The sequence below is a fragment of the Taudactylus pleione genome, unplaced genomic scaffold (genome assembly GCF_031769625.1).
Source record: "Taudactylus pleione unplaced genomic scaffold, aTauple2 ptg000573l, whole genome shotgun sequence".
NCBI lineage: Eukaryota > Metazoa > Chordata > Amphibia > Anura > Myobatrachidae > Taudactylus > Taudactylus pleione.
Window position 1 is genome coordinate 5,477,709 of NW_028284975.1, and position 144,179 is coordinate 5,621,887.

The 144,179-nt window shown below is 45.5% G+C and overlaps 2 protein-coding genes across 6 annotated transcripts; one reads left to right on the plus strand and one right to left on the minus strand.

Annotated features, from left to right (window-relative positions):
* The first annotated feature begins 14,216 nt into the window (after positions 1-14,216).
* Positions 14,217-39,897, plus strand: CISD2 (CDGSH iron sulfur domain 2). The gene is made up of 3 exons (XM_088453243.1): positions 14,217-14,463; positions 20,144-20,358; positions 38,303-39,897. The coding sequence occupies exons 1-3, from the start codon at positions 14,361-14,363 to the stop codon at positions 38,390-38,392; spliced, it is 408 nt and encodes a 135-aa protein (XP_088309369.1). The 5' UTR covers positions 14,217-14,360; the 3' UTR covers positions 38,393-39,897.
* An 8,870-nt stretch (positions 39,898-48,767) lies between these two features.
* LOC148481587 (sodium/hydrogen exchanger 9B2-like) lies at positions 48,768-99,243 on the minus strand. 5 transcript variants are annotated; one of them, XM_088453240.1, is made up of 12 exons: positions 98,967-99,243; positions 84,172-84,286; positions 82,209-82,383; positions 81,919-82,089; positions 79,412-79,554; positions 72,314-72,441; positions 70,904-71,079; positions 70,463-70,569; positions 59,470-59,619; positions 57,150-57,258; positions 53,411-53,547; positions 48,768-51,596 (listed from the first exon to the last, which is right to left on the minus strand). In XM_088453240.1, the coding sequence occupies exons 2-12, from the start codon at positions 84,274-84,276 to the stop codon at positions 51,360-51,362; spliced, it is 1,638 nt and encodes a 545-aa protein (XP_088309366.1). In that variant the 5' UTR covers positions 84,277-84,286; positions 98,967-99,243; the 3' UTR covers positions 48,768-51,359. The 5 variants fall into 5 exon arrangements, with proteins under 5 accessions (XP_088309366.1, XP_088309364.1, XP_088309367.1 ...); XM_088453238.1 differs by having other exon boundaries at positions 82,209-82,386; XM_088453241.1 differs by lacking the exon at positions 72,314-72,441 and adding an exon at positions 72,564-72,616 and having other exon boundaries at positions 82,209-82,386.
* Positions 99,244-144,179: the final 44,936 nt, after the last annotated feature.

Below are 144,179 nucleotides of genomic sequence, written 5' to 3' on the forward strand. Positions count from 1 at the left end.
GGGCTGGAGTTCGAGTAGAATTGATGGGAGTGAATGAGACTATTAACTCGCCTGGTACTGTCCCTGGCCTGTCTCCCCGGTATAAAGCCAACTTGATCGTTATGGACTAAGCTAGGCAATACTGCGTTCAGGTGGTTGGCAAGTATCTTTGCATAAATCTTAACAGTGAGATGGGTTTGTAATGAGCACAATTGGAGTGGTCCTTACCCTCTTTGGGAATAAAACTAATCCTAGCCTCAAGGGCTTCCTTGGAGAAAGAACCACCAGACATCACACCGTTGAACACCGCGGCAAGTTGGGGGGAGAGTAAGGAGATAAAGGATTTATGGTAGGTGGCTGTAAAGCCGTCAGGGCCAGGTGCCTTGTTGGCCTTAAGGTTCTTTATCACTTCCGAGATCTCCTGCGCCTCAATTGCAACACTTAAGGATTTAAGGGCCGATGAGGATAGTTTAGGTAAATGACAGCTGGCTAAAAAGTTTTGTACAGAGGGCCTGATTCAGACCCGCTCGCGAGCGCTGAGCGCTCGCAAGCGGGTCTATGTTGCCCAAGTGCGCATGCACACGAGGGAGCCGGCTCCATCGTGCGCATACGCGAGACCCGAATAACGACGGCCAAGCCGTCGTTATGGGTCTCGCAGCAAAGGGGGCGTGCTGTCGATGGTGATTGACAGCACGCCCCCTTTGGTGGGCGTGCCAGGGGCATGGCTGCCCAGACGGGCCCAGACGGAGGCGTTCCCATGGGAACGCCTACCGTCTGGGGCCGGCCCCACTGACATCACTAGTGATGTAAGTGGGAGTGCTTTTGGCTCTGATAGAGCCAAAAGCACTCCAGGGCTTGCGGCAGCGAGACCCTACCGCAGGGTCTCGTCGCAAGCCTGATGGTCGCGATGGTCTTGACCATCGCGACCATCATTTTGGCCGCTCGCTATAGCTGTGGGTGGTCACCCACAGCTATGCGAGCGGCCAGGAGGCCGCTCCAAAAAGGAGCAGGGACGGCCCTGATTCAGAGCGAGCGCTCTGTCAGAGCGTCCGGCTCTGAATCAGGGCCAGAGTCCACAGCAGGTAAAGAGCTACCTAAAGAAGCCGAAAGGTTATATAGGTTAGTATAACATTTACGAAACTCCTCGGTAATGTGTGAGGGATCCCTGTTAGATTCACCTGAGTAAGATTTAATCATCAGAACATTGTTCTGCGAAAGTTTAGATCGTAATCTAGACGCCAGCATTCTATCAGCTCTATCCTCTTTTTTGTAAAATGTTTGATTAAGCCATTTAAGAGAAGTCTCAGCTTTTGCTGTAAGAAGGAGGCCAAGTTCTCCTCTGGCAGCTGCAAGGTTACGGTAATCATCGGCCAAGCCTGAGGTTTTGTGGATTTTATCTAGTCGAGTAACGAGATCCATGAGTTCAAGAAGTCACTTCTAGCCCTCCTAGCAAGAGCCACTGACTTAATCAGAGACCCTCGGATCACTAATTTATGGGCATCCCAGAGAAGCTGGGGAGAGATAGTAGGATTGGAGAGAGAGAGAAATATTCTGTAATTTCAGAGGCCAACTGTGACCACAGGGCAGGATTCGCAAGAAGCCTATCATTAAGGCGCCACACATGAGAATGATTATGAGGAAAAGGAGATTCAATAGCTACTGTAAATGGGGAGTGGTCTGACCAGGTGCTGGGGTGAATGCTGGCATCTAGAATTAGTTTTGCAGGGTTAACTCCAAGAAAAATCATATCTAGCCTCGTGTTGACATCGTGAACAGGCGAATAGAAGGTAAAATCTTTAGCAGTAGGCTCTTTCACGTGCCAAGCGTCAAATAGGATGTGTTGGGAGAGAAACTGTTGTAAGGCATCAGAATTAGCACGGACAGAGCTAACCGATGAGCGTGTGAGAGGCTTAGATCTATCAAGCCGTGAAGCTAGGGTAGTGTTAAAGTCACATGCCACAACCACTCTACCTCTTCTATGTTCGGACAACAGAAAACTAGAGTGCGAAAAAAGTGTGGTTGTGCGTAAGAGGCCCTTTTTAAAAATAAAAGAGATTGAGACACAAATATTGGGAACATGAATACAAAGGCTTACCAAACCAAAAGAGAGGAAAAGAGAAGATATAATGGTTTAGTGGACTAATGGGTCATAATAATATGTTCTGTAATCATATATATCTGAGAAAAAAAGAGGTAGAAGATACATAAAAAATTACTTTTATTAATAAATTTAAAACGTAATGTTTAGACTTGGGGCGAAATACATTTAAAAAAAAAAATTTCTAAAGAAAAAATAGAAAGTAGAATGTGACAAAAAAAAAAAATATATAAATTATATGATTAAAATACTTCCTGTTACTGCCGGTGGTTAAGATCCTATTATCATATAGTATGTTTCCAGCGTTATTAATATGAATATCTTTATTACTATCTAAATAAATCTGTTAAGGATACTTTCTCTAGAGTAAATCCAAGTAGTTTGTTATATCAACATTTCTGTTGTATACTGATACTAACACATACACGTAACACACGGTGTGGTTATCATACCCACTATATAGATTACCCGTGTATGGTGTGCCTGTCGCCCCTTAGCATTGTAAGGGTGACTGTGCTGACTTCAAGGGCAGCTGTTTCTCTAAATCCCAATTACCTTGGAGAACGAGTGTCATAGACAACACACGCAATAGCTATTTACTAGTATCTATTCTGTTACTCTCTAAGATTATACAAATTCTAATACATATGTAACAAGTCTGAGGGTATTCATTTTTGTATCTGTGCTGGATCTAAACAGGGTTTTTCTTAATGAATACAAAGGCATTTCCAGGAGTAAAGATAAGACGTACAACATATGATAGTAATTGAGATAAGCGCAAAATAAACAATATCCACAGCCACAGTGTTAGCAGAAAATCAACAAAATGTCAAAACTTCGGCCATTTCTCTAAATTTTCAGTTACAAACAGACATGACCTTCTCTGGAGTGGAGTCCAGAGAAGGTCTGAAATATCTTGAACAAACAAAAAAAATTAAAACCATATGCAGGTTATGGGAAACAATAAAAAAATAAAAGGAAAAACAATATAGGAACAAAAGTACGTAGAAATGAATATGATTAGGTGAATATATGGAAAGGTCCCAACAGAAAAGATGGTTTAACAAGTATATTCCAATGTCCCATAGAGGCATGATAGGCCCTAAAGTAGTAGTAGAACAAATTCTGTCCAGTATGAGAAAAATTACACAGGGACAATTCAGATGAGAGGGCGCAGAAGAAAGAGAGTGGGAGTTTATATGAATAGTAGAATGATGTAAAAAATAGATGTTTAGGTGAATATAACAGAAAGGTCTCAGTAGAAAGGTAAGTTGTATATTCCAATGATAGGCCAAAGCTTAACAGTAGAAGAAATAAAGGACATCAAATACTAAACAGTAGGAAAAAGTTACAAAGACACAAATTGGCTGAGTGTGATTGAAATGGTTTAGAGGAAAAGTGTGATGAGCAGCCACTCCGTGTATAGGGAAAACACCCACGGGGAAGGAAAATATAAGACAAACACAAAGTGCAGACCAATGTCTTGAGTTATGGAGAGACCGAGTAGGCATTTGAGGATGTGTAACTAAAGTACTCAGGAGATAATAGGTTTGTGCTCTTCGATAAGCAAGTACAATTTCCATTTGTACAGGTGCAGAGCCGTGGCACTGGTGGGACTATCTGAAATGTGGGCTTGGACTAGAGAAATACTGCCAAAATGCTCCTCCCTCCCAGTGGGTAAAAATTGAGCACTGCTGGGGCTGGGACCTTGGACAAAGTTGGGATAAACGAGTTACAAAGAGTCTGCACCTTAACACTAATGGAAACCTCCACAAGTCCTAAATTAGCAAGTAAAGGAGGGAAGGGGGGACACAATATAGCAGTGGGTACAGTGCCATTGTCATTATAATCAGGGACATAGCTGATAAATACTAAGTCTGGGTCAGACCATATAAAAGAAACCTCAGAATCACCTACCCCCCTGAACCTGGGTATCATGGCTGGTGGCATGGTCAGAGAAAGGGTTCAAGGGAGGACAATAGGCGGTCAAATTGTTTATTCATTTCAGGTAGCTATATTTTTAGCAGCTCTGCCGCCACTATATCAGCGATCATTGCAGGCTCCAGCGATGATAGCATAACCGCCATTATTATTCAAGGGCAGAATTAAAGTGTTCACTGTTTTTTTTTATCTTCATTTCTATATTTCTCCCCTTCTGAAGGGAAAAGGAGCAAAATCTGGAGAACAGCCTCTCCTAGAAGGAAATCAGAAAAATATAAGCTCTGTTATAGTTACAGATAATTCTACAAAGCTACTGCAATAGTCAGAGAATAAAATGACACCACAAGGTGGCGCTAAAGCTACAGCAACAGTAGTGCTATTGCGAGTAAATGAAAAGCCAGACTTAGGGCAAAATTTACTACGTTTCGTGTTGGAGCCGTGTTGATCAGAGTATGAAAACGGATCAGATCAATTGAATATGGGAGTTTTGTATCCTGGTAAATCCAGAGATTTACTAAGCATACGTGATTCACAGAACCGTGTTTTCCGATGGTGTATGTATTCGTAGTTGTGAACCGTGTTTTACTAGCGACTTCACAAACACTTCTGTATTCTTCATTGTTTAGTTTGCGGTTTGGGTTTTTCAATTGCGGCCGCAATAGAAAGAATACAGGAGTGCGCGTAAGTCGTTTTTGATTGGTTGAAAGTGTCAGAGTGGGAGTGACATGCCTGAGCCATATAAAAACGCCCCAAACCTCATGGGTTTAGTGAGAGGAGTAGGGAGAGGTTAGTGTTTAGTGGAGGTGTGTTGGTATTGGTGTTATTAGCGATCTCTGGCACATGCGCCCCTGCGATGTGCCGGAGAGCTGCCGGGACCTGTGCGGTGTACAGTGGATATTTGTAAAAAGCGTCTGTCTGACATTAAGTGGAGGGTGAAGTCAAAGATGGGGAAGGAGGCCAAGTCAGCAGCTGGTACAGGTGGAGGCTCCCCCTATATTGCCACCTTCCTGTATTATGAGGAACCACTGAAGGTTTTGATCCCGCCTGAAGTCGTGCGTAGGACGTATGTGTGGGACACTGATGAGCCTAGACAGTCTGGTAATTATTTACAATCAATTTTTAACATTCAAATCTGTGATACTGAGTATTTGGTTTAGTAATGTAAATTTAAAATGTACCAGCAAAATTAAGTGTGTTAAATCTCTTACATATTTGCAAATATATGTACAATGTGGCCTAAACATGCAACTCTGCAGGTGGGGTTTGGCCAGTTAATATAATATGTAAATTATGAGGGGTTTGGTGATATGTTGGGGCAATTGCATTGTTTTATGAAAATTAGCCTTGCTTTGTGGCCTACATGCTTAAGCACCCTTTTTTATTATCTGTATTTTAAAAATATTACCTGATGTGGTTCAATTTTTTTTCCAACATGCATGTGGGAATGTGAAGCAATCTGCTACTGTACAGTTGCATAGCATGTCTGTCATTTATAATTCATTTCCATTTAGGAATATGCATTATGTAATATAGCCAATTGAAAATAACTGCTTATTCAGGTGTTGTTACCCAAAACAGTCCAGCATTGCCAGACACACTGAAATCATTTTGAAAATTCCATAATAAACAACAATAAGTATTTAAAGGCATGCTGGCACTTATTGTTCCACAACAGATGAAGAGGCACTGCTTAAGAAGTTGTGACTTTACATTCATTAAAATTTTCACTACAACATGTAAACTGACTGCACTTAAGAAACTATTTGTGTGTGTTTAAATATTTATTTTGCCTAGTCCTTTATTGGAATCCCTTTTTTATGCAGTACTGGAACCTAACAGTAATCATCAATTATCTGCATAAACTTCTTTTAAACATAGTCCAATATGTTACATAATTGTTTACATTCCAGAATATCTGTATCAGTACAGGTCATAAATTATGTAAACTTAATAACAATAAATGCATACACGTCATTGTGTGCCAAATGTAAAATATCATAAATAGCCCAACAAGGACATCTTTCACACAATACTCAATGTTCTGTGGTTTCATTTGTTTTAGGTCAGTTTAAAAATTGAAATTAAACAATGGTCTCCTGCACAGGCTCTCAAACTCGGTCCTCAGGACCCCAAACAGTTCACGTTTTTCCAAGTCTCCTCACAGAATCACAAGTGAAATAATTAGCGCCACCGGTGGATCTTTTAAAATGTGTCAGTGAGTAATGAATGCACCTGTGCACCTACTGGGTGACCTGCAAAACGTGAAGTGTGTGGGGTCCTGAGAACCGATCTTGAGCACCACTGGTCTTCTGCATCTGAAATATGTAAGTAAATAATAATTTATTTACAGATCACACATATGCGGTGACCATTGTCGGGGGGAGCCAACTAGTTATGCGATTTGTAGCCCATAGGCCAGTGGTTCCCAAACTGTGTTCCAGCACCAAATCAAATTCTCTATGGTCAATGTAATGTAAATATATGGACAAACAGAAGCACAAACCTGTCCACCACCACATAACTGAGCCTAATGATGACAGGTAAGCACAATTTACTTCACGTTACATCTGCACTAAAAAAAAAAAACCTGAATTTCCCAATAACAAACTTTTGGCTTAGGGGGTGCCGTGAAAAGAATGCATATACACTAGGGCGCCGTGATTCAAAAAAGTTTGTGAACCACTGCCATAGGCTACAGTGGGTAGCTGCGGGAGCCAATCTTCGGAATGCATCACATTCCGGAAGTTGGTAAATATGGTAATACTGGTGTGTCTGGCAATGCTGGACTGTTTTGGGTAACAACACCGGAATAAGCAGTTATTTTCAATTAGCTATACTACATAATGCATATGCATCCCCCTTAGAAACCTATGGAGGTGCAGCTGTCGGCGGGAATTGAGGGATCGCAGAAGGTATTGGAGATATCTGCTGCAGACCCTCTGTCATACATTCGGGGGATACAAAATATTTGCGGTTACCCCTGACAACGGGTGTTTCGGGGAATAAGCCGCAAATATTTATTTAAAAATGGACCTATTCATTATTTAGAGATGTACTGTATATTAAATTGCTGCAGTGTCCAGATGACTCCAAACTGTCTACGCAAAATTTGTCCCTCTCGATCAAAGCAGTCTTGGCGTGGTTGTAGGTTGTATTCTGGAGCTGTCATGTACATCTTCGCTTTTGGAAAGCCATAGCAGACCTTATACTTAAGATTTTACATCTCTTGGCCTATCAATGGACATTGCATTTCTACAGTGGTACCCAGCCGTACCCTAATATCATAGCTATGCCTCGCCTATATATTTATAGCGGCTACAGGGGACATTTCTCAGTTATGGAAACATACTTTGGCTCCCTCTCTTTTCATGGTTGTAACTGTGAGGAATATTCAGCGTAGCTTCCAAATGGAAACATTACACTGCCCCTATTCCAACTCTCCCATTATAAAGTGGTTCAGTTGGCACTAGTATATTACGGAAGAGGGGTTGGTCTCCTTAATTTCAGGTTAGCTTGCTTTGTCTAATGCTGGCCATACACTAGTGCCATTTCGGGCCGATTGCCCAATTTTCGACGCGTCGTACGATGAATCGTGTGTAAATCCTGTAGTTTTTAAGGTAGGATATGATCTGATGCACGCTCCCGCCGCTCTTAAAACATATTCTCAATGAACCATCCCTGCTTCTGTGTTTATTTTATTAAAGACAGATGCATGCATCACGGATCTCCCTCACCCGTGCGTGCATCAGTCTTTTTTTTTTTTTAACAAATGACGCCGCTCGGACGGACGCACGATGCATCGGGGCTAATGATCATATGAACATCGTGTGTCAAAAGCACCAAATCGTGCAGCCGGGACTGCCAGGGAGCTGCCGGGGAGTTCAAGGGAAATCGTAAGATCAATCTTATCTTATGCTGGTCGTACTAGTGCAAGGGTGGGGAACCTTTTTTCTGCCGAGGGCCTTTTTGACATATATAACATTTTTCGCGGGCCCGGTACAGGCTGCGCTCCTCCTTGAGACGTCACACGGGGAAGGTGCCACAATCGCCATGGATTACAGCAATGCCCGGAGTATCCTAAGGATGCTCCGGGGAGCTGTAAGGGCAGTGGTGTGAGTCTGAAGTATTCTAAGGATGCTCCGGGCGGCACTGCTGCATAGATTCTGGCTGCAGGGAGCCATTATAGGCACCCTGCTGGCCAGATGAGGCTAGCAGAATACAGCTTTGAGGGCCAGACCAAATGATTCTGGGGGCCTTATACAGCCCCCGGGCCTGAGGTTCCCCATCCCTGTACTAGTGTATGGCCAGCTTAACAGCCATGCTATTTAGATCACTTGTAACATGTTCCTCCTGCCCTTAGGTATTTATTATTTATGCTATGTATCCATCTCATTGACTGTGTGTGTACTGTTTCTGCACCCTTTTCATTCTCCCTTATTTTTTGTATTGCATTTTATCTTTGTATTTTGTTATGTACACCTATTTACTTTTTGTTATCAATAAGTACTAATAATATGAGATATGGTAAGAACTTACCCTTGTTATCTCTATTTCTACGAAGTCCATAGGGATCCACAGGATAACTTGGGATATAGGCGATGGCGGCAGACATCGGGCACCTCAGAGTTAATTTTTCAGCCTCGTAGGATGCACTGTGGTCCCTCTCCTATACCTTGCCCCCGAGCCAAGGCAATCCAGTTACGTAACAAGCCATAGGCCAGAGGAGGAGAACAAAGAGAGAGAAGAAAGTCAGGAACACACAAGAATCACATTCTCACCAGAAGGAGATGGAAAAACCGGTGACCAGAACAAAGCCCCTCTGCAGTACAGGTGCGACAGGGCGGGAGTCCTGTGGATCCCTATGGATTTCGTAGAAATAGAGATAACAAGGGTAAGTTCTTAACATATCTCATAGTTTCTACTTCAGGGTCCATAGGGTATCCACAGGATACCTTGGAGATGTCCCAAAGCAGTATCCTTTAAGAGTGGGGACGCTCCTGTGCTGAAAGGAGAATCCACCGCCCGAAGGCAGCATCCTGAGAGGCGAAGGTATCAAATGCATAATACCTCACAAAGGTATGGACAGAATACCACGTGGCTGCCTTGCAGAGCCAAAGGTATGGACAGAACACCACGTGGCTGCCTTGCAGAGCTGAACAGCAGAGGTACCACGACGAGCTGCCCACGAAGGATCCACAGACCGAGTAGCTTTAAGAGAGGATGTTACAGGAAGGCCCTGTAAGCCTCAGAAATCGCCATGCGAATCCACCCTGCCAAAGTCTGCTTAGTGGCAGGCCAACCCTTCTTACTGAAACCATAGAGGACAAACAAAGAGTCCAACTTCCGAAATGAATTGGTACGGTAAACATAAATCCTTAGAGCATGTACCACATCCAAGGAGGCCTCACCAGCTGAGAGGTCAGGGGTATTAAAAGCCTGCACTATAATTTCCACATTAATTATTGTGGAAACTAGATACCACCTTAGATAGGAAACCAGGGCGAGTGTGAAGCACCACCCTGTCCCTATGAAAAATCAGAAAGGGAGGGCGACATGAGAGAGCCAAATCCCAAGGAGCCACTGGTGGAACAAAGGGAGGCTGAATACGAAGTACACCTTGTATAAAGGTGCGGACATCAGGAAGAGTAGCAATCCTACGCTGAAACCACACTGACAGGGCAGAACCTTGCACCTTTAGGGAAGCAAGGCGAAGACCGTGATCTAAACCCTCCTGTAGGAAAGCCAAAACCCTGGATATTCCAAACACCTGGGGATCATAGCCTCTAGGGCGACATCATTCAAGAAAGTATGCCACACTCAGTGGTAAATTCTTGCAGAAGCAGGCTTCCTAGCTCTAAGCATGGTGTAAACTACAGAGCTAGAAAATCCCCATGACCTTAAAAGGGCTGTCTCAACAGCCACGCCGTCAAAGACAGACGACCCAGGTACGGGTAATGGCAAGGACCTTGCGACAATAGGTCTGAACGTTGAGGCAACAGCATCGGAGTGTCTATGGAAAGACTCTGAAGATCTGAGTACCAGTGACGTCTGAGCCACTCTGGAGCTATCAACAGGAGCGTGCCTCCTTCTTGCTTGAACTTCCAAAGTACTCGAGGAAGAAGGGAGAACAGAGGGAAGAGGTACGCAAACTGGAAGGTCCACCGGACCAGCAGAGCGTCTACCAGAAGAGCCTCCTCGTCTCTTGTTGTTGACCTGTACACAGTCAGGAGACCATGAGGTTTATCTCTGGAAGGTCCCACTTGTTTACTAGGAATTAAAACACCTCCTAGTGAAGAGACCATTCCCCTGGATGCACGTCCTGACGGCTGAGGAAGTCTACTTCCCAGTTGAGGACTCCTGATATGAACACTGCCGAGACGGCTGGGAGATTGCCTTCCGCCCAAGCCAGAATGCAGGACACCTGTGTCAGGGCCGCCTGACTTCTGGTTCCTCCTTGGCAGTTTATGTAAGCCACTGTGGTGGCCTAGTTTGACTGGACTTGCATGGGTTTTCCATGAAGAACTAGTTTAGCTTGCTGAAGGGCTCTGAATACCGCTCGAAGTACCAATATGTTGATTGGAATAGCAGATTCTGCTGTCGGCCACCTTCCCTAAAGAATTGTGGACCTGTCACAGCCCCCCAACCTTGGAAACTGGCGTCCTTCGTCAGGAGGACCCAGCCCGAGATCCAAAAGGGGTGTCCCTTGTTGAGGTGGGACGTCTGTAGCCACCAAGCCAGAGGCAGCCGTACCTCTGGAAAAAGCACCATTGTCAGTGTCTTTATCCGATGGGGCAACCCATTCCATCTGAAGAAGATCAACTTCTGCAGAGGTCTGGAGTGAAAACTGAGCATACTCTACCATGGTGAACTTCGACACCATGAATCCCAGTAACCTCATTGCCGAGTGAAGGGACACTCGGCGACTCTGAAGACAAATATGAACCTTTGCTGTAACACAGAGATCTTTTCCTCTGTCACAAAGATCCTTCGTTGTCTGTGAGGAACCACTTCCAGTTTATCAGCAAGTCGTGATTCTGCAACAAAGATATTGTCAGTTGCAGATGGCCCTGAAGTACCCCCATAGACCCTGCTAATAGCAGAAGGTTGTCCAGATAGGGTAACAGGCGGACTCCCTGCATCCGCAGTTCGGCTGCCATAACTGCCATGACCTTGGTAAACACCCGAGGTGCCATGGAAAGGCCAAAGGGCAGTACCTGAAACTGAAAATGTTGATTGACCACTGCGAACCTGAGGAACCGCTGGTGAGCTAAAGCAACTGGGATATGCAGGTAGGTATTCTGAATGTCCAAGGACACCATAAAATTCCCAGGCTCCATCGCCAATATGATGGAACGCAGGGTCTCCATTTTGAACCAAGGGACACTCAAAGACTTGTTGAGGGACTTGAAATTGAGAATAGGCCGTTAGGACCCATTGGGTGTCAGAACCAGAAAGGGGTTGGATGTAAAACCCTGTCCATCTCAGAGGCAACGAAACAGGCACTATAACCCCTGCTTGGAGCATAGAGTGCTGGAAAACCTTCTGCGGAAGGAGAGGGCGTACCCGTGAGAGACCACTTCTCCTACCCAAGTGTCTGTAGTAGTCTGATACCAGCACTGGTCGAACTGTAGAAGTTGGCCTCCCACCCTGTCGTCCCCCAGGGGGAGGCCCGTCCCGTCAGGCTTAGGGTTTACCAGCAGATGTGAAAGCCGGGCATCTGGTACGCCAAGCCTCTTGCTTTGGCTTGGTAGTCTACCTGGCCCCTGACGGTCTAGGAAAGGACTGTTCTCTGGACTTACCCTGGGCCCAACAGGGCCAAAAGGAAAAAGTCCCAGACCCTGAAGGAACTTGGGCCGATGGTAGACATGCGGAATTAGCTGCTGCCAAAGTGCTCACAATTTTTTCCAGATCAGGGCCAAAGAGGACCTCACCTTTAAAGGGTAAGCATTCCAACCCTTTCTTGGAGTCCTCCGCCACTGCTGCTGAGGAAATTCTAGAAGTGAGGAGACCTATAACCAAGGCTGCCTCATTAACATATATGGATCCAAGGCATCTGCCCCCTGTTCCATTCTCTGGCTACCCAGCTTAGTCATAGCTGGTCTGGAAGCATATGCACTTCCAACAAAGTACCACTTTGCGATATGTAGCAGTCGAGACAACATAGGCAAGGTTGCAGTACTCACTAGGCATGTAATGAACTACAGGAAATGGATAACCTGCAGCTAACATTCCTTTTGATATCACTGACAAAGGGAATTCCGCAGAATACCCTTTGCACATAAAAGTTTCGCACCCAAGAAACCTCGCATTTGCGTAAAAGTCTCGCTTTGGCGAAAAAATATTGCGCTGGCGAAAGTTTCGCTTCGGTGAAAAAGTATCGCGCAGGCGAATCCCAGACCGCCTACCTAGCATGGCATACACGCAAAAGTTCATCGCCGAAGCAAAGAGTAGACGAAAGGGCGCCATATGCGGATTCCGCCTAAAGCGTGCCCCATGTTGGCTTAAGGGAAATCCCTGTAACATGGACTGGAGGTAGTAGTCAGTCTCTGTACAAAGGTAGAGAGAGAGACACTGCTGTGAACACTGCGTGAACTACGAGGGAGGGAGAATTACTGTTTCTCCTCACGTACCTGCCTCATAACAGGTAGAGTGGAACAGCAGGGTGTACGTCATACCTGCAGGCACAACCGCATGGTAATAGCACACAGCATGCACTGGGTATAATGCGACCACATAGTGCATATATATATATATCTATATATATATACACACACACACATTATAGTAGTAAAGCAAAATAATAGTCCTGTCTGATGCTTTTCAAGCCGCAGGAACTTACTGCATAAATATGGCAGAGTGCAATACCAATTCTCACAAATACATATTTTATATAAATGTGAGAAACCCTCAGTGTTCACATCATGTTTACACTCTCAGACATGATGAGTGTAAACGATGTGTATGTGACGCACCACACAGAAAAACACTTTTCATTTTAACTGTGAGGCAATAAGCACCCATCAGCACCGCACCGCAACGGAGAGAAAGACAAGGATACTAAAATGGCTGACAGTCAGAAGTGAAGTACAGTCAGACAGCGCTAGCATATAGTCACATACAATGCAGAAATAAATCACCTGCACTACAAGCACTATGATCAACTACGCAGACACAGAGCCTGGTAGGAAACAGTGCTGCATACACTGACCTCATCGGAGGAAAGGTATGCGGGGGACCCGGACCGCAATGCCCCTGTATCAGATTCCAGCAGCGTTCGCCAATTTTATAAAATGGCCGCCGAGGAGCTGATAGAAGACAGGCCCGGGGGAGGAACACTGCCACAGCCCGCCAGACCGCTGTGGAAAGGCACTGTGCAGCGGGGGAGGCGCCGCCTGTGAGACAGGGAAAGCACACACCCCTGGCATGCTATTAACCCCTGGAACACTGGAGAAATTTCCATACTGCTGCAGCCTGCTGTCCCTGGTGGTCTAGTGGAAGCTGAGGATCAGTACCTTGCTCCACACGCAGACTGTCCCCAGGGAGACCCCTGCCTAGGGACAAATAAGACTGTGAATCGGCGGTAACCCACAGCGGGTTCCCGCCGCTTACTGGCCACAGTCTGGAATACCGGGGTCCCCGCTAGCTGAGCCCTGGTACCCGCCTGCATCAGTACCGGCGTTCTGGCCCGATGGGGTGAAGGAGCGGCAGCATGGACCTCTAATTAGCCTGTCCATGCTGCCCGCTCATATCATCGCAGCAAAAGCTGCTGGAAGAAACTTCAGGGGCTGAACAGCCCCCCTCTGAAGAGGTTATCCGACTCCGAGCCGGGCAGCTACGAAACTGGATTGCCATGGCTCGGGGGCGGGGTAGGGACCCCAGTGCATCCTGGGAGGCTGAAAAATTAACTGAGGTGCCCGATGTCTGCCGCCATTGCATATACCCCAAGGTATCCTGCAGATACCCTATGGACCCTGAAGTAGAAATAAAAAAAAATCATAATAAAGGTGCATTGTTGCATAGTATATTAAGAAAATAAACTTTTAGCCTGCAAGTTCTATGAGGATGTATGGCACTGGAAGTTATGCTGCTAGCAATAATGTAAAAGTGAATGGTAACAGTCACTGACACACCACTGATGATGAGTGTGCTGCCAGACCCGGTGCCCCGGTGGTGTTGCAGTGATGACCCTGTATGATGTGACGGAGAAGGAGGAGGAGTAATAATAAGAGTAGGTGGAACATTGAGGGGTCAGGGTAGCACTGCAGCCGCCGTGACTGTGTACCAGGAAGGGAGCTGCCTCCTCCTCCTCGCTGCCCGGGAATAGAGAGAGTGACCTGGCGACATGGTGCTGGAGATCATCGCTCGTGTCATCAAGGTGCAGCTTCCCGCCTACCTGAAGAGGCTGCCCGTGCCTGACAGTATCGCCGGCTTCATCAGGCTGACAGGTAACAGGGGCGGGTGCCGGCTCCGGGTCAGGCCTGTTGCATAGTCAGGTTGACTAGTGTCCGGGCACCGGGATGAGTCCTCCAGACTCAGCAGCAGGACGGCGGCATCATGTGCCAGAGCACTCATGTCACATGTATCCACCACATGTATCCACATGTGACATTGCATGTTTCTTTTGCTGGCAGTTCAGATGGGGGAAGTATGCCAGGCGCACGCAGTGCTGACTACATTGATATTCGTTTATAAAATTGTTTTGCTATCAAGAATAATACTACAACATTGAACTTTGTAGGTTCCGAAAAGTGACCTCCCATATTCATAACACTTTGCATCAAATCGCGCCCTCCCAAAAGCTAGTGACACCCCATAGTGTTCTCTACACAGTGACCTGCGACCCTTGCTTGCTTTATTCTCCTGGTGCAAACATAGTGTAATGTAAAGGTGGTTCTGTGGGCAGTAAGCGCCATCTATATAAAGCTCCTTGCCCTCTAGTCTTAAAATCACTACTTAACTAGTGAAAGTTTGTAACAAGATATGAAATTGGAACAGATTAGTAACAATAGCCACATGTCCACCTGCATTTACGGCTCAAAGTGGTGCACCAGCGTCTTTAGACTGCAAGTGTACAAAAGAGTGTCCACCATTGCCACACCCACAAGTTTAAACATTTCTTACCACCACCACAATTCCCATCTTCTAGCCTCTTCCGCAGCTGCCGGAGCTATAAATCTGACGTCTTTTCTGCCTTGACCGCTGCCGAACTGAATACTCCGCTTGTAGGCATCTTACATCAGACTATGGAAGCGTGTGATTGGCTCACGTCCTGCGCCAAATTTAAACTGCCGCTGCCCTCTGCAGTTGCTTGATTGGTGCTGGGAGCAGACACACTGTCCCAGCGCTGGCTACTGTGTCCCACTGGTGACACATCTCTACATTACGCCACTGCACTTCTGGTGCTGGGATCTGACACTTGATTCCAGCGCCAGCTCCCTCCACAATGCCTGCCAGGCCTGCCCATGATAATGCTTCAATGACTCCTAATTATAGTGCAGCTAAACTACAATCTCCAAATACAGTACGTGACCTGTATGTGGAAAACTTCAGTAATGCTGGCCATACACGCTATAATTATCGGGGCGATCCGCCGATATATTATTATTATTATAATTGTAGCGTGTGTGCGGGCGACCGAGGGTTAAATATTGCTCGGTCGGGCATGCAGGATTGTCCAGCATGCCCGTCCGATGCGATATTTACCCGGTAACTGTCGGCCGCATCGGGCAGTGTATGCCAGCGCGGCCGACAGACAGACATTTCCTGTGCTCCTTCCTACGGAAAGGAACAGGGAAATGTCTCCTCCCCCGGGGGCGGAGCGCGGATGTCGGGCTATACACTGTGAGATTTCTCTCACAGTGTATGCCGCGGACATCTGCGGCTGGCAGCCGGCCAGATAAAATGTCTGTCGGTCTGACAGACATTTTATCTGGCTGTGTATGCCCAGCATTATTCATAGTGAAAAAGCTAGAACATTGATGGGCAACAGGCGGCCCTCCAAGCCTTCACTTTCAACCCACAGCTCCTTCCTGCTTTGTTGTGATATTTGTTTTATAATCTGTAAAACTTGTTTGAATTATCTGTTGATATGTTGCTACAGTAGGTGCATATTTCCTTGATTAAATATAAAAACGAGCTATAGAGATTAAGAGGTATGTTCCCTTTGTGCCAATGCGGCCCGAAGTGTATCAGGTTGCCTATCGCTGAGCTAGAGCAGTGTTTCCCAAACTCTGGGCCTGATTCAGACCCGCTCGTGAGCGCTGAGCGCTCGCAAGCGGGTCGATGTTGCCCAACTGTGCATGCGCACGACGGAGGCGGCTCCATCGTCCGCATGCGCGAGACCCGGATAGCGACGGCCAAGCCGTCGCTCTGGGTCTCGCACCAAAGGGGGCGTGCTGTCGATGGTGATTGACAGCACACCCCCTTTGGTGGGCGTGCCGGGGGCATGGCTGCCCAGACGGAGGCGTTCCCATGGGAACGCCTACCGTCTGGGGCCGGCCCTACTGACATCACAAGTGATGTCAGTGGGAGTGCTTTTGGCTCTGATAGAGCCAAAAGCACTCCAGGGCTTGCGGCAGCGAGACCCTACCGCAAGGGTCTCGTCGCAAGCCCGATGGTCGCGATGGTCTGGTTACCCACAGCTATGTGAGCGGCCAGGAGGCCGCTCCAAAAAGGAGGAGGGTCGGCCCTGATTCAGAGCGAGCGCTATGTCCAGCTCTGAATCAGGGCCTCAGTCCTCAGGGAGCACCAACAGCAGTAACATGCGGTGAGGTCAATGGCTGAGGAGGCACACATGTATAAAAACAGTTTTAATATCAAAACTCTGGAGTATGATACGAGAGGCTCTGACTGCTCGTCCATGACCAATAGTGCATGTTTTCCAGGTCTCCTCACAGAATCACAAGTGAAATAATTAGCTCCTCCTGTGTCAGCCAATAATGAATACACCTGTGCACCAACTAGGAAAAATAGAAACCATGTGCTCCCTGAGGAATGAGTCTGGGAAAAACTGAGCTAGAGCAGGAGTGGGGAACCTTTCTTTCTGCCGAGGGCCATTTTGATATATAACATTATTTGCGGGCCCGGTGCAGGCCACGCCCCTCCGCGTGACATCACACAGTGGTGAGTCCACAATTGCCGGTGATTACAGCAAAGCTGTAAGGGCAGCAGTGTAACCCCTAAGAATGCTCCAGGCTGCACTGCTGCATAGATTCTGGCTGTAGGGTGCCATTCTAGGCACCCTGCTAGCCAGCTGAGGCTATCAGAAAAAAGCTCTGAGGGCCAGACCAAATGATTCCCCGTGCCTTATACGGCCCCCGGGCAGGAGGTTCCCCATCCCTGAGCTAGAGGAATCATAGATGCACAGCAATATAACATGCTGCATGTGTGCTCTTCACATGGTTACATGAACCCTATTAGAATTGTGAATGCATCTGTGAGGACATATCGGATGTGCTTTTTATATGTGCGATTCCTTAATCTGATGATCAAAATGATTTGAAAATTATATAACCTCAAAACCTGATGTTAGGAGAACAACATTCCCCTGCAGTTTTAAGGTATATGCAGAGGACAAGCCCCACTCCTCCATAGTGAAGGGATTAAATATATTATCTGGAATTTCCTTTGCATTGCAAACTTATAGTTAGGGTTAGCCTGCGGAAGGGGTGGGTTGGGGTTAAGGTTAGCCTTTAGATACTTAACGAAAATTGCCATCATTTTCACCATTGGGATTCCGCTATAGGCATCCGACCATCGGGGTGCCGTACCCAACCCGAAAATCTCACCTGCTCCATCCTCCATTCTGGTGTCCCTGCAAGCCATGAAGGCTCTAACCCAGAGGTTCCCAAACTTTTTTGAATCATGGCGCCCTACAGTGTCAACATTGTTTTCACAGCACCTCTAAGCCAAAAGTTTGTTATTGAGAAATTCAGAAAAAAATTTAGTAAAGTGAAGGAAAATGTGCTTACCTGTCATCCTTAGGTTCAGCTATGTGGTGGTGACAGGTTTGTGCTTCTGTTTTTCCACATACTGTATTTACATTATATTGACCATAGATAATTTCATTTGGTGCTGGACCACTAACATGAGGCACCCCTGCAAGTGTCCTGAGGCACCCCTGGGTGCCACGGCTCTAACCGCTGGAGCAGGAGACTCACTCTCCTTGGGTGCAGTTATCCTATGTCACCCATGCATTGGTCATATACAGCAGCGTTTAAGTGGACTTGTTAACAAAAATGTCATTTATTAGTATTAAGTAAAATACTAAAACCCACACATTTTTATTTTGCATGGTCCACAGATTATTCAGGAGACAATCAGAATTGTATTATACCACAACAGGTTACCAAGATTACATGCTAAGAAAGAATTCCATACTATACTAACACAATATTTATAGGAAAATGAATGAGCTAACTTCAGAAAACATGATTATCACAAATAGATCCTTGTATGTACGCATGGGGACCCCACTTCAAACATGATTTCATTTAGGTTCAATCATGTATCCTAGAATGCAACTGGTAGGGCTTTTCATCACCCACCCACTTTGTGTGTGGCACAGTTGTTCGTATTCTGCCTAAAGGTGCGTGTACACAGTACGATTAAAATGGACGATATGAACGATAACGATATCAATCATATCGTTCATATGGTGCATTTTTCGCCCACCAACTACCTGCGATGTGCGGGCATGTATGATCGATATCGACCATCGCCCGTGCATGCAGGCCAACCTGGTCGATATCTACCAGGTTACTATAGGGACCTGCGCGGGTCGTTATAGTCGGTGGTGTGCTGGATTATCGATCGTCCAGCACACCTGGGAGATCGAACAACGCTATCATTAACGTTGTCGATCGTCCCGTCTGTATGCACCATTACAGCACTTGAGGTTTTCAGTTCAACTGTATGTTCTCCCTGCATTTGAATTGGTTTACTCTGGGTCCTTCAGTTTCCTTCCATACTCCAAAAACATACTGGCATGTAGGTTGACTAAGGACTATGAATAAAAGTACACACTTTACAGCACTGCACAATTAATTACACTATATAAATTATAATAATAATTTAGCTTCTTCAGTCTGAACTGAAATAAATTATTCCCATAATAACTTTGGTCAGTAGATGGCACTGCTTCTTTAAGCATAAATGTGAACTGTATTTCTTAACTGACAGGGCCTCATTTAGCAACGATTTTGAACATACGCAAGCAGTGGTAAAACTTGTTGCGCATGATAATGGTGCTTTAGCCAATCAGCTCCTAACTGTCATCTGTTTGAAAAATTACAGTTGGGAGCTCATTGGCTGGAGCACCATTTATCATACACGAGTTTTATCACTGGTTGCGTATGATAAAACAAGTTGATAAATTGGGCCCATTATTTTAAAGATTTCAAAGTGGTTTTAGATAATATTTAATATGATCTGTGTTAGTATCAATGATCCACATACAAAGTTATGGAGACCATCTAAAAAATCCAAAATATACAGCAGGTTATTTTGCAGCATTTGCATTATTTTAACAGTTTCACTAAGTCTTGACTTAAATCTACTTAGAGGAACTTGGCACTAAATGGACACAGGAATAAGATTTTTAAACTGGCATAGTCGCATAGATTTTTATCTTAATTCAATGAAAAAATTATAATAATAACAATAAAAAAAATTGAGGGACATTAAGTGGTTAAAGGCTAACACCAGCATTCATACATTTTACCTATTGACTTTTATAGCTCAAATTTTGTAATTTTTTTTTTTTTTTTCAATATAAGTCACACGTGTTTAAAGGGCCTATATATCACGTCAAAAAATAAAAAAAATTGTGGAAAACTGCAATTTCTGCATAATTATTTGAATTGTTGCCATGTACTAATAGCATAATGCAGAAATCTCTTTCAGAGTGCTAATTAGCACTGCAGATCGCATGTCTCCATTATTATCAATGGGGACTACGATCTTGGCTATATGTACCAAACTCTAAAATACAAAGCTTTTCAGAGTTTGGTTCCATTCAGATGTTAGACAGTTCTGCAATTATTAGTACATGGGTTTCTAAATTTTTTAAAATAAATAATCCAGTCCCTATAATGAAATCAGTTTGTTTTGACCTTTTTTCTCCAGTTTCAGAATGGCTGCAGATATTGCCCTTCCTGGGTGTCCTCGCGCTGCTGGGCTACCTTGCAATTCGACCATTCCTGCTGAAGAAGAAGCAACAGAAGGACAGTTTGATTAATCTTAAAATCCAAAAGGAGAATCCTAAAGTAGTGAATGAAATAAATATAGAGGACCTGAATATGACCAAAGCTGCATACTGCCGATGTTGGCGCTCAAAAACGGTGAGAGAAAGGTGCAATGAAATTACAGCTAGGTGGAGAGGAGGCAAAGTCAAAATGGCAATATCCCATGTATATGCATCATACAAACTAGTCTTTTAAAATAATTCTTAATCCCATCACCTGTAACTAACCAAACTTTCCTAGAGTGCAACCCTGCTTCTGACAATACCATCTTTGCATGGGGAAGCCGATGGACTGAATCTTGACTGTTGGCTTCCTGACTGTCTAATCCCGGCAACGGTTAAATGACAAGCATCGAAACCCCGACGCCTGTCATTTGCCCTACGCCGGGAGCCCGACACCCGGCTTACCGATAAAGGTAAGCCAGGCGCGGACAGCCGCTGGGGGGGGAGGGTTACGTTTAGGGTTCCCGGGGGGGACATAGGGTTAAGCAAACACCCCCCCCCCCCCCCCCCCCCCCGGGGGACTTAGGTTTAGGCGGCGGGGAGGGGGAGGTTAGGGTTAGGCACACCTAAGGGAAAGTTAGGGGGTAGAATAGGTTAGTCAATACTTACCTTTCGACGATCGGGATTTTCCTGCTGCCGGGATGCTGCTGTCGGGATTTGTAAATCATACTGAATCCCTTTGCATGATACAATTTATAAAATGTGTCTTAATTTTGTTTGATAATGCTAAGCAAAGTGTTGACATTCCTGCAAGGCCTACTAGACACTTAATAAACTCCATGATTTTACACATCTGATCTTGCTTAAAGGGGAACTTAACCAAATATAATGCTCCTTTTACCCAACTAGTATAACTGTGAGGGTGCCATGACCTGTAGTCCTTACAGCTGGAGCTGCAATGTATACTTGTAACAAGTGTGTTACTAAAATCTGTTTCTTCTGTAGTCTTCCATGGCATCTATACTATGGGTTAGTAACCCAATCCCTTGGGGTAGAGACAGGGAAAAGATCAGTCCGCCCACTTACCTTACAAAGGCTAACTCCATGGGGACCGCTAGTTGCAAGCTCAGTGCAAACGTTGTATGTAGATAAGGCATGATGGCTCTGTGCATGCTCACCCATGTGATGCAGGTCAGAGGTCTTCAAAATGGCACCACACTCCGGGAATGGAGCTGCAGTTACCCTCTGACTTCCTTGTTTATTGCTACAATGGACCCTGAGCCTTTTCCCTAATAGCTAGTCAGCGCCCCTGCAAGGTAAGCCCTTATTAGGGGCACTCATATGCTAAATATCTAGATTAGTCAGTATAGTTTTTTTATTATTATTATTATTATTATTAATGAAAGTGTTGTCTTTAAAGTTACTGTGAAGATAAAGCTCTTTTTAAAAAGAAAAAAAATAAATAAAGCATGTAAGAGTTTGCAGCCTGTGATAAGCCTAGAGCTGGGTACACACTATGCTGGCGGATCCACCAACACAGCATCCGGTCAGGTAAGTTATACAGATTTACCGATTGGCTGCTCTTTGTGTGTTTCCTGGCATCACAACTAAGCTGGCATTTGAATTTTCCCACCCAGTTGAGCTGTCAGTCACCGGCGTTCCCTGCAGCGCGGTACGGGCGGTTGGCTGATCACCCGTACACACAGCCAGATGCACCAATATATCGGCCATCTGCTGTGTTGCAGGGCTGATGCAATATGTCTGTGAACAACGCTGTGGTACACACCTGCCGACGTGCATGCGATATATCGCCTGTTCGTTTGAATGGCTGATATATCCCCCAATGTGTACCGAGCTTATGCCTGCTGATAAAGATAATGTAATTTGTGTTCCACCTCAGTCTTCTAATCAAAGGAGTTGTTGGAGTGGATGAAAAAGTATTTTGTTTCAAACAAAATCTGGCATTGCAGAGTTCGTAAGCTGGGTACACACTAAACGATGTGTACCCAGTGTGATGTCGCTAGCAAAGGGACCCGGCGGAGGTGCAGGCATCGGCAAGTGCATATACACTTACCAATGACGGCAGGAGCCATACTGCATTTGGTAGCATGGCCCCCACTAAAGATATCGCCCGTCTGACCTGTGTGCTTTAAATTTTCACCTGCAACCCGCCGGAAATCGCCGCTGCTTCGTAAATAAAGCCCAAGGTGTTAAAAAAAAAATGGCAGAATCTGGACAAACAACAGTGTAATATGTCTATGATAGAACGTATGTACCCTGTTAAAGATGAGGAACGTCTCCCCTGGTGTGCTGTACCTAAATTGGATGCAGCTGTTGCAGGGCTGACTTCAAGAACTACCATACCATTGGAGGATCGAGGCTCCTTTTTAAAGATCCAATGGATAAGAAAATGGAGGGTTATCTTAAAAGGTTACTTACCTCAGCAGGGGTTCCAAAAACAAGGTCCTCAAGGCACACGTAAGGAGCATACACACTAGACTATATGCTCCCTGAGCGATATTGTCTAGTGTGTCCCTGGCAGGGTGTGCTCAATGTCGTTCGTGACATTGAGCACACCCTCTGAACGATATCGTTCAGCGCCGGGATCTCTCCCCCAACATGCAGCAACCTTACAATATCGTCAGGTTGGCCTGCATGTCTGCCTGATGAACGATAAAGATGAACGACCTGCGGGAATGCGCATCGCTCATCAATCATCGTTATCGTTCATCATTTAGGTAAAAAAAGGACGATAAAGTGAACTATATCGTTCAGTCGTCCACTTTAATTGCCCAGTGTGTACGTACCTTAACAGTCCAGGTTTTAGGGATAGCCATACTTGAGCACAAGTGACTTAATTAGTACCTCAGTTATTTTGATTTAACTATCTGTGCACAACCATGGATATCACTAAAACCAGGGCTGTTAGTGTGCCTTGAGGACCGAGGTTGAGAAACACTGCTCTACAGTAACTATGCTCAGGCATGGCAGTAACATCAGTCTCTAGAGCACTTCTTGCTGATACTGCCTTGAAATTTTTTCATCAATATTGTTAAAAAATGTAGAGATAATGCAGAGACATTATTAGATGTATCATTCTCTGTGAGATATGTGACTTCAGGTCTGGTGACTAGAAGAAACCTTTAGTTACGCACATTGTAAAATAGATTGGTTATGCTTCCTTTTAAGGATCTCTCTTGTTTGGTATAAAATTAGAATCCATGATCCAAAGATGAGTGGTCGGAGATCAGATATATCCACCTACTTTCTCAGCAAGACAACAATACAAGTAGCCAGAAGCTATAGAACCGGTTGCCAGTATGTCGGACACTATTTTACAAGTACATCAGGGCATTCCTGTTGTCAGTATAACAGAAGGCCTGACTACGAGCCAGTATTAAGACAATGTGCAGCCTCAAATCCCTATTTCTGCAGAGAGCAGACTGCTAAAGTTTGAGAAAATTTAAAACAATCCATTAGGGCAAATGTGTGTTGGATGTTGTCAACCACGGCTACAAAATACAGTGGTGCTTGAACGTTTGTGAACCCTTCAGAATTCTCTATATTTCTGATGAAATTTGGCCTAAAACTACCTCAGATTTTCACACAAGTCCTAAAAGTAGGACTTGTGTGCTTTGGGTTGTTGTCTTGCTGCATGACCCACCTTCTCTTGCGATGCAGCTCATGGACAGATGTCCTGACACTTTCCTTTTAGAATATTCTGGTATAATTCAGAATTCATCGGCCCATCAATGGATGGCAAGTCGTCCTGGGCCAGATGTAGCAAACCAGGCCTAAACCATGATACCACCACTGTGTTTCACAGATGGTATGAGGTTTATATGCTGGAATGCATTGTTCTCCTTTCTCCAAACATAACTCTTCTCATTTAAACCAAAAAGTTCTATTTTGGACTCATCTGTCCACAAAACATTGGCCCTCATTCAGAGCCGTACGCTCTGAGCAGAGCGCACGCTCTGAATGAGGGCCGGCCTCCATAACTATGGAGCGTCCTCCTGGACGCTCGTATAGCTGTGGGTCACCACCCACAGCCTATACGAGCGTGCAGTTTGATGGCCGCGATGGTCTTCACCATCGCGACCATCGAAACTGCGAGCCGGAGCCTGCGGTTGAGGTTTTCAACCGCAAGGCCCGGAGTGATTTTGGCTCTATCAGAGCCAAAATCACTCCCACTGACATCACTAGTGATGTCAGTGGGCCGGCTTCTGACGGGAGGCGTTCCCTTAGGAACGCCCCCGTCAGGGAGGCACGCCCACCAAAGGGGGCGTGCTGTCAATCAACATCGACAGCACGCCCCCTTTGAACAGACACAACGAGCGAAGGAAAGTCCTTCGCTCGTCGCGTCTGGCGCATGCGCACGACGGAGCTCCCTCCGTCGTGCGCATGCTCAGTGCAGAACATCTACCCACTTGCGAGCGGACAGCCGCTCGCGAGTGGGTCTGAATCAGGGCCATTGTTTCAATAGTCTTCTGGCTTGTCCAGGTGATTTTTAGCAAAAGACAGGTTGTCCACACACACCTGATTGTCATCCTATAGATTGAAAATACCTCACTCTAATTTTCACCTTCAAAATATCTACTAAGCCTAAAGGTTCACATACTGTAGCCACTCACAGATATGTGAAATTGGATCATTTACCTAAAAAAACAAACAAACAAAAAAAAAACCTTGTCTTAATTTTCTTGTCTCATTTGTTTAATTTGTTTCTCTTTACCTACTTTTAGGACTTGTGTGAAAATCTGAGGTAGTTTTAGGCCAAATTTCAGAAGAAATATAGAAAATTCTGAAGAGTTCACAAACTTTCAAGCACCACTGTAGAATTCAATCAAGTGCCCAAAAAGAATGTAATGGTCATATCAAGAGCACCACTACTTTCATTAGAGCACAAGGCTGGGTGACTGATGGTGTAAAGGTTGAGTGGACGCTACTACAGAAGAAAGGTCTGTTTGAAGTCATTAAAATACTTTTACTTGCAAGAAAGAAGTCTCATTAGATGCCTGTTATAGAATGAGGAAAACATTAATTTCCTGGGCTAGAAAAAAGTTAAATCCAAAAAAAGCTGAATTCTCTCAAGTTTTAGAATTTCTACTGAGCATTCTTCTGGACAGAAGACTTGCCTCAGAAGAATTACTAACGAATCTTTGAACCAATAAAGAAATCCAGTCTCCAGCTACAGAGGCCCATTTATCAACAAGTTTTATCATACTTGCTACGTATGATAAATGGTGATCTAGCCAATCAGATCCCAACTGTCATTTTTCAAACAGATGACAGTTGAAAGCTGGTTGGCTGGAGCACCATTCTCCTACACCAGGGATGGGGAACCTCAGGCCCGGGGGCCGTATAAGGCCCGCGGAATCATTTGGTCTGGCCCTCTGAACTTTTTTCTGCTAGCCTCATCTGGCTAGCAGGGTGCCTAGAAAGGCACCCTACAGCAATAATATGCAGCAGTGCCGTTTGGATTGTCTTTAGGACACTGCAGACTAGCACACCGCTGCCCTTACTACCTGGAGCGTGCCCTGCACCGGCCTGCAAATAATCTTATAGAGATAGATAGATAGAGAGATAGATGGATAAATATATATATATCTATCTCTATCAAATTGGCTCTCAGCAGAAAAAAGGTTCACTACCCCTGTCCTACACAATGAGTTTTAAACTTGTTGCATATGATAAACCTTGTTGATAAATGGGCTCCTACGTCTTTTGTGGCACCATGGGACCTAATATGAATTTCTTGGTTGTCTACCCCGTTATGGCCTCTGCAAGATGTTTCCTTACGGTTTTTATCACCTAAAGTGGTTTTCTTGGTGGCAATCACTTCAACCAGAAGAGTAAATCCAGGTACACATTAGACCTGTATGCAGGTCCGACGGGCGATATCGTCACTGAGGGCGGGGTCGCTCCAAGCATCGGCAAGTTTGTATGCACTTGTCGAGGCCGGGTCCCATCGCTAGCGAGATTGTGCTGGGTACATATTGTTTAGTGTGTACCCAGCATAAGTTAGCTGCAGGCCTTATGTGTCAAAGAACTGTTCCTTAATATTTTTCCGGGCAAGTTAACGTTGAGAACCAACCTGGTATTTGTACTTAAGGTGGTATCTTCTTCTTTCCAATTTAATCAAGAAATCACTTTACCATAGTTTTTTTTTTTCTCAACCTAAGCGTAAAAGGGAAGATAAGTTACATACAGTGGACCTTTGGGGAGGAACCTGGACTGGATACGCTAATTTTAAAACGTAATAAAAGGTGCACACTCTAAGCACTAAGAACACTGATAACCAAAATTTTTATAGTATATTATAGGTTCTTAGTGCATGTTTGGTCAAAGATGTATGCCCACTTACCATGTCAAGGTGAACCTCATCAAGTGGGTCCCTAGTATCCCAAATACTGATACATTATATAAATGTAACCAGGACTTCCTTGGAATGGGAACTATTATAATGTGTAGATTGCAAGGCAAGGACCCATTCTAATTACAAACGCCTAAGGGCAGGTGGGAGGAGTGCTAGTCGAAGCAGGAGTCTCAGCCTTCAAGTGTACAATATATACACAAATACAAAGTAAAAAGGGGAGGGGGCTGGACTGCACTACCTAGTTTTATTATAATTATGTTGATTATTAGTGTGTTCAGAGTGCGCACCTGCATTTTCTTTTTTCTGTAAAATACACTGGACCTTGTAAGAGCCATCTCAATTTATTGGTCAAGACTCCAGGATATCCAGAAGACAGAACACCTCTTTAACCACTTGCCTGGCATGGTCGCAATTTTCTAACTACACCAGGCAGTTCTTTATCTGAATGGTTAAAAATTAGCGGCCAGATCAGATAAACAGTAACGGTGCATACAACACACATAACGATTATTTCACCGATTTAACTATAACCACGTCGTTATTGTTCGATCGTTGAAAAAAATCATTCAGTTTCTGAGTTATAACGATGAACGATTATTGTTCATGCGCATTCCCGTTTGTAGTTCATTCTGACTGACCAACTGAACGATTTTCATTAAAGGAAGTTACAATAATCGTTTGTAGTTCTACAAAAAAATCGTTCATTACACTTTAAAAAATCTGACAGAAAATCGTTCATAAAATCGTTGGTAACAAAATTGTTGTGTGTGTATGCACCTTAAGGGCGGCTGCAGGAAGAGAATCTTTCTGCAGCTGCTGCTCTTAGAGGGACCTTCTGGTCCTCTGCTTGCCTGCACCCGCCCCCAGTGTCTGCTGTGCTGCTGATCAGTCAGCAAAGCAGGACCACCTACCCAGCCACTGGAAAAAATAAATTAACCTCCCCCTCACCCCCTTAGTGTACCTGAAACCGGTGTCAAAATGAGTCGCGATGTTTCCAGTGTTTAAACAATTATTTTTTTATTTTTTATTCTATTTAATATTTGTAAATAAAAAATCTCTTTTTTTTTTTTTTAATGAAATAATTTTGGATAAGTTTGAAATAGATGTTCCTCACCTAATTAACTCATAAAAAAAACCCCCCAACAATTTGTGAGCGGTTTTTAGAAAAAAAAAAATAGTCAAGTGGTTAAACTAACTACACACTATACGACTATTTGACAATAATCGGGTGATTGGTTTAATTTATTGTATAGTGTGTATGAACGATTGTTTTAGCGTTTCACGGATAAAATTGTTAAAAAATGTCCACAAACGCTTTCTTTCGTTTATCCGTCAGCTAAGAACGAAAATCTCGGCCTCAATTTTCCGATATCGAGCATTGTGTGCATTTTTGATAAACTTCTCATGTTTCCTATGTTTTCCTGTTACTGTCATCCTCCTTGTGGACCTACAAATGCAAAATGAGTAACTTCTAATAAAAAATTGCATAATGTGTAGCACAGATATTGGGGCTGGCAATTTGCTAAAAAGTTGCCCCGTTTCTCATCCCGAACAAAGAAAATCTGACAGTGTATAGCTAGCTTTATTCTTTCTGCAGAAGTAAGAAAGGGTTTGGTACCAACTAAATAGAGCATCTCCAGGTGGCTCGGGGGATGTAGTCGGCATCCCGGCATGCGGGATGCCGACGGTCTGAATACCGGCGCCGAAATCCTGACAGGTCAGGATCCTAGGAAAAGAATCCCGACCGCCGGCATCCCAAAGGTAAGTATCTGGAGGTTAGGTAGTGGGGTTAGGATTAGGCATTAGGGGGAGGGTTAGGCACTGAGTAGGGAGTGTTAGGATTAGGGGGAGGGGGTCTTTGGTTTGGGGTACAGGAAGGGAGGAGGTTAGGCTTAGGCACTAGGGGGGAAGGAGGGTAGGGTAGGGGTTAGGAAATCGCTCACCGTGTGATCCTATGGGTGTCGGGATTCTGGCTGTCGGGATGCCGCTGTCGGTATTCTGATTAGCGGGATCCCAACAGCCGCGATTTCATACCCAACCCGGCTCAGGGAACATATTCTCTTAATCTATAATAAAGAAAGATCCAATGTAGCAGAGGTCCTAAAGGCACACACTACAAAAGCAGTGTCCACTTCGTTGGCTCAAGCATCTTTGAAGGATCTCTGCAGAGCAGCGACATGCTCCTCTATTCATACATTTACCAGTCATTATGCAATCGACGTTTCAGACACTTTCTTTGGGGGATGTAGTCGGCATCCTGACAGCCAGGATGTCGACATTCACAATACCTACAGCGGCATCCCGACTGTCAGAATAACAACAGATTGCAGGGTAAAGTGGTAGGGTTAGGCTACAGGACGGGAGGGTTAGGAATAGGCTGTGGGGGGTGTGGGTGGTGGTAAGGCTTATAATACAAAAATCGGTTGGGATTCCGACTGTCGGGATGCCGCTGTCTGTATTCCGACTGTCTGGATTACATACTCAACCCCACTTTGGAAGTTGCGGGCTTCAAGGGGCAACAGAATAAACTGTTCAGATTTAAGTATATACCTTGAGTCTCTGGTTATTATAGCCCTCTCTGTATACTATTGATTGGGTACATCCCACAGTATGGCTGCCATGGAAGACAGAAGGAAAAAGGTTTGGTATTCTTACCGATTACAGACTATCCCCACTGCCTGTGTTTCTTTTAAGATCTATATGATTTGGCCTAACTTGGAAGAGACACTCAGAGACTAGGAGGAGCTACTGTATTAGGGAAAGTGGGTGGTCTGATCTTTTCCCTGTCTCTACCCCAAGGTAATGGGACACTAACCCATAGTATGGCTGCTATGGATTACTTCAAAGAAATGGAATTACAGATAAGAATAGTACGGTGACGAAGGTTGTCAGTCATGACCCACATTTATTTATCTAAAAGTATGAAATAAACACAGATGAAGCCTGTTACACTCGTCATCCAATCGTGTTTGCATTGACTGTGACAATTGTTTTGGGCCTAATAAAGATTTTGAACTAGCTTGGGCCCTGATTCAGAGCCGGACGCTCTGACCAGAGCGCTCGCTCTGAATCAGGGCCCACCTCCATAAATATGGAGCGTCCTCCTGGACGCTCGTATAGCTGTGGGTCACCACCCACAGCCTATATGAGCGTGCAGGATGATGGTCGCGATGGTCTTGACCATCGCCAGTGCGAGCAGAAGCCTGCGGTTGAGTTTCTCAACCGCAAGGCCAAGAGTGATTTTGGCTCTATCAGAGCCAAAATCACTCCCACTGACATCACTAGTGATGTCAGTGGGGCCGGCTTCTGACGGTAGGCGTTCCCTTGGGAACGCCTCCGTCTGGCAGGCACGCCCACCAAAGAGGGCGTGCTGTCAATCAACATCGACAGCACGCCCCCTTTGATCAGACACAACGAGCAAAGGAAAGTCCTTCGCTCGTCGCGTCTCGCGCATGCGCACGACGGAGCTCCCTCCGTCGTGCGCATGCGCAGTGCACACCATCGACCCACTTGCGAGCGGACAGCCGCTCGCGAGTGGGTCTGAATCAGGCCCTTGGTCTTAAAGTAAACCATCAAATCAACTGTAAAATTGTGTGTGTTAGTGTATATATCTTTCCTGTAAATTAAACAGCCACACATGTAGAATGCTCTTCTGAGGTTTCACTTCTGGAAATAACAATCAGCTCTTGCAATGTCATTACCACATTACTTGAGCACATGTCTGACATATAGTTTATGGTGATTAGACACTTGGGGCCAAATGTAATAGGGTGAGAGTTTAGAAAATGTGAGAGTTTAGCAGTAAACTCTCGCATTGGTTGAGTTTTATCTTCAAAATGGGAAAACATCTGAATGAGATTTTAAATTGTGAGAGTTTTTTAAGTCTAAAAAACATGCAAGTTCGCTCTGTTACTTTGTTTTTGGACACTATTACATTGGCAAAGTTTAAAAAGTGTCAGAACCTCTCACTTTTCTAAACTCTCACCCTATTACATTTGGCCCTTGATATTTTAGCAATTTTACTGCTCAATAGTGTCAACTGTGCAATGTTGATACAAGTGTGTTCATTCCTATAATTCAATTTACTGCTGTTTGTTATACTGATTTAAGTTTTTTATTTTGTCATAATGTGTAAAATAATTTTTGTTAATTTGGTCAGAAGACTACACATTTGTGCTTCTAATGTATTCACTTTATGAAATGTAGCCACCTCTAATCAGTAATGTGGGCGTTGGCTTGCTGTACAGAAGGAATGGGTTGTCCAAAAGCTGACAATCTATTTATTAAAATAATTTGTCATTTCTACTTCAGGGTCCATAGGGGGTCCACAGGGTTGACCTTGGGGTATAGCTGGATCTGGAACCACGGGCACCACGCAGTTAAAGCTTTGCTGCTCCCAGGATGCACTTGGGTCCGTCCTCCTCTATATCCCGCCCCCGGCCACAGGCACCTCAGTTTTAGTTGGTGCCCGGCCGGAGTCGGGTCACCCTGTCGCAGTGGGGCTGCAGGAGCAGCCCCTAAGCTTTATTTTAAAAGAGAAATTTATTTATTTTTTCTACTTTTTTTTTACACTTTTAGAGCGGCAGCATCAGACTGTCCTTTAGGACGTCCACGCTGCTGCTCCTTCTCCCCGCTGGCGCCGCGACGCCAGTACAGCTCTGGGGATCGCGGCGGGACCCCAGAGCCTGTACTAGCCAGGCTCTGGGGACTCCCTTGACTGCTGCCGGACGCGACGGGGATCAGGTAAGCCGCTGGTTGCCGCGTGCGGCGGCCCGCGGATACTTTGTATGCAGTCAGAAGCCTCCGGTCTCTGGGGACAGACCGGAGGCGCTAGCGGCGGTGGCGGGCTCCCCCTCAATTGAGGAATACCCCGCGTGTCCGCTAGACCACCAGGGTAACAGGCTGGTAGCGGGACCGGCAACCCGGGGGTTAATTGCTAGCCAGGGGAGGCAGCCTTCCCTGTCTAGCGGCTCCTCCCCTCAGCTCAGCGCGCCTTTCAACAAGCAGTCTGGCGTCGCTGAGCTGCTCTTATCTTACGGCCACTCCTAGTTTGAGGTCTCCGGCGGCCATCTTTACTGGCACATCGCAGACTCCCAGGCGGTATCAAGTGGACCGGTCCCCCTGTGTACCTCTCCCCTGCTAAAGGACAGTGTACACAGCGCTATAGCCTTCCCAGACACTGAATCTGGGCGGTTGATTGTAGCGGAAGGTGCAGTGAGTACTAACTTTTCTGCATTGTATGTGACTATTGCTAGTGCTGCCTGTCTGTGACTTACTCTCCTTGCTGTCAGCTTATAACTATCCCTTTCCTTCTCCTACGGCCTGGCAGGTGTGTGGGGGAAGGGCGTTTTTCTGAGACCCTCACTTATATAAAACACGTATTTGTGGGGTCAGTCACATACTGTTGTGTGCTACACAGTACCATATCTGGGCTGTTGTGTCGCATACTGGTGAGTGCGCGGGTGTTAAAACCGTAATTCCTCTGGTGATACCTATTTCTTGTGATTTACGGTATCATGTCTGATGAGGAGACTGAGCGCTCTGTGGCTCCTGTGCTATTTTCCTGCAGACGCTGTGCTGCTGGAGTTGATGGGGAGGACTTATCTCAGGATGGTCTGTGCGGGCGGTGCCAGCTGGTACCGGGCCCCTCCAACCCCCCTGTATCACAGGACCCTCCTTGGGCGATGTTTTCACAGGTGCTGGCGTCTATTGCGGACCGGTTATCGGTCCCATCAGCGGTCCCTTCTAGGGCGTTGCCGCAGCCCACCATCCCCCATTCCCCGGGTGTTCCACAAATGTTGCGGTCTCCCCCCGGGGCCCAGACTGTGGGTCCTTACTCGGGACTGCCTGTGTATGTGCAGTCTTCCCCAGGGACACGTCATTCTGTAGTGCCTTTGCAGAGTTTTGCTCCGACGGCTCCTCCGCCTTGGGTGGATGTTCTCTCCAGCTCCATACAGAGTCTGGCGGCTTCATCCTCGGCGTTTCAGTCCATGTTGCAAGGTGATGTGCCACCAAGGGCGTCTAAACGTCCGGTTGTGAGTTCACTAGCTGCGCAGTTGTCGGACTCGGAAGTGTCCTCAGATGATGGAGAAATCCATGAGGACTCTGACTCTGATGTCATGGGGCAGGAGGTGGAAGCTAAGTCCTCCATTAATGTTCCAGCCTTAGTTAGGGCGGTGCGGGCTATCCTACATGTTGAGGATGATGCGCCAGCTCCTAGGTCGAAGTTTCCTAATTTTAAAAAGGCCAAGGTGACTTCAACTGTGTTCCCCCTGTCTGATCAATTATCGGATCATATGGCGGCGGCCTGGCAATTACCCAGTAAGAGGTTCCATCCACAGAAGAGGTTGGTGGCGAACTATCCTTTTCCTGAAGCTCATTGCAGGAAATGGGAGACTCCGCCGGCGGTGGATTCCCACGTTACCCGCTTGATCAAAAGCGCGACGCTGCCATTGCCGTCGATCTCCTCTTTGAAGGATCCCACGGATAGGAAGGTGGAGACTTGTTTAAAGTCCATTTATTCTCTTTCCGGGGCGGTGGCTCGCCCGTCCATGGCTATCTCCTGGGTGGCCAAAGCCATTGAGGCATGGGCCAATGCCTTGGAGGATACCTTTCCTGATGAGGCTCCGGATATCCAGAGAGCGTTAGTGGGGCAGATGCGGGATGCAGCTTCCTATATTGGGGAAGCGTCTTTGGATGCCAGCCTGCTCACTTCTAGGGTGTCTGCTGCAGCGGTGTCTGCTCGGCGCTCCCTGTGGCTGAGGTCCTGGAGGGCTGATGCAGATTCAAAAAAGGGTCTGGAGGCCTTGCCATTTAATGGTGATTTACTATTTGGTCCGGATTTGGACAAAATAGTGGATACTTTGGCTAAGTCCAAGTCGGCTTTCCTCCCTTCGGCCTCTGCGCCGGCTAAAGTGAGGAGTTCTGCCTTTCGGTCCTTTCGGGTTCAGGGTAAGGCCAAGGGCCAGTCCTTTCCGAGACATTCGGCGACCAAGGCCGCACCCAAGCCCAAGAAGCAAGCATGGAGTGCTCGGCGCCCTTCTTCCAAGCAGGAGGATAAGCCTGCTGCCTGATGGGACGGGCCTCTCTCTGGGGGACCCCAGAGTGGGAGGCCGACTTCTCCAATTCGCCCAGTGTTGGCACAATACCACCACGGATGCCTGGGTTCGAGAAGTAGTCTCTCAGGGGTACGCCCTGTCTTTTCGGTTCAGGCCGCCCCAGCAGTTTTTTTGTACGAGTCCTTCTCTGGACAAGACCAAAGCTGGTCAGATTCAGGTAGCTATAGAATCCTTGCTACAAGCAGGGGTCATTGTTCCCGTTCCGCAGTCTCAGCGCGGGACGGGGTACTATTCTACTCTGTTTCTGGTACAGAAACCCAATGGTTCTCATCGCCCTATCCTGAATTTGAAGTCTCTGAACAGATACCTCAGAGTTCCCAGGTTCAGGATGGAAACGTTACGTTCCATCATTCTGGCGATGGAACCCGGGGATTATATGGTCTCCCTCGATATCCAGGACGCCTATCTCCATGTGCCCATAGCACCGGCACATCGGCGGTATCTGAGGTTTGCTATCCTGAACCATCACTACCAATTTCGGGCGTTGCCTTTTGGCCTTTCCACGGCTCCGAGGGTGTTCACCAAGGTGATGGCAGTTATGGCTGCCCACCTTCGGGGTCAGGGTCTACGTCTGTTGCCGTACCTGGACGATCTTCTGCTGCTGGCGAGCTCCCCGGAGGTGCTTCTTCGACATCTCCACCTGACCATTGCTTGTCTTCAAACACACGGGTGGTTGATAAACTGGAAGAAGTCCTCCCTGATTCCATCACAGCAGATGGTTCATTTGGGAGCCCTGCTGGATTCTCGTCAGCAACGGATTTTCCTGACTCCGGAGAAGGTCTCCTCCCTGCAGCTGCGTATACACAGTTGCCTGAGCAGTTGCCGCCTGTCGGTCCATTCAGCTATGAGAGTTCTGGGGTCCATGGTGTCGACATTCGACATGGTGGAATTTGCCCAGTTCCATTCCCGGCCCCTGCAGGGGCTGATTCTATCGGAATGGAACGGGTTACCTCACCGGATCCGCTCTCAGATGCTGGTGTTGTCCCCGGAGGTTCGGCAGTCTTTGGCTTGGTGGCTTCAGACGGCGCATCTGGTCGAGGGGCGCCCCTTTTGGATCCCGGACTGGGTCCTGCTCACGACGGATGCCAGTCTCCGGGGTTGGGGGGCAGTGACCGGCTCATTATCGCTTCAGGGTCGTTGGTCCACGGAAGAAGCACTTCTCCCCATCAACATCCTGGAACTGCGGGCTGTGTACAGGGCCCTGCAGTCGTCCGGCCCCGCTCTTCACGGAAGGGCGGTTAAGGTGCAGTCTGACAACGCCACCACGGTGGCGTACATCAACCACCAAGGGGGAACTCGCAGTCGGGCAGCAATGTCGGAGGTGTCTCGCATTCTTGCTTGGGCGGAGTGTCACGTTCCAGTGATCTCGGCAGTCTTCATTCCCGGAGTCCTCAATTGGGAGGCGGACTTCCTCAGCCGTCACGACGTGCATCCCGGGGAATGGTCGCTTCACCCAGAGGTGTTTCAGCTACTCGTGGACAGGTGGGGGCTGCCGGAGCTGGACTTGATGGCCTCCCGTCACAATCACAAGTTGCCCGTTTACGGGTCAAGGACAAGAGACGCAGGCGCCTGTCTGGTAGATGCTCTGTCGGTGAAATGGACGTTTCACCTGGCGTATCTGTTTCCTCCGATATCCCTGCTTCCTCGGGTTCTGCGGAAATTCAAGCAGGACGGCGGCACGCTCGTGCTGGTGGCTCCGGCGTGGCCCAGACGTCCTTGGTACTCCGATCTGAGGTGCCTCTCCATCGACGCTCCGTACCTTCTTCCTCAGCGTCGGGACCTGTTGTCTCAAGGGCCCTGCCTTTACCCGGATCTGGGTCGGCTGTCTTTGACGGCGTGGCTCTTGAGACAGCCGTCTAGGGGTTTCTCCAGTTCGGTCATTGGTACCATGCTTAGGACACGCAAGCCTGCTTCCGCGCGGATTTACCACAGGGTGTTGCGCACTTATTTTCAGTGGTGTGAATCCAGAAACTATGATCCGCAGGTGTTCCGGGTTTCCAGAATCTTGGAGTTTCTTCAATCGGGTTTGGACCTCGGCTTACGCCTGGCCTCTCTGAAGGTTCATGTGTCTGCTTTGTCCGTGTGGTTTCAGCGACGGATTGCTACACTGCCAGACGTTCACACCTTTTTCCAAGGTGTTCTCAGGATCCTGCCTCCCTTCGTGCCTCCGGTGGCTCCGTGGGACTTGGCGGTGGTACTGCGGGTCTTGCAGGGTCCTCCTTTTGAGGCGCTTGAGTCGGTGGAGCTCAAGTGGCTGACGTTTAAGACCATTTTTCTCCTGGCAATTGCTTCTGCCAGGAGGGTTTCAGAATTGGGGGCGCTTTCCTGTCGCCCCCCTTTTCTGATTTTTCACCAGGACAGGGCGGTGCTCCGCACTCGTCCTGAGTTTTTGCCCAAAGTGGTCTCAAAGTTCCACATTAATCAGGAACTTGTTGTGCCAGCTTTTCAGTCACCTGATCTTTCCGCTGGTGAGGCTTCCTTAGATGTAGTCCAGGCACTTAGAATCTACGTGGACCGGACTGCTTCGGTTAGGAAGTCGGATTCTTTGTTTGTCCTCTTCGGTTTTCACAAGAGGGGTTGGGCTGCCAACAAGCAAACGTTAGCCCGTTGGCTTCGTTCAGTTATTTGTGAGGCTTCTGCACAGGAGGGTTTACCTGTGCCAGCCTCTGTTAAGGCTCATTCCACTCGCTCTGTGGGTCCCTCTTGGGCTGCTAGGCGTGGCGCCTCCGCTGTTCAGCTGTGTAAAGCGGCTACTTGGTCTTCAATTCAGACGTTTTTGAGGTTTTATGCGTTTGACACCTTCGCCTCTCAGGATGCATCCTTTGGGCGCCGGGTACTCCTTTCAGCACAGGAGCGTCCCCGCCCTTAGTTGAACTGCTTTGGGACATCCCCAAGGTCAACCCTGTGGACCCCCTATGGACCCTGAAGTAGAAAACAAGAGATATGGTAAGAACTTACCTTTGTTATCTCTGTTTCTACGAAGTCCATAGGGTCCACAGGGCGCCCGCCCTGACGCACCGGGCTTCAAATGGGCTGTGTGGCTGGTCACCGGTTTTCCGTCTCCCATTTCTGTGAGTATGGTTTCTTGTCTGTTCCAGTCTTCCTTCTCTCTGTTTAGTCTCCTCCTCCGGCCTTAGCTGCTTACCAACTGAGGTGCCTGTGGCCGGGGGCGGGGTATAGAGGAGGACAGACCCAAGTGCATCCTGGGAGCAGCAAAGCTTTAACTGCGTGGTGCCCGTGGATCCAGATCCAGCTATACCCCAAGGTCAACCCTGTGGACCCTATGGACTTCGTAGAAACAGAGATAACAAAGGTAAGTTCTTACCATATCTCTTGTTATTTGCATCACTAACGAATTACCTCCTTGCCCTTCCACATGTTCTTCGACATATCATTTCAAGCACTCTCCCTCCACATTGTAGGTTAAACTAACATTATATATAGTACAGCATTTGTACCGAACCAGAGCAAATCTATCTAGTGCAAGTCAGAATGGAACAAAGTATATGATTGCTTGTTATGGTTTCCAATGTTAATGTGTCCTTTTAAGTGCAGAAGCTGTTATATTGTCTCCTGTTACTGTGGATAACAAATCAAAGAGAAACCCAGCTGTTTTATCCATCACAATCACAGGGCTGTTGTAAAATAAGCTTCAGTCTATGGGTCTATCCATGCGGGTCACAGGTTGGACACTACTGGTTTAATAAAACATACTATGTTGACACAATCACAGATCCATACCTTGTGAAACTACTTTTTGGTGTCTATACAGGCTTTTAGTGGGTATGTTAACATTTGAATATTTTTCTATTGGCTTTTCAATGTTCTGCCTTTGTTGTTCCAGTGGTACAAGCTCTTTTCTAAACTACTAAGTGAATTCAAGTTCTTCTTTTCATTTGCTTACTGTGCCTGTGACTAAAAAGAATATGTAAACATCTAAAATTAGGCATTTATAGAATGATTGTTTAAAATTTATTTATGTGCACTGTGCATTGCCGTAGAAATAGAAAAATATATATTTTTATCAGATGTGTGGTAATCACAGAATATATGGGCTATAAAATATTAGGGATTCACCGAATTTAGAGTTTGGTTCAACATTTAGACAAATGGAAAAGGGATACTTACTGGAGTTGTATTGCTGTTATCTACATTTCAACCGTGCGAGCATTCAAACTGTAAACTTGTCACTTTACCAGCATATTTAAAGTTATGCCTGCATGGTGAAAATGCTTTAAGTAGCATTACAACCATGTCGGGATACTAGCGCTGACATTCTGGTTCAACATAGTGTCAACAAACTGACTACATACCAGCCAAAGGAATTTTAAGAAGCTTTAAGCTTAGTAAGTATTCGTGGTATTACAGAAAAGGTTTTATTTTGTTTCATTTAATTCTCTTCTAGAGGACAGTTTGCTTTTTCTAAAAATATTATTGGTATGATACATTCTAATTACAGTGTTAGACATGTATTTAACACAGGGTCACTGGTCTGTTCTCATAATCCCATATTTTTCACCAAAATGTGTCTTCCTTTGCATTTAATCCTAAAAGTTACATTGTCATGTTGTCTGAATATTGTTGTTATCTCTTGTGTGCAGTTTCCAGTCTGCGATGGATCACATAACAAGCACAATGAGTTAACCGGAGACAACATAGGCCCGCTCATCCTCAAGAAGAAAGAAGTATAACACATGTCTGAGTCTGCCTTCCATGTGGGAATTAATGTCTTGTCTGTTTTGCAAAACAAGCCTTGGAAAAGAAATTAGAATGGTCGCTATTGCTGCATTATTATTTTTTTTAGTATTTTGGACAAGGAGCCTTGGTACCTAAATTAATAGACTTTTATATGGCATGCTGGAGTAGTTTGGCTCATACAAACTTTGTTAAATGACTTTTCTAAGACGCCATGAATACCCCATTAGATGAAAGTCAGTCCTTTCACCACTGAACGAGGGAATACCTACAATAAAATTTACATAAGTCCATATGAAAGTCTACAATGTGTTAGGATAAACCTTCAGATGTGTGTCTATGAAGTAGGCCATAACTTACATCTGTTACCTTCTTGTTTTTTTTATTATGATTTTCACAGCCTGTATTCCATGAGACCAGTAACTTACAGTATGGACAGTTCAGAAACAAGTCTTATTATGTGTAGTACTAATGTTTCTCTTGTTAGTTGTGCTGACATCTACAGGTTCTATTACCACTGAGAGAACATCAGCAATGCTGCATGTTGTCTAGACCAAGGCTTTGTATGTTCAGGGAAAACTTAATATGCGGACTACAGATACTACAGATCAGTTACAATATGGCTCCTGTTACCATGTTCATATTTGGATGTGTGATGAGAAACAAACCCTGGTTTTCAGTGTTGTGATGTTGCAATGAGGGAAATCTATGAAGGCTGCTGCTATGGTGCCCACAGATCTGGTAGAGGCCTAAACCGGGGCTGTAACTATGGGTGTGTGAGCGGTGCGGCTGCACAGAGCGCAGCACTCTGTCACTGGCACCACCGCTCACCCACAGCACCTGCATCTGGCTAGGAGGGTGCCTAGAATGGCACCCTGCAGTCAGAATCTCTGCAACAATGCTGTCTGGTTTTCTAGTTGATTGGTTGGAATGAAAATCTGGTAACGTATGGGAGTAAATGATGATCAGCAATTTGCTCCTAAATGCCAGAAAACAGATGAAAATGGCCGTCAGACAAGTTTGTTAAATGTTTGTTCTAAACAATTTGTTCAAACAAGTTTTTGTCCATTTTCCAGCGTTTGGGAGCAAATTGCTGATTGTCATTTGCTTTCATACCTTACCAGATTTTCATTCCAACCAATCAACTAGTTGGATGGTTGGATAGAAAATCTTTAGGTGTGTACCCAGCCTTACAGCCCCTGTAGGATCCTCTGGGCATTGCTGTAATCACTGGCGATTGTGGCCCTGCCCCTTCGCATGATGTCACTGAGGGGGCGTGGCCTGCACTGGAAGCGCTAGTTTTGCTGCTAGCCTAAACCATCTTTTTCCTTTGTGCTATTATCACACTATAAAGATCTGGCTTTCCCTTGCAGACACACAACTCTATGCAGAATAAAATCTGATCATTTCATTTGGCTTACACAGGCAAAGGAGACAAAGCAACAACTGTACTACTTAAAGTTTAAATTCTAGTGGATAAATAAAAATGAATGTGACATTAGTGCTTAGCTTGGTGTTTCTGTTATTAGATTCTATGCAAATCGGAGGGATGTAGTTATGTGAACGGCGGCCTTGCGGCTGCCGGTCACCATCCGGACTGCAGAATGCCGGCAGGATAGGCGTTGAAATACCGATGCCTATTGTAATCCTGACGCCAGAATCCAGGATGACTCGTGCCCGAACAAGGTAAATCCGAGGTGCCCATCCTGTTAGCCGCACGGGTGGGGGGGGGGAGGTTTAGGGCAGTTAGCACTCAGGGGGGTAGAGGTTAGGGTTAGGCACCCCCAGGAGGAGGTTAGGATTAGCCGATACAGCCCCCCCCCCCCCCAAGGGAGGATTAGGGGGGGAGGGTTAGATCACTTACCTGCCACTGTCAGGATTTGAACCGCCGGCATTTCAATCATATTCCAAATAGGACTTAGGTTTTTTTTTATACTATAGGCAGTGAAATAAAGTAGAACCATTACATAATGTAACTTTAATTGTGTTATTTTGTTGTAAATGACTTTATAGAATAAGTCTGTTTTTGGTTAAAAATAAATTATGGCTTTCAGACCCATTCTTGACACCTGGTACCTGCTGCATACTCACACATAAACACAACCCAGAAAATATGCTTACATTACTCAAATGTGTCTCAATGTCAGCATTACCGAAAATCTACCTTTGTCATGATAATTGTATGCAAATTGTATGGATAAGCTTGGCCAACAGGTTACACAATTTATTTATGTATTACCAGCTGTTGTGGCCAGTATTGCCTGGGGTTTTTTTTTTTTTTTTAAATAGTTCTTTCCTGTGGCTCTCTCTTCCCCTTGGGCCACCTCTTAATCTCTCGCACTCCCCCCTGCCTCTCTCCTGTTGGGCTCTCTGTATATCTGACAGACCTATTGTGGGAGAGTATGCTTAAACAATGTGTAGTACCAGTAGTGATACAGTGGCAAACAATGCATCACAGGAGAGTGACTTAATGTTTATCACCACTTAGATTTATAACAAATTACATTATTTATGTGCTACAAACATATTACGCAGTGCTTTCAGAGAGTATTTAGTCATTCATATAAATGCCTGTGCCATTGGATAAGATCTGTATTCCCTACCACAGAGGTACCCTAACAGATCAGGTTTTAAGGATATCCATGCTTGACAACAGGTAACAATTAATACCTCCAGTCGATTTGATTTCATCTCCTGTGCTCAACCATAGCTATCTCTAAAACCTGAACTGTTGGGGTGCCTTGAGGACCGCGTTTGGGAACCTCTTCCCTGCCACATGTATACTAGTTATTATTTCAGGGTCCATAGGGCTCCACAGTGGAGACATTTGGGTGTAGGTGGGACCTTGGAGGACCGGCCACCAACAGCAAAGCTTTTCAATTCCAGGACGCTTCCCCCTATACCCTGCCCACAGCCTGAGGGCAACTCTGTTTCGTTGGTGTCTGGCAGGAGCTGGGTCACCATTTCTAACAGTGGGGCAAGCTTATTTTTATAATTTATTTTTTAAGTGTTTTAAACTGAGCAGCAGCAAAAGACAGTCCCTTGGACGTCTGCACGGCCGCTCCATCACCCCTCCGCAGCGCCGTGACACAATGCCCCAGCTAGATACTCCCGTAAGGGCTCTTGGGGTGGGGGGGGGGGAACTAGCTAGCAAGCTCTGTGGACCCCAGACTGCAGCAGGGAATCCAGGGGACAGGTAATGAGGGGCCCGCGTCTTTACGTAGTCTAGTCTCAGGAGACGGACCGGAGGCGCTGATGCGGACACTGGTGCACCCACCACTCCACTAGACCACCGCGGCTTTAATCTACTGGCGCAGAGGCATATTTAGAGACCAGTGGACCCGGTGGTTAACGTCAGCACAGATAGAAGGTGCTCTCCCTGCAGCCCCTCCCCCAGCTCAGGGTGCCATTCCACTGCAGTCTAGCTGTTCCCTGAGCTGCTCCTCCGCCCCCTCAGAGACGCGTAGCAGCCATTTTCTGCTTCACAGGCCTACGGGAACGCTGGGTCCAGTCTCCCTGTATACCTATCCCACGGGCCAGGTTATACAGCGCTATATCCTACCAGCCACTGCTGTCTGTGTAGTTGATTGTAGTGCCAATTGCAGATATATTCAGTGTTTTTTTTTCTGCTAGCACCCATTTTCATGTACCCCGGATGTGAAATTAATTGAATATGGCCCATAGTCTGAAAACATAATGTAAATGGGGGTGAGGATACTATTTCATGGGAGTACTGCTTTAAGGCAACAGTGATCATATGGAGGAAATAAGTTGTTACTTAGTTTCCCCTTATGTTTTCTCTCCACTAGTCAGCTACCAATGTAAAGCTGGGTACACATTACTATGCAATAAAATCATCCCTAAGAGTCGATTTCCAACGCAAGAATTATTTAGTGTATACGCAACTCCCTGGACTGACAGCCGTTTGGATCGGCTCATCTGATCTGGGCTGGGCCGCATGCACAACATTTAAAACTTTTTTTTTTACAGTTTTTCATAGTAGCAAATTCAGTTATTCTATGATCTTTCCCATCAAGGACTAGTGTGTACACTGAAAGATACTTGAACAATCGGATGGATCATTGGTACATCGCTGAGGTGTGAACCTGGCTTTAATGTGCTGATGATCACTTTGGGAGATGACCAAATTTAAGATGTGCATTTGGGAGTTAGGGTCCAAGAAATATTTGCTGAACTGCAAGGTGCAAAATGAGTCTCATTAAAACCATAGGAGGAAACTGGAGTCGCGATCGCTCAGAGCGCTTACAAAAGTGAAATCCTTTTACAAATTAGAAACTGTTGAGTCTCCCACCCAGTAAGAAACACCCTTATAAAATACCCTTTCTACATCAGGGTCCATAGGGTATCCACAGGATACCTTGGGTATAGGTGATGACGTCAGGCATCGGGCACCATAGAGTTACGTTTTCAGCCTCCCAGGATGCACTAGGGTCCCCCTCCTATACCCCGCCCCGAGCCAAGGCATCTCAGTTTCGTTGGTGCCCGGCTCGGAGTCAGAGCACCTGTTAAGAGGGGGGCTAAGGATAGCCCCTGAAGTTTTCTTCAAGGCAGCTGTGGCTGCCCATCTGGAAGTACAGCATGGACAGTCACTACTGATGTCCATGCTGTCTTCCCTACACCCCTGCCGGTACCAGAACGCCGGTACTGATCCGGGGATGCTGGTAAGCATCTGGGGTCACAGCTAGCGGTGAGCCCAGATGTTTTGGACCATGGCCGGATTCAAGGGGGGCAGCAAGTAAGCAGCAGGGTCCCACGGTGGGTCCCCGCTGAAACATGATCCAGAGTCCACAGGCAGGGGGCTCCCTGGGGACTGGCTGCAGCGTGGAGCCAGGTAAGAAACCTGCGCTTCCACTACCTCCCTGGGACAGCGGACTGCAGCTGAGTGGTAGCGCTGTGGCATCCCAGGGGTTAATTGCATGCCAGGGGAGCGCGCCTTTCCTGTACACAGCCGGCGCCTCCCCCGCTGCACACAGCCCTCTCTGCACCTGCCGATGGGCCCTGTGGCAGCGCTCCTCCCCCAGGCCGGCCTCCTCTCTGCTCCTCGGTGGCCATCTTTGCAGAAGCATGGTGAACGCTGCTGGAAGTAGCTGATCGGTGACATCGTGGTCTGTGTATGCAGCGCTGTGTCCTACCAGGCTCTGTGTCTGCGTAGTTGAGGATCAGCGCTGATAGTGCAGGGATTAATTTCTTTGCATTGTATGTGACTGCTGCTAGCGTCTGCTGCCTGTACTTTCACTTTCTACTGTCAGCCTTTTCACTATCCCTGCTCTTCTTCTGCTAAAGCCCTTGCGGTGCGGTGATTGCAGGGTGGTTCTCTCACTATACTAACGAGTATCAGTGAGAGTGGTCACATACTTGCCATCATGCCTGAGAGTGATTTTCCTCTCCAGCTTCTGTGTACTACGTGCAAGGTACCAATCGCGGAGGTGGAGGGTAACGCGGAGGGGTTATGGCGGCAGTGTTTTTTGTTGGCGCGTCCAATTACTGTCACGGCTCCGGTACAGGAACCACCCTGGGCTTGTTTCGCCAAAGCGCTTACAACCCTAGTGGGCCAGTTAACTCCGCAACCTGCGTTCTCTCAGATGGAATTGTCCCAGCAGTCAGTGGCGTCGTCACCCATGCAGGGGTTCCCGAGACAACTGATGGTACCCCACAGTCTCCCTATTTCCCCTCCTCAGGTCTCTCAGGAGCCTGCGTGGGTTAATTCACTGACAAGTTCTGTACAGCATTTGTCGGACGTGTTACAAGGGGAGTCTGTGTTGGGCCTCACAAGCGGCCGGTGGCGTCTCTGTCCGCTCCTTATGAGGATGACGACGGGACGTCCGATGATGGGGAGATTCTGGATCTACCTGACCAAGAACCTCTCCGTACTAAAGAGTCGGACGCTAAGGCCAAGGTTTATATTCCTGGCCTTATTCGTGCAGTCCGCACAGCTTTAGTTATTGAGGATGATGATCCTCCGGTGTCAAAGTCCAAATATGCCTTTTTCAAGGATATTAAGGGTGACGCCACAGTGTTTCCTCTTTCGGGTCAGTTAGTAGACCATTTAGAGGAGGCGTGGCAACATCCTGGCAAACGGTATCAGCCTCAAAGACATTTAGGGGTGGCTTATCCGTTTACGGACAATTATTTCTCTAAGTGGGAATCCCCTCCTCAGGTGGATTCTCATGTGACACGCCTAGTCCGAAGTGCCACATTGCCCATGTCCTCCTTGAAGGATGCTACGGACTGTAAGGTGGAGATCTGCCTAAAGTCCATTTATTCCCTCGCGGGGCATCCAGACCGGCTATGGCCGTATGTTAGTTAGCCAGAGCTATGCAGCGCTGGGCTGATAGTTTGGATGCATCTTTGGATTCCGACTGTTCGGCTGAACAGTCCGAGTTGGTAGGCAACCTCCGGGATTCGGCCACTTACATCAATGAAGCGGCCTTGAATATTAGTACCCTCACATCTCGCATTTCTTCGGCAGCTGTTGCTGCTCGTCGAACCTTATGGTTGCGATCCTGGAAGGCGGACGCTGATTCCAAAAAGGTATTGGAAGCTTTGCCCTTTAATGGAGAATTCCTCTTTGGTCCGGATCTGGACAAAACTGTGGCCACGCTGGCGGCAGCCAAGTCTGCATGTATCCCATCTGCTGCGGTCCCTTTCAGTTCGGGTACGTCGTCCTTTCGGCCTTACAGGGCCCAGGGTAGGCCTAAAGCACAGTCCTTTCCCCGACAGGCTGGGCCCAAGAAATCGGCCAAGCCCAGGAAACGTCCAGCCCCTAAGTCTGATGACAAGCCTGCGGCCTGGGCCTCCCTTTGGGGGATCCCAAAGTGGGAGGCCGCCTGCTGCAGTTCGCCCAGTATTGGTCGGCAACTACGACAGACACTTGGGTTCACGAGGTGGTTTCTCATGGGTATGCCCTCTCCTTTCGGCACAGGCCCCCATCCCGATTCTTCACCACGGGTCTTCCCTTAGACCAGAACAAAGCCATGGAACTGCAGAAGGTTTTGCACACTATGCTCCAGGCTGGAGTTATAGTGCCTGTTCCATTCTCCCAGAGGGGCCAGGGTTTCTATACCAATCTATTTTTGGTGCAGAAACCCAATGGGTCGTACCGTCCGATTCTCAATCTCAAGGCCCTCAACAAGTCCTTACGGGTGCCGCGGTTTTGGATGTAGACCCTACGGTCCATCATTCTGGCGCTGGAACCTGGGGATTACATGGTGTCGTTGGACATACAGGACGCTTACCTGCATGTATCTATTCTTTTGCGTCACCAACAGTTACTCAGGTTTGCAATCCGCAACGATCACTTTCAGTTCTGGGCGTTACCTTTTGGCCTGGCGACAGCACCACATGTATTCACCAAGGTTATGGCAGTCATGGCGGCGTCCCTGCGGCTGCAGGGAGTCCGCATTTTGCCGTACCTAGACGACCTTTTGTTGGTAGGAGGGTCTCCAGAGCTCCTTCTACACCACTTGGATCTGACGATTGCAGTACTGCAACGGCACGGCTGGTTGATAAACTGGCAAAAGTCCACCCTGATCCCGTCTCAGAGGATTCTGCACCTCGGAGCCTTATTGGACTCCAGTCAGCAGAGGATCTTTGTGACGGGGGAAAAGATCTCTGCCTTGCAGTTGAGGGTGCGCAGTTGTCTGCAGAGTTGCCGTGTCTCTACACTCGGCGATGAGGTTACTGGGCTCCATGGTGTCAGTATTCAACATGGTGGAATATGCCCAGTTTCACTCCAGACCTCTGCAGCAATTGATCCTGTCCAAATGGAATGGACTGCCTCAGAGTCTAAAATCCCAGGCGATGGTGCTCACTTCGGAGGTTTGCCTGTCCCTTGCCTGGTGGTTACAGACGACCCATCTCAACAAGGGTTGTCTGTTTTGGGTGGCAAACTGGGTCCTATTGACAACGGATGCCAGCCTTCGGGGCTGGGGAGCGGTCACGGGTCCACACTTGTTCCAGGGCAGATGGACGGAAAAGGAGCTTCCAATAAACATCTTGGAACTCCGCGCCGTTTTCAATGCTCTCCAGTAGGCACATCGGGTTCTCCAGGGTCACCCCGTACAGGTCCAGTCGGACAACGCCACCACCGTGGCCTACATAATCGGCAAGGAGGAACCCGAAGTCGGGTGGCACTCGTAGAGGTGTCCCGTATCCTGGTCTGGGCGGAGCGCAATCTCCCGGCCATATCAGCAGTATTCATCCCGGGAGTCCTCAACTGGGAGGCGGACTTTCTCAGTCACCAGGACGTTCACCCGGGGGAGTGGTCTCTGCACCAGGACGTCTTTCAACTTCTGGTGGACAGGTGGGGTCTTCCAGAGATCGACCTCATGGCGTCACAGCACAACAACAAGTTGTCGGTGTACGGGTCTCGCACAAGAGACGAATAGGCATCTCTGGTGGATGCTCTGTCCGTAAAGTGGACGTTCCGGTTTGCTTATCTCTTTCCTCCGTTTTCCCTTCTTCCACAGGTAATCCGGAAATTCAAACAGGAAGGAGGGACGCTCCTGTTGATCACTCCCGCGTGGCCCAGACGGCACTGGTTCTCAGACCTTCAGGGTCTGTCCGTGGACAGTCCTCTGCGGTTGCCGCTACGACCGGACCTGCTGTCACAGGGTCCTTGTCTTCACCCGGACCTGACTCGGCTGTCTTTGACGGCGTGGCTGTTGAGACGGCCATGTTAAGGTCCAGGGGGTTTTCCAGCTCTGTAGTACGAACTATGCTAAGAGCTCGGAAGCCATCTTCTGCAAGAATATACCATCGTGTGTGGCATACGTTCTTCCAGTGGTGTCGGCCGAGAGGTTATGCACCTCGGGAGTCCCATCTGTCTAGAGTGTTAGCTTTCCTACAGGCGGCACTAGACCATGGGCTTCGCCTTGCATCTTTGAAGGTGCAGGTATCTGCCCTGTATGTCTGGTTCCATCGTAGGATTGCTACAATCCCTGATGTGCGCACCTTTTATGCAAGGTGTTCTTCGAATTCAGCCATTTGTTCCACCGGTGGCGCCTTGGAATTTAGCTGTGGTCCTGAGGGCTCTCCAGGGACCGCCGTTTGAACCACTGGGCTCAGTGGATCTTAAATGGCTGACAGCTAAAACAATTTTCCTTTTGGCCATCGCTTCGGCCAGACGTGTTTCTGACTTAGGGGCTCTCTCCTGTAGACCCCCTTTCCTGATTTTTCATGGGAACAGGGCAGTGCTGCACACTCGTCCTGATTTTCTTCCCAAAGTTGTTTCACGTTTTCATATCAACGAGGAAATCGTTGCGCCGGCTTTTAACTCACCTGACCTTTCAGTGGGTAAGGCCACTTTGGATGTTGTGCTGGCCTTAAGGATTTATGTTGACCGCACTTCTTCGTTTAGGAAGTCGGACGCCTTGTTTGTCCTCTATGGCTTTCCGTAAAAAGGGTTGGCCTGCTTCAAAGCAAACTTTGGCAGGTTGGATACGTATGGCAATTTCAGAAGCTTATCTTCATGAAGGCTATCCGGTTCCATCCTCTGTGAGGGCTCATTCCACTAGGTCTGTGGGTCCTTCGTGGGCAGCTTGACGTGGTGCCTCTGCAGTCCAGATCTGCAAGGCTGCCACGTGATCCTCTGTCCATACCGTTGTGAGGTATTACGCGTTTGACACCTTTGCCTCTCAGGATGCTTCCTTCGGGCGTCGGATTCCCCTTTCAGCACAGGAGCGTCCCCACCCTTGAAGGATACTGCTTTGAGACATCCCCAAGGTATCCTGTGGATACCCTATGGACCCTGATGTAGAAAATATGAGATATGGTAAGACCTTACCTTTGTTATCTCTATTTCTACGAAGTCCATAGGGTTCCACAGGACTCCCGCACTGTCGCACCTGTGCTGCAGATGGGCTTTACTCTGGTCACCGGTTTTTCCGTCTCCTTCTGGTGAGAATGTGATTCTTGTGTGTGTCCAGATCTTTTCTCTCTCTCTTCCTTCTCCTCCTCCGGCCTATGGCTTGGTACGTAACTGAGATGCCTTGGCTCGGGGGCGGGGTATAGGAGGGGGACCCTAGTGCATCCTGGGAGGCTGAAAGCTTAACTCTATGGTGCCCGATGCCTGACGTCATCACCTATACCGAAGGTATCCTGTGGAACCCTATGGACTTCGTAGAAATAGAGATAACAAAGGTAAGTTCTTACCATATCTCATATTTTCAATCCCATTTATCACATTGAAATACATTTGTTTGCCAAAATTACTGCACCCAGTGAAAGATAATGTGGTTTTAAGCTATACAACAGACCTGGATGTTTTTGACACCAAATCAATAGTAATGCATCATAATACACCAGTAATTTTTTTAGTTTTTTTTAATAAAGTACAAAGAAAAGTACACAATAAACTACAAACACACACATTTTATTATGGCCCAAACTTCGACCAATCCTCTAATAAAGTACAGTTAATTTGTATCCATGTAAACTTTAGAAGCCAATGTATGTAAGACAGGGTATATTTTGTTGGCTGAATTCAGTTTGCGAAAGTAATCAATGCGAGGCTATTAAGAGTTTTGTTTTTTCCAATGAAAAATGTTATTCCTTGTATAATGCATATGAATTAAAAATACTTAACTATGATACTAAACAAAAAAAAGTCTTCTGTTTGCGCTCTCCCCCTTGGAAAAAATAATTAGCTTTGACACAGGGCGGAATAATGCTATTCTCAACCAAACTGATTGTCAAAATGCATAAAATAGTGTGGTCTCCTGAGATTCAAATTTGATATAGACTACGGTAGCAAAAGGGTTAAGGAGAAATTAGTTTAATACATAATCATTAGATAACTAATTTGTATGCTATGCAGTGTACAGGTCTTCTCATTTGCAACTTGCCATTTTGCATCTACCACCGATTTATAGATGCATTCAAAGTATGGATACAGAGTTGAATCAAGTCAGATCTAATTGCTCCGCACAGAACTAAATGGCTATATGCGCCAATATGAAGGGTTGGACAAATCTGTGGCTGGACTGCCTGGATTAATCAGCGTGGTTTAATACCAGTTATCATCAGTGCATACTTCTACCAGCCCAGTCCTTGCTGCAAAAGATACATCCAATAACAGGCATGTTTATACTTCTGCCCAACACTGTACAGCCCACAATTCCGTAGACAACTCCCTGTTACAACTAACCTATTATAACATAGGTGTTACTCCCTGTTACAGCACAGCTACGTCCCAGCAGCCACAAGTAGAGATGAATCTGAAACACGTAGGATTCTGCATCATTGCCGGCACTTGGTCCTGGAGCAGGTGCACAGAAGAGGAAAAGAACTAACCGGAAACTGGCTTATGTTCTACTCTGCATCAGTCCCTAATAATGTGTGGCCAACAAAACCTCAATAGCTAACCTACTAATGTGTGTACATAGAAGTTTTCTTCCGTACAGTAATGGTTTCATCTACAAAAGGTATGTTACCATAAAAACAACAGTACATTGGGAATGTCTCATTCCCACAAGTGTAAAATGTTAATTACAGTGTATAACTACACATATATATTGCACATACAGTGAGTGCTTTATTAAAAACTGATGTTCTAAGGTTTGTTTAAACAAACAAAAAAGTCCTATATGAACACGTATAATCCAGTTTAAGTAGATCAGTCAGCTACACACAATGGAGGCAGGAATTCTGGAGCTTAAATGGCTGCTGTCACAGTGTATCAGTCATCGGTCCACTTTATCAGCTCTCAGTGTTCCATACACATATAGGGGTCAATGAACCCTCTCCTAGTACACCTGCACAGTCACAGCATCCCCTATACCTTTGTATGTAAGAGGAAAAAGCCAATCAGCAATTCCCACAGCTGCACAAAAATAGATAGTTATGCTCCCATCTCCATTGTGTGTGGTGACAATTCCACTGTAAAAGCATCATTAATGTTCTTAATGTTTACATAAGCAAGTGCTGTCCATTCCATCAGACTAGAGTGAAAGTCCCTTCTGCACAGCACACTGAGGGCCTGATTCAGAGCCGGACGCTCTGACCAGAGCGCTCGCTCTGAATCAGTGCCCTCCTACCTAAAATAGGAAGCGGCCTCCTGGCCGCTCGCATGGCTGTGGGTGACCACCCACAGCATATGCGAGCGGCCAAAAAGATGGTCGCGATGGTCAAGACTATCGGGCTTGCGACGAGACCCTGCGGTAGGGTCTCGCTGCCGCAAGCCCTGGAGTGATTTTGGCTCTATCAGAGCACAAATCACTCCCACTGACATCACTAGTGATGTCAGTGGGGCCGGACCCAGACGGTAGGCGTTCCCATGGGAACGCCTCCGTCTGGCAGCCACGCCCACCAAAGGGGGTGTGCTGTCAGTCACCATCAACAGCACGCCCCCTTTGGTGCGAGATCTGGAGTGACAGCTTGGCTGTCGCTGTCCGGGTCTCGCGCATGCGCACGACGAAGCTCCCTCCATCATGCGCATGCGCATTGGGGCAACATCGACCCGCTTGCGAGCGGGTCTGAATGACCCCCTGAATGCTGATTTGTGCACATGATATACTTCAATTTAGGAAGAACCACACAAGGGTAAAGCATGGTCAAAATGGAGTCCAGTGCGATTTGTTTTGCTATTGCTGCAATTACACAAGTTTATGAAAAAGATCAAATAGATTTCTTTGGCTCTCCGGAGTTTTTAGATAAACATTTACCAGTACAGCACCTAAAAAGTGTAGTAAACTTTGCACCAGGCAAGTTCTGTATTTGTATGTAAATTTACTACAAGAATCATGTATATAAAAAACATTTTATGTACAGATTTATGTAAATATAAAACTTTTCAGACTTTTATTCTTCATGTACATGAAATACACTTTATATAATGCTACAAATACATACTATTGTATCCAAGTGAACTGCAGGATTGCTTTTATAAAAAGGAGTTGCTTCCCTTAAAAGTCCCCAGTGGCCAGCACAGAGTGACAGGTATGCTCACAGCTGACTAGACAGCTCTATCCTGCTCTCCGTCCCATCAGAAGCTTCTGGATTCAAATCTGCATCTGATTTATGGAGCATTTTTGGTCCCGTTAAACCAATGATTAGAGCTCCTGTGGGTGCTGTGATTAGTATTGCTAAGAAAGCTACAGTGAGCACATCCATGCCATAGTCTTCCAATTGTTTATTTCCAATGCTTCTTGCCATGTCCAAGGCTACCGAGCCAATAGCAGCCTGAATAAGGAATACCAACAGCTTAATGAAGTACAACTGAACACAAGTGACTTTATAAGCACACATTCAGGAAACATCGATGGAAATGGAAAAGATAACAACAGGCACAAATACAATACATAGGTGTAAAGTTACTAAAGCTCCTAAAACAGACAAGTTGTGGTGCTGTGCATAGCAACCAATCAGATTTTGTCTATCATTTACTATAATGCAGTAGACAAGTGATAGCTACAATCAGATTGGTTGGTTGCTATGGGAAACTCAAGTACTTGTCCGTTTTAGAAGCTATAGTAAATCTACTCCTTAGGCTTAATCAGTGGGAAAAGGCAAAGACCTCATTCTCAAAAACGGTGGACACAAGACACATTTGTTTATCGGTGAACCTTGTATTAGGAGGTCTCCCTCCTCAGCACTTGTGTGCACTCGTAATACTGTAATTGTTTGCGTTTGAACATACACACTTCTTTGTAAGGACTTTCCCCTTCACTAGATTAAATAGAATGATTCCTATAGTCATCAAATGTATTGCTAGTTTGATTGTCATAACTATCTATTTTTACAATCAATAGTCTACTTATTTCAATCTGTGGAATGAATAATCCTAAGGGGTTCATTCATCATAAAAGAATTATCACTAATAATAATAATGGTTTGAATTTGCTGCGAGTACAAAACAAAGTTTGGGAAGCATTCATCATGTCTCCTGCTCTAAACTATCACTTTGGAAAAACTGCCGTTTCTATGGAGTCAGTATTTTGGAAGAGAGCGACTTCTCTCCTGCTCTTTTCCGGTCTTCCTTCAGTTTTCACAGCGTGTCTTTAAGCATCACATGCGCAGCATCAAGACAGGCTGTGAAGATTCTCAGAAGACCATAAGAGCAGGAGAAAAGAGAGAGGTGTCGAGCGCTGAAACCCACTGAAGACTCATTTCAGGCAGCGGTGAGAGCAGTGGAGTTGGGAGGAGGAATGGGGAGAGCTGGCAGCCGCATGCAGCTAGAACACAGCAAGGAGGGATCTGAATAGATCCCTCTGCTGCACAAGCTGCCATGTAAATGGAAGCTTGTGAATACTATCACGCTATAGACCCTAAGGGGTCTATTCATTATCGGGGGGCTGGATGATGATTATGCATCCACCTTGCTGTAGGGATACTTATTACCGGAGCAATTCAGCATTGCTCCAGTGCGGGGACAGCTGCTGCGAAAACCAGCTGTCCCTTGCGATCAGTAACACCGCTTCTTCTGTAGTAGTGTTACCTCCCCTGTTGCCGGCTTCTGCGCTGATCCGCTGGTCACGCAGTGAGGAGGTGTTGGAGGGATCCTATCGTACCCCTGATGATGAATGGCCCATTACCTAAACTAGCGTTTTTGCATGTGTAACGGGCCATTAAAGGATGATGAATGGACGTCTAAATGCCTACAATGAGCGATCTGCTTCACACTGACAGTCATAATAATGTTTCCCGTTGATGTGAGAAGATTATCTCCAAGGGTTAGAGATAGGGAAGTTAGATAACTAGTGATTATCTGTCCCTACGAATATAGCACAACTTTAAAAAGGGTAAATTGTTATTAGTGTCTAAAGCTGATAAACAAAGACAGACCTGTGGCCAAATCAGACAGATATGGAAGGGAGGGGTTAGTCCAGAATGTCCGTTGTTCCCCCACCCCCACAGACTGCTATCTGCGGCTTAATTGGACATTAGAATTGCAACGTGTTTGGGAACCTTAAAACATGCTATTGCCTAGTTTGCAGTAATGCTGATCTAACATTAGTAAAATATACCTTTCTCTTTGTCCCAGATAAGTCTCATACCTGTACTGTAGCTTTGGGTATCCATGCCAAAGAAATAAATATTTTCTCTTTCATGTTGAATCCTGCCCAAGACACCATCAAGAATGTGATGGATATTCGTACTACCAAGGCAATTCCAAGTGTGGCGACACACAACCCTGAAATCAGAGAAGTCGCTTAGCAAAAAATTCAGTCGTTTACATGAGGAGCTCCTCACATATTGCTTGGTTTCATTACTACCAATTATTGTTTCCTTATAAAATACGCCATCCATTTACAGATACATGATGTAATGTAAGATGGCGCGGCCCGTTTTCTGAGCACATATTCAATGATCAACTGCACTGTGGGAATAAACGTGTAGACCCAGTGTGGCAGGTTTTATTCTGTGCACTGCAGCATTCTGTTATCTCAGACCCCACATCCGACAACAAGAATAATCCACAAGGCTCCTCTAACACTTGTTGCCCATTTTGCCGCCACTGTTAAACTAGTCTCTAAAAAGAATGAGTTGTTCTGCACCCACCGCTTGCATGCACCTCCAACTTGCTCTGATGCTGATCTGTCCACTGACCCCAGGTTTAGTATGTGCTTCAGCCAAACCTGGGTTGTCCCTGGACAGTCTATCCAAGCTGTCTGATTCACTCCCCAATTATTTGCTTTCCAGTATTTAATCTGAGTCAGATGCTCTGCCAACTCAGGCCCTGATTCAGAGCCGGGCGCTCTGACAGAGCGCTCACTCTGAATCAGGGCCGTCCCTCCTAGTTTTTGGAGCGGCCTCCTGGCCGCTCACATAGCTGTGGGTAACCACCCACAGCTATAGCGAGCAGCCAAAATGATGGTCGCGATGGTCAAGACCATTGCGACCATCGGGCTTGCGACGAGACCCTTGCGGTAGGGTCTCGCTGCCGCAAGCCCTGGAGTGCTTTTGGCTCTATCAGAGCCAAAAGCACTGCCACTGTCATCACTAGTGATGTAAGTGCGGCCGGCCCCAGAAGGTAAGCGTTCCCATGGGAACGCCTCCGTCTGGGCAGCCACGCCCCCAGCACGCCCACCAAAGGAGGCGTGCTGTCAATCACCATCGACAGCATGCCTCCTTTGGTGCGAGACCCTTAACGACGGCTTGGCCGTCGTTATTCGGGTCTCGCGCATGCGCATGACGGAGCCGCCTACGTAGTGCGCATGCGCACTTGGGCAACATCGACCCGCTTGCGAGCGCTCAGCGCTCGCGAGCGGGTCTGAATCAGGCTCTCAGTCCCATAAAAGACAATGCTTCTCCCTCTAATCTGGTTTAGTTGGAATGTAAGGAAGAAAGGTTTTCTCCAGCGTCAGATCCAGATACGAAGTCGCTGACTAGTTATGACCAGAGCTCTGATTCCCCAGGTGTCAGTAATACCCTTATCATTTTTGAAATGTTCTTCCCCATCTATGACAAACAGGATTATATTTAAACATAAGGTTAACAAAGAGCTTAATTTAGGACAGTGGTGGAATAGAAGTCTCCCAAGAAGATTCCTTCTGTCTGTTAAGACGTTCTCTCCACATTTTCTCTGTTGTCAGGGGATTCCCAAGTGATGTCAGCAGAACACCAATACAATTAATTGGCTCCTCCCTGCACTAATGCTCTATGTAGCCTCATTTATGGCTTAAATTAATTAGGAGAATTGAGCATTGTTTTACATTGGGTAAAGTGCTTCGCTCCCAAAGTGCAACTGCAATGTGCAAAATGTGTCCCGTTAAAAAGTCCAGTATGTACAGTGCCTGGTCTGTGCCAGCCCATAGCTGGTGCAAACTCAAGTAGTAATGAACTCTGTTAAATATATTGTCTCCATCCCTTACCTCAATTCAATAATCTTATTAAAAAAAAATAAAAAAAAATACAATTAAATGAATGTAGAAGAAAACAACCCTCCCCCCTTCATAAATGCTATTTGTTACAGAGGAAAACAACCTCCCTACCTCCAATGGGGATCGGTATGATTTACCCCTCCCTTAGGGGTGCCTAACCCTAACCTCCCCCCCAAGTGCCTAAACCTAAACTCTCTTCTTCGCTGCCTAAACCTGTCTCCCGGGGGGGTGCCTAACCCCCCCTTCCCCTAGCCTAATCCTAACCCTCCCAGGGGGCTGCTTAACCCTAAGTCCCCCCCTGGAGAACCTAACCCAACCCTCCCCCCAGCGGCTGTCCGCATCAGGCGCCCAGCTTACCTTTGATTGGGATGCCGGGCGTCGGGATTTAGACCGACTGCATACCTCCCAATGTGACTGTTGTCAGTTCAGCCTCACAGTGGGATAGGATAATAAATGCTTTTCTGACCCAAGAATTGGCAGAAAAATACATAAATCCACCCTCATATCCTCTACAAATCATAACTACAGAGACAAGTTCTTATTCTAAAGGTATCAAATTTTTTAAATATATTTCACTCTCAGTCTGCAAATATCACTTATGCACCACAAGACTAGAGACACATACTCTGTACTCTGAAAAGAATACCCCCCACTCTGCCTATCTTCATCCAAGGACTGCATAGTAAGACCAATATTACTCTGTAGTCCAGTGTGCTTTAACGTACATGTTGCACAACTAAGGTGCGCAGCACTAAATACAAATTAGCACTGTATCTCAGCCATATTACGCTGACCTGACATCACTTTCCTTATAAAGGATTGAGATAATATAACAATTACAATGACTTATAATGTAATGTAAAATAATATATGTAAATATCAAATGCCACTACTCTCACATCTACTTACTACAGTGTTGGTAGCAGCTCCCTATTGGCTGTGCTGATGTTACACAGCCAATAGGAAGTGGTCAGGAAGAAAAGAATGACCTTCACCCTCTCACGTGAATTACAAAAAAAGAAAAAGAAAACACTTTCTAGAATATTTTCATGTAAACAGGAATACAGCACAATACAATGTATTGAATAATAATAATAATGTAGGGACAATGCATATGGTCTTAAAAATATTTCATGAAAACAAAACAAACAGAAATATAAAGTAACTATTGTGATGATAATCATTAGGGGGGAATTTAATTAGCCGTGGTAATTTACCACGGGCTAATTGATCACCCAGGACTACTCAATTAACCACGAGGCAGCCCACAGGCTGCAGTTATCGAGGAATTTTTTTTGGATTCAATCATATCCGAAAAGAAATCCCCGGATAAATGTCATGATAACGGGTGCCATGGCTAGGTCCCGGATTCTATGTGTAAAGGGCAAGAAAAAGGTGCTCTAACTGGATAGCTCGAGGCTACCACCCTTTGTTACATCCGTTAAATTAACGGGTGTAATTAAATTCCCCCCTTAATCTATCAATCACACTTCAGAAATGGTTTGATATTTGTAAGGAGCAGGATACAGTCAAAATGCAGATGGCCTGGAGGCCGTCTGTCTAAATCCTGGCGCAGGACTAAAGACAGGCGTCGAAATCCCGACGCCCTTCTAAATCCCGATCCCGAAATCTAGACAGACGGCTTCCCGAACGAAGGTAAGCCGGACAGTGATAGCACTTACCAGCCCCAGTCGGGATTTTCAGCGTTCGGGCTTGGGGCGTCAGGATTTTGTCAGACGGCTTCCCGGCCGTTTGATTTTCATACCCAACCCGTAAGGAGCAAGTGATAATGTAAATAATAAGGCCCCTCTAAAATGCTAACTATTAGTTCTCTATGACAGATCCTCTAAAGAGAATATGCAATATATACATTTAGTTAGAATTTGCTGTCACTACTCTAAACTTGACTTACCAACAGTCTCTGGCCTCAAGGAGGATACAGATATTTCTGCTCCAATCAAAGAAAACAGCATAGGCTGGAAAATATCCCACCCTACAGCTACTATGTCCTCGACCAGGGTCTATAAAAAGAGAGTTTGAAATGGCAAAATGTAACACAACACTACTGAACAACTACGGCATACATATTAAAGAACACTGGAAATTGCACTGATCATTTTTACAAATGACCCTCCCAGGTATGAGCTGGGGTAGGACAAGAGCCCCATTAGCATTGCTTTCTCGTACACTACTTTCATTTTACAAATTACACAGTGCAGTACCAGCAACACACCTCGGGGGACATGTATCATTGGTTGATAAGTGTCAAATGCGCTAATCCAGCTAAATTTGACACTTGCATCAATCTTCAAGATGTAGAACAGCAGTTACTGTAGAGGAAAATCACTTTTATGTATGGTCTCTGCATACATGTACTGACATAGCTGTCACCAATCTGTTGTATGGCTACGGTATTCCGGCAGCTCTCAATAGCAAATACGTTCACTTTTGTGGTTTATAATTTTTTCACATATTGGTAGGATTACCTGCCAGTATGTGTAGTGAGTCCAGTGGTGGTTGTAGACTATGAAGGCAGACATCTGTTAGAAGTCAATAAAGTTATTTGCATTTTTTTAATTCATTTTAAAGATTACTTCTCCAATAGAAGGGTGCTGAGACCTCCCATGCATGCAGTGGCGTAAGTAGGGTCCTTGATGCCACTGTTTCTCGTCACTCTTGGAACATTCCTTTCCATTCCATATGCACCTTAATGCCCCCAGTAGCAGTGCCCCTTATGCAATGTCCCGAGTAGTAGTGCCCCTTATGCAATGCTCCCTGTAGTAGTGCTGCTTATGCAGTGCCCATTATGCATTATGCAGTGCCCCCTTCCCCCTTACACATAAAAGACACCCACAAACACACACCACACTATACTTACCTGAATCCCCGCACCTGCACCCGCCGCCGTTCTACTGCTCCTCCCGCTCGGCACTATGGGAGAGACATCATGACGTCAGAAGTGAGCTCCAGGGAAGTAGCTGCCGAGTGTCTGCTGGTAAAATATTCTCAGTGGGCACCTGGCAAATGGAGTAGGCAGCGGCGGCGCCTCTCCAGCTCGGAGCCCGCCCTGGGTGCAGCAGCCAATAAGTATCTGCCTGACTTCCTGTTCAGGATAGAGTGGGTGGGAACCACGCTAGAAAGAGAGATGAAGGTCGAACACTTTTTCGATGTATGGGACAGTTATATTCACAGCTCTTTTTCAAATACCACATGGTATATGCTTCGTATGGGTCATCTCCAATAGCTATGTAATTTTATAACATAAAAACCTATTTTTATACAATCGGGAATTATCTGGGAACAGGGGAGGAGGGGTTGCGGCGTGCGAGCAAAATTCTATTTTCTTTAGATTATCTTTTTTGAGGCAAGTTTTGATAACATACTGTTTCCTTTTTAACATGTAAAATGTAAAAATCTATGCAAAAGAAAAGTTATTGTATTTCCAGTTTTGTCAAAAGAAAAAAACATGTTTATTGTTGAAATTTACATACACGACATGTATATCTATCAGTTTGTAATGTAACATTCATTGCTTTAATAAAAATATTATTTAAAAAAAAAAAAAAAAAGAATCTGCCTTACTCTTATTGGCTGCTGCTGGCTTCTCCCGGACGTCCATCACGATTGACCGGCCGCATATTCTCGGTTGTCCACGATCAACGTTTTGTACACTACTCCAGACTGCACTGACCTGGACGGCGACATCCCCTCCACCCCCAGGGTTCAACACAGCACCCAGAGCACGTGCCCTGCTCGGACCCCCCCCAGATTATGCCACTGCATGCATGCTAAGTGGGGAAGAGACTTGTTAGCTGCAGTTAGAAGATATTGCTACAAGGGTGAGTTTTCTCTGCACTACTTAGAACTATTAGTTCAATATGAAATGAATCAGGAGCTGCATTACCAGCATGATCTGTGCAAGTTTTAATACACACCCCCTGTACAAGTTTTAATACACATCCCATCCCCATATGTTAGACAATAGCTAGCTTCAGCATCACATACAGTACTAAACTGCAAGTGGGATAGATCATCATCTATTCATTCTATTTGTTTATAAGGACTGTCCTATATTACAGTCTACTATATTATATTCAAAGATTTTAGGGCTCCATAGTTTATTCTATACATTGATGGAGTATTCCTGCATGATATTTTTGCAAATCAAATGTTACTTGCAATTAGCTACTGTATAAATGACGTTACTTAATAGTACATCATTTCACAAATACCTTTTCTCCGGACCATCCAATACCAGCTACAAAAGCCATCACCAAGGTACAGAGCCCTCCTGATCCAGGAAAACCAAAGAAAAGGCTACCAAACACTGCAAATACGGACAGTGCCAGGATCAGATAAGACCTTTTCCATTTTAATTTATCCTGTTTGGAACAAAAAGAAAACATTTCTTTCATCAATAAGATATTTGTACAGCTAAATGATACTACAATAGAATTAGTCTACACTCAATGTTAAAAATTCTACTCGCAGTATAATCCTTCTCCCTTCCTGTCTTGCTAGTGCCCTCCTCAGTACACCAAAGCCGAATGTAGTGCACACTCATCTACTGTAATGTGGAGCAAAAGGAAGGCAACAAGGAACAAAGAGGGGAGTGCCAGCAATACATCATTAAAGCCATATACATGACCTAGCCTAGAAGTGAAAAAAGGCTGTTTTAAAATTATTCTTTTAACCAATAACAAACATATTTGTCGCTCCAAGATACAAGAATAAGATCCCTAAAGTTTTCTTATTTCTTTTTTTGTATTTACCCTTTAACAAAAACAATCTAATAAGACTTTGCCTTCTACTAAACACATTCACCTCTTTCTCAATGTGTCCCAATCTATAGCTTTTAGATGAACCTTAAGCTCTGATGTCAGGTAAGAATTGCTCTTCAAATAAATCTATACAAGACTCCACAAGAATCAGCAGTGTCCAAAGTAAGCAGAAGCTCTTTCTTCAAATCAAGAGGGGATGCAGCCACCATGTCGACATTCATAATGTTGACAACTATATTATTGATACCACGTCGACAGCTTCGATGTCAACACCTGTAGACTGTCGACATTCTGCAAAATGCAGACATCATGGTTAGGCTGTGGGAGGGGAGGGTTAGGCTTAGGGATAGTGTATGCACTGCAGCTGGATCAGATGACCACATGGCCGAGGTGACACTGCTGCATCACCAGAGCTTTTACCAGGTAAGTGAGGCCACTGTACCGCCGGGACACCAAGATTTCTCGACATTCTAATCATGGTCAAAGTCATTGTCATGTTGACGTTATAAGTGTCCACAAAACATACCCAACCCAAAAAGAGAACCCAAAAGCTTTCTGCCAACTAGTATCTAAAACACTGGTGGGATTTCTAATGGGGGTATAAAAAAAAAAAGTGGGGGGACGGACGATGACTTCTCACTGAAAATACAAAAGTAAGATAGAGACTCTGGTACACTAAAACAAAATGTTTGACTGTGATAATGACCCAATGGCCTATGTGTTTTAAACCCCCAGGGAAACTCTGTTCTGCTAAACAGATTAGAGTGTCGGCTTTTGGTAAAAGCCGGATAATGGGTCCTGGGGGTGTGGATGTTTGAGTGAAGGGAGGGCTCCACCCACAAAGCCGACTTTCAGCCTGAGAGCAGGCTGATTAGTACCTGCAGCTGTGGGAGGCTCATATAAGCTGTGTGAGGGTTTGGTTCAGTGTGTCATTACCTGGGGAGAGCAGGCAGTCAAGCTTGTTCAGAGACACTGTGATGTAACTACTTGTAAGTACTGTGCATATGCCTATGTTTGTGGTAAGGGCAATAGGCCCTACCATTTTCAGAGAGGGAATCTGCTGTTTAGTTATTGCCCAGACAGGCTAGGATTTATTTATATGATTTCTGTTTTTGTAATGCACAACAAAAACTAGCTGCGGCTAGCTTGCATGAAAACCCTGGACTGGTGTGCCATTTCCTGTCTGCTGTGTGTTTGGAGGTGTTCATCTGCCCCAGGAGAGGGACCTCCTACCCCGATCCTATTACAATATGTTAAATAAAATAGCAAAAATCCTTACTGATACATTATGTTCTAAATGTTTAATGTATGACAGTGTTTCCCAAACTGGGTGTCTTGGCACTATGTGGGGCCGTGGGGCACTTCCAGGTGTGCCACAAGTTGGTGGTCCAGGGCCAAATCAAATTAATTATGGTCAATGTGATAGGCAAGACCAGTGCTGGTGGCTGGCAATCATAAAATATGTGGGCAAACAGAAGCACAACACTGTCCACCACCACATAACTGACCATAAAGATAACAGGTAAGTACAATTTACCGTACTTAATTTAATAATTTTCACTGACCTTCCCAATAGCAACCTTTTGGCCTAGGGGTGCCGTAAAAAGAAAAAAAAAGAAAAAAGCTGATACTCCAGGACGCCGTAATTCAAGAAAGTGGTAGACTCACTATTGTATTACATTAAAGACTTCCTGGGTCTAATAGAACACAGTGTATCCTTAGTAGTAGTTCAATGTAGTTTGATTAAGAATAGTCAAAAACCCATATTGCGGGACCTGTAATCCAATATAACCTCCAATGTTTAAATGACCAGTGGTTTCAAATATATGAGGATAGAACAGTAGTAATCCAAACAAATTAATAAATCAGTTAGGGGGGAGATGCACTAAGCATTGGAGAGTGATAAAGTACCAAACAATCAGCTCCTGTCAGTTAACAGGCTGTGTTTGAAAACTGGTTTAGGAGCTGATTGGTTGTTACTTTATCACTCTCCAAGGCTTCCAAATGCATCTCCCCCAGGGTCTTTCTCTGTTACCACCACAGACCTAGTAGAATGTAGCATGCGAAAAACAGAAGCTTGTTTTCCAGGATCGTTCGTCTTACACTTAAGGGAGAGGCTCACATTTAGGGGTTCTATATGTTGGTAGTTCTACCTGTGTGTCTGTAAAGTGTGTGCAATGTTCTCAAGTACCTGAACTGTTTTTCAAGGCTTAGTTACATTAAGCCTTGAAAAACAGTTCAGCTACTTAAGGAATTGTGGGGTACACGTCTTTTCACCCTTTATGCATTTATAATTGGAACCAGCACACCCCTCGGTATCAGCCAAGCACCTGACCACCATTCTATGGAGAACTATCTTTGCCATTCAACCCCAAGAGAGGAGCAGTGATCTCTAATCTGTGCAGAGCCCACAGTGCTGCATGGAAAGTGCACTGACACAGCGGCGCTGAGCGAGAGTTCCGGTGGACACGGTGAGCGGTGCTGCACATTGCGCTGCTGAAGTGGAGGAATATAGTGTGTACTTTCACTGGGTGATAAGCATCAACAGCCCTGAATGTGAAATAATTTGTATATATGGACTGGACACAGTGATTCATAGCCGCATTATGTGATTTACAACTATTGGGACCACTACAAACAGCCTGCACTATATCCATATTATAAGCTATGCATCTCCATCTACTTCTACACTTTTATTCATCTCAAGGCAGTGTGGAGACATGACATATATATATATATATAATATATATATATATATATATATATATATAACATCAGATATATCCTTATTATTGATTGTGAGATCTACAGGGATCTGTTTAAAGAAAAACTCTATTGCAAAAGCATTTTGATGCATTAAAAGGAGAAAAGCGATCAGATTTTATGTGCACAAGAGAATACATTTGGCTAAATGTGGTATTATATATGAAATCATTACATGTGTAATTCCTGAATATAAATACATATATGCTATATTGTTGTTTTATGGTTTCCATGTGGGACTGATCATCCCTTTTTATATGGTAGATTATGAGGGGTATTCAATATGAAACGTTAACTTCACTGTCAAAGTTAACGTTTCATATCGGAGTTTTTTTCTGCGTTAAGGTATGGTGCGCGCTCCCGCTTTTACCCGTATTCAATATAAAATTAACGAAAACGGGAAACTCCGAAGTTGGATTTGCGTAAAGTTACAAATTTTTCCTTAAAATAATTGTAAGATCCCCCTAAAGTTGTAAAAACATGGGGGATCACTATGGGTACCCCCGTTTTAGCCTTTAATTGAAAGTCGGGGATTTAAATAGCCGCAGCAGGTGTTTTTTTCCCGACATTGAATAAGTGATGCAGAAGAGCACTTAGGTTATTTTTTTCGTTTTTATAAGTGGTCCCATCAAATTTGGGGTACATGAAAATGGGTACTAGCATATTTTTAAGTCCCTAAAGTAAGTTTTTAAAAATTCTGCATTTGTGCACCTGCCGCTATAATTCTATTCTAGAAAACATCTGCCGCATACTTGCAGAATAGCCCTGAACCTATTTCCCTATTGTTAAACAATTTTTTCCCATTTTTTTTTTCACCCCAATTTTTAAATTAATTTTTTGGGGTGTCCCTATTTTTTTTTTTAACTTTTTTTTGACACAGTTCTTTTTTAAATGTCAGTCCCATGGGTGCAGGCTATTTTTTTTAAGCCTGCACCCCTAAACCCCAATTCTGCACTTTTTTTCGACACCTATTCAATGGTGAAAACTTATCCCCGTTTTTTATCAAAGACTTTTCAAAACTGCGATAAGTCTTTGAAATTGAATACGGTGTAAAAGTAAAACCAGCAATAATGACGTCATAGCTCCGATATTAACGCAAAAACTATGTTATCGCACCCATATTGAATACCCCTGTATATCTTTTGCTAATAAATTATTATTCAAACGGAGAGTTGCAAATTGTATATTGTCTCTATTGGAGTCTGGGTGCTCTATCAGATTTGTCCATGTTTGAGCATTCTTGCTTTTTAGGGGACTGGTAATTACCATTTAGAGCAGCCACTTCAATATAGGTGTATGAGGCAGCACATTATATAAACACTATACAAGATACACTGCATGTTTTATTTATGTCCAAAGACTGATACACCCTATGTCAGGTAGGTAGAGAGCCCTAGAAGTATTCATCAAACATGGTTTAAGTTAGCAGCCCTGCAGAGGTTGCAGCAGATGGGCATAAGAGTGCTATTGTAGCTGTTTAGGAACAAGTAGGAAATCTGTACATTTTAGCGAAAATAACTACAAGGTCTGCATTTCGTGGGCTGTTCTCTGGTCGATGGGTGAATCACTGTACTCACCTTGACAAAGGGGCTTGTGCGCCCCGAAACGTTGGTCGATTTAACATGTGATTCATCACAGTAAAAATATCATCCATTTTGGAAGTCTCTGAGTGCCGCTGTTTGTTGTTATACTATACACACACACACACTATATATATATATATATATATATATATATATATATACACACATACATATATATATATATATACACACACATACACATACCAAAGGGTGCGGCACTCAGGGCATATCCAAGTGCCCTGAGTGCCACACCCTTTGGTATGCTTATCTGATGATATTTGTGGTGGCACCTGGCGAAGATATACTTTTTATGAGTGCTGGGCCATTTTTGCTTTTATATATATATATATATATATATATATATATATATATATACACACACATATACAGTTCAAGAAGTCCGGCACTCCAAAAAACGATACATATCCTGCAGGGGTGCCCGCACAAAAAGGATTGAATATGCAGCTAAGGTGCAGCACTCCCTTATAAAACACCACACAGACCACCAGGGAAATAAAGGAACGTTTCAGTACTTTAAGTACGATCTTCAGCCTGGCTGAAGATAGTACTTAAAGCACTGAAACGTTCCTTTATTTCCCTGGTGGTCTGTATGGTTTTTTCTAAGGGAGTGCTGCACCTTAGCTGCATATATAGATATATAGATATATAGATATATAGATATATATATATATATATATATATATAGCGAATATCTTCCACAGCTCTCAAGGTGAAACTGCCAAATCTTACTAAGTAACGAAGTATCGAAAAAGTAAGCTATTTAGACCACAAGGCGACAAAGCCACAAGTCTTATATATAAAATTAATTGGTCTGTTTGTTTGTCTATCTGGTTATGCATTTGGACACCCCTGCACCGATTGGGATGACACCAATTGGATCCTGGTCAGGTTTTAGGGGGATTAGAGTCCTGGTCGGACATCCCGTTGGTATACGCTAGGCAGAACTTTGATCCGGGGAGCCTGTTCTGGGCCTTCCACTGGATGAAAACTTCACCGAGGGGTGGCATCTGGTCTGGGAAACATAATGGAGTGGTTGGGATCCGGGTCTACAATGCCGACGCCGGAATCCAGACATCTGTCAGAATCCCGGCGCCGGCATTCCGATGGTACGTACTACCGTTAGGGGGAGGGTTAGAGGTTAGGCACTAAGGGGGGGGGGGTTAGGTTTAGGGTGCAAGTTAGGTTTAGAGCACTAGGGGGGGTTAGGTGTAGGTAGCGGGGAGGGAGGGTTAGTATACGGATTGACAGGTGTCGGTATCCTAATCCTGTCGGGAAGCCGGCTGACCACTGGGTTCCCGAGCACCAACATCCCATACCCAACCCTGGGACACAATTAAATCAAGAATTCAGCTAAGTGGCATAATCTGGGGCTATAAAATTAAATAACTGTCCCGTAAAATAAACTAAAGTAATCAGAAATAATTAATCCCCATACAAATACATCTGTTTGACTGGCAAACATTCAATATAACAATGTGGAATTCATGTGGGCAGGTCTCCACATATGGAGATTTGTTTAATAGCTAATGCAGTCTCAATTTTTAATACAGGCAATAATCCAGCTAGCATCAAAATACTTATTGGTGTTATAGAGGAATAGAATGGGGCGGAGTGTTGCTATTTTCATGTACCATTATCAATTAGCTTTAAACTCGTTTCAGCAGGACCATTTACATTACGGGGTTGATGTATCAAGCAGTGAACAGTGTGGAGAAGTGGACCAGTAGAGAAGATGCCCACAGCAACCAATCAACTTTGAGGTAGCATTTATTAAATACATTCTATAAAATGATAGATAGAAGCTGATTGGTTGCTATGGGAAACTTCTCCACTGGTCCACTTCTCTACTCTTCTTATGATCAGGGCTGTCTTAACAGCAGTGTGGGCCCTGGGCAAAGCAATGCACTGGGGCCCCTACCCACCCATTCACGGGAAAAAAATGTTAAATGGTCCATAAAATGAAACCTTTAGATTAAATATAAAAAAAATATATACCTTTATTAAAGTAAATTAGTTCTATATAAGAAATGTGGGGTTCCCACCAATTATATGGTATCTGCACACTATGGGGGTGATGGAGTTGTACGCATTCCTTGAATTCCCTCTGTGTGTGTATTCAAGGATCACTGCGCTTACGTACCAATTAAATTGCATGGAGATCCATGCAATTTCGGTAGGCTTTTCTGAGTGGTAACTGGGAGGGTGGCTAACAGACGGGGACGTGTTGGTGACTGGATCTAAAGAGGCAGTTGCGCTTATTATAGGCAGGTGCAATATCTGTTGATGATGCTGTTGGTCCGTTGATAGTGCATTATTGTTTGCATATCGGCGGATTCACGTTGCTGCTGGTGGGTGTCTCAATAGATTGCCCATTGGCCGCAGCATTAAAATAAAGACGCAGTAGCAGCTGTGACAAAAGTCGCAGACGCTACTGTAACTGCGTCCGTCTCTGAATCACCCTCCATATGCAATGCAGAACCATGCCCCCAACCCCTTTTCTTTTCTAAATCTTGACTAACTGTCCCTTTTCTGATATCAGTTCTGAGCAGTGTTCTGTTCTCCTTCAGGGACAGGCTGGGCATTTGTATAGGTAGGTGTGTATGTATAAAAAAAAAAAAAATATATATATATATATGTATATGTATATATACACACACACACACATATATATATATATACACACACATACACACACACACACACACAGTATACATACAGTGGTCGAAGTGGAAATTTTGAAGTTGGGGTATGAAAAACACACACACATAGGCCCCCCACAGGAAACATACACATACACACACACACACACACACACACACACACACACACACACACACACAGTAGGCCCCCACAAGTACCACACACACACAGTAGGCCCCCACAGGAAACATACACACACACACACACAGTAGGCCCCCACAAGAAACATAAGCACATAGGCCCCCACAGGAAACACACATACACACACACAGTAGGCCCCCACAAGAAACATACACACATACATACACACACACACACACACACACACACACAAGCCCCCACAGGAAACACACACACACACACACACACACACACACAGTAGGCCCCCACAAGAAACACACGCACATAGGCCCCCACAGGAAACACACATACACACACAGTAGGCCCCCACAGGAAACACACACACAGTAGGCCCCCACAGAAAACACACAAACACACACACACACACACACACAGTAGGCCCCCACAGGTAACACACACATACATACTTTAGGACTCCACAGGAAACTGACAGTACCATTGCCCAGTGCGATGTAATCTGAAAGGCACAGCCAGCCTCCTCTGTCCACCCACGACATGCCTCTACAATGCCCTGGACCTTCTCTATTACTGACCGTGCTTCCTGCAGTGCTGTTGATCCGTTGCAGCCGCTGTCACCAATCTCATTCCCAGGGGCGTATCAGCAGTCGAGAGGAGAGGAGGGGGAGAGCAGGGACTGGAGTTCTGCCCACCCGCAACCCTGTGAGAGCCAGGAGCAGCATCAATCAAGTGAGGAGGTCGGGGATCGGAAGGAGAAGAGCAGAGGGAGCGGAGAAGAGGTGGGGAGCAGGGACCGAAGTTCCATTCAGCAGCAACCTAGGAGCAGCAGCAGTTAAGGCCCCGAGAGCAGCAGAACTTCAGATTGGACGCGGCGTTATACAGGGTAGGCGGACTAGGTGGGCGGCACTGCAGGGCTCCGGAGTGTGTGGCTGTGTGACTTCTGCAGCCATGCACTTGCAGTGTTCAAGCCACTCCCCCGCTGTACAGCCGCTGACGGTATTGACAACAGACATAGGGCTATTTGTGCAAATCGAGGTGCCGCGAAGGGGGAGGGGTAGGCATCTGGTGGATCGGAGCACTATGATTAAAGAGAAAAAAAAACACACTGGCCGCAGCTGCAGGGGGGCTGGCGAGCTTGAAACTTCGGACCCTTGGGCAGCTGCCCAAAAAGCCAAATGGAAGAGACGGCCCTGCTTATGATTAACCTCAGTGTACAGCTTTCTCAGTGCTCTAAGGAGGCAATTCCTTTTTGGAATGGCACATTGCGGCCAGTGAACATCACTAGTTTTCCCACACAATAGAAGTGTGTGGCACACTTGCAATGTTTAGACTACAGCAGTGGTTCTCAAACTCGGACCTCAGGACAGTTCCCGTTTTCCAGGTCACCTGGCAGGTGCACAGGTGTAGTCATTACTCACTAACTCTTTTTAAAAGATCCACAGGTGGAGCTAATTATTTCACTTGTCATTCTGTGAGGAGACCTGGAAAACATGCACTGTTTGGGGTCCTGAGGATAGAGTTTGAGAACCTGTGGTCTACAGTAATCTGCAAATCACAGGATGTTCTACAGTACACATTGCTTCTAAACGGAATAAGCCCCTGTTGATTATAAAGATATCTATAAAATATTAGAATTTGCTACCGGATACCAATTCATTTAGGTCAAATCACTTAGTCTGAGACAATGTATGTACGTCATAGATGAGATTAAGGGGGAGGTGTATCAAACCTTCTAAAGAGGACAGGTGAAGTTGTCCATAGTAACCAATCAGGTTATATCCATCATTTCTCCTTCATCCACTAGGGGACACTGGAGTTCAAGACAGTGGGGGATAGATGGTGGTTGAGTAGAGCCTGGCACTTTAAATAATCTAAAAGTGTGACTGGCTCCTCCCCCTCTATGCCCCATCAGCCCCAGTTTTAGAAATGTGCCCGAGAGAGCCAGGGCACATTGGGCAGTCTCCAGCCTTTTTTCCTTTAGTTTATTTAAAAAAAAAAAATGTTGTTACGTCATTGAGGACATTCAGACTGCTTACTGTGGCAGTCTGCCTGCTACAAGGGAGCCGCCAGAAAGGGCACCACTACAGCTACTGCAGCCTGTGAACGGTGGCGCTGAGGGGGGCCTCCACACTGAGTCATTGGACTCAGCGAGGGCCCACCACAGCTAACAATGGCTTGTGTCCGCAGCAGTACAGTGAAATTACTCTGGGCAGAGTGACCGCGTGGTGCTGCCGTGGCTGTCACGCTTAGGAGGTGGCTAGTCCCCGTTGTCTCCCGGCCAACAACACCACCCCCCCGATTCAGTTTTGGAGCACACATGTTGGCAGGGTCAGTCAGTGGTATCTCATAGGGGGGGACAGTACAGCGCTGGAGCACTTCAGGTTATCCCGGTTAGTAGGAGGCAGGGCTTAGTATTCAGCAGTTTTGTCCCATTATGGGGAGTTTTCCTTCTCCTTTTCTTCTGTCTGTTCTCCGTATTCTCTCGGGCTCAGTTTCCTTAACTGCGGCTGATGGTGCATAGAGGGGGAGGATCAATGAAAACTTTTACATTATTTACAGTGCCAGATGCTACTCTACCCACCGTCTATACCCCACTGTCTTGAGCTCCAGTGTCCCCTGTGGAATTGGAGAAATGGATTTACCGGTAAGTACCAAAAACCTGTTTTTATAGACTGTAGCTGATAAATGATAGCTAGAAGCTAATTGGTTGCTATGGGAAACACCTCAACTTGTCCTTTTTGGAAGGTTTGATAATCTCCTTTAGAGACAATAAATAAAGAGGAAAGAAAGAAGGAACATTATGAGTTAAGACACTATGAACACCTACAATAATCAATATCAAAAGGTGGGTACACACGATGTGCAAACAATGCAATATCGTGAATGATTTCCCTTGAACTCTCCCCTGCACTCCCGGACAAGATATTGTGCTGAAAGCATCCAATCTGACCAACGATCTATTGTGCGTCCTTAACGATTTCCAGTGCGTCGTGCATGAGATTGGCAGATTTAGCCTACTGTAGGCAAGATCTGAAGATACGACGGACGACCCGTGGGTACGCGCCATCGCCATCATGAGTGGACACTCATGATTTGCACATATTTTACACGATTTATCGTTCCGATGCATCGAAATTGGGCGAATCGTGCAAAATATTGTCTAGTGTGTAGGCACCTTTAATTATTGTGTTCTATACAAAATAATGAGTGGATGTGATATCTCTTAAAATGTAGTTGGACAGATGGAAAGTGACTGAACATTGTATAAAAGGTGTTACCTGATCTTTGCTTGGGAAATAATGAAGGAAAAACCCCAATATAAGCCCAGCTGCTATACCGATAACCACTTCCAACACTCCTCTGATGATGCTGTTAAGGGTGGAGCCTAAAGTGATGAAGCATAGATCAGCATGTACACAGGTGCATTAATACATACAGTCTTACATAAACGGTAGTGCAAAGTACATCTTATTGATGTCATTCTAAATAAGAACCACATATGGAGCAGGTAACATGCATGTTTATAAAGGTCTCATAATCAGGACTATCAACTCCAGATATTTTCAGGAGCTTCTCAATTTTGACCATCCGACACTATAGCACTTTATTTTTAGTAAATCTACCCCCTGGTTTTGAGATTGTTGATCCCATTCTCCTGGAGTTTAGGTGTTGTAAGTAACACAGTTTACCCCAACTAAACACTGGCTTTTGGTTTTTACCTGAGGAAAAGGCCATTCCAAAGCACGTATTAAAGCCAGTTATAGCCAAGATGTCATCAAAGCTTCCAGCAGCCATCAGTAGAGTTGGGATTCCCTTTTCCACCCCATACCCTTCTTTCTGCAGCCGTAGCATAGAAGGGACTACAACAGCTGGGGACACAGCGCCTAGCACAAAACTAGTCAGAGGCAAGGTCAGGAATTAGATGTATATACATACATGTGCATAAATAAGAATACATCTATACACACATACATATTGGAGGATGAACAGTAGTCTCACTAATATATGAACAATTCATTTAAATAAATAGAACACCCAACAGAGTATGGAAGGTGAAATAGATAAGATAAACATTGAGGTGCTTAAAAATACTAGTAATAAATCCCCCCTTCCCTTTAAGTAGTTAAAAAACACATTTGGCACACTCCATGCATAGAACATATAACTTACTACTTCCATGACAAACTCAAAATTGGTCCAGCGCTGAACTACAGCTCCTCCATGTAATTACATTCCCCTGAGGTACCAAATCATCACTCCATTTTTAGAGTCGCTATGTCAGTTCTGGCCAGTCCGTGTCCTCCTTTCCCTTACCACTGCCCCCTCCTCACCATTTTCTTTTCCTGTTTACATATCTGCCTTTGTTCACAAAAGAAAGAAAACAGCCCTTGTGTATCTAATCCCTATTGTATGGTTTGTACCTATCACTTGTGTCTCATTAAAATATTCAAATACCAGTAATTTCAAATTTCTGCTACCAATATCAATACAAGTTTATGAAAGAAAAGGCTAGTATAAAAGAGCAAAAGCCTATAGTCACATGGGTAATATAAATCCATCATAGTCATAGTACCATTGCAAACATAACAGTCCCAACTATTTTTAAGAGTACCACAAAATCGTCTAGTTTCATATTCAACACAGTCTGTTTACCAGCGGCTCTTCTTGGCATTGTGGCAGCGTGGGATATGACCTAGCCCAAGTACCACACCACCAGCCACTTACAAACACAGAGGAGGAGCCGCAGCTGGCAGCTCCACAGGTAGCTGCTGTCTTCCTTGTTTTAGCCGACAGCACTGAAGGTGGGGGCACTGCAGTGACATCGGGGTAATGATTTGATTCAAGACACTTGTCACTTATTCTTTTTGTTAGACACCCTTGAGCCCTAGGCCTAATGCTTGCACTGACCCTGGTGTCCATACATGATGGAATACTGCCGATCAATGATCTACTGGCTGATTAGGTGTGATCACATTGTACACAGACCTAGATACGTCTACGTCCCATGTCGGAAGCTCAACCACCAGAACCACAGCAATGACTCTTGTGAAGAGATTTATTTTGACTTCTAACATAGGTAGCATACATAAGCAAATAAATGTGCAATATATAATAAAGAAATGTGTTACCCCAACATAAATCCCCATATCAGTGGCAATCCAATCAGAAGGTGAGAAAGAAGAGCAGCTGTACAAGATTCAATGGCACAGGGACCAAAAGAAAGCCGTAAACACACGGCCTTGAGTTTCCTTAGGGCCTAAAAATGAAATATTTATATAATTGATTTAACAAGAAAAGAATAGAGAAAAAAAAAAAAGAAAAGAATTAAGAAGCCAGCACCAAAACTTAGGAGCCAGCTATATAGAAGAGAAAAATTACCCAACTATGCTGCATTCAAGGTGGTTTCCAGGGTTGGTAGTGGTGGGGACAACCTGTAAGCAGAACAAGGTAGCTAGCTCTAGCAAGATTGGACTTTGATCATGTCTCTCGGTAGACTAATGCTGGGTACACACTGAGATGACAGATCAGTGGGCACATCGATCCGCCGCCAGAGTGGCCGATTGGTAAGCTATACACACTTACCAATCAGCAGCTTGATATGTCTGGGCTGACATCACAACTTGATGGGCATTTAAATTTGCCCACCCAGTTGAGATGTCAGTGGTCCCTGCGGCAAGTGTATTGGCAGTCAGCGGGGTCACCCAAACACACAGCCAGATGCACAGATCTATCTTTCAGATATATCGGCATTGGCTGTGCTGCAGGCCAACCCGATATTTCTGTGAACGACGTCGTTAACAGACATAACAAGAGATATGGTAAGAACTTACCTTTGTTATCTCTGTTTCTACGAAGTCCATAGGGTCCACAGGGTTGACCTTGGGGTATAGCTGTATCTGAATCCATGGGCACCACGCAGTTAAAGCTTTCACTGCTCCCAGGATGCACTTGGGTCCGTCCTCCTCTATACCCCGCCCCTGGCCACAGGCACTTCAGTTGGTAAGCAGCCAAGGCCGGAGGAGGAGACTAAACAGAGAGAAGGAAGACTGGAACACACAAGAAACTATACTCACAGAAATGGGAGACGGAAAACCGGTGACCAATCACATAGCCCAGTTGAAGCCAGGTGCGTCAGGGATAACAAAGGTAAGTTCTTACCATATCTCTTGTTTTCTACTTCAGGGTCCACAGGGTTGACCTTGGGGATGTCCCAAAGCAGTTCAACTAAGGGCGGGGACGCTCCTGTGCAGAAAGGAGAATCCTGCGCCCAAAGGATGCATCCTGAGAGGCAAAGGTGTCAAACGCATAAAACCTCAAAAATGTCTGAATGGAAGACCAAGTGGCTGCCTTGCACAGCTGAACAGCGGAGGCACCACGTCTAGCAGCCCAAGAAGGACCAACAGACCGAGTGGAATGAGCCTTAACAGAGGCTGGAACAGGTAAATGTTCCTGTATATAAGCCTCTCTAATAACAGAACAAAGCCAACGGGCTAACGTTTGTTTGTTGGCAGGCCAACCCCTCTTATGAAAACCAAAGAGGACAAACAAGGAATCGGACTTTCTTACAGAAGCAGTCCAATCAACATAAACTCTAAGAGCACGGATAACGTCCAACGAAGCCTCACCAGCTGAAAGTTCAGGAGATTGAAAAGCTGGCACCACAAGTTCCTGATTGATGTGGAACTTAGAGACTACTTTAAGCAAAAACTCAGGACGAGTGCGAAGCATGGCCCTGTCCTGGTGAAAAATTAGGAAGGGGGGACTACAGGAAAGTGCCCCCAACTCGGATACCCTCCTGGCTGAAGCAACTGCCAGGAGAAACACAGTATTCAGTGTTAACCACTTGAGGTCAAAGGACTCAAGAGGCTCAAAGGGAGGTCCCTGCAGGACCCGAAGAACCACCGCCAAGTCCCATGGAGCCACTGGAGGCACAAAGGGAGGTTGAATCCTAAGCACACCCTGGAAAAATGTGTGAACATCAGGCAGGGTAGCGATCCGTCGTTGGAACCAAACCGACAGACCCGATACGTGAACCTTCAGGGAAGCAAGACGTAAGCCCAGGTCAAGACCTGACTGCAGATATGCCAAAATCCTAGAAACCCTGAACACTTGAGGATCAAAGTTTCTGGACTCACACCACTGAAAGTAAGTGCGCCACACTCTGTGGTAAATCCGTGCAGAGGCAGGCTTACGCGCCCTCAGCATGGTACCGATGACAAAGGTAGAAAAACCCTGGGACCTTAAGACGGCTGTCTCAAGAGCCACGCCGTCAAAGACAGCCGACCCAGATCCGGGTAAAGGCAGGGCCCCTGAGACAGCAGGTCCCGACGCTGAGGTAGAAGGAACGGAGCGTCTACGGACAAGCTCCTGAGATCGGAGTACCAAAGACGTCTGGGCCACGCTGGAGCCACAAGCAGAAACGTGCCCTCTTCCTGTTTGATCTTTCTGAGTACCCGAGGTAGCAGGGAGATCGGAGGGAACAGGTATGCTAGGTGAAACATCCATTTCACTGACAGCGCATCCACTAGGCTTGCACCTGCATCTCTTGTCCTTGAGCCGTACATGGGCAACTTGCAGTTGTGACGGGAGGCCATCAGGTCCAACTCCGGCAGTCCCCATTTGTCCACGAGAAGTTGAAACACCTCTGGGTGAAGCGACCATTCCCCGGGATGCACGTCGTGACGGCTGAGGAAGTCTGCCTCCCAGTTGAGGACTCCCGGGATGAAGACTGCAGATATTGCCGGAAGGTGGCACTCCGCCCAAGCCAGGATCTGAGACACCTCTGACATCGCAGCGCGACTGCGAGTCCCTCCCTGGTGATTTATGTACGCTACCGTGGTAGCGTTGTCCGATTGCACCTGAACTGCTCTTCCGTGAAGAGCGGTGCCTGACGACAGTAGAGCACGGAACACGGCCCGCAGCTCTAGAACGTTTATGGGAAGGGCGGCTTCCTCCGCCGACCAACGGCCCTGAAGAGACAACGAGCCTGTCACTGCCCACCAACCCCGGAGACTGGCATCTGTCGTAAGCAGAACCCAGTCCGGGATCCAAAAGGGGCGACCCTGGACGAGATGAGCTGACTGAAGCCACCACGCCAGAGACCGGCGCACTTCCGGGGACAACACCAGCATCTGGGATCGGATCCGGTGAGGTAACACGTTCCACTACGATAGAATCTGCCCCTGCAGGGGCCGGGAATGGAACTGGGCAAATTCCACCATGTCGAATGCCAACACCATGGACCCCAGGACTCTCATTGCTGAGTGGACTGACACCCTGCCACTGCTTAGGCAACTGTGTATCCTCAGTTGTAAAGAGGACACCTTTTCCGGAGTCAAGAAAATCCTTTGTTGACAAGAATCCAGAAGTGCTCCCAGATGGACTATCCGTTGTGATGGGACAAGAGAGGACTTCTTCCAATTTATCAACCACCCGTGTGCTTGAAGACAAGCAATGGTCAGGTGGAGATGACGAAGAAGCACCTCCGGGGAGCTTGCCAGCAGCAGAAGATCGTCCAGGTACGGCAACAGCCGAATACCCTGACCCCGAAGGTGGGCAGCCATAACTGCCATCACCTTGGTGAACACCCTTGGAGCCGTGGCAAGGCCGAAAGGCAACGCCCGAAACTGGTAGTGATGGTTCAGAATAGCAAACCTCAGATACCGCTGATGTGCCGGTGCTATGGGCACATGGAGATAGGCGTCCTGGATATCGAGGGAGACCATGTAATTCCATCGCCAAAATGATGGAACGTAACGTTTCCATCCTGAACCTGGGAACTCTGAGGTATTTGTTCAGAGACTTCAAATTCAGGATAGGGTGATGAGAACCATTGGGTTTCTGCACCAGAAACAGAGTAGAATAGTACCCCGTCCCGCACTGAGACTGCGGAACTGGAACAATGACCCCTGCGTGTAGCAAGGATTCTATAGCTACCTGAATCTGGACAACTTTGGTCTGGTCCAGAGAAGGACTCGTGCAGAAAAACTGGTGGGGCGGCCTGAACCGAAACGACCGGGCGTACCCCTGAGAGACCACTTCTCGAACCCAGGCATCCGTGGTGGTACTGTGCCAACACTGGGCGAATTGGAGAAGTCGGCCTCCCACTCTGGGGTCCCCCAGAGAGAGGCCCGTCCCATCAGGCAGCAGGTTTATCCTCCTGCTTGGAAGAAGGGCGCCGAGCACTCCAAGCCTGCTTCTTGGGCTTGGGCGCGGCCTTGGTCGCTGAATGCCTCGGGAAGGACTGACCCTTGGCCTTACCTTGAACCCGAAAGGCCCGAAAGGCAGAGCTCCGAACCTTAGCCGGCGCTGAAGCCGAAGGAAGGAAGGCCGACTTGGATTTAGCCAAGGTATCCACTATTTTGTCCAAGTCTGGACCAAATAGTAACTCACCATTAAAAGGCAAAGCCTCCAGACCCTTTTTATAGAGTCCGCATCTTCTCGCCAAGACCTTAGCCACAAGGACCGACGAGCAGATACAGCTGCAGCCGACACCCTAGAGGTCAGCAGACTAGCATCCAACGAAGCTTCCCCTACATAGGAAGCGGATTCCCTCATTTGTCCAACTAACGCTCTCTGAATTTCCGGAGCATCCTCTGGAAAAGAATCCTCCAAAGAGTTAGCCCAGCTCTCAATGGCCTTAGCCACCCATGAGATGGCCATGGACGGGCGCGCCACCGCCCCTGAAAGGGAGTAAATGGATTTCAAACATATCTCAACCTTCCTGTCTGTGGGATCCTTCAAAGAGGAAATAGACGGTAATGGGAGCGTAGCACTCTTAATCAAGCGGGTGACGTGGGAATCCACAGCCGGTGGAGTTTCCCACTTCCTGCAATGTGCTTCAGGAAAAGGATAATTCAATGCCAACCTCTTTTGTGGTTGGAATCTCTTACTGGGCACCTGCCAGGACCCGCCATATGATCCGTCAACTGGTCAGACAAGGGAAAGACACTCGACGTAACGTTAGCTTTTTTAAAGTTAGGGTACTTAGATTTCGGGGCCGGTGCATCATCCTCTATATGAAGGATAGCGCGCACGCCCGAACCAATGCCGGCACATTAATGGAGGACTTAGTCTCCATCTCCTGGGCCGCGGCGTCAGAGTCAGTGTCTTCATGAACTTCTTCATCATCCGAAGACACCTCCGAGTCCGACAGCTGCGCTGTTAGAGAACTCACGACGTGACGCTTGGGCGCCTTATGGGGCAAATCACTCTGCAACATAGACTGAAAAACAGAGGACGAAGCCGCCAGACTCTGCACAGAGCTGGAGAGTACATCCACCCAAGGTGGAGGCGCAGCCTGAGGATAACCATGAAAAGGCACCACCGACTGCTGAGTCACAGGGGGGGACTGGACATACACAGGCACCCCCGCATAAGGACCACAGTTTGAGACCCTGGGGAGACTGCAATAAATGCGGAATACCCGGGGAATGGGGGATGTTAGGCTGGGGCAACACCCTAACAGGCACCGCAGCAGGCACCGCTAAACGGTCCGCAATAGATGCCAACACCTGGGAAAACATCGCCCAAGGAGGATCCTGTGAAATAGGGGGCATAGAGGGGCCAGGCACCAGCTGGCACCTCCCGCACAGACTATCCTGAGAGAGATCCCCCCTATCAACTCCAGCAGCACAGCGTCTGCAGGAAAACAGCACAGGAGCTCCGGAGCGCTCAGTCTCCTCATCAGACATGATACAGTAAATACTTAATGAATACGTATCACCAGAGGGAATACAGTGAAAACACCCCTGCACTCACAGTATGCAAAACCAACAGCCCACAATATGGAACTGTGCAGCACACAACTGTATGTGACTGACCTCGCAAATACTTGATTTATACAAGCGAAGGTTTACAGAAAAAAGCCCTTCCCCCACACACCTGTCGGGCCGTATGGAAAGGAAAGGGATAGGTACAAGCTGACAGTAAGTTTGAAAAAAAGTCACAGACAGCAGCACTAGCAAAAGTCACATACAATGCAGTAAGGATTCAACTCACCGCACCTTCCGCTACAATCAACCTCCCAGATTCAGTGTCTGGGAGGGCTATAGCGCTGCGCACACTGTCCCTTTGCAGAGGAGAGGTACACAGGGGGACCGGTCCATGCACCGCCTGGGAGTCTGCGTTACAGCCTAGAAGATGGCCGCCGGACAGCTCTGAGGAGGAGTGGCCGCATGTAGAACAGCTCAGCGACGCCAGCACGCATGAGAGAAGGCACGCTGAGCTGAGGAGCCGCTAAATCAGGGAAGGCTGCCTCCCCTGGCTAGTGATTAACCCCAGGGACGCTGGTTCCCCTCCAGCAATTACTCCCTGGTGGTCCAGCGGACGCGCGGGGTATGCCTGCAGAGGGGGAGCCCGCCGCCGCTAGTAGCGCCGCCGGTCTGTCCCCAGAGACCGGCGGCTTAGAGACTGCATTTCCCCTGCGTGCAGCGCTGACTGCGCTACACGCGGCTTACCTGAATCCCCGTGAGCCCGACAGCAGTCAGTGGGAGGTCCCGCAGCCACGCTAGAACTGACTCCGGGGTCCCGCTGCGATCCCCAGATCAGTACAGTATCGTTGCAGCGCCAGCGGGGTTGTTGGAGCGGCAGCGTGGACGTCCAGCTGGACAGTCTGATGCTGCCGCTCAGAAGAGTAAAAATAAAATAATAAATCTTCTATCTTCGTAAAGTAAAGCTTAGGGGCTGTCACAAACAGCCCCACTGCGACAAGGTGACCCGACTCCGGCCGGGCAGTAACTAAAACTGAGGTGCCTGTGGTCGGGGGCGGGGTATAGAGGAGGACGGACCCAAGTGCATCCTGGGAGCAGTGAAAGCTTTAACTGCGTGGTGCCCGTGGATCCAGATCCAGCTATACCCCAAGGTCAACCCTGTGGACCCCCTATGGACCCTGAAGTAGAAATTGAGTGTACACACCTGCCAATATATTGTCCGTCGGTCGAACAAAAGATTTATCGACTAGTGTGTACCCAGCATAAAAACTCTGCCGTGCAGGATGTGAGTGATCATCTAGCATTTTGCTACACTGCCAGACCACCTGTCACACTAGTGCCTCTGCAGTGAGAGAAATGCATGTAGCTACAAAAATAAGAAACACTGTACAGGGGGAAATCAGGACAGTCGAGCACTTCATCTAAAACAGATTTTTTTGTTGATACCAAAAAACCATTGCAAATGCCACAAATATTTATGTGTGCCTGGGATGGAAACAAAGTATTTTCTTTTACCTTTGAATCCAGGCCAAGCCCAGCTCGTGTCAATATGATGGCTAAAGCAATATTCCTCAAAGCAGCAGACCACTTATAACTGATCTGTACTTGATCAGTGACAAAAGGGATATTACGTATAAGAAAACCAGCAAGCAGCATACCTGAAAAAGAAAAGTACAATACAAAAATATTACAATGGCTAATTGCTTAGTAGAGCAGAGCAACATAAATGTAATAACGTTATAAGTTATGACTCTATTCTGTTCAGATAGCCAAAGGAAAAACCTAAATAAATGTGGTAAAAAAAAATAAAAAAATAAAATAATAAAAAATACATTTAGGGATTTATGTATCAAGCAGTGAAAAGCGTGGAGAAGCGGACCAGTGGAGAAGTTGCCCATACCAACCAATCAGCTCCTATTATTATATAGACTGCACTTGATAAATGCTACTTCAAAGCTGAATGGTTGCTATGGGCAACTTCTTCATATATAAACTTAGTACTCCATTATTTATCGAAGGACAAAATATCATAATATATTTCAGGTAAAAAGACCCAACTGCATTGAAACCGCTACATTAAAATGCTTTGTGCAGGATTAGTATTGTAAACATGCAAAGCTATTTGTCTAGACAATACTGAAAGTCTGGTCATAATTAGTATTATCTAGGACAAAATGGTCATAGTAATCTGTATGGTGGTTTGTTTAAAGACAACCTATATTTATAGTATCAAATGAACACTAATTATTGAATATTTAATATAGAAAAGGGTTTTGGAACTGATTTTTACTTTACATAAATATTTGAATTAATGCCAATTTAAATAAGAGCAATTGGCAGTTTAGTAATGATTACTGATATACTATGAGAAAATAATGGGAACTACAAATATTTTCCATGTGCCAACTATAAAACAGATGTAAATTAGTAATGCTGGGCATACACGGCAAGATAAAATGTCTGTCAGACCGACAGACATTTTATCTGGCCGGCTGCCAGCCGCAGATGTCCGCGGCATACACTGTGAGAGAAATCTCACAGTGTATAGCCCAACATCTGCGCTCCGCCCCCGGGGGAGGAGACATTTCCCTGTTCCTTCCGTAGGAAGGAACACAGGAAATGTCTGTCTGTCGGCTGCGCTGGGCATACACTGCCCGATGCGGCCGACAGTTACCGGGTGAGTATCGCATCGGACGGGCATGCTGGACAATCCTGCATGCCCGACCGAGCAATATTTAACCCTCGGTCGCCCCCCCACGCTACAATTATCGCGGCGATCCGCCGATATCGGGCGGATCGTCCCGATAATTGCAGCGTGTATGGCCAGCATAAGGTACATTAGCACTGCGTAACAGCCTTCATGTTAAAAAAAATAAAGAAACAATAGATGTAATACAAAAATGACAATATACAGCTATCAACTACCCTTATTTGTACAACATGCATAACTAAAGTACAGTAAATTTAAATTGAGTGATAAATAAACACAATAATGAAAACACTTGTTAAATGTTTTAATTTGTTCTGTTAACTATTAATTAGTAGTCGGAACTTAATTTCACATAATTACCAATACATACAGATGTATCCTTATTCACCTAGTATTTCTGCGCTATATGGCACAACTTAGTATGCCGCACCATGGACAGTTTGGGATTTTCGCATCTTTTTTGCATTGCAGCCACACACAAATTATAGTGTACTGGGTGCTTAGAATTTGTACTTTTCTCACAATCAATGTAGGGTAAATTTGCACGATGTTCCGTAGCGAGACGTGTGGTGCAGCTCAGTCATATCGGTTCCCAGTCTCTTGCCTTTTTCCCAGATTAGTGTCCTTGTGACACTGCCATAGCATGCAAATCCACTAGCTGTGTCCAGTGTATGTATACTTTGTGCTTTTATCGCATAAGAAGTGCAAAACAGATGCAGATTCAGTAACATACTAAGCAGCTGGACGTATTGTGAAGCCTAGTTACAAACTTTGTGGTGAGCCAAACGGGGCTATTTGGTGTAATGTGAGGTGAATATCGGTATATTATGAAGAATGCCAAACGATATCGTACCTGTTTATGACGGATCAAATACATTTTTTGCACCCTAAAAAAGTGATGTCATTTTATCCATTTAACGGTTAAAAGTCTTTCAGGTGAATCAAATGAAATTGTGAGACTCATAAGAAGAGTTCTATTTAAACACCCACTTTGGCTCCCCCCATAGCTTGAAATAACTTTAAGTGACTTAAAACTGAAAACGAAAAAAAGATAAAAACAACCCCTTTTCTCCATCCTACATTGAAAATTGTGCCATCAATTTCAAACCTCTCCTTGCCCTTGACTTCAATCATAGTACCTTCCATGTAGAATGTAATGGGTAAAGCCACAAACAGCGACAATTGTAGCCAATGTTACCAAAGTAAACAACAACTTTTTTCATAGGGCAAATAACAGCCACATGCATTTCTAGACTGGATGCCTCATAAACAGGCCTCAGTTTCTTCATTAACAGTATTTCAGGCCAAATACCCAAGAGCGGAGGTAGAGGAGGTAGACTTGGTATCCGAATGAGACTGACAAGTTTACCACCAACTAGAGCGCACAACAGCAGGGCTAGAATCCCAAAAAGATTTCCACCAGGCATACACTCAGCACCGGTAATGGACCAGATAACTCCCCAAACTAGAACGGTCATAACAACTGTGGAGAGACAATATGAAAACAATGCTATCAGCAAGTGTGTAGCTTCTGTCACAAACTGTATATGTTACATGGTGTGCAGTGTAATGATAAATAATAATAAAAACAACAACATGTACCATTTGTAATTATAACAGGAAGAAGACCTTGTGGAGGACAAGCACAGAACGTCTTAATCTTCATACACGAGTTAGGTGTCGCTTGAGGATCCTGTAGCTGGTAGCTATCACTGTTTAACAATACACTTTCATTGGGGACATTTCCATCTGTTGCTCTGGGCATAGGCAAAGATTGCTTCTAGGGGAAAAAAAGATTGTTATTTATTATGGAGCACAGGACAGCACCAGAAAGTGTGTTTGTCCATCTTTACCTTTTCCTATTTATAGAAATCACAAGATGGGAGACCAATTTAGCTTTGCAGTTGAGTAAAAAAGATTTAAGAGACAAATTCTAAAACAAGTCTTGACAAATAATGATACCTGGTTTATGCCAATTACCCAGATGTAGATTTGGGATGAGGTTGAAGACAGCAAGTATAGATAGTTGGAACGAAGGTACAGCCACAGCTCTAAAGACTACACTACCCTATGCTGTAAGGAAATTACTTATACTCCAAGGCATAAAACTAATTACGGTCTATATCTGTAAATTACTAGTCTTTGTTCCTTATAAAGTGGACCATGTTGCATTGTGAGGTATGATCACCCTCACAACTCTCAAATCACAGTGTAAAATTAATCTACACTGTGTGTACCCAGTCACAGATTCAGTGGGTGGTGGGGACAGTGCACGAAAAGGGTCATGCTAACTTTAGTACAAACAACCAATTGTGGGCTGGGGCATTCAAAACGTTAACTTCTGCATTCTCCTGTTTCCGGCAGCATCCCGCCCACACTCTCTGTCCATAAGATGCATGCTCCTGTCTCTGTAGCTGTACGGCAGCACATTTCCTGTGTAAAGGGGGCCGGTACCTGGTGTCACCATTGACTGCCTTTTGCCCCTCACCTCCATCCTTGTTGCTTTCAGAAGCATGATTGCGCTGCCAGCGGGGGACAGTGCTTCATTAGGGGCTGCAGCCTGCAGCTATGAAAACTACAATGATGAACGCAGTGATGACTGCTGCATACTCTATCTCTGGTGCAATCACAGCCCGATACTCGCTGCTGGCAGTTCCTGTGCAGCCATGGGGGAGAATAAGTAAATCAAAAGAGACAGCAGAAGTGGGGAGGGGAAGGGACCGGTGGGCAAGGTGACATGTGAAAGAAAAGCTGGTGGGTAGAGGGACATGTGAAGGAAAAGCTGGTGGGTAGAGAGATATTTAAGGGAAGTGGGGGGGAGAAGGGCATGTGAGTAAAAAGAGGAGATTTTCAGGTCTTCGTTATTTTTATTCTGCAAAAATTATGGAAAATGGGCCTTGGGGGGAGGTAGAGTGAAGCTTTGCCTAAGGTGCTAAGAAAACTTGCACTAGCCCTGTCTGTGTGCCCTTTCCAGGTAGGGTCTCAGCATAAGGTGCTATACGGGTGGTCTATTGCAATCCACTATAGAGTGCAACATGTAATTTTAAAGGTACTATTGTCCCATCATGTGAGATTTTGTATTATGGCCATTGTCTGCTATTTCTACACAGCCATTGGTTTACATAGTGCCAAATAAGTCCAGATACCCAAGATACAATTAAGAAAACTATTAGAAAAATGTTCAACCAGCAACACAATGGTCTTTACCCTCCTCCAGTTTTGTTAGGCGCTGCGGAAAACTTGTGGCGCCATATAAATAAATAAATAATAAATAATAATAATAATAATAATAATAATAATAATAATAATCAGAGAGACCATATAATCACAGCAAGTGCTTGTCACACCCCTCCACCCTGTGTGCACTGTAACACAAACATCTGCTTAGAATCTCTAAACTACACTAGAAAATGGCATATATTAAATACATCATGGGTTATTCTGTATGTATGTTACCTACACAACATCCAAACAAATCAATCCATACTGCACCAGAATGAACTGTATCTCTGGAACCAATTCTCAGAATGTGAAAATGGTTTAGCAAGTGCTTGACCACAATTACCTTATCGTTGTGGTCTGTAGCACTGGATTCCATATTTGTAAACAGAATAGTCTCACACAAGGCATCTTTGTTTTGTCCTTCAATATACAGTTCTTTATCCTCCATTGTGAAAGGTCTAACGGAAAAGTCAAAATATAAAAAAAAAAACATAAGGATGACACCACAATACTAGCAAACTAAAAAAATAGTTTTGTCAGTTTTAGAGCGACATTACATACACACAGAGAAAGAACAAAGAACACCATATCAGAGTCTGTTGCCTTACTACAAGTAACAGTGCCTGCCTGGCAGGACATTCTGAGACTTAATTACACAATAGATAGAAAACCAAAAAAGTTACCAAACCATACCATCTGCAGCAATGGAATAAATTCATGTTAAAATATATTAACAAAAGGAGCATGTTTTTACAGAGCTCCTGCTTGGTTTGGGTGTCCAAACAAAAAGAAAAAAAGAAAAAAAACAAGAAAAAAAAAAAAAGCCAAATTATTAAATACAGGGTGGGGGTTCCGGTGGGATATCTAGCATGGCCGTGTCTTGACTTAACTCCTCAGGATCATCTCCTCAAGAGTTAAGTCAAAACATGGCCATTAATCTTCACCATCCTCGCTAACCTAGCAGAGCAAGATACTCCTACTAGCAGAATTTCTTGAGAGGAGTAGTTTGTTGCCCTTATTGCCTCAGATGACTATATTTTCTTTCCCCAGGGTCTGGCAGCCTACAGGAACGCCAACAGCACGCTGGCATGAAAACGCACTTTGGAGCTTGCTTGGACTGGTGTATAGCTCAGCTGCTGGTTTCTCTTTTCCCTGTACAATCCTGCTTACGCTGAACTGCAGAAACTTATTAGGGGTTGCACTGCCTGACCCAACGCTGAGGAGAGACTGGTGGAGGTGCCAGCATGCATGAACTTGCCACCTCTCCTGTCTGTGACAGACGCTGACCTACAGCCCGTACTGCATAATAGGTAGCCCAGGGCTCAATTTTTCAGACCTCCCCTTCTGGCTGAGGGGTAAAAGATTGGGGGGCATATGTACTAAGCTCTGGAAAGTGATAAAATGGAGTGATAAACTACCAACCAATCATCTCTTAAATGTCATTGTTCAAACACAGCCTGTAACATGGCAGTTAGGAGCCGAGTGGCTGGTAGTTTATCACTCTCCAATTTATCACTTTCCAGAGCTTAGTACATCTCCCCCGGGACTGTAATCCCGACACTTTAGTCTCTTTACAGAAGGCCGGCAGCGGACCCCTATTCATGGTGGTTGCGGCTTTTGAATCTACAGGGCGCTCTTCATGCCGAGCAGTCAACATCCCATGTTTCCAGATGCCTCAACACCTCTGGTGTGAATCGACTCTAGACGCCTCTTCCAGAGGTTCTTTGGGAGTTTTGCATTGCCTCATTACGTTATCTGGTCTCCTGGGCAGGTTCTGCAGTGTTTGGCTTGGCAGACATCCTTGTGGATCTATGGTTGGGGGCGTACCTGAACCCCGGACACCCACCACCACCAGTTTTGCGGAGTATAGCCCTGGACTACCGCAATAAAAATATAGGGGAGTGGTTACTGAATAGTACTAATTCACATGACACCACACAGTAGTGTCCGTTACTCAAATTACACCACACAGTAGTACTCCTTATACACGTTACACCACAGAGGAGCCTCTTAAACATTTAAACAGGCTTTACAATGTTTTTTATAAACATTATAGTGTGCACAGGTATGGTGAGTCATAAGCCACATACACACTTAACGATATGCTCCATGAGCGATATCGTTAAGTGTATTCCCTGAACTGCTGGGCTCAATGAACGATATCGTTAACGATATCCTTCAGTGACGGCACCATCCCTCATCCTTGAACATGCACTACCTGACGATACCGTCAGGTTGCCCTACATGTACAGGCGATGAAAGACATCGTTAGCGATCCGCGGCAGTGCGCATCGTTAACGATGTCTTGCATACACACTGGAAGATATTGAATGCGATGAATGATAACGATATCGTTAATGTTCATATCGTCTAGTGTGTATGCAGCATTAGGGTCAACATTTTTCTGCTTTTTGCAAGTATAGACACTGCATTAGAAAGACAAACCTTGCAAAGTCCTCCAACCTTTTTCTGTGGTTCAGAGTGACTTTGAAAACAGCCAAAGCCTCTACTGTGTGAAAGTGAAGGGAAGACCAGCAATCCTTTATTGCAAGACAGCAGGGTGTAGTAGGAGCTTCTCGCAAGGGGATGCATACCAGTGCCATAAACTTTACGGATGGGCATTAGTGTCCATTTTATAGGATATTACTAGTACCAAAACGCATGTGTTTGGGCATTACTAAAACTGGTAAGCATTACTGAACTATCGCTACCACCACAATTTCTCTTGCACAATACATATTGTGATGCTCCCATGTCTACCACTGTTTTGACGTCACACCAGAGAGGCATGTCTGAAAATGTTTTTGCTTTGTTTCGTACTTTTGTAATGGTCCATTCCTGCTACTTTTAAGTTAAAAACGGCTGTGAGTTGGCAAATGTGAGTAAGCACACAACAAGGCCATAGTCTCTAGCTTATTAGTGACATGCTGAAGGTCCAGTGTGGTTTGGAGCCACACGATAATGACTACTACATTCAAAGTCAGTACTGTACGATTCATTGACACCAAGCAGGAGGCAGCTTCATGAATGGACATCACAGATGTGTCTATTGTAAATAGGGTTAGGGATTAAAAGTATAAAATGTTTTTTTATTCTGATTATATTTCATCTTCATGATGGTGCATGCTTGCAAACCTCACCATTTAGGGGTAGATTGAGACAGCCGTGGAAGCCGCTGCACGTCAACTAGAGACGGTATTTTCTAATCTGAGCAATTTAATAAGTGGTTAAAAGTGTAACTAAAGCCAACAGCAGCTTGCGTCAAATTGAATCTGCCCCTTAGTCTAGTTGTCATGGTCTCTTATCTTTACTATAATCCCTGTATTTCTGAGAACTCGCCTGTTAATCTTATTTAGATCAGATAATTTTACAATACAATAGTTTGGGAAGCAGGCTAGCGTTAGTAAGAATGCACAAAATTATAGGGGCGGGTTATAACAATGGAAGCATGGACAGGTCCAGAAAGCCACAAATATAACAGAAAGCAACTGAAGAGGTAATAGGCAGAGCCCCTGAATTTGCGCATACTTTCACATTATTGCTCTGAGCAGCTTAAGCATACGGGATGCCATCAGTATGCCGGCAGACGGGATGCCGGACATCAATATACCGACACCGTAATCCTGACGCCCACCAGAATGTTGACGCCGCCATCCCGAAGAGTTCATGATATCGGCATCCTGCCTGCCGGCATCCCCGTGGTAAGGGTTAGGGTTGGGATAGGTTTCAGAACCTCTCGAGGTGAGTTAGGGTTAGGCATCGACCGGGAAGGGTTAGGTTTAGAGTTAGGCACCACCGGGGGATGGCATTCCAACTGCCAGTCAATCATATGTATTCACTAGCATACACATACCCCTTTACCAGACACAATTAAACTGAACACATTTTTAAGGTTACATTCCTTTTAAAAATTAGAGTTATGGTATAACATACCTTAGATAACTCTTTTACGTCGAGGTCCATAGGGTCCACAGAATTTACCTTGGGGTATGTAGTTGGAGAGAACCATTGCACCAAACAGCTACAGCTTTAAAGCTCCCAGCATGCACTGGTCCTCCTCCCTATGTACACCGCCTTCAGCCACAGGCATTCAGTTTGTAAACAAGCCTAACAGCAAGAGACGGAAAGTGAAAAAGGAAGTACAATGCACCCAAAAACACTCTCAAAATACGAAGAGGGAATAAGTAATTTAAAAAAAAGCAAAGAACAGATCCCAACTGAGGCCAGGTGTGTCAGGGTTGGTGCTCTGTGGACCCAATGGACCTTGAAGAAAAAGAGTTATCTAAGGTATGTTATACCATAACTCTGATTTTCTTCTTCAGGGTCCATAGGGTCCACAGAATCTACCTTGGGGACATCCTAAAACAGTTCCCTTAAGTGTGGTGACTCTCCTGAGCAGAGAGGGGATTTCGCCGCCCAAAGAAAGCATCCTGGGTAGCAAAAGTATCAAATGCATAGAAATTTTTAAAAGTATGGACGGAAGACCAAGTGGCTGCCTTACACAGCTGTTCAGCCAAGACGCCATGTCTAACCGCCCACGACGGTCCAACAGACCGAGTCGGATGTGTTGTCACCTTGTTAGGAACAGGGAGATCAGCCTTTACATAGACTTTGTTAGCTGGCCATCCTCTGTCAGGAACGCCGTTACCGGGTCCAGACGCAGAGCCCAGCCAGCAGTGGCAATGCTCCACCGCAGGGCACGGAACTTCCCCTCCACGCTGACTGGCGTCCCTCATGCAGTGTGACGTCATCCTCCAGGCTTGCCAGCAGAGTCTTCAGTTCATGGGTGCGGCCATCTTGCTGTAGCCAGGGTCCACCAGCGATTCCTGGTTCTCTACTCAGCTGGGAGTCAGTCACCAATCAGCAACAGGCACTGCACATATAAACCCTTCTTGGATGCTCATTCAGTGCCTCTACAACGTCTTCTCAAGTCCTAGTATATGGCTGCTGTTTCCTTTGTGTCTTGGACTGTCTATGCATTCCAGTGTTCTGCTCCATTACCTAAAGACACTACTCTGGGTACAAACCCTAAGCACCTAAAGACGCACACCTGCGCCTTCCTTCCATATCTCCGTGACGCATCTCAGTGTACTACATCTGGAGTTCGATGCATCTATGTGTACTCAAGACCCACACACATCGCAAGTCAAAGTCATCACTGTCTAGCTGCATATACAGTACCTCTATACTTTTGACCAAGGATTCCCGACTCTTTTTGCTGGGCGAACCCTGATGACTCAGACTCAGGATTCCTGCATCTGTCTATTGAGGACAATTCAGTGTTGTCTGATTAGTGTTCTGCTTGTCGTGAAGTCCATACACTAGTCGTCCTACCCCCTATACGCTGTTCCTTCAAGCCACAGATTCTCAGGACTCACGTGTTCATCATTTGTTCCTTCATTCTGGACTATCTGTTCTGTTGCTACCCATTGTTCCCAGCAGTCCACTGTTTGTTCCAATAAAACCTTGTATACTTCATATCAACTGGATTCTATCTTATTTCTCTTATGAGGAAAAGCTATCTGAAACCTCCTCAGTTTCTGCCACCACGGTCCCAGCTCCATCATAGGTGGCCAATTTTCCTAGAGTCGTGACATCCTCGTTTGTGAAACCCATAGAACACAAAGGGCCTGATTCAGAGCTGAACGCTCTGACCAGAGCGCTCGCTCTGAATCAGGGGCCTCCTCCATGAAAATGGAGCGGCCTCCTGGCCGCTGGTATAGCTGTGGGTGACCACCCACAGCATATGCGAGCGGCCAAAAAGATGGTCGCGATGGTCTTGACCATCGCGATCATCGGACTTGTGACGGAGACCCTGCGGTAGGGTCTCCCTGCCACAAGCCCTGGAGTGATTTTGGCTCTATCAGAGCCAAAATCACTCCCACTGACATCACTAGTGATGTCAGTGGGGCCGGCTTCACATGGTAGGCGTTCCCATGGGAACGCCTCCGTCTGGCAGGCACACCCCCGGCACGCCCACCAAAGACGGGCGTGCTGTCAATCAACATCGACAGCACGCCCCCTTTGGTGCGAGACCCGGAGCGATGGAAAGCCAGTCGCTCCCCGGGTCTCGCGCATGCGCGCGACGGAGCTCCCTCCGTCATGCGCATGCACAGTGGGGAACATCGACCCGCTTGTGAGCGTCCTGATGCTCACGAGCGGGTCTGAATGACCCCCAAAGACCGAATCTGATTTCCTGATGGAGCTCTTCCGATCCACTTAGATACGAAGGCCTCGAACCACATCCAGGGCAGCTTCACCTGTAGACAGGTTTGAAGACTGAAAAGCCGGGACTACAATTTCCTCATTTATATGGAAACAGGATACTACCTTCGGAAGGTAACCAGGCTTAGTACGAAGGACAGCTCTATTTTGCTGTAAAATCAAACATGGAGAGCGACATGACAGTACTGCCAAGTCAGAAACTCTACAAGCTGAGGAGATAGCCCTGAGAACAAAGGATAAATCCCATGGTGCCACCGGAGGGACAAACAGAGGTTGCAATCATAGAACCCCCTGCAATTCTGCACTGGAACAAAACCTGACAAAGCAGAAACCTGAACCCTCAAGGTAGCCAGGCGCAAACCTAAGTCTAACCCAGCCTGCAGAAAAGCAAGTACTCTTGAAACCCTTAGGGTCATATTTTGTTTGGGAACACCAACGAAAATATGCCAAATCCTGTGATAGATGCGGGCTGAAGCAGCCTTCCTTGCCCTCATCATCGTCTGGATCACAGAAGCAGAGAAACTTTTGGCCTTTAGATGGAAGCCTCAATAGCCACGCCGTCAAAGCCAGCCGTGGTAAGTCCGGATATAGGCAGGGACCCTGCACTAGCAAAGCCGGTCGTAGAGGTAGTGGGTGGCCTGTCTATGGATAGACATGTCAGATCGGTGAACCAATGTCTCCGGGGCCAGGCAGGAGCTATTAGTATTAACATGCCGCCTTCCTGCTTGAACTTTCAGCTGACTATTGGGAGGAAGTATAGAAGTTCCACCTCACCGCCAGAGCGCCCACGAAGACAGCTGAGGGGTCCCTCATTCTGGTGCCATTCCTGGAGACCTTGTGGTTGTGGCGTGACGCCATGAGGTCTACGTCTGGTAGTCCCCACCTGTCCACCAGGAGTTGAAAGACATCCAGATAAAGAGTCCATTCTCTGGCGTGTATGTCCTGACAACTTAGGAAGTCCGCTTCCCAGTTGAGGACTCCTTGGATGAATATTGCCGCGATTGCTGGAAGATGGCATTCTGCCCGCAGCAGAATTCCCTCATGGCTGCCGGACTTTGTGTGCCTCCCTGATGGTTGATGTAGGCCACTGTGGTGGCGTTGTCGGACTGAATTTGGACAGGCCTGCCATGAAGGTCCTGCGCCACACTGAGCGCTCTGTGCACTGCACGAAGCTCCAAGATATTTATTTCCTGAGTCGTCCACCTACCCGTAAAAGGTGTGACCCCTAACACCGCTCCCCATCCTCGCAGACTTGCATCCGTGTTGAGAAGTATCCAATCTGGGACCCATAACGGACGACCCTTGTCTAAATGAGTCGTCTCCAGCCACCAAGTGAAGGAGAGCTGAACCTCTGGCGAGATAAAGATCATCTAATACTTTATTCGATGAAACTGACCATCCCAATGAGACAGAAACCATTGCTGCAGGGACCTGGAGTGGAACTGGGCATATGCCATCATATCGAATGTGGATACTATGAAGCCCAGCACCTGCATTGCCAGGTGAACTGACACACTTTGTTTGCAGAGTAGACATAGAGACTATAGTGCTTCAACCTTGTGTTCTGGTAAGAGAATCCTCTGGCCCAGAAAGTCCAGCAGTGCCCCCAAGTGCACTATCCGCTGAGAGGACTTTTTCCAATTTATTACCCAGCCATGCTCATGTAATCAGACAATGATCATCTGCAGATGACATTATAACAACTCCTGTGATTGTGCTAATATCAGGAGGTCATCCAAATATGGCAGTATCCTGACCCCTTGTCATCTGAGATGAGCCGTCATCACTGACATTATTTTGGTAAATACCCGAGGGGCTGTGACCAGCCCGAAGGGTAGAGCCTGAAATTGGTAACGTTGCTGATTTACCGCCCAATCTTAGAAATCTTTGGTGGGATTGTGCAATCGGAACATGCAGATATGCATCCTGTATGTCCAGGGAGACCATGAAATCTCCAGGCTCCATTGCCAGCATAATTCACCTTAGGGTTTCCATACAGAATTTTGGCACATGGATGAATCTGTCGAGAGACTTCAGATTCAGGATAGGGCGATGTGACTCATTTGGTTTCTGAACCAAAAACAAATTAGAATAATAACCCTTCCCTGTTACGACATAGGAATGAGGATTATGACTCCCGACCTCAGGAGGGCCCCAATAGACATAACCCTGAGAGACCACCTCTCGGACCCAGGTATCTGTCGTGGTCTGATGTCAGGCCTGAGAAAACTGTAGGAGTTGGCCTCCAACCCTGAGACCCCCCCAGGGGGAGGCCCACCCCAACAGGCAGTGGGCTTACTCTCCGGCTTGGAAGCAGGACGCTTGGGTGACCAGACTTCTTGGTCTGCCATCTCCGTGAGAATTATCCTGTCTAAAGGAAGGCTGTCCCTTTGCCCTACCCTGTGGGCAAAAGGACCGAGCTGACGACTGCCTATACTTAGGGGTAGTCGTAGATGGCAACCCTGCAGATTTACTGTAGATGTTGTGTATAAGAAAGGGTCCTGAACTGGACACCCTGAATATATATAATGGGAGGTGCTACCTGTTGAGACTATTATTGCAGGCACAGAAACAAACAAATCACAGATGCACAACTCCAAAATTAATGATTATATATAAATACATTATGCAATAAAATTTTGCAATAAATAGAGGTTTTTAGCATAATCATGGCCAAGGTTATGGGTCTACCCACCATACTCAGGTTAGGGACCTACCCTACAGAGGTTACCTGGATATGGTGGGTAGACAAATAACCTTGGCCATGGTTATGCTAAAAAACTATTTTTATTGCATAATGTATTTATACATAATCAGTAATTTGGAGTTGTGCATCTGTGATTTGTTTGTTTCTGTTACTGTAGATGTTGCCAGAGAAGACACTACGTCATCCAGCTCTGGTCCGAACAGTACTTTCCCCTCAAAAGGCAAGGATTCCAGGGCTTTCTTGGAACCTGTATCCGCCTTCCAGGTTTTTAGCCAAGGGGTTCTTCGAGCTGCAATTGAAGCTGCCGATACCCTAGACGCTAAGATACCTGCGTCAATGACCACTTCCCCCATATACATAGCTGCTTCTCGCATCTGACAGAGGGAAGACAGCTGTTCTCTGGTAGCATTAGGCATGCTATCCTCCAGAGACTTTGTCCATTCTTCCATAGCCTTGGCTACCCAGGCTACAGCCATAGCTGGCCTGGTAATAGCTCCAGATAATGAAAACACTGGTTTTAAATAGTTATCAAGTTTTCTATCTGTAGCTTCCTTCAAAGAGGATGCCGCAGGAATGGGTAACATTGAGCTCTTGATCAATCTATTCAAATGAGCATCTACTGATGGAGGATCTTCCCATTTGAAACATTCACCCTAAGCAAATTGCAGTATGGAAATGATTATTTGGAGTAGACCATGATTCAGACATGAGATTTGTCAGTTGCTCAGAATGAGGAAAATAATCTCTAGCCACTTTTTGACGCCTAAAGACCGGAGTCTTAGCTTTCGGTAGCACCTCCTCTTCCTCTGCAGCACCTCCTCTTCCTCTATACTGAGGACAGATCTAACCGCTCTCACTAGAGAGTGGACATCCACAGAGGATTGATGGTCTTCTTCCACTAAGACCCAGAACTCTGAGTATCAGAGTTTGATGAGGAGGGTGGGTCAGAATCCTGAGGTAATGTCTGAAGACATTACCTCAGCAATGTTTGTATTAATGCATTGTATGTGACTTTCATGCTAGCTGCTGTATATATGCTGTCTTTTGTTTTCAAAACTGTCAATTCTATCTATCACTGTGTTTCTCCTCATGCCTCTGAAAAGGTGTGTGGGGTTTTTCATATGTGAAGTGGGTCACATTGCATTTATACTGTACACCTTATACCGATCACACATTTGTCATGTCTGAGGGTAAAGGTGAGAAGGGCGAGCCTCCGGTGCTCAAGTCATGTAAATCCTGTTTGGCAGGCCTGTCTGAACAGGATTTTGTGCAAGATGGATTGTGTAGTGCCTGTTGTAAGCCACCTTTCCTATCTGGTACACCTACACAAGAGCCATTTTGGGTGGCGTCTTGGTCGCAGGTTTTGTCTCATATGGTGGATAAGGTCGCACCGTTGCGTGCTCCTACCATGATATTGCCTCCTACTATGGGATACCCACAGCAGTTGCATCCTTCTATGTACAGGTCCTCTATGAATCCCTGTTGGTTTGATTCTTCTGCTCACTCTAGTCAGAGTATGCTGCCGTCTATAGCCCCTCAACAGGTGGATAGACCAGTGGCAGCAAAGAGGCAGGGGCATAAAAGAGGTTCTCTTCAGACATTACCTCAGGATTCTGACCCACCCTCCTCATCAAACTCTGATACTCAGAGTTCTGGGTCTTAGTGGAAGAAGACCATCAATCCTCTGTGGATGTCCACTCTCTAGTGAGAGCGGTTAGATCTGTCCTCAGTATAGAGGAAGGGGAGGTGCTGCAGAGGAAGAGGAGGTGCTGCCGAAAGCTAAGACTCCGGTCTTTAGGCGTCAAAAAGTGGCTAGAGATTATTTTCCTCATTCTGAGCAACTGACAAATCTCATGTCTGAATCATGGTCTACTCCAAATAATCATTTCCATACTGCAATTTGCTTAGGGTGAATGTTTCAAATGGGAAGTTCCTCCATCAGTAGATGCTCATTTGAATAGATTGATCAAGAGCTCTACGTTACCCATTCCTGCGGCATCCTCTTTGAAGGAGGCTACAGATAGAAAACTTGATAACTATTTAAAACCAGTGTTTTCATTATCTGGAGCTATTACCAGGCCAGCTATGGCTGTAGCCTGGGTAGCCAAGGCTATGGAAGAATGGACAAAGTCTCTGGAGGATAGCATGCCTAATGCTACCAGAGAACAGCTGTCTTCCCTCTGTCAGATGCGAGAAGCAGCTATGTATATGGGGGAAGTGGTCATTGACGCAGGTATCTTAGCGTCTAGGGTATCGGCAGCTTCAATTGCAGCTCGAAGAACCCCTTGGCTAAAAACCTGGAAGGCGGATACAGGTTCCAAGAAGGCCCTGGAATCCTTGCCTTTTGAGGGGAAAGTACTGTTCGGACCAGAGCTGGATGACGTAGTGTCTTCTCAGCTCCGCCCCCTACACTGCTGATCCGACCTGATTATACTTCTCCAATGAGTCAGATCAGCAGTGTAGGGGGCGGAGCTCTCAGCGACTCACTGAGTCGCTCTGCTACTGCCAGGGCTCGGGGGAGTGCACTGACTCAGGAGAGTCAGTGCATAACCTTGAGCTGTAGTGCTGGGCTGCGGGGGCGGAGCTGACAGCGACTCACTCAGTCGCTGGCACCTCTGCTTCCTACAGCTCTAAAGAGCCGTGTCCCGAGACATTGGGCCTCATTCAGAAGCGGTCGGAGGATGCAAGTGGTCGCTCAGAAACTGGGCGGCCGCTTGCATCCTGACCGTCCGCCTCTGTTTCGGTCGTTAGGCTGCCACCCCCCTGGCCCGCCTTCCAAACGGGGCGAGCTGTCAATCAACATCAACGGCTCGCCCCCTTTGGAAAGAGACCCGCTACGACCGGCGCTGTCGGTCATAGCGGGTCTCACGCATGCGCACGAAAGAGCCGGCTCCCTCGTGCGCATGCGCACTTGACAAACATCGAGGCGGCCGTGTGGTCGTAGACTGTACGGCCACCTCTGAATGAAGGCCTTTGTCTCGAGACGCTTCACTGAGTTGAGCCATGTGGCTCAACTCAGTGCAGTGAATCGTTCTGCCCATCCCTAGTAGCAACCCAGAGGCGGGAATCTGAAGTTGCATCTGGGTCGGTGGAGGAGCTGCCGGGGGAGCGCCTACCTCCCCTGCTGCAATTTTGACGGCACGGGTACGCTGGCCTCACAGTAGTAGACGCTAACTAGTGCGCTCTAGTGCGTCTACAACCCATCCCCGGCGACAGACGATATGGCCCCGGCGATACAAGAGGCCTTCACCCGCGGCCTCCTCTGGTCCGTCTCCTACACCGGAGGCCTGGACTGCGTCGCGCACGATTACCCTCACGAGGAATCACTTACCTGCCAACTTCGTGAATCCGATCACAGTCCGGAGCCCAGCGACGTCGCTAGCTAAGCCTCGCTGAGACCCACCGAAATCCCTTGGGCATATAGCGGTACTGGCGTTTTGGCATCGGCAGAGGTAGATGAAGTCGCAGTATTTGAGTCCTAGTCGGCGCTTAGTACTGCTCGACTCAGAAGTTAAAAAAAGTAAGGTAAATCATTAAAGAAAAAGCCTGGGACTGCCTAGGCAGTCAAACAAACAAAAAAAAAAAATTCTGTGGCTGGAGGCGGGGTATATAGAGATGAGAACCAGTGCATGTTGGGAGCTTTAAAGCTGTAGCTGTTTAGTGCAATGGATCTCTCCAACTACATACCCCAAGGTAGATTCTGTGGACCCTATGGATCCTGAAGAAGAAATATGCTTTCCTAGCTCTAATTAGCTGATAAAAGTATAATAGCTTCCAGTAAAGTACAAACAAAAAACTTGTACACTGAACTGAATGCACTGAAAACATCTTTCAAGAGATCTAGATATTCAAACGCCATCTTCGTCAAAATACTAAATATGCAACAGTGCTATGGTGGGTACACACCTAAGTGATATAGCTGCAGATCGAGTGATCTGCAGATGATGGTCGTTCATACACACTGAACAACCATCATCTGTATGCTGCAGCTGGTCCCAGCGGGTAGGAGGGGTCATGTCCTGTCTCCCTCCCCGCAGCTAACGCTGTGAGTGTACGGGTGGTCTGTAGACCGCCCGTACACACCTGCCGATGGACAGATATGTCAGCAGACATATCTGTCTATCGGCTGTGCAGAGCAGCCAATTTGATATGTCTGTGAACGACGCAGTTTACAGACATATCGCTGGTACACACTGGCCGACGTGCAGCAGATATATTGGCCGATCAATTAATCGGTCAATATATTTGTCAGTGTGTACCCAGCATTCGTTTGCTTGCTGTTAACAAGATTATATTACTATCAGGACTTAGTTTACCTTTTAGGTGTTCCAACACAGCCACTTTAGTCCAAACAATGGTTATGGTTTAATAAAGATTAATAGTAACTGCACCTATTTGTTCTGTAACGTTTCTAAATATGTGAGGTAAGAGAAAGTCAGCAGAGCTACAGTTGTACCTATTCCTCAAATGTGTATAACTATAAATATAACACAATTGTGAGCTCATCCTGCATGTTATGACTCAAGGTGTACTTATCTTATGTAACTATTTAATCAATACAGAACTCTACAGATTTACCCTAAGTACTATACCACCCATGCAAACTTGACCATCACGACCATCATTTTGGCCGCTCGCTATAGCTGTGGGTGGTCACCCACGGCTATGCGAGCGGCCAGGAGGCCGCTCCAAAAAGGAGGAGGGATGGCCCTGATTCAGAGCGAGTGCTCTGTCAGAGTGTCCGGCTCTGAATCGGGCCCTAAGTTTAGTCTGGCATTTGAAGCACAGTGATAGCTGTGGATATGGGGCCTGATTCAGCAAGGAACGCAACTGCTAATGAAATTGCTAATACACACGCAGTTCCACTGCCAAAGTATGCTAATCCATTGCGATCGTTATGCCCTCACAGCACTACCTAAGGACGCCCACTTTACCTTACACACATCCGTAATACTTGGCAGAACAGCGAAACCATGGGTACAATTGAGTACCCTCACGTACACTTGCATAAGCCCTGACCTTACTCAGAAATTTCTAACTTCAGCGCACACTATCAGGCCACAGGCTGCGTATGGCATCGCAGTGGATAATTTATGCACGCCCCTGCAACGGCGTTCAAATGCCCTGGCACACCTGCGTTTCGCCAACCACCCCCCATCACCACCAACAACCATCACCTCCTGTCAATCACTCTGCGATGGGTCTGCATAGTCACTGCGATGCATACACAGAACGCAACAATCAGCTGATTGAGTGCATATTAGCAACTGCGATCCAAGCTGAATCAGGCCCATGAGCTGTGACAGTGTATGAGCACTACGCACATAAGATAGCTGATGCATAATCAGTAACTTGACAGTTATTCAGTAAATTCTCTAAATGTCTCCTGATCACTAACTTAAAGGAAAACTCCAGTCATGGGAAGGTCACAAAGTAGTTTAGTATCGAACCAAAAGAAATTGTACAAATGATACTGCAGATAGGATTAGGTGTTGCTAATGACCAGAACACACTGACTACTACAAAAAGACAGTAAATTCGGCACTTTCGAAAGTCAACAGGTAACTTTAAATGATGAGGCTCAGGGACACACTGGAAATAAAGACAAACTGGGGAACAGGTCCAAAGACCGTCACCCACCAATGAGAGGAGATGCGGCTCCCCGGGATGTCTATGCCTATGTCCCCCCAGCGCTGCTGCTGCTGCTGCATACTCTTTGTTTCCCGGCTGCACACTCTCTGTTACCCGGCTGCACACTTTCTGTTACCCGGCAGCACACTCTCTGTTACCCGGCTGCACACTCTCTGTTACCCGGCAGCACACTCTCTGTTACCCGGCTGCACACTCTCTGTTACCCGGCAGCACACTCTCTGTTACCCGGCAGCACACTCTCTGTTACCCGGCTGCACACTCTCTGTTACCCGGCAGCACACTCTCTGTTACCCGGCTGCACACTCTCTGTTACCCGGCTGCACTGCTGCAAACACAGTGATCGGAGCGTCTTATCTGCTACCTATACCTAGGTAACCTATTACACACAGAAGCAGCAGGACAGAGGCAGTTGGTGTCACAGAGGGTAGATGCCCCCATTGCTGGCAGTCTGCGGGTGCTGTTACACAGTGCAAGGCAGCCGGCAGCGGACACGTGTAGCTATATTATAGCTGCTAATGGGAATGATGAGTATGAGTACATATAACAACACCCACCTGACACCCGACGGCGCCCACACTACAGCTGCACATCAGGCAATGACCCCCGCTTCCCTGCAGAGACCCGTGTAAGAAGATGTGGCGGCCGGAGACTAGCACAGTGACAGCTCCCATTATACGGTGACTCAGAGTCAGTCACTCACTGTCACCATCAGTCCAATCAGATGGCAGATGGGAGGAGCCGCTACACCAAATGATGTCATGGCAGCACTCCCACCACTGTGATGTACCAGGGACCAGGACACTGGCTGATGATGTCAGGGCCCTCTCCGTGAAGGGGGATTTAGACACTATCCATGGACCAGGGTCCGGGTAGTATCCGAGGGCAGGAAAGGGATGTGACGTCATATGAGCCCCCCTCCCTCATATACATGTCTGTCATGGGAGTCATTCTGAGAGTATGTACAAGGAGGACACTTCTGCTTTTCTTTATTATCACATAATGGGTCAGATGTACTAAGCTCTGAAAAGTGATATATTGGAGAGTGATAACCACCAGCCAATCAACTCCCAACTGTAATTTTTCAAACACAGGGTCATATTCAATTAGACTCGAAAAGTTGGAAAGGTTTCGCCTGCTATACTTTTCGCCGACTTCGCGTGTTTGGGAGGCGAAAAACTTTTAGTGCGCGGCCCCGCTTTTCGCCCTATTGACTTCCAAGGGACGCGAAAACAGGACCCGGCAAAACGCAAACAGGCGAAAAGTGCTGTCAGATTTGGGGAAATCAGCCTGACACCCCCCCAAAAGATGCACTAACATTGGGTATCATTGTAGATGTCCCCGAATAGCCCTACTGAAGGTATTTGGGGTGTTTAAATGCTCTAAATAGCAGCTATTTAGCGTCTTTGCACAAGTGGTGAAGAAGAGCATTTAGCAATTATTTTTGTTGAAAATAAGTAGTCCCTGCAAATTTGGAGTACATGAAAATGGGTGCAAGCATAGTTAAAAATCGCAAAAGTGAAGTTTTAAAAGACGTGAAAAATGCACCTGCAATCAAAAAATCACCTCCCCCATACCCCCCAAAAGCTTATATCGCTAGTTTTTAAGTTAGTACCCCAACTTTTTTTTTTTTAACCCCTTTTTCAATGTAATTTTTTGAGATGTTCTTCAAAACTTTTTTAGAATTTTTTTGACGCAGGTAACCTTTGGGGACCTGTCCTGAGGGTGCAGGGTGGTTTGCCCACCTTTGCACCACCAAAACCGCAATTTTGCATTTTTCTCCGCCTGGTTTCATAGGCGAATCTTTTTCGCCTATACCAATGCATTGACTTTCCATGTAGGCGAAAAGTCTGGAATTGAATACAGGAATAAGTTTTCGCCTGGCGAAATGATGTCATCGGTGAAACTTTTTCGCCAAAAACGGCTTATCACAGCTAATTGAATATGCCCCACAGCCTGTAACATAACAGTTGGGAGCTGAGTGGCTGGTGGTTTATCACTCTCAGAGCTTAGTACATCTCTAATAACACCAACACCTACTGTAACATCACACCTCCCACACATATACGTAATATCCTAATTAAAAATCATTCCCCGCTTGATTTGACATTGAAAGCCCGGCAACCATTTGATGACGGACTTCTGATGTCCATCCCTGGTGTTGAGCGCTCAATCAGCTCACCAGACCAGAGTGCAGCTGGCAGCAATAAGAGACAAGTGTCTTAAAATGAGATGGAAAAAATGGAGTTGGGTGCGGGATCCTGGCGGTCACAATACCGACTATGGCATGCAGACAGTGAGAATCCCGACGCCCAAAGGTAAGTTACCTAACCCTAACCCACCTTTCCAGCGGCCAAGGCCATTTCAAATTCTAGGGGCGGGCGAGTCATGCAATCGCCCGCCCCCTGCTGGCTGCTGGGAAGGACCAGGAGGACTACACTAACCTCCCGAGTTCCGCCGGAGATTAGTTTGTCCACGGGTGGCAGATTGTCACTAAGGATACTGGAATTAAACCTCTATACGCTCCTGCCTATACCTTCTAAATCCTGCCTATACCTTCTAGAATTGTCGCTATTTGCGTACGCAGTCATACAATAAATAAATGCCTTCAGACTTTGAAATGTGTTTCCAATGCACAAAGGTTATTATTCAACATAAACACAGTAGATTACACGCTGTGATCTAAAGACAATTTAGCGCAAAGAAATCATACAGACCCAAGGTACAGTTATACATACGCACGCGCTCTGGGACCAGTTACCGGCATCTACAAGAAACCTCCGTCAACGGCATCAGCAAGAAGACTCCAGATTGCAGTCTGTACGCACATTTGTACCCTTACAGGGATAAGCAACACAATAGGCAAGTTTGGCATGATTCCATTGGTTCCCAGTCACGGTGCTTCTGTTACAGGACATTTAACAGGTTGATTCAAATGGACACAGGTCAGCCTCTGACAGCCTTTTGGCTCCTTTTTCCCGCCGCATGCAAATCTAAGATGCTAACATTACAAAGTACATTTTATTGTTTTAACTCTCTGCAGTCCATAAGTTGAGAATGCATGTTGTGATCTTCTCACCGATGATACCGGAGAGCTGTTGAGACAGAGTAGATCAGTACAACACCAAACACGGTTTGCTTATCATGTGCTAAACCTTAGATATCAAAATAGTCTTTATTTCACAACATTAGTAAGAAATTAATAAACCTTGAATATTACACTTTGAAACTATGGAACCTTTTATGTGAGTGTGTGTAAGTATTAGGGGTTTGGGAAAAGACGCTAGTTAGATTTATGTAGTGAGGACCTTTAACTTAGGGAAGATGCGTACGCATGAAGCTAATAAACAGCGTCCGTACGCGGGGTATTATGCATTTGCTAATGTGCGTATTTTTAATGTGTGTATGGGTATGGTGAAATATGCGATCGCATGATGCTAATAATAGCATTGCCATATGTACTTAAGTGTGAGTTTCTCTAAAATGGCGCTGGGCGGCCATTCGCAAGATGGCGTTGTGCAGATCTCATTTTTCTAAGATGTGTCTTGTGGCCATTCGCAAGATGGCGTCGTTCCAATCTAATTTTAAACTGATTCTGTCTCAGCCAATTATCCAGCTTCGACAGTCCACCCTTTGATAGCAACCAACATGCTATCATACACTGATCTTACATTTAATTTAGGCTTACATTAGGACATATCATTTTAATGTTATATTATGGGATGGCTCAAGGTAGTTCTTAATCCATCAATAATGGGTCTCTAAGAGGGGACATAAAACTACCCTTATACGCACACCCCGGATCCTGGAGAATCATGGGAAAGGTGTGGGGATGCACCTATCCTATAAAGGAAGTCTTGTGGGGGAGATAGGGACTTACATTATTTGAAGTGTTTTAAAATAACATTTTAATAATACATTTTATGCATGTCTAAATATAATACATTATATGATGGTATTTCCTAGTTCAGGGTTGTAATGCAGTTCTACATTTACCTCAGTATTCATATTGTCATTACTAACCACCATCATAATTTCGTTCTTCCGGTTTACCTTATCCTTACATTTTCCACACTTCAACACAGTAGTAACACACCTGACACATATGCCAATTACTATGATGACAACTAGTATGAGGATCAGGAGTTTACCTATGCTTGCGATCATTTCCTGGACCCACTCTCCTAGGCCTGAGAACCATTTTGCTGGGTCAAGCATGAAACTCATTCCTCTACCTTCTCCTCTACTTCAGCCACTGAAGCATTATGGTTCTTTCGAAATTCCCATTTTAGCTGCAGAATTTCATCCATCTTCCGGTCTATCACCTCCTTGGGGCCGCTGGTATCATTCGTGACATAAGTGCAACACTTCACTCCAAATTGGGTGGCCAAAGTTATGCAGTACCCCCCAGTGACAGATATTAAATAATTTAATACTAGTCTGTGTTGCACCAATTCTTTCTTGTACGCTTGCAATTCCCAACCTGTATACCTGAAGGTGTCATCATACATCTCGGTGATATTATCTATCAATTTAGCAAGATCTTGGATATGTCTAAAATTTAGTGTACCCCGAGCGATCCTGGTGGGATCCAATGCTACTAAAACTTGAAAGCCAGTTGTCTCACTAATTAACTGAGTGGCTTTATGCACATCACCAGGTATCATATTTCTTTTGCCTCTGTGTTCATACTGCGTGTGAAGATATGGTGATGGTGTGTTTTTGTGAACACCAAGCATTTCAACATGTGTGAGGGTCATAACCTCTTGACAATTACAGTACTAAGATTGGTCAGACACTCCCCTGATTGGTGTAGCACTCCTCCTCTTGACTCCACTCCATCAGTACTGCCATCAGCTCCCATCTTCTCTGTCGGTCCCCCATCACAGAAACTAGATATCCCCGAACAAACTAGGATGATGGAAACTCTGGAAGAGAATATGAAAATGAACACAGCAGACCAGTCCATCGCCGCAGCAAGGACCTGCAAATTTCTTTAGCTCAGGTACTCACTACAACCTTTTAATCCTCCCGGAACAAGCAGGTCCATGTTATCAGCCTTGTCTCCACCTTGTTTCTCTACCGGTTGGTTGACCTTTTTGCAGTGAGTGGAATGGACCCAGGTATCTCTCTTGGCCACCTTCAAAGATGTGGTACTCATCAGCAACACCTGGTACGGACCCTCCCAATGATCAATCAAACAACCTGAGCGTAAAAAAAAATTTGGATCATAACAAATTCTCCTGGTTTGACATCATGACATTTTGCATCAAACATGTTAGAAAATAAAATTTTCAATTTTAGTTGTTCTTACTCATCTTCGTAAGACACTGCACAGTAACCTCATTAGCATATTTTCACATGAGGCTGCCTGTCATACAGTATCTCAAAGGGGGACAGATTAAAAAAAGAAAAAGAGACGGTCTGGGGAGATCTTGATATTATTAATACCCACCAACTTACACATGTTTGTTTTAAAGACATCACCTGTGAAATGAGTATCCCTATACTCTAGGGATACCGTATCTGCATACAACCTTCTGTACAATTAAACCCTGTTATTAGTAGCTACTGCTCTAGGTAGTGTCTTAGCCCCTGGGTTTGGACAGTTTCCCAAGCACTTGACCTTAGCCTGGCATGGCTGCAATTGTCCTTAGCAACCTTGTGTCCTGTGTGTGAGATATGAAGTACAACAGTTTAGTATCATTTAAACATGGCACAAATGAAACGGCACAACAATAAATCGTCCACATATTGTATCAGATTAGATCAATTGGCAGGTTGAAAAGATTGTAAACAGTCATATAAGGCCTGGGAGAAGATACTGGGGTTGTCTATGAAACCTTGGGGCAATGGTGTCCATGTGTAGTACTTCCCGTTAACCTGACTATCTATAGACTACAGATATGACCTGACCACTAGTGCTGACTTTCATTCTCCTATACAGCATGTAAGGCTACTATTGGAGCTGGTGACTGTTGGGGGTTCCCTGTATTCTGTGTATATCCCTTATGAGGATATACAGGTACTGTCTGGTTTGGGAGTCCTACATTCTTCACTTTGCAGTGCTTACTTAGGTGTCCCACTTGGTTGCAGTTAAAGCATTTTTGTGAGCGGGGTGGGTGATAAGGTTGTTGTGTGGGTTGTGCAGTGGGGAAAGGATAAGGGTAAGGATAAAGGTAGTATGGTGGCTGAAGATATTGTGTCGGTGGATAGTATGGGTTTTGTGGTTGTGTGGGATAAGTGGGGTAGGGCTGTGTTTGCGGTGGTCTAGGATTAGTGAGGACGTGTAGCTGTGCAGGTGTGGGTGCAGATGTGTCAGCTGGCTGTGATGTTACTGTCATTCCTTCTAGAGCTTGAATACTAACAGCCATTAGTTTCTCGCTCTGGGTCTCTCTCTTTTTAGAGATGTTCTTGTCATGTTCAATTGCGGATTCTATGAGGGTGTCTACAGTGACTCCCCTCCAGCCAGGTTGTGAGGTCTGAACCCGGGTCTTTAGGTCTTCTTTAAGACCATCCATGAGTACAGTGACAATCATTCCCCTGTGGTGAGTGCTATCTTTAATATCTTCTAACCCAGAGTACTGGGTGATAGCCTGCAGAGCCCGGTCACAATAATCTTCTGCAGATTCACTCTCTTTTTGTTTTATGGTGAAGATTTTGTTCTAGTTAACTACTATTGGAAACTATACACCCAATTGAGTTACAATGCGGGAAATGTTACCTTGATTAATTTAGTCTGTTAAGGGAACATCTCCATCCAATACACAATCCGTGATAAATTTTGTCACGTAGGTATTGCGTGGTAGACAGGCCCTTAACACCACTCGCCAATCTTTGTTGGTTGGCTCGTAAGAAACTACCCAAATTTCTCAAAAATCTTTGACATTTGGCTAATTCCTTTTTGGGATCGGGGAAATCATTCATTATGGAATTTACTACTTCCCTTGTGGGCACTACTCCATTCGCATCCGCGTTCCCATTCAGAACAGTTATTGTCCGGATGGGATGCAGACTGGCCGCACTGCTACTTTTGACCTTATTACCTGGCTGGAGGTTTAGCCTGTTACTGCTACGTATAGGGTTAACAACTTCCTCTACGGGTGCAGTGGATGTTAACACTTCCTGTACTATCACTGATGGAGATGGCGGCACCACTTGTGATTGTTGTGGTGGAGCATCTAACATGTGCACAGCATGGGAAATGGCAGACAACAATAGGCTCATCATCCACATCATAAACATTTTCCTTATGGTCACTTAAGAGAGGGTACAAATTACTTGTTACATTTTTATAGGTTTTTTCAATAACTGTCAACATAGGGTGGCGGTGGTGGGCGTGAACCGCTGGCAATACCTTCCACAACGGTACCTTGCTGTACACACGTGCTATTTCGCGGGTCGCACGCATTGCAATTTAGCGCTGTGGGTGTACTTTCTGGTAATGCGCTCACAAGGTTAGTTTGTGTCACTTGCACACCTTTAAGCAACACATCCCCTTCATGCTGCTATAATTTTAAACATTCGTCATATTTTATCTTTTTCACTCGAGAACGCACCAAACAGATGTGAGCTCGGACATTGTTCAATATCTCCTTATCAAAGCTACCAATTCAAGGAAACGGCCTTAAGGTGCCCACACACATACAAGGGCGCCGAGAGGGGGGGGAGCGGGTACAGATTACCCGGGCTTCCTGAGGGTCCGGCGCCGCTCCCCCTCCCTCACAGCAGCCCAGCACACAGTGTGTGCTGAGCTGCAGTGGAGACTGCTCGTGGCTGCTGAGCAGCAGCCACAGCAGTCTCCTAAGCCTGTGGGGGGAGCGATCACACTGATCGCGCCCCCCCTGGCTTTGCGCCGGGCTGAGGTGGCTCAGAGCGCCCCCCTCCCCAGCGCGCAGCGCCGCGAAGCGGCGCTGCATATCTTTTTTTTTTTCGGGCAGGGGGCATGGCCACGCCTCCCGCTATTAGGCCACACCCCCTATTACCCGAGCCCACCGCAGCTCTCAGCAGGCCTGCACACATAGCGATATTTTACATGATCTGCCCGATTCCGACGAATCGTGACGACAGATCGTGTCAAATATGGCCAATTCGTAAGGAAATCGTGAGTCCTAACTCACGATGCGATGCACGTCCCCGCTGGTCGCACATCGCATCGTCAGATCTGCCATGCAGTAGGGCAGACCTGACAATCTGGGACAAAATGCACTGGGAAAAAAAAAAAAAGTTAAGATGCACGATAGATCTTATGCTTTTTACTCCAAATCGTGTGTAGGAGCTGCCGGGGGAGAGTTCAGGGGAAATCGCACACATCGTGGGATCGTGTGCAGATCGGTACGTGTGTGGGCACCTTAACACTCTTCCTCGTCATATTAAACCATAAATCACAATACCTGGTTGCATTGGCACAGTACTTAATATGCATAATATGTCGTGCCGACCCAAGCGGCACTTCCAACAGCAGCAAATCATCTAACATCTCTACGGTTTGCTTGGCCCCCATTCTGGGAGAACCCTAAGTTTTTCAATAAAGATTTAAACTGGTAAAAGACAGTCTAAATACTCTCACTTACCTATGGAAGAAATTTCTAGATGCCTCCATTCACCTATGGAAGTTATTTCTAGATGCCTCCACTAACCTATGGAAGAAATTTCTAGATGCTCCCACTCATCTATTATCTCTCAGTTTACAATCACAAGTTTCCAGTGCGGCTCAATTACAATGCTCAAATAACCCAACCTAATTACTAAACACTGCAATCACACTGATAGCCGGTCCCTACAACAAAGACAACATGTACACCTACAGATGTGTATAGAATGGTAGCTACTACCGAGCAGCTAGGCTAACTACTGCACCTAGCCCTGAAGGATCATACAATACCCTTAATATTTAGGACCTGTGTTACACCCTAAACAAATACAGTTACACACTTTTTTCATGCGCAGAAAAATACATGTTAACCTAGTTATTGGCATCAATTGATAATGTAATCTCAACGGCTTTGTTTAAAACATGTGGCAGCAAGACCGGAAATACGTATACGCTATTGTGTGACTAGTCGCATACACAATAATACGGCTATTACACAACCGTATTATGACTCTTACACTTAGCTGCATACACAAAAATGCGACTCAGCTGCGTACGCAATGATGCGACCCAGCCGTGTACGCAATAATGTGACACCCCCTTTTTAACACACAAAATAAAACAGAAAAACAACCTATCGACGAAGGAAAACAAACTTTTTGTTTTCCTCCCCCGTCCCTGGATTCTTAATCAGCGCTCCTAAAGTCACAGTAACCGGTAGCGCACTCTCAGCAACAACGGTGGTAACAGATTCCGAACGCACAATGCGTTCTCCTGCCAGGTGCCTCCACCCTTTTGCTGTGAGCTCGATACCGAGTGTTACAGACCGGTTGCGAGATTAACCTGCGAGCCCCCAACTAAGAATACTGGAACTAAACCTCTGGGCCTGATTCAGAACCGGACGCTATTTGCGCTCGCTCGTTTAGAAAAAGGGGCTGGCTATTTAAATTGACCATTCGCTCTTTGCGGTCTGTTGACGCCTCTATGTCTGAACGAGCGAACATGCGGTAGTTATTTTGAAAAAACGCCCCCTGGCCACTCGCATCATACGCCATCTCTGCTATTTATTAGATTAATCGAGTACATCGAACGGCGTATGAACTGCTCGCTATTCTTGTGGTTGCATTTTCCTACCGCAATCATGCGAGCAGTTCTGGCTAAAAGACACCCAACTGACGTGGTCGATGATGCTGCTTTGTTAATTATGCACACCCTTAAAACGCCCGATTTGACCTTTTGGCACGCCTGCGTTCGGATCTCCACTCCCCATTTTCAAGCACCTTCCCCTGTTACCACCCACAAACGCCTCTCTCTGTCACTCAAATTAGCAGGCATTCGCTATTTTGCGAGCACACGATTTTTGACCGCACTGACTGGTTCGCGCATGCATACTAAAACCCGTACGCATGCGCAGTTGTGCGAACATCGCTCGGAGCGAACAAGCAGCCGCTTACGAGCGGCTCTGAATCAGGCCCTCTATACGCTCCTGCCTATACCTTCTAAATCCTGCCTATACCTTCTAGAATTGTTGCTATTTGCGTACGCAGTCATACAGTAAATAAATGCCTTCAGACTTTGAAATGTGTTTCCAACGCACAAAGGTTATTATTCAACATAAAAACAGTAGGTTACACACTGTGATCTAAAAACAATTTAGCGCAAAGAAATCATACAGACCCAAGGTACAGTTATACATACACACGAACTTTGGGACCAGTTACCGGCATCTACAGGAAACCTCCGTCAACGGCATCAGCTAGAAGACTCCAGATTGGAGTCTGGGCCTGATTCAGAGTCACTCGTAAGTGGCCGCTTGTTCGCTCCGAGCGATGTTCGCACATGTGCGCATGCATATGGGTTGTAATGCGCATGCGCCAACCAGTCAGTGCGGTTGGAAATCGTGTGTTCGCAAAATAGCGAGTGCCTGCTAATTTGAGTGACAGAATGAGGCGTTTGTGGGTGGTAACAGGGGAAGGTGCTTGAAAACGGGGAGTGGTGATCCGAACGCAGGCGTGCCAAACGGTCAAAACGGGCGTTTTAAGGGTGTGCATATTTAACGAAGCAGCGTCATCGGCCACGTCACTTGGTTGTCTCTTAGCCTGAACTGTTCGCATGATTGCGGTAGGAAAATCCAACCACAAGCACTGCGAGCAGTTCAGACGCCTTTTGATGTACTCGATTAATCTAATAAATAGCGGAGATGACATATGATGCGAACGGCCAGGGGGCGTCTTTACAAAATAGCGAGCGCATATTTCGTTCGCTCGCTCAGACATACAGGCGTCAACAGACCGCAAAGAGCGAGCTCTATTAAAATATCTGGCCCCTTTTTCTGAACGAGCGAGCGCAAATAGCATCCGGCTCTGAATCAGGCCCTCTGTACGCACATTTTTACCCTTACAGGGATAAGCAATACAATAGGCAAGTTTGGCATGATTCCATTGGTTCCCAGTCACAGTGCTTCTGTTACAGGACATTTAACAGGTTGATTCAAATGGACACAGGTCAGCCTCCGACAGCCTTTTGTCTCCTTTTTTCCGCTGCATGCAAATCTAAGCTGCTAACATTACAAAGTACACTTTAGTGTTTTAACTCTCTACAGTCCATAAGTTGAGAATGCATGTTGTGATCTTCTCACCGATGATACCGGAGAGCTGTTGAGTCAGAGTAGATCAGTACAACACCAAACACGGTTTGCTTATCATGTACTAAACCTTAGATATCAATATAGTCTTTATTTCACAACATTAGTAAGAAATTAATAAACCTTGAATATTACACTTTGAAACTATGGAATCTTTTATGTGAGTGTGCAGTGTGTAAGTGTTAGGTGTTTGGGAAAAGACGCTAGTTAGATTTATGTAGTGAGGACCTTTAACTTAGGGAAGATGCGTACGCATGAAGCTAATAAACAGCGTCCGTACGCGGGGTATTATGCATTCGCTAATGTGCGTATTTTAATGTGTGTATGGTTATGGTGAAATATGCGATCGCATGATGCTAATAATAGCATCCCCGTATGTACTTAAGTGTGTCTCTAAAATGGCGCTGTGCGGCCATTCGCAAGATGGCGTCATGCAGATCTCATTTTTCTAAGATGGTGTCTTTTGGACATTCGCAAGATGGCGTCGTTCCAATCTAATTTTAAACTAATTCTGTCTCAGCCAATTATCCAGCTTCGGCAGTCACTGTGACACAGCTCCCTGCACAGCGCCATTAAGAAAGGGGCGGGCCACGGCTCCCCTGCTTAGGAGCTGGTCCGTACCACAGCTGCTGGTCTGGGCGACGTCATGTCGCTGCGGCAGGCAATTGGTGAGGAGACCCGGAGACCAGATCTGATGACTCCAAGGAGATCACTGCGGCGGGGGAGTCCCCCCTCAGCAGGTTAGGCTCCCAATCCCAGCCCATAGTAAGGTAAGTGCTTTGCCTTTGAGGTGGGAAGTGGGAACCAGTGCTGTGAGGTGGGGAGAAAGGATCAGTGCTGTCAGGAGGGGATAAAGGACAAATGCTGTGATAAGAAAAGGCTGCTATGATGGTAGAGGGGAGCTGTGCTCTGATTTGAGGGGAATGGGGCAGGAGGCTGTAAAGAAAGGAGGCTGGAGAGACACAAGGGGCAGGAGTCTGAAGGGGATACAGGGGCACAAGGTGACATAGGGTATGGTTGAACCTCTTGTATGATGATGACATTGGTTATATTCCTACACAAACAGGCATCTTCTGAACCATGTGATGGCCAACCAGTCAGAGGCAATGAGCCAAACAATATCTGTAGTGAAGTTAAGGAGCCGATATCATGCCTACAGTGTGCAGGTAAAAATGATGCGTGGCTTAGCTGTCACAAGCCCATGGCCCATTTTTGTGTGCACACCTTTGGTATGACATTTGCAGGAGCATGACCTTGTGTCATACCCCCGTTTTTAGTCACACTGGTTGGCCACCCCTGTCCTACATGAATAGTGAATACCGACTGAAGACACCGTCTGCCCAGGGAGGTTCAGTTTCTTCAGAGGTGTGATTATATGAAAGCCACAGCCAGGTGAAGTTTATTATAAAATTACTACTGAGGGCTGGCTGCAGGGACCCTGGGGGCTGACTGGAGCCTGGAGAGACACTGTGGGCTGGCAGGAGGCATGGATGGATTTCCCACAAGGCCTTGCCCTTTGCTGTGAGGCCAACCCCCAAATTTTGGCGCACCTGCCTCCAGCACGCTCAAGAATATTATTGATCTTGTAAGTTCCTGTGGGGGTGGGGTGGGGGGACGCATTTTGACTGTTTGCACTGGGAGCCAGATTATCTAGAAATGGCCCTGCCCCCAGCCTAGCTCTCCTACCCCCGCAGCCCAACCCTACCCTCAAGGCAGGGCCGGATTATAGGAGGGGCGGATGGGGCAGTCGTCCACACTGCCGCAGATCCTGGCAGAATCACATACACAGGCACAGACAGCACACTCAGTCACTGCTTGATGGAACGTTAGTGGCTGCCTCTAGAAGCCCCGCCCCCTTGTTGACATAGTGTTGCGATTCACGGGCGCATGTGTAGGGGACAGTGCCTAATGTCGTGAAATGTCCACCCCCATCAGAAAGCTGATGGCTCCTGCAGCTGCAACATGTATGTGTGCGTGCTCTCTCTGTCCCTTCTCTCTCTTCCTCTCTGTCTCCCTCCCTCCCCTCTCTCTCCCTGTCCCTTCCTCCCTCTCTCTCCCTCCATCCCCTTACTCTCTCTGTCTCTCTCCTCCATCCCTCTTCTCTCTATTCCCTGTTCCTCTGCCCCCTCTTCCCCCTATCTCTCTCTTCCCTCCCTCTCTCTGGGCCTGATATAGACCCGGACGCTATTTGCGGACGCTCGTTCTTAAAAAGGGGCCGGATATTTAAAGTGAGCGCTCGCTCTTTGCGGTGTGTTGACGCCTCTATGTCTGAAAAATGCGCTCGCTATTTTGTAAATACACCCCTTTGCCGTTTGCATCACACGTCATCTCCGCTATTTATTAGATTAATCGAGTACATCGAAAGGCATCTGAACTGCTCGCAGTGCTTGTGGTAGGATTTACTTCCCGCTATCACTGCGAGCAGTTCAGGCTAAAAGACAACCAAGTGACGTGGTCGATGACGCTCCTTTACTAATTATGCACTCCCATTAAACGCCCTTTTGACCGTTAGGCACGCCTGCATTTGGATCTCCACTCCCCCGTTTTCAAGCAGCTTCCCCTGTTACCACCCACAAACGGTACATTCTGTCAATCAAATTAGCAGCCTCTCGTTGTTTTACGAGCGCACGATTTCCGACCGCAATGACTGGTTTGCGCATGCGCATTAGGAACCATACGCATGCGCAGTTGTGCAAACATCGCTCAGAGCGAACGAGCGGCCGCTTACGAGCGGGTCTGAATCAGGCCCTCAGTCTCTCTCCCTTCCCCCTCTCTCCCTCCCTACCTGTCCCTTCCTCCCTCTCTCTTCCACTCCTCTCTGTCTATAATGTGTGTATATATATATATATATATATATATGTCTATATCTCTATCTTTATCTATAAATAAATATGTTTATATATATATATATATATATATATATATATATCTCGATTTATAGATCTATATTATCTATCTATATGTATCCCCAAACTCAAAATCCTGCATTTTTCCCGACAGTATATTAGATCATGTCTGCTATGCTGCCGGGAGTCGGACATGATGTAGTATGCTGCGACTTTTCCAGTAAGTGGAGAGTCCAGAGAAGGTAAGGTTAGGTACACATTAAACAGTGTGTACCCAGCGCAATGTCTCGTGCAGCAGGTCCTGATATCAGCAAGTGCGGCACTTGGCAGCTTGAGCCCGCTGATGATATTGCCCGTAGGACCTTCATGCAGGTCCGATAGGCGATGTCGCTGACGTCAGTGACATAGCTGGTACACACTGACCGATGTGGGCGATATGTCGTCCAGCCCGCTGGATCGGACATCATATCGTCTATTGTGTACCCGACTTAAGGGGAATAGTAGTCGCTGCGTGAGATGATAGGGCCCCCACAAGCCTTAATCTGGCCCTAGCTCAGGGGAACAGGTACCTGAGCAATATCATTAAAGAACAACTGTCCCATTGCACTTTCTGGAATACCATTGTATCCATAATTTGGATCCTATATATAATATGGAACCGTATACTCCACAGCAGCCATCATTTCCCAGCAATATCAATATATTTTACTAATGTTTCATAAACCAAGGGCGGTCGTTTTATTTAGTGGTATACATATTTGATGCTTTTGATTTTTTTATATATTATATGTTATTTACATGTGGGTTTCATGTTACTGTATTAAACTCATTTGTTTTTATTTATTGGAGTGTGTCTTATTGATTCATCTGATTTTCTGCCATCTGCAATTTAAATTCACATTAGCGCAGTTCTTCTTTTTATAGTTTTTGCGTTAATTGGAGAAGTTGCCCTTAGCAACCAATCAGCTTCTACCTATCATTTAATAAAATGTTCTTGATCTAGGCTTACCATAATGTCCCTTTAATCCGAGACACATATGAATTACCTAGGTTCTGTGGCTGATTAATTTAAAACCTGGATATCACCTGGTTTTAATCAGCCACAGAACCTGTGTAAATCATAGGTGTCCTGGATTAAAGGGATATTACGGCTATCATATAGGCATCTGATCAGTTGCTATGGACAAGTTGTCCGCTTCTCCACTCTTTAGAAGGCTTGACACATAAATGTCTGTTATAATTTATAGTGTTTTAGAGGCTCATTTATCATTGTATAATTGCAGCTATATCCCCGAAAACACCAGTTTACGGGGGTTTCCCCAGATGTATGAAGGAGGGACTGCAGCAGGTATCAGAGATCCCTCCATTCTGACTGACAGCCACATCCCCCATAGGTTTCTATGGGGGATGCGATGCTGCCAAATGCGATGCATTCCAGATATTGGCCACCGCCGCTAACGCCATCCTGACCGCAGCATTCAATCCCTGGGGTTCCACCCCTATAAATTCTATTTCCTGACTGGCCCACATTGCCAGTATAACATCACTTCTGCTGAAGTTACAGCTCTGTGCTGAGCTCCCAGGTACTCTTTATCTGTACGGTCGTAGTCCGTCCAATCAAGTTTCAGAGGTCTATTTACTAAGCTTTGTTAGGAGATAAAGTGAACGGAGGTAAGGTACCAGCCAATCAGCTCCTAACTGTAATTTTTCAAACACAGCCTGTGACAGTGCAGTTAGGTACATTACCTCTGTTCACTTTGGACCTCATTCAGAGGTGGTTGTTAGATGCAAGCGGTCGCAATGAATCAGGGTGGCCGCTTGCATCCTGAAGGACCGCATCCTTGTCGATCGCTAAGCTGTGGGTTACCACCCACAGCTTAATGACCGACCAGGTTGATGGTTGCGATGGTGAACACCATCGCGGCCATCGGGGCTTACGACCAGACCCTAAGGTTGGGTCTGGGCACTCGTAAGCCCTAGGGAGCTTCCTGCTCTAAAAGAGTAGGAAACTCCCCACTGACATCACTGATGATGTCAGTGCAGCCGCCCACAAAACGGTAGGCATTCGTTAAGGAACGCCTCCATTTGGGAAACCATCCCCCCCGGCCCGCCTACAAAACGGGGCGAGCTGTCGATCAACATCGACAGCCGCCCCTTTTGTAGAGAGCTCCGGAGCGACAGAGTTTCTCTTCATTCAGAGTTTCATTTGGTCTGGCCCTCTGAGCTTTTTTCTGCTAGCCATCATCTGGCTAGCAGGGTGCCTAGAATGGGATGCAATCGGGAAACCGGCTGACGTGATCCCGACAGCCGGCTTCCCGACTGCTTTATCCAGGCGTGGGTTAAATGACAGGCGTCTATATCTAGACGCCTGTCATTTTCCCGACGCCGGGAGACAGGCGCCCGGCATCCTGATCGCAGGGATGCCGGGCGCTGCAAGCGGATAGCCGCAGGGGGGGGGTTAGGATCAGGGCACCCGGGGGGGATTTAGGATTAGGCACCCCACCAGGAGAGTTAGGGTTAGGCTAGGGGGAGGGAGGGTTAGGGTTAGGCACCCCTGGGGGGGACTTAGGGTTCGGCACCCCCCCAGGGGACTTAGGTTTAGGCATCGGGGAAGGGGGGGTTAGGGTTAGGCACTTACAGGGGGGATTAGGGTTAGGCACTTGGGGGGGAGGTTAGGGTTAGGCACCCTTAAGGAGGGTTAGGGGGGTTAGGTTAGGTTAGTATATACTTACCTGAGGACGATCAGGATTTCCAGCGCTGTCGGGCTGCCGCTGCCAGAATCTGTCCATCTGTCGGGCTGCCGGGAATCGAACCGGCGGCTGGCGGTATTTCATACCGATTCCCCTAGAATGGCACCCTGCGACCAGAATCTATGCAGCAGTGCACTCTTAGGACTCTTCAGACGGTCACACCGCTGCCCTTACATGTCACCGGAGCATCCTCAGGATGATCCGGGCACTGCTGTAATCACTGGCAATTGTGGCCTATTCCCCATGTGATTTTACACGAAGGGGGCGTGGCCTGCACCAGGCCCGCAAATAAAGTTATATATATCAAAATGGCCATCGGCAGAAAAAAGGGTTCCCCACCCCTGTTTTAGAGGAACAGCCTTGGAGTGGGCTTTCTGTAAAGAAATTAAGGAAAGATTTTCCCCCAAGGAAAAATTTTAATTTACCATCCCAAAAAGGGAATCTGATTCTGCTTTCTCAACAGAGAATTCTGAGTCCATAACCTCAGCAGGAGATGTAATGTATCCCCAATGGGGGCTCCTAGCGTTCTGTCCCAGGAGAAGACTCAGAGTGTCCTACCAGTCCCACTCAGGGACCTCAGCCAATCAGATCAGGAGATGGCATCCTCTTACCAGTCAGACGTTTCTCAAGCTGTCTCTACTTCTGTTCCTTCAGATGCTTCACAAACTTCCACCTCCCAGAACTCATCTAATGCTTCAGCATTTGTCTATTTCGATGGAGATTTGACTCAATTCTGTTCTTTAACTCATCAATACCCAGTGTCGGACTGGCCCACAGGGGTACAGGGGAAACCCCCGGTGGCCCCACTGCCTGAGGGCCCACCCCCTTCTCTAGGGATCAGGTTCCAGACTGTGCACTTGAATTATACATTATATGTTACATTTTACTGCACAGGACTATGGTGTATTTTCTACAATGCATTGCTGTTATCAATCTGGTACAGTATCATGCATGCACTAGCACGATTCACTATATATATAAATATATATATATATATTTTTTTTTTTTTTAAAGGGGCCCAGACCATGCACTCTGCCTCTGCGGAAGGCTGGCCACACCCCTTTGCATGGGCCCCTATCACTGCATTCCCCTGGTGGGCTCTTCATGCCCCAGTCTGACACTGCCAATACCTCACTGATATTGAGTCGGGAACATCTGTTTTGTATAAGAGAAGTTTTGGTATGACCCTTGAGAATAATTTGGTACCGTTCTGGGGTGAGACACACTATAGAACTGAGAAATTTATTAAGGTAAGCTTGACTCTTCCTGCTGTAAATGCTAAAGTTAAGGGAGAAGTCAGTGTCATAGAGCTAGACACAATGGGCCAAATGTAAGAGGGTGAGAGTTTAGAAAATGTGAGAGTTCAGCAGATATCTCTCACGTTGGTCGAGTTTTATCTTCAAAATAGGAAAACATCTGGATGAGATTTTAAATCGTGAGAGTTTTTTTAGTCTGAAAAACATGTGAGTTTTCTCTGTTTCTTTGTTCTCGGAATCTATTACATTGGCCGAGTTTAAAAAGTGAAAGAAAACTCTCACATTTTCTAAACTCTCACCTTTTACATTTGGCCCAATGAGCCTGATTCAGAGAAGGACGCTAATCCGATCGCAACTGCGATTCTGCACGGAATGCAGCTGCAAAAATATGCTAAAGAGCACCCGAGCATAAGGACGCCCACTACTGCCTTCTCACATGCGTATGATGACACCTGTGTAAATATCGGTAACATCGACGCACATCGAGCGGTCTTCTTGCGTTTGATCTGCTGCAGATTTGGCAGCTCTCCTAACACGCAGAGCAGCGTAGGAGATTGCAAGGGCCCATGTAATGGCATTCAGACGGTCAGACACGCCTGCGTTTTTAGGATCACTCCCTGTTACCAGCCCCAAACACTGACAGCCTGTTACTCACTATGCGATGGATTCTTCTGTGCGTCCGTAATCACTGTGCACGCACAATGCGGCTTATTCACATGAGCAATGACTAACAATAACTCGATCTGCATACGTAATTGCCATTGCGTTCATATCTTAAATCAATATCTGACAAGGAAATCAAGATAGTCAAAAAAGAGGGGAAAGCGAATCTGACAGTTATATTTCCTGGCAGGTCTACTCTGTTACAATTATGTTCCTTTCTATGGTACCTACCAAGTGGCCAAAGCTTCCATGCAAACGACAATTCAAATATGTCCCCATTCAATTTATATAGGACATAGCTGTCATATTGGTCAGAAAACTAGAGCGTGTGTGTCTCGTGAGGTTAAATAGATTGAACAGTTAACTTCTGAGCTCTCAGTTCTAAAGTATTAATTATTATATGAAGGATTTTTTCTTACTCTGACCATTCATCATATAGCTCTGTGTTGGGAGGAATCTTACTATCACAGAGGAAACGCATCTGATGTCATCATTAAAATCAGAGGAGGGTCTTACATATAATTTGGAATAGGAAGTGAGGCCCGATTGGAAATCTCCCATATGACATGGGAAAACTAGTAAATTATACCTGACTAGCAGTGACAGGTTTGTAATAAAAACAAAAAACCCTAGGAGAGCTTGTGAGTTCCCATGTAGGAGAGGAACATGGAAGACAGTGGAAGAGAGGGCTATCATTGTTCCAGTTAGTGCCATTAAATCATTGAGAGAAATTATGGGCTTTTGCAAGAAAGTCAAGTCTGAACTCTGTATTACTCCCCATTTCTCGGGATGAGCCAGGTCCCACTATTCAAAGCATGAACTGGAAGGAGGTGTGCGTCTCAGGATTCAAACTTCAGGACCTTGCCTCCATAGGCTATTGCAGTTTCCCAAACTGTGCCATTAAAGTCCAGGTTTTAAGGTTATGCATGCTTGAGCACAGGTGACTTCATTAGTCAGTTATTAGTCAGTCAGTCAATTTTATTTAACCCTCTATACTCAAGCATTGATATCCTTAAATTCTGGATTGTAATGGCGGAGTTTGAGAACCTCTGGGCTATTGTTCTACTGACTAAGCTATTATTCTAGCTATTTGAGGTAAAGACCAATTCTTAAGAAATATATGATTATGTCCCTGTGGTATATTAAGGTATGTAGTTGCAAATTTTATTATCAAATTGTCCATGTATACCACTGGCTGGACTCCCTGCAGGTGGAGAAGTGAGGTGACTACTTTTATTCCAATTGAGAGGATGTAAAGCAAAATAACATGACAGAACACAGGCGGTCTTTCCAATAAAGCCATATCCTTTTTTTAGATGTATGGAGTTGGAAAGGAAAGCATTCAGGAGATCTATTTTAACACAGAATCCGTTATGGTCTAGTAGAAAGTGAATGTCATGCAAACCCCCTTTACGGAATCTTTTCAGGTTTGAAAAGCTGTTTAGCACGCCTACATTTAATACTGATCTGAATGATACATCTGATTATTTATTTTATTTATTATTTGATAGGGAAGATATGACTGGTCAGCTATTCAAAGATGGGTTTGTAAACTCTATTTTGTTCTGGTCAGAGCAGTGGCATAACTACCCGACCATGGGCCTGGTGTTTTCTCTCCCCCCACTCCTGCAGCCGAGTTGTTAATACATCTCAGTGTTATTGCTTACTATTTCGCCTCGATAAGAAGCGAAGCAAGAAGAGCTATAGTGGCATGCTAATTACATCTCCCCCTATGCCAGCTATGGGCAGTACCAGCAGCGGCTCTTGTCCTCTTACCTGTGGGGACTGCCGCTGCTGCTGGTCTGGCCGGATGGGTCCCAAGACCTGCGCAATAGATCTGGTAGGTGCCGGCCCCATGCATGCACATGACACCAGCTTCTGGGGGCTGCATTTACTGCTGCCCTGAGAAGCTGTTTAGGGCTGCCCAAAATGCAGAGCAGCGGTTTCCACCCAGGGGTAGGAGACACCTCCACCTGGGGCTGCCTGTCCTGTGTGTGACTGACAGGTGGCACTTCCAATGGGAAGCCATCTCCAGTCACAATGTAGCCAGTGCACTGGCTCACTGAAGTGGAGGATTTTATTGGGGGGCTGCAGTAAAATCCGCCACTGCGCAGAACTGTTTCTGTCGGCTACGCACAGTATATATTTGCCTGCTATGGGACAGTTCCAGAGAATGAATAGGAGAAATCCATAATAGTTTTAATTATTTTCTCCATAATATGGAGAAAAACCTGAATGATTTGATCAAAGTTTTACCACAGAATCTGAGTAAAATTGGCCATCAGGTATTATGGCTGAAGGATTTTCCCTCTGAGGGAGTAGTGGACACGGATATAGCCTTTGCCAAGGGTTTTTATGACCATGTTGACAATTAAATGATGAAAAAAGTGTGGCCGTCAGAGAGACTGAGGGGCCTATTCATCAACACCAAACTCACGGTTTTAAGGACATTTTTCCTTAATTACTGTTTTTTGGTATTCATTAACACACTTAACACAGGAGATATAATCGATATCTCGTGGTTAAGTCAGTCTGTGTTAATTTCCACACTCCCCATACTTTAATATGGGGATGTAGAAATTACGCTATTCATCAAATTCCGAAAATTATGTATTTTCGGAATTTGATGGTGTTACTATACGTCACTCTCATATGGCGTACAGCCCCGATAGTGTACACAAGCTGCCATCTAAACAGCAGCTTGTGCAGGAAAGGGACAATACTTACCAGCTTTCTGCTCCCTCCTCCAGGTCCCTCCATTGGCTAGGTCCTCGAGGTTGCTCCGACTCTTACTTCGGGTCTCTCGGCTCCCTCCGACATGTCCCTCGAGCTCCCGGCTCTGACGGCCCTTTCTCCACGCCGATCTCTCGTGCTCCTGTGGCACTTTCTCCACGCAGGTCCATCGGGCTCCGGCACACATTCTCCCTACAGGTCCCTCTGGCACCGGCGGCACTTTCACCCTGCCAGTGCATGTTACTGCTGATGGCAAGCGTCTCCCCGGTGGCACTTATAAGTGAGCTTAACAATTGAAGAAGCACTTATAAGTGCCACCAAGGAACAGAGGGGAGATGCTTCCCATCAGCAGCAGCATGCAGCGGCGAGCAGAACATAGATTAGTATTTTGAAAAAATTCAATTAGCGCAGCTGCAATCTGTGTTGCGCACGTGCTGCTTCTCTGAATAGAAGAGGCGCATGCGCAGAACTGATTACAGCTGCGGTAAGATAGGAGCAGGCAGGGAAAAGTATCTATTTTCCGTAAAGTTGTCATCGCAAAAATGACAGCTTTTCGGAATAGATACATATGGAGAGAAGAATTTATGAATTCCTTCGGTAATTAGGTAGAACTCCATGTGAGTTCTAAACCTAATTACCTCCAGAGAGTTTTTAGTAATGATGAATAGGCCCCTAAGACTACATCCTCCATCCTTAAGCGCTGAAGAGAAATCGGATTTAAGGATGGCCATCAACCATCAATTATTCAACATCATCGATGGATTATTTCCAATGTCAAATGCTTTTACCATTGATGGCGGAGAACCAGATGATTTTCTGCCATCAATGGTGGGTGTGAGACCGATTCCAATACTTTTGTGCCCACCCCACAACACTCACTATTCACTACTAGTGCTGCCACACTGCATGCTGACAGTCACAAATCACAGCTGCAAAGCCTGTGGGAGTCCCTGCAGAGCAGACATGCCGAGGGCTGTTAGACGCTTGCTGTCAGTCAGTGCTCAGCGGCCCCAACCCTCCCTACCCACTGTATTTAACTTCATAGACAGGGAGGGCAGTTACTTGCGTCTTGCCCTGCCTATGTGGGCATGTGTCACTCTGTCTCCACCCTGAGGTGAGTGAGGCTGAGCTCAGCCAGCTGCCTGAGCCGAGGTGCATGCGCAGCACAAGCAAAGAAAAAAAACAAACACTGCTGCTGCAGGTGAGCCAAGGTCCATCCCGTCCTCCTCAGCAGTGCACGCAGGAACAGCCAACCGCGGCACCAGGGAAGCCACACTGTGCATGCGCAGAGGAAACTTTTGTCCATGCACTGACTTTCTCCAAGAGAGCCGCATGCGTGGCTATTCGATAGCAGGAACCATCTATGGTAGATGGTAGAATTGTTTCTAACCATCGATGGTTTCAGCTAAAACATCAACAGATGGCAACCATTGATTGTGAAGGTACCGATGGCCATTCCTAATCTGATTCAGTGAAGAGTAGCCCAACCCCCAGCTGCTAGTGTGCATGTGACATGTGCACAACCTAGCCTGCTGGGCAGATGAAGCTTCACTGTTATGCTGGGTACACCATTTGTCCAATTATCATCCAAACCAACCTCAGTCCAACCAGTTGGTCAGACATTGGTAGAGTGTATAGACTCACACAATCTCTGTTTTCATCCAATCCTGGGTATCTGGTCTTGTCAAAAGATATTTTAAACTCGATTTTTAAGATTTTTAAACCTGCTGAAAAATCAGGAGACCAGATTGCCAATCACCCGACCAATTTAGAAGTCTGTACACGTCTGAGACTGGTTGTCCAATTTTTCTCCCAATTTATCCCTGTGAGTGGCAGCTGGTCTGTAAGAGATTGTAAAACGATGTGTTCCCAGACACTGGCGGTCCCTGCAGCAAGTGTACGGGCAGTTGGCTGACTGCCCGTACAAACAGCCAGATGCGCTGATATATCTGCAGATATATCGCTATCTGCTCTGCTGCATAGCTGACGCCATATGTCTGTGAACGACATAATTCACAGACATATAGGGGGCTTACTACAGGGGGCATTACTGGGGGGTGCTCACTACAGGGGCTTGCTACAGGGGCTTACTACAGGGGGCATTACTGGGGGTGTGCTCACTACAGGGGCTTACTACAGGGGGCATTACTGGGGGTGTGCTCACTACAGGGGCTTACTACAGGAGGCATTACTGGGGGGGTGCTCAGTACAGGGGCTTACTACAGTGGGCATTACTGGGGGGGTGCTCACTACAGGGGCTTACTACAGGGGGCATTACTGCGGGGGTGCTCACTACAGGGGCTTACTACAGGGGGCATTACTGGGGGGGTGCTCACTACTGGGGCTTACTACAGGGGGCATTACTGTGGGTGTGCTCACTACAGGGGCTCACTACAGGGGGCATTACTGGGGGGGTGCTCACTACAGGGGCTTGCTACAGGGGGCATTACTGGGGGGGTGCTCACTACAGGGGCTTACTACAGGGGCATTACTGGGGGTGTACTCACTACAGGGGCTTACTACAGGGGGCATTACTGGTGGGGACTCATTGCAGGGGCTTACTACAGGGGCTATTACTGGGGGGGTGCTCATTACAGGGGCTTATTACAGGGGGCATTACTGGGGGTGTGCTCACTACAGGGGCTTACTACAGGGGGCATTACTGGGGGTGTGCTCACTACAGGGGCTTACTACAGGGGGCATTACTGGGGGGTGCTTACTACAGGGGCTTACTACAGGGGGCATTACTGGGGGGTGCTCACTACAGGGGCTTACTACAGGGGGCATTACTGGGGGGATGCTCACTACTGGGGGCCTTACAGGGGGCTTACTACTGGGGGCATTACAGGGGGCTCTACAGGGGGCATTACTGGGGGGGCTCTACAGGGGGCTTACTATTGTGGGAACTATGGGGGCTTACTACTGGGGACCCTACAGTGGGCTTACTACTGGGGGCCCTACAGGGGGCTTACTACTGGGGGCAGTACTGGGAGCACTACAACTGGGGGCACTACAGGGGCCCTTAATACTGGGGGCACTGCATGAGACAACTACTGGAGGTACCGCATAGGGCAGTGTTGGCTAACCTTGACACTCCAGCTGTTGTGGAACTATATATCCCAGCATGCCCTGCCACAATTTTAGCATGCCCTAATAGCAAAACTGTAGCAGTGCATGCTGGGTTATGTAGTTCCATAACAGCTGGAGTGTCAAGGTTAGCCAACACTGGCATAGGGGGACCATTACTAGGGGGCACTACATAGGCGGGCACTGCATAGGGGGACCTCTACAGAGGACACTGCACAGGGGGACCACTGCTGGGGGAACTGCATAGGGGGGTGGCGGCAGCTGGGGCTGGCATAGTTGTTGGGGGGTTGGTTAACTTTAATTGGGGGGGGCACCAACATTTATCTTGCCTCCAGGCAACTGGGATGAAGTTACGCCACTGCTGTAAACACAACTACCAGGAAACAAGACTTATGTTTTTGTTTTGTTTTTTTAATGGGAGCTCCCCTTATCTTATATATTTGTTTTAATGCACTGTGTATGTAACATAATTGTTACCATGGATTACATTTGCTGTATCTTACCTGTCATTTTTTTGACCAACTACCTATTTTATTCAAACTATTCTGTGAGTAACTATCCAGTTCTATTTTAAAAACCTTATATTTGTTGGGAAAATAAATTCACATGAAGAACAGAGGTTACTATTCCAGGCTATTTGTGAAGGGAAATAATGACCAAGTCAGCAGGAATAAATATCTCAGGCAATGGTGACATGATAGAGATGGATCTTGTGTCTATGACTGCCCCATCAGCTGACACCGTAACCACAAATAACTCACAGATGTAAAAAAAAAAGATATAATTTAAAGAATAAAGACAATTTTACCTGTTCAATATATTTTGTAAACTAAAATGCACAAGAAAAATATACTTTTTTTTAAATCTTCTATTGAGTTATGTTGCTGTGTCTGATGGGTTTCAGGAGAAGGAAATCAGTATTGTGACCCTGAAATTTTATTCACATAGATAAATCACCACAGGCCTTATTCTGAGTCGCACGCTGCTGTGACCGTTTTAGCATCTTTTGCCATAGTCGCAGCTGCGGCTATATAAACATGCTAGTATCAGCCCTTCCACTGGTGTACTGAATGTGTCTGAATTTGAAGCACTGAGATGCCCACTTTGAGCATCTTTAGACACTGTAATAACACTTGGTGTGTCTTTAGATGCCACCATCGGTCGGATGATTGAAATTGACAACGGCCCAGTGGTGTCATTAGGGGGGGGGGCCGCACTGAGTGACACCAACCGAGGGGGTGAGCAGTGCTGCAGTAGTGATGGATGACGTGCAATATACGTGTGTCATCCACTTGGCTGGCAGAGGCTTGGGACTGCGCAGCAGCTCCCAGAGTGCTGGGTAAGCCCCTAACTTGATGAGAACAGGGCGTGGCCAAAATGTCACACATCAGCACAAAGCCACGCCTCTTTTCTTGTGAAGATTTCCTAGATGTTTTTATTGAGTGGCACCACCCACAGTGATGCCCCAGCACAAACCCTATGGTAGGTGCAGATTTTTACAATGTGAGTTATGAAGCATATGTCTATGATATGGTCTATATATGAATCAAAGGTAAAAGTGGTGAGGGAGGTAATGCTGGCCATACACCTACGCGATTTCAGGCCGATTACCCGATTTTCGACGCACCGTACGATGAAACGTGTGGAAATCGTGTGGTTTTTTAGGTAGGATACGATGTGATGCGCACTCCCACAGCCGTCAGAACGTATCGTGTGATCAGATGTGCAGTCCATCTCATCCGTCGTGTTCCTATGCTGATTGTGCCGTTTATTTCAGCATGCGATGCTGCTGCATCATATGTCAGAACGTGCGAGCAGCGTAATTTGATTGACAATTTCCTGAAGAGACCTTAAAATGGCTGCTGCTATTTATACCCCCCAGTCAATCCCAGCAACCCCCTAGTGAAGCACAGCCCTCTATTTAAATTTAGGCGTGATCTGTCGCATGATCGCATGTTTTTATGTGCGGCACACGATCCGTCGTATGCGTGATTGTACGACGGATTGTGTGTAAATTGTGTGTGAAATTAGCACAAAAACATACGGCAGGGACTGCCAGGGAGCTCCGGGAAGTTGAAGGGAAAACGGCACTGTGAGTCGCATCGGCACTCATCGTGTAGGTGTATGGCCAGCATTAGAGGCTAGAGGGGTGTGGGTGAAGGAGGTATATGTATAGGCATTTTGTATATGAGTGGTCATCTTTTTAAGAGTATAGTTTTAAACTATAGATTGTAAGCTTGCGAGCAGGGCCTTCCTACCTCTATGTCTGTCTGTTATTACCCAGTTTTGTTTGATTAATGTTTCCAATTGTGAAGTGCAATGAAATATGTTGCGCTATATAAGAAACTGTTAATAAATAAATAAATAAATAAACTACTTTAGTGTGAGAGAACCAGTAGCTGAGATTTAAGATCACATGTTATACGTGATTACATGGCCATTGCAATGTTACATCTTATGCTATGTCTCTCTGATCCAGCTCAGGAATCCCCATTCATGTATTTATACTCTGGTCATACTAAAGTAAAGGCATTTTCAGAATAATGTACAATGGACATAAAGCGGGGAATGAAATAGTTATTTGTGTGGCGATAAATAATTGGCATCTGACGGAGCAATTAAATTGATTTGCTGATCAAGAGCGACTGCATTAATTATCATGCTTGTTGCGCCCAAATGCTTGTGGATTAGATGTGTAAGCAGCTAAACCCATGCAAAGTCCTGGTTAGCGCTCCCGAATGGTGCGGCAGTTTGAACGCCCCAAAAACCCGACATTTTAAAAAACCCTCTCTAGTTAATACAACACCTCTACATACTTCTCTCACATCATTTACACCTCCATAAACTTGTCCAACATCATTTACACCTCCACATACAGTCAGGTGCATAATATTGGGACATTGACAGAATTTTCATATTTTGGCCTCTATTCACCACCACAATGGCTTTGAAATGAAACAAACAAGATGTGCTTTAACTGCAGACTTTCAGATTTAATTTGAGGGTAATTACAAGTTTGAAATTGGTTTTAAAATGTAATTTGAAGTGAGAGTTCACCATGAGAAAGGCTCACAGAACAAAGTCGCACCTATAATTGAATTGACCCCTCTGTTAAGAAATGTTTTACTTTAATTTTAATTAGATTAATTTAATTAGAATTTTAGATTGCTTGCAGATGATCACCTTATTCATTACATGTACTTTTTTCCTTTATTTTTTACTTAAAAATACTGCATTAAAAAAAGATTTATTTTATGTAGAACTTTTTCTTTTGCAGAACAATGTAGTAAGAATACAAAGGGCAGTGGCTTTATATAAATCAAACAGAAGAAAATAAAAAAACTAAAAAAGTTTCCAGAACAGGGTAGCTATGTAAAAAAGATAAGTGACATACAGAAATTCATCCTCATATATCAAAATTCATACTAAAAAAATTATGTTAAACATCAGCATTTTTCTACATTAACAGATAACATTTAAAAGAATGGTGCATTCAATGAGACAAGATGTGGAACTGAGTAGCAGAATCTAATACAACCTATTACAGTGCATTCAGCACAAACTATACCTTTCCAGTTCTCACCATGCAGAAGCTACAAAGGGATTCACTACAAAGGTATCACAAGGCTGCAACATTACCTTTCTAAACAGCAAATTAGTAAGAAAATGAACACCCTCATACCAGCCTCTAAATCTTAGGGGTAAATTTAGTAAAGTGAGAGTCTTTAGAAGTGAGTTTTAAAAGTGATGTTGCCCATAGCAACCAATCAGATTCTAGCTATTATCTTCTAGAAGGTGCTGGTTAAATGTTAAGTCGAATCTGATTGGTTGCTATGGGCAACATCACTTTTAAAACTCACTTCTAAAAACTCTCACTTTAGTAAATTTAGCCCTCAGTCTCTAAAGGGGTATACACACTAGACGATAAATTGAACGATATGGACGATTACGATATCGTTATCATTCATAGCATTCAATATTATCCAGTGTGTATGTAAGATATCATTAACAATGCGCGCTCCCGTGAGTCGTTAAGGACTCGAACTTGCAGGTCAACCTGATAATATCGTCAGGTTTTGCATGTTCAGGGATGAGGGAGGGTGCGGTCACTGAACAATATCGTTAACGATATCGTTCAGTGTGTATGCCTGATGTCGTTCCCGACACTAGGTCCGGCAGTTCATGGAAAACACTTTACGATATTGCTCATTGAGTATATCGTTAAGTGTGTATGCGGCTTTAGGCAGGGGTGGGCAATAAATGGCCCTTCAGCTGCTGTGAGACTACACATCTCAACATGCCCTGCCACATTTTTGCTATCAGGGCATGCTACAATTGTGGCAGGGCATGCTGGGATGTGTAGCTCCACAGAAGCTGGAGGGCCGCTTATTGCTCACCCCTGGTCTAAGGGCAATATTTTACTGTTTCAGCTTCAGCAGCCATTAAATTGTTACACACAGGCATATAGCATTTTCTCTCTATACAAGTTAGAAAGTTTATGTCTTGTAAGTTGATATTTAGCTCCATTGACTAGGCTGAGTATATAACAGATTTACATCATAAAGAGCTTCTGTGATGTCACACAGCTCGGGTATGCAGGTCAGTGATTGGCAGAGAGCTGACATCTGCCTATTTCCATCTGTGTATTGTATATGCCCACCAGGACTGTGACAATGGGTCTGATTCAGAAGTGGACACAGTGTTGAATTTGGTCGCAAGCAGCCAATCTTTTTTGGTCTGTGCATGCATCAGAGTGCCACGATGGTCTTGAGATGGCGATCATAGTGTGGATTAGGACACAGTGTTGACTAAAATGCAGGCGTCGCACCCATTTCAGGGGCGTATCGCATTTAGCGACTGCATTCTTGTACACAGCTGTACAGGCCTCAGCAAATTTGTTGTGATGGACATAGGATGGCTCAGAAGTTCGGTGGTTCGACCAATATTCATTTGATGATGTGTCTTTGCATGCAAGCAGTGGATCTGAGCAGTCAGTGGTGGGAGTCTCTGTACAAAAGACTGCAGCTGTGACATTTGCATATCTTCTCAGATCCGCTGTGTACAAACACGCAGCAGCGATGCAATTACCATCTACCTCTGAAACAGGCCTTATAGGCCTGATTCAGAGATGGAAGCAATGCCCATGTTTATGCAGTTGAGCGATTATTGGTACTCTACGCATTCATCTGAGTCGCATTACCATTGTTGCTAGCAGTATGGATTTATTCAGAAGGTGTTTTACAGGCAGTTTGTGGGCAGCAAATGGGGGATCGTCGTGACCATGTTTTGGAGCGTGTTTCAGTCTGCCACTGCCAACCCTTATGCATACTTGCCTACCCCCCGGAAGTCACGGGAGGCTCACGATTTTTTTTGGTAACACCCCGCACCCCTGGAAGGGTAAGCACTTCTCCCGCATTCTGCCCACTTCCTATTGCAGTGGGCAGAATGGGGAAAATATTACCGGGGATTGTCAGGTCTGCACATTAAGGGAGGGGCCTAATTACATGATTCTATGACAATTGCGTTATTTAGCCTCGCCCCTTAATTAAATATCTGGTGTTCGCGGTGAATACCCATGAGGGGGTGGGGCTTAATGACACAACCCAGCCGTCCCCGCTCCCAAATCTGCCTACCTGCTTCTCCTCCCTAGGTTTCTCTCGAGGAAGAGAATTTAAAAGTCGGCATGTATGCCCTTATGCAATAAAAATCCCTCCGGCATCTCAGTTCCCGCGGCCATTCTACGCGAGCATCGGGTTAGACAGAAGGCCAATTATTGAGTCTTTTTACACAGTCGCTTGGATTTGCAAAACAGTGGGTGTAAGAACACAAATCCTGGCGATTACGACATTTGTATATTTTCACCCAGCCGCTGTGTAGAAATTTGCTGCGGTGACATTAGTGTAGATCTCTGAATCAGCTCCAAGGGCAAAATTTACTAAGCGGCGGTTTGACGGCGGGTTCTATTCTATTCGAAAACCCGGCGGTTTGGTGGCGGTTTTGCAGCAGTTTCTAAATAACAGCCCTGTTCTATTCAATCCTAAAATGTGTTTTGACTGTGGTTTGGTGGCAGTTTTGGTATCTACAGATTTACTAAGGCCAAAACCGCTGCAAAACTGCCATCACAACACATTTTAGAATAGAATAGAACAGGGCTGTCATTTAGAAACCGCTGCAAAACCGCCACCAAACCCCCGGGATTTAGAACAGAATAGAACCCACCACTAAACCGCCGGGGTTTCGAATAGAATAGAACCCGCCGTCAAACCGCCGCTTAGTAAATTTTGCCCAATGTCTGCTAGATTTAACCTCACATAACCTAATGTTATTACACTTGTAACCAAATATACGAAAATAGCATTTATATTAAAAATAATAAATCGTAAATATAGTTTAATGTAATCGTCCTTAAGGAAAAAATTTGCTAATTATTAGGCATAATTAGTATATATTCAACATTGTGACAGTTCCATTCTTAGGAGTTAGCTTTTTTTCCTTTACAATACTAATAATCAGGATTGCTTGTAGTCATTAGTCATCATTAATCCCATTCCTATTTGTTAAGTATGAAAAAAAGAGGGATAATGGTTCTCTGATGATCAATTACTGCCCAGTATAGAAACTTGCTGCTGACACCTGAGGGGTTCTGACAAAACCCTCACAAAAATCACATGAACATAAAATAAATGGTATATGATTATCTGTTTACCTCTCTTTTGATTATAGAGGTGGGATCTATCTATAAATCATTTGTAACCACTTTTTATTATCGTTGAGATTTAGACACATTGTGCTTGAATTTCCATTAATATTTCTCTGAGATATTAGCTACATTGTGTTCATATTGTTGCAATATGAAAACAAGGTCTGAGGCACACTAATCATGTTATTTAATGCTTAATGTATTTATATGCTTTTGAAGGTTAAACTGCAGTTCATTGTATGTACAAATACATTTTATTATCTGATTACATACAGCCTTGGAAATTTCTGTATAGCTACTAGCGCAGACACCATTTTTTTCTGTTAATGTTTTTTTTGTTAAGTATGAAGCCCGAAGAGCTGACCAATACCCATTTTCCACCAAAAACCCGGGTCCGACCTGGGTTTTCAGATCTGGTCACAGGTCAGACCCGTTTACACTGCACCTTTGGGCTGGGTTATTCCCAGGTCTGCCCTGTTCACACTGAACCCATGTGTGCCCTGCTAAACTTGTGAGGTCATAAAAAGTGGGAGGTGACTGCTCCAGAACCACCAATGAGCTCATTTTAGGCATGACACAGGTCGGATAATCCGGGTCGCGCCATTTACACTGCACCATTACCTGAGTCCATCCTGGGTCCAACCCTGGTAGCTACCCGAGTTGGATTCCCAGGTCACTTGACCTAGGGACACTTTTTCACTGAGCCACTGCGTGGGAATACCTAAAAATAACCTGGGTTATTGTAGCAGTGTAAAAGGGGTACAAGTGAAACCATATTTATTTAGTTCCTGTACTTGGTGACGGTTTTAGTTATGTTATGATAAACTGGGGAGGCAAGATGAGATCTAAGAGATCTTAGAATTTCTTGAGATTGACCTAGGTTTACTATTAGGATATAGGCATGAATTGGCTTAGTGTAAGGTGTAGGCTTAAATAATGTTTGAGATACGCAGAGATATAAGGTGTGGGTTTTTTGTTTTTCTCAAAAATATATATATATTGTGAAATAAGAGATCACAATACATGTATGATATTACGGGGTCAATCCTATTAGCAGCGAGTTTTCTTGCGCTGCAAGTAAGTGCGACTGTATGCTGCACTTATGGTACCTCCAAACTTGCAAATTTTTGTTTGCAGCCCCATAGGGCTGTGTACAAAATCTGTGAGTCTGGGGCAAGATAGGGCCATGACTGGGGAGAGATGCTGTGCTGTAGCTGCATTTTTATGCCATTGCAACAGCAATTTGCATACCCTTGCACCTAATAGGATTTGATCTCTAAAGGTGCATACACATGTAATGATTTTTTGAACGATTTGTCATTAACAACGTCGTTATTGTTCAGTCAATCAAAAAATCGTTCCGTTTCTGAGTTATAACGATGAATTATCGTTCATCGTCCATTTCAGACTGTCCAACATAACAATTTTCATTAAGGGAAGGAACATTTTTCGTTCATCGATGAAAAAATCGTTCAATACACTTCAAAAATTTTTTCACTTTTTCAAGGGAAAATCTGACAGAAAATCTGACAGAATATCGTTGGTTACAAAATCATTATGTGTGTATGCACCGTAGCTATTAACAGTGAACGATAGTCTCAGTGTAGGATAAAATATATAACATCTAATTGTGTAGAGCTGGTGTCAAGTCTTTGATACCGATTGTAAGTATAAACTTAACCAGAGCAATAAACAAGAATAATACATAGACGATTTTTAAAATATTTACTTTAAATTTGACTTATAATTTTTATAGTCAAAACTCTGGAGTATACACTATTCAATTATCTGTCAGATATCTGTCCAATCTGGCTGGTTGGAATGAAAATCTGGTAATGTATGGGAGCAAATGCCAATCGATTATATGGTTTTAAACATTGGAAAACAGACAAAAACAATTGTTCAAATTGGTTAATTTTGTTTTATTTAACCAATTTGTCTGAACATCCATTTTTGACTGTTTTCCAGAGTTTGTGAACAATTTTTTGATTGTCATTTGCTCCCATACATTACCAGGTTTTCATTCCAAGCAGCCAGATTGGACAGATATCTGACAGATAATTATATAGTGTATGCCCAGCATAAGTATGACAGGAAAGGCTCTTGCGATAAGAGCTGTTCTTTGCGAAGCAGCCGATGCCGGGTGATAGGGTCTCCGTGGGACCCCGCCCCCTCCGAGCCTCGGGAGCTTCCTGCTGGTCACCTCCTCCCTGCACCCGGAAGAAGACTAGGAGGAGGAGAAGGCGGAGGACCCAGGAGGAGCGCGGGCCGGCGACCATGGACAGCAGGTGAGTGGGGCTAGCGCTGGGCGACAGCGAGGCAGTGGCGAAATATCGGGAGCAGGGTGCGGTAAGAAGCCCATAGGCTTCTATAGGGTAATGTCAGGTTTTTCTGGCTTTACCCTCTGCACCGATAAAAGTGCGGCCGGGACTTTGTACATATGGAAATGTGGTAAATACAGCATTTTTCCTTTAGTACATACCAGCCATAGCATGAAAAGAGGGGGGGAGGGGGGGTTGTTAAAAGGTAATGAGTCACTGAGAATGTGAAGGGAGTACTAGGACGTTCATTGAAAACTTTTCTGGACCACCTGTTTGGGTTTGGCAGGCAGGGTTTGGATGAACTTCCCCAAACATTGAAATACAGATAGTGCCAAAAGTCTTTTGTTAAATGTTGTCTCTATGAGGTGTTAGTTATCAGGTCAAATATCTTCTTTCATAGGCTGTCAGTAGGCACACACTGGAAAGCTCTTTGTGGTAAAACTATTTATAATAATTAACTGGTTGGTTAACAGCATAAAAAGATGACAGGATCACATAACATTACTTAATCTCATCATATCTTCTTCTAAAACAATCCTGTAACAACAACCAAGTACAACAACTATATAGAGTGATAACACACTGAAGCCCCCATTTATCAACGATGGTAAACACCAGTGCAATTTTTCATTTAGTATCACTGTGATACAAACCTAAAATGTATTGGTATTTACCAATACTTACCCCTCTGGCAAGGTCCCGCGAAGTCCTCCTCCTATGCGAGATCCTCCACTGTGCTGCTGGCAGCCTAACTCTGTTAGCGACGGGGCTCCAGTGTTATGACAGGGGGACTCAGCGGTGCCTGGAAGGCTTTGCTGAAGCCGGAAAGGCACCACTGGGTCTCCATTGCCAGCAATGGGGACGGCATCGCTCTCCTTCTAAAAGATGGTGAGAGCGATGCTTGACAAACAATGGTAATCTTAGATTGTTAAATCCAGAAAGGATGGTATAACCCCTTTAGCGAGCAATAAAAGAGTTATGCTTCATTGATAAATGGGGGCCTAGGGCCTCATTTAACAACAAGTTTTATCATTCACAGATTCATCATTCACGTTGCGTATGATAAATGGTCCTCATGCCAATCAGCTCCCAACTATAATTTTACAGACAGATGACAGTTAGGAGCTGATTGGCTGAGGCATCATCACACACGAGTTTTATCACTCTCTGTGAATGATAAAACTCATTGATAAATGAGGCCCTAACACTTTGTAACAGTGCCACCTGCCATAATGCAGTGCGGCCCGGGCCGGGAGGACAGACGGAGGAGCAGATGGCGGCAGCGGGAGCGGGGATTCAGGTAAGTGTTTTTTTAAATTATTTATTACATGTGTGTGTGTACTGTGGGAGGGGGGGGACCACTACTGGGGGCACTACAAGGGGGGGGGACTACTACTGGGGACACTACAAGGGGGCGAACACTACTGGGGGCACTACAAGGGGTAGACCACTACTGGGGACACTACAAGGGGGATTACTACTGGGGGCACAACAAGGGGGGGCTACTACTGGGGGCATTACAAAGGGGGATTACTACTGGGGGCACTACAAGGGGGGGACTACTACTGGGGGCACTACAAGGGGGAGAGCACTACTGGGGGCACTACAAGGGGGGGCTGCTACTGGGGGAACTACAAGGGGGGACTACTACTGGGGGCACTACAAGGGGGAGAGCACTACTGGGGACACTACAAGGGGGATTACTACTGGGGGCACAACAAGGGGGGGCTACTATGGCATTACAAGGGGGGGACTACTACTGGGGGCACTACAAGGGGGAGAGCACTACTGGGGGCACTACAAGGGGGGGCTGCTACTGGGGGAACTACAAGGGGGGACTACTACTGGGGGCACTACAAGGGGGAGAGCACTACTGGGGACACTACAAGGGGGATTACTACTGGGGGCACAACAAGGGGGGGCTACTACTGGGGCATTACAAGGGGGGATTACAAGGGGGGCATTACAAGGGGGGACTACTACTGGGGGCACTACAAGGGGGAGAGCACTACTGGGGGAACTACAAGGGGGGACTACTACTGGGGGCACTACAAGGGGGAGAGCACTACTGGGGGCTCTACAAGGGGAATTACTACTGGGGGCACAACAAGGGGGCTACTACTGGGGCCATTACAAAGGGGGGACTACTACCGGGGGCACTAAAAGGGGGGGACTACTACTGGGGGCACTACAAGGGGGGGCTACTACTGGGGGCACTACAAGGGGGGACTACTACTGGGAGCACTGCATAGGGGGTACCACTACTGGGGGCACTATATAAGGGGCTTACTACTGGGGGCACAAGGGGCACTGCACAGGGGGGACCACTACTGGGGACACTATATAAGAAGCTTACTACTGGGGGCACATAGGGCACTGCACAGGGGGACCACTACTGGGGGCACTGTATAAGGGGCACTGCATATGGGCACCACTACAGGGGGCTGCCCCATATCTTTATTTTTACTTTACATTAATTCCATATGGACCAGCCTCCTCCCTGGAACACTTGAGGGGGGGGGCACCTAAGCACGCACGTGCTCTGGGCACCCTGGCTACACGCTACTCCTCTGCCAGGGCCACCTGCATGAATTTGCCCCCCCAGGCTAAAAGTTGCCTGCACGTGCCTGTCTGTTTTTCTTGTTCCATTCCAGATAATTAATCTTTAGTCTGTCTGTAATTTTAACTTCCCACAAATCATCTATAGACAACAGCATTTCTATTTTACATTTCCATAGTTAACATTAGATGCTTGGTTACTGCTAGTGCAAGAAAAAGAGGTAGTATTCTAAAGTGGGGCACTCAATAAGCAGTATCTCCTAAAATGTAACCTTTATTACATAAATTAAAAGCAAATTATAAAAATAGAATGTGAAGTGATATGTACTGTAATACTGTATTGTCGAAGCTGGATTAGTGGCTGAGACGGAATCAGCATAAAAATTAGCGTGCGCGACGTCATCTTGCGAATGGCAGCTAGACTCCATTTTAGAAACAAGAATCTGCAAGGCGCCATTTTGCGACCAGCGCCATTTTAAGTTACAACTCACGAGCTAAGTACAGATGGCAATGTTTTTGATAATCTTTTTAGAAGCCATGACAGACCCATTCTGGGGACAACCTTGCATAGAGAAATACCAAAAACAACTAGAAAAACAGCCTCCTGAGAAAAGTAAATAGGAGTGCTTTACATAGAAATTGGGAATCCCTGTATATAGACAAGTATAGTTGTGGCAATTGTAATATAACCCAGACATTGATCTACACAATTGAATTTGTCTGAATCCTAAACAGGTTTTAGTCTCACTCCCAGACAGAATGGCCCCAGCATCACAGCTGGGGTCTCCACCTTGTTTGAGAAGTGAAGCTCACTGCCCACACATTTGCATTGCAGTTTGAAACTGTTAGTAAGGAATGAGATATGTGTATGTATGTATGTATGTATGTATGTATGTATATATATATATATATATATATATATATATGTGTGTGTTAAATCCATCATAAATAGAATCTCATGCATAAACACCACACATTATGCACAGTAGTAAGTGCACAATATCCTGCATGTGAACGCTGTTTATTAGCTGCATGCGTGCACATCTGCCCCAAATCTGATAAAGCTAACTAGCGTCTTTTCCCATATCCCTAAAACTTACATAATGCACACTTACACAAAAGGTTCCATAGCTATAAAGTAAAAGATCCAAGTTTTATTCATTTATTACAAATGCTGTGAAATAAAGACTATTTTGGTATCTAAGGTTTAATACGTGATAAGTAAGCCGTGTTTGATATTATACTGATCCGCACTTTATCCACAGCTTTCTGGTATCATCGGTGTGAAGATCGGAACATGCGTTCGCAACTTATGTACCATAAAGACATAAAGAACCAAAATGTACTTTGTAAAACCAACAGTCTAGATTTGCATGAGGTGGGAAAACGAAGGCAACCAGCTGTTGGAAGCTGGACTTTGGCCATTTGAATCAACCTGTTAAATGTCCTGTAACAAATGCACCTGCACTGGGAACCAATGGGATCAGCAACAAACTCCTCTATTGTGTTGTCTATTTCTGGGGGGGTATAAATATGTGTGCTCTGACCCTGGGTTTCTAGTCTTCTTTGTGATTGCTGATTGATGGAGGTCTTTTGCTGATGCCGGAATCTGGTCCCAGAGCGCTTGCGTATGTATGACTGTATTTTGGGTCTGTATAATTCTTTGCGCTAAATTGTACTTAGATCACAGTGTGTAACTGACTGTACTTTACTTGAATAATACTTTGTGCTTTGGAAACACATGTTCAAGGTCTAAAGTCTTTATTTTACTGTATGACTGTGTACGCAAATAGCGTCAATTTTAGAGGTTTATAGGCAGGGTTTAGAAGGTATAGGTAGGTGCGTATAGCGGTTGAAACCCAGTATCCTTAGTATGTATGTACTTTATATTGTCAGTTAAAAAACGGACACCTCAAATATAAGGTATTTACCCCAGTCCTTGGAATGTGGGCCTTGAGCTAGAATGCAGCTTTTGGTATTGGAGGTGTATTATTATTCAATTATCAACCTCAATTAATTGGTGGATACCTCTCCAGACGCTCTATACCTGAAAATACACTACTATCCGCTAATGGATCTTATATATTCTGAATCCTGCTGGTTACTAGAATGAAAATGTCATGTAACTACACATAGTAACTATTTTTTCTGTTGCAAAGATGCTGATCTTTGTGCAACTGGGATCAATCACCACTGCCATTCACTCTGCTGTTCTCAGCAGTGACTCATCTGTTATCCACTAAAGGTCAAATCAATTGACTTATTCAGTCCTCTCTCTGTATAGGTACAAATAGTGTATATCTGCCTGCAGTATCATTCTACAATGACCAGTAAACCATGTGTAACTCACTCATACTGTTCAACAATCTGTGTTGTACCTATACAGAGAGAGGGCTGAATATGTTGATTCAGAATATATAAGATCCATTAGCGGATAGTAGTGTATTTTCAGGTATAGAGGGTCTGGAGAGGTTTCCACCAATAAATTGAGGTTGATAATTGAATAATAATACACCTCCAATACCAAAAGCTGCATTCTAGCTCAAGGCCCACATTCCAAGAACTGGGGTAAATACCCTATATTTGAGGTGTCCTTTTTTTAACTAACAATATAAACTACATACATGTTACAGTAAATATCACTTCACATTCTGTTTTTATAATTTGCTTTTAATTTATGTAATAAAGGTTACATTTTAGGAGATAGTGCTTATTGAGTGACCCACTTTAGAATACTACCTCTTTTTCTTGCATGTGATATTTATTCTAGGGCGCACCTCCCATGAGAAATTAAATATAAAAAATATATATTTACTAGATCATATGTATGGGTGCAGTATATAATATGTAAAGAATTGAACTGCTCTTGTGCGGGTACTTAATCCCCTTTTTCTTTGTAACATGGTTACTGCTAGTGTAAGATCTGTGCTACTTGCCATCTCTTCCCTGTATGTATGTCTCTATTCCCTCTGAGGTATAACACTGGCTCACTCACTGCTGCTGTGTGGATGTTTCTCTTAGAAATGTGTCTTGTGCCGGAATCCTTGTTACTGGGTTCTGTGGTAAGTTTTGTCTGGGTTGTGCTTGTGCTGGTTCTGGGGGTGTCTGGGCCCATAACCTGTTAGGCTAAGGTTAGTATTTATTAGCCATTTATCATCAAGTTTTATCATACAGAACTAGTTTTAAAACTTGTTGCATATGATACAAAATGATCAAGCTGATCAGCTCACAGCTCACAACAGATGACAGTTAGGAACTGGTTGGGTGGAGCACCCTTATCATACGCAATGAGTTTTAAAACAGGCAAGTGGGGAGGACAAGTGGAGAAGATGGGCATAGCAACCAATCATATCATGTATTGCCCATAGCAACCAATAATATTCTACTTTTCATATGTTTAGTATATTTAATACAATTATAGATAGAAGCTGTTTAGTTGCTATGGACAACCTCCACTTTTCCTCTTTAGACAAGTTGATACATCTCACCGATTGTAAAGTATATAACTATGATTTAAGCTCTTCTGGCAGTGCTTGTAGGAAGAGGCAGATAAATTGAGTCCTTAACTGTACAGTAGATTTGTTCCATTTGTTGAGAATTACAATCTGAAATTTCTGTAAGCGAAATTGAGCAAATTGAACAGCCTTGATGGCGGTGACCATTGTGTCCAATGATTTCACACAGAAGTGGAATGACACCAATTTATTTTTTTAGTAAAGTTGTTAAAGGTCTCTTAAAGAGTGAATCTTCTCTAGTGGGAAATAACTTTTTGTATAATTGAATCAAATCTCATTCCAAGGAATTGCAATCTCTGAGATGGGCAAAGGTTAGACTTCTGACAATTCACTATCCAACCATGAGGTTCCAGGACTTCTGTTATCAATTGCAGGTGAGATAGTGGATAATTCGCTATCAGAATTAAGTAATTGAGCTGGCATGTAGCCAGTATGTTGACGTTCACTATGTTGACATTGATAATAGCGTCAACATATATGTCGACATTGTTCAAATGTCAACATCTTATATGTCAACACCTAAAAAACCTCTACATATGGCATGTCAGCATAATGAAAATGTCAAACAGTTTTAGAGTTAGGATTTAAGCTTAGCGTTCGGGATACCTCATAAACTGATTGCTAATATTATGATCATGTCGACTTAAGACCGAAGCCATCTCACCATCGATGGCAATAACACTTACCATCGGCTATAGATAATCTATGGTTGCAAAGCCATCAATGGATGAAAGCCATCCATAGGGAAGGTTGAATGGAGGGAATGTAGGTGGAAGGGATTTAGGGATGAAGGGAGGTTTAGGGGTCTATGTACTAAGCAGTGATAAGTGACAGAGTGAAAAGTGATAAGTCTGTGATAAGTGCCAGCCAGTCAGCTCCCAACTGTCATTTTTCAAACACAGCCTGTGAGATGACAATTGGAAGCTGATTGGCTGGCACTTATCACAGACTTATCACTTTTCACTCTGTAACTTATCACTGCTTAGTACATAGACCCCTTAGTGTGGAAGGAGGGAATGTGGAAAGGATGGAGGGAGTGTGGAGGAAAGGAGGGTGGCATAGGCAAACGCAGGGGGGGTTTCCGTCTGCCTGGAAACCCCTCTCCCCAGCCCACACCATGACCACAATAGAAATTGTAATGTAATAGAATGTTACTAGTGCTGCATGTTCTTCACAGTATCAGAAATAAAATAATTAGCTCCACCTGTGGATCTTTTAACATGTATCAGTCAGTAATAAATAACCTGTGCACCAACTAGGAGATCTGGAAAACATTCACTGTTAGGGATGTGCTGCTATAGAGCCCAATATGTACATACAGTATATGTCCTGGGCATTGCTAGGCTATTCTGCTTCCCCAGACTCCCGGACTTGCTCTAATACTCTGGAATGGCGCCCACATCTAAAATAAATACATTCAGCTCAGGCAGGATGGCCCTACTGCCGCATTTAATGGCCTACTGTGATTGCTGGTCCTCTATATGCTGGAATTATGGCACACAATACACTTTGCATGACGCATATTAAAGCTGGATAAGTGGTAATGATGCCCTCTTCATGGACTGGCCACACTCACTCTAAAATCAGGCATTTGGAAACCCCCCTCTAGAAATCCTGCGTTTGCCACTGGGTGGGATGGAGGATGAGAGCGTGGGTTGGAGGGAGTGAGTGTTTTAGAATGGATTGTGGAAGGGAGGGAAAGTGGGCATGGGGAAGGGTGAGTGGGATGGAGGGATGGATAGATATATATCAGAAATAGAAAAAAACAGACAATGAACTGGATGACATTACAAAAAAAGCGTCAGGATTTTGGGATCAAGGAAGGGAGTGTAGGGGGGAGGGAAAGTGGGTGGGATGAAGGGTGGAATGGAGGTTGAGATTGTGAGTGGGAGGGAATGTGGGTAGGAGGGAGGGAGTGTTGGGGCTAGGGTGAGTGGGATGGATGGAGTGTGGGTGGAATGGATACTCTAATTTATATATTGTATACACTTCACATATCCCATACGCTCTGTAGGATCTATATATTGCTTTGAGCAAAATAGCCCAAACGCAGCCTAAAAACAGAGGAGGAGGCTGTCCTAGAGTAGGTAGCCTCCGGACAGCACTGCTGATTTCTGGATTGTCCAGAGAAATCTCAAATGTGTGGCAACTGTAAACCTAACACTTTCAACCTGTGCCGGTGAAATTACACTGGATGGTTAGGTTATGATCTATGTCATCCTAATGACCCATTGGTAATCCTACTTAATAAAGCCATAGACGTGATTGATTGCTAAAATGACAGTAAAACTGAGGTATATATGTAATGTTGCCAAATATTAAGTAGCAGGAAACTGGAAAACAAAAAATAGACATTTCTATCAAGAGGTGAAAAATTGCATATAGTTTATCCCATCTATGGAATGTACTGAGTCACCTATATAAGAAACAACACACTACAGGGCCGGCTCCAGGGTTCGAGGCACCCTGTGCCAGCTTCTTAAAGTGCGCCCTTATGGCGATACCACGTGCGACCGGAAATGGGGGTGTGACCTAATTACCATAGGCCACACCCCCTGTGTGACGTTATTTTGAGGAGTGCCCACACAGCATGCCTCCAAATAACGTCAGGCTGGGGGAAGCATCAATAGCTGGGCTTCCCCCAGCCCTCTCCCATTACTGAATGGATGCCGCGTGCATGTGTGCAGCATCCATTCAGACTCCGGCGTCTAGCACCACCAGACAGCTGCGGCGGTGGGGGTCCCCAACCTCCCGGTTTCACCACTTCGGCTTACGGGTGGAACATTCGGCATGTTGGGGAGGTGTGCGCACCCTCTATGGGTGGCGCCCCCATGCAACCGCACTGGTCGATACCCCTAGAGCCGGCCCTGCACTGACTTAACTGATAAAAAGCTTGCATCATAAATATGCCTAATTATTAGCTAATTATTAGGCATATTTAGAAAATATAACACTAACATTGTGACATTTACATTTTTAGCACACAAGTTTTATTTTTTTACAGTACTTGCAATCATGATTACTTTTAGTCAGTAATCCCTTTTCTATTTGTTATGCATGAGATCTAATTTGCACTGTATCTCCAAAGTAGATATTACTAGGTTAGCTGAAGAGAGCTGACTAAGTGGAAACATATTTAGTTCCTCTAATTTGTTTATGTTATGAGAAATTACAGAGGCAAGATGAGATATTAGATTTAGAGAATGTCAGGTTTACTATTAGAATTTAGGTATGATTTGGCTTGTATAAAATGTTTTTTTTTTATTGAGTATATTTATGGAGTTTTGAAGTTTCTACACACAAAGAATACAATAGCCAACACACCTGGGAGACATGGTTAGTGTATAACGCAGGCTAAGACAGAAATACACGCTAGCAACAGGAGGAAAATAAATTGGACAGGTCAGAGAAAAACATACTACATTACATAAAGCACAAGACAAGAGACTCGGTAATATTCAGTAACTCAAAACAAAACAAATACACAAAACTTGCAGATATCAAAACCCCATACAATATAAAAGTAGTGAAGCAGGTACCCAAAGGCGCAATTCAGGCTCACGCAACACAAAACCAGGGGAATAATGAGTAACATTGTGACAAAATATAAAACCCAGCTCTAGAGATACAGTAGGATCAGGGCAAAGCGTGTAAACCCCAGCACCTAACATCAAACCGAGCCACTCTAATATGGAACTGTCTATGGAAGACTGGCTTGAAGTGAACAAACATCATATTAATACAAAGAAACAAACAAAATGTACTCTAAACATTATCTCCAAAACATAAATAACAGGATACAACAATTAACACCACCCACTCATTTCCCCCCACTCTGAATGACCATACCCCAATTTACAGCATACCTGGATCACCGAGCAACCCCCCCTTCATAACTACACTACCTAACCCCCTACTCCAACACATAGAACATGAAGGCAACTATACACCCATGTACCCTAGGGGTATGGTACATACAGCCAGGGATCAAAGGGCCAAGAAAGAGATTCCAAGAAGCAATAATAAAATAAAATCCTAACCGACAATAATAACTAAACATTATCCAGAAAAATATGCTATATAATGGGAAGTTTAAGTCCTGGAGACAATTGAACATCAACAGATGATAACAGTATGAAAACATGTACACACAATGTAAAAACATGGGCACATCGCAAAGTATCAATAAGACAGAGTAAAAAGAAAATAAAGGTTAAAACTCAAATATAATCAGTCAAGGAGGGCATATCCCTTCCCAGGGCCATGCGCCTCCTCCTGGAAAGTGATAATGGCCTCCCATTACCATCCATAAAGGAGCAGGAATATACTTACAAACGGAAAGTGGAGATCACGCCTGCCTCATACACGTACTTGGGCAAGTTGAAATCGAGTCTTTTGTAACCCAGCACATAAATCCTGTTAGATCGCTATTCTCTGAGCACAGAAAGCCAATGTGCCTGTAATGCTGGCAAGGTGAAGAATGTTGTAAAGACTCTTATAATACAGTTTTAGTGCAATAAATGTTCCCAAAAGCGCTCCTGGGAGAACAGGCTGTGTACACATACAGTAGGCCTAAGCAGTAGAACACTGAGGAGCAAAGGAGACTTTACCAAAAGATAAAGCCTTGATTCCAGGATGTGCTCAGAATTAGTCAGTTCTGTCTCTGCAGGGAAACTATCTAAACGGATATTATTGTGGCATAGATCTTGATGGATAAGAGACAAATCAGTATGGATCTCCACCATCCAATCTGACACCCTTTTTTCCATATCAATGATGGCTTGAAGGAGCTGTTCCATGGTAACTACAGGAGACTCAGTCCAAGGAATAGAGGACTGCACAGAACTTGTGAGCACCGGATCCTGCACTGCAAGTTGAGCCATAAGTATAATTATAGGTGATAAAATAAGCAACACATTACACTGTGCAAGGCTAGTCAGAACAGTCCACAGCTCAGAACACATCCAAGAACAAAAGTAGGGAAGAGGGATGCCACCAGTATACACTGAATACAGGATCAGAGGAATGCAGATCTCAACAGAAAGATTCCATAGATGAGAACTTGTAGGTAAGATAGCGGCCAGACAGAGCTCTTGGGCCAGAGGACCTTGGCTCTTCAAGCCACTAAGCAGGTCCCAAAGACAGAAATGCAGCAGCAGTCTACTCGCACCTCACCAATGGATTTTGTGCTTTCCCATTTTGGAAATCAACGTTTGATAAAAACATAGGGAGAGAAGGAGCATGTCTGATGCAGCCTCAGCTTTTCTAGCAATCTTCCAAATTTGACATGTGAAGGTCAGAGGGACTTTGTAGGGTATGTATAGTCTAAGATTTTCTGGTGGTGCATGTTGGAAGTAGCTGAGGGATATTGGGGCACATAATAGGGCATATAAAAGTATTCATTTATATAAATTGTGAACCCTCATCAAGTCTATGGCATCTAAGTTAGCATGCAAAGCTCTAGTAATTAAAATGACTTATTATTTAGTATGTAAAATAGTATTTAAAATGACCTTCCTTCTGAGCTGATTACTGTAATTTCTAGAAACGTATTCTGTATTTTTTCCCTATGCAACGCAACATTCAGAATGATTTTGTTTAGTTTCTGCAGTTCTGCCTTGTTGAAGAGGCGTCATATGCAGAATTTTAGGGAAGCGAGTCATTTTGATTAGACTATTTTGGCCCAGAAAATTGATACTTAAATCATGCTACAGATTTAGCTTGTTTTTAATATGTTGGATGACCAGTTCATGTCATAGGGGTGAGAATGGTAGGACACCAGCTCTAGGTTGGTGGAGATGAGTGAATTAACATGCATTTATATGGAGGTATTTACAGTGCATCCTGAGCGTATTCACAACGCTTCACTTGTTTCACATTGTTATGTTACAGCCTTATTCCAAAATAGAATCAATACATTTTTGTCCTCAAAATTCTACACACAGTACCCCATATTGACAACATGTAAAAAGTTTTTTTGAGATTTTTGCAAATTTAATAAAAAAAATCTATAATAAGAAATCACACGTACATAAATTTTCACAACCTTAGCTCAATACTTTGTTGATGCACCTTTGGCAGCAATTACAGCCTCAAGTCTTTT

Excerpts from the sequence above, each read along its gene's own strand:
- CISD2 (XM_088453243.1), top strand. The coding sequence starts at position 14,361 with ATGGTGCTGGAGATCATCGCTCGTGTCATCAAGGTGCAGCTTCCCGCC. Across the intron at positions 14,464-20,143 it reads CGGCTTCATCAGGCTGACAG|TTTCAGAATGGCTGCAGATA; the intron begins GTAACAGGGGCG and ends TTTTTTCTCCAG. Across the intron at positions 20,359-38,302 it reads GATGTTGGCGCTCAAAAACG|TTTCCAGTCTGCGATGGATC; the intron begins GTGAGAGAAAGG and ends TCTTGTGTGCAG.
- LOC148481587 (XM_088453238.1), bottom strand. The coding sequence starts at position 84,276 with ATGGAGGATAAAGAACTGTATATTGAAGGACAAAACAAAGATGCCTTG. Across the intron at positions 71,080-72,313 it reads ATATGGGGATTTATGTTGGG|TTTTGTGCTAGGCGCTGTGT; the intron begins GTAACACATTTC and ends GCCTCTGACTAG. Across the intron at positions 57,259-59,469 it reads TTGGATGGTCCGGAGAAAAG|ACCCTGGTCGAGGACATAGT; the intron begins GTATTTGTGAAA and ends CTCTTTTTATAG.